This window comes from Anopheles marshallii, chromosome 2, assembly GCF_943734725.1.
Source record: "Anopheles marshallii chromosome 2, idAnoMarsDA_429_01, whole genome shotgun sequence".
In the NCBI taxonomy this organism is placed as follows: Eukaryota; Metazoa; Arthropoda; class Insecta; order Diptera; family Culicidae; genus Anopheles; species Anopheles marshallii.
In genome coordinates, this window is record NC_071326.1 from 55,580,495 (window position 1) to 55,702,390 (window position 121,896).

A 121,896-nucleotide genomic window follows, 5' to 3' on the forward strand; every position below is an offset into this window, starting at 1 on the left:
CTCTCGTATCTAAAAATGGTTGGAATTGTGAGTTCCCATTGCACAGATCATATGCCGCTGCTTTCCACCGTGGCATTAATACTATCACACTATCACCATGCTTTAGGACTCGAGCAAATGTCTTAATGATAGGTCTGCTGGAAGGTCTGAATCGGTCAGTGTGGGTTGCAGGCAAGAATGCTCATATTTCCATTTAGAGTGAACGCGTTTTTCCACCCAAAGCTGTATGATTTTAAATTGTTAGAACACATCAACATTATACGAATGATTGAGCTGAAGGATACGATAGTCCATGGTGGAGGACAGGGGACATACCCAGTGCCAGACGATTCATATCTTGATATTATTGTTTTTCTTGTTTTGGTTTGTTATAACCTCTCTGTTTGATTGTGCTGGTCCAATTTCTTTCACTCTAAATCAAGCAAGCTTTACGTGCTTTGGGTCGAGCGAATTCGGTGTAGACATGGGCCGCCGAACGGCAATGTCGGCACCAATGCAGTACGTCCTGCAACACACGATTGCGGTTGTGGCTGAGGATGCGGCTGCGAAGATAACTAAAGGGCCCGAATACCTTAATTTGATTACATACTGCAACACTTTATGGCATGTAATTTGCTCACGTTCATGCATCTCTGCGCTCCTGCGACGGTTCACCTTCGACAGCGCGTCACTCAACGCGGGAAGAAATATCGCGGCCGAGTCCGTTGCGAAGAGGTGGGCTTTTTCTTTTTTCCCACTGACACTGCGAACGGCGGTATGCTTTGGTCTGCGTATGATCTCACACCACAGTCAAGCACAGTCAACTGATCAACCTCCCGAAAGGGCGTCCGCCACCCAAAGGGTGCGTTCAAATTTATCCACCCGATTGTGCTCGATCGAGGCGTGTGTGTTATCGCGATCATCGCATCACCGGCGCACGAAGCGACGGATAAAGTGATAAAGTTATACGGATGAATTGACGGTTGTTTTTGCCTGTGCCCGGTTTCTTGCGTTGGATCCAATCGATTGGAGTGCGATGCGGCTACTCGACAAGATTTTCTACGCTTCTTAGCAGTTGTTGATTGAAGACAGTAAACCATAGTATCGGAGCCAGATAATTTGGTTGTCAACACTGATAAACTAAATGCCTATTGTAAGGAAGCGTCGAATCGTATGCATTTGCTAATGAGAGGGTCTTCGATCCTTAACAGCTTGTAAAAAGAAATCACTTCCAAATTGATCTCACTGACAGTACTTTATAAAACTATCAGAATTAAAAAAATTAAAAAACTATTAAAATTGTTTTACTAGAATAAAATAAATCAATCTGAAAATTAGTGAATCATCAAATCATGTTAGCTCTACGTATTCAGCCTCCATTATCTTTTGATGTTCTGCATCAACACATTGTTGTTCAATGATTGCTTTTTTCTCTGAAATGTTCGAGTATGAAAATTAATCACAAGTTGCTAAAAAGTTTCCCACACAATCACCAAAAGGCTTTGATGTCGCCAGCAGCATCAACAGACGGTTCGGAAGTTTGGAAGGAAACAATTTAGCAGTCAATAATCAAATCTTGAATCACTCAACAAACGCTCGATCAAGCGAAGGGATGTATTGTGCTCGGTTAAAAAAGAGAGCCGGAGGTGTTGAGTACTGTCTGTAGTTGTCGTTCGTTCATTATTGGCCTGCGGTTGGTCCATCTGCCAACCACACCAGTAAACACACACCTCGCACCCTGGCTGTCGCGGAAAAAATATTTGATAGACGATGGACGCAACTCGTAGACATCTCGGGGCCATTTGAACAAATGATTCAAATCATCAAAAGAAAAAAAAAGAATCAGAAGACAGAATCAAACTTCCACCCCATAGGCAATTGAATGGTAAACGTACACGGAAAGATTCTCAGCGTTCAAAAAGTAAAGCTTGATGGTGGTATAATTAGTTCAACACTCGTCTGGCTCTGAGTCCAGCTCGGGCGGATAGCGTCATTCCATTTTGGTGTAGTTGCTTTTGAACTGTTGAAGCAAGCATCACATCGTATCAATCATCATTTACATCCGATTCGATGTTCATCATAATTCGGATATGGCTTCGGTGGAGGCTTTATTTGAGTACACTTGTGGTTTTAGACATTTGATGTAATTGAAATGTCGATGTGTTTCGTTCCACTTTTACGTGAAATTAGGACATAAGAGCTAATTTAAACGGCCATTCTAAACTGTGGTGGTCCCCGGCCCGATGGTCTTTGGGGCAAAATTTAAATCACGTGTGTTAATAGTTCCTTGGGGCATGGAAATGTATTAAATTCCTTCACACATTGTTGCGTTGGAATTGTATGAAACTGATTGGTCGTGTCTTTACATTGTAACTGACATTTTTATAAGTATTTCCGATAGGCCAACGATTGGGTGTGTTTGTTTTATAAGAGCATGTTTACTATTTTATTGTATCATTGAATCACCGAATAATGGAAATTAATATTAAAATTTATATTGCATGTTTGATCTTGCCTTCTTACAACAAATTGATTATTCCAGTTAGTCACTCCAAAGGCAATTTCTAATGTGATATGTTTAAAATTCCACAAATTTCAATGTTCCCTTTTAAGGGGAGTAGTACAGGCAGCATGTTCAAAAAAAGTAATAGAACATTATTTAAATTCCTAATTGTAGCAAATGTTAAAAAAAAATTGCAAGTTTATCATAAATCAAAAATTATATAAATCACGAAAAAAAGTATTAGGTTTTACTTATTCATATCATTAAATTTTGGTAATCCGATGGATAACGACAAATCAATCTTGGAAATCGCAAGCTTTTTTACATCAACCCTAAGACTGTCCTGATTTAGCGTCGAATTTTGTATTTTCCAATATCGTTGAAATTCAATGCTGTATGAGTATATTTTAAAAGAAAAGCACATACGAGAAAATTTTTCATTTTTATAACTCTAAAAACGATCCTATTGTTCGATCTTCTGAGGGTGCAATCCCTCGTAATAAATAACACAACATTGGCGACACATTTTCTTTTTCGTCAAAAAAATCGATTCAAAAGGCGAAAAGGCAACTTTAAGTCACAATTAAAGGACCACATCTACATTTCATAAATAACCGTTTACGTTTATTGCTTTACGATGCTATTATTCAATGAAAATGTCGACGATCGCTATTTCGAAGAATAGACTTATGCACAATTGATTTTCAAAAAATGATTACAATAGCTTTAACGTTCACATGTTTACGTTGCTAAGCAACATACCACGAATGTCGATCCCATTTCAGAATGAACTTGTTAACATTGTACGCCATGCATTAGCATGGTTTTTGTTGTTGATACTATATGGAGTCTATTGTTTAGTTATACAGAATATGCAGCCACAATCTAGAAGGATAATATTACTTGAACTAGATTCATGCATACTTTTCCTGGGTTGATTAATTATTAGCCTCTTCAATGTCATTATTAAATTTCCTCTCCTTCCTTCAATGTCCTTTTTGATTTTGTCTTTGCTGATTTTGTTTCCTTGTCATTTTTAGCAACTCCGTTTTATTGACAGTGACGTACATATTTATACGACATACTTAGTGATATAACAAGAGACCGATTTACTTTATTTGCATGATATCATGTTTTGCTAGGTTGACTGTATTGAGTTTTTAAAAGAGCAATTCGTCTGGATGTGCTGCATATTCAGTGCGCCAGTCTACAGGCTTGCACTAATTAATATTCGAATGAATTAATTCAACGCGTTAGCTTACATCTGTATGACCAGCAAGCATGAGTGATCAGTGATCGTTTCAGCTAGTGTAAGTGCAATTTTTTGGGCCACCCTGAAGCAATTTCGGACAAACGGCGATGAATTAAGATTGACGAAGACGAATGGACGGTCTAGATCAATCGCCATTCAGCATCTGTCGGACGAAAATGATTGGGATCTCGATCACACCAATAATGGTAACCCATTTAAGGTCGAAAGTCAATGCTTTGCACTGTTTTCATCTGGCTTTTCTTAACTTCAATAAAAACTTTTCAATTCCGCTTATGGAACTCCTTTTACGTTGGATTGAACTCGAAATGTCAAATGTTGATGTATTGGTGTTATGATTCCAACCGACGTTATACAGCAAGTTATTAGGCAATTTAGAATATGATTAATGGTAACTAAATATGTTGATAACGGATGACGCATTCGCGTCACAAAAAAATTGCTGCAGAGTTGAGTTTTTGACTCTAGTGCACTGAAATTGTAATTGACATGAGACGTGTTAAAGGTAACAGATATCCTTTTTTTAAATTTTTAGAATTTTTCTTCATGGCTGCATAGCACAAATAATGCTTATCTTTAAAATATAATGGTTTAACTAACTGACACTTATAACTTTTAAAGGTTTAACTAACAGTGCATCATATCAACAGAACAATTCAAACTACAGTCATTGTAGTTTCATCAGAACTTTGACAGAAACACGGTTTTATAACCCATCATCGTGTCAATAAACAGACACTCTAGCAGCAAAGTTAAATGGCTTCTACTTTCAATTGGGTTAGAATCACTCGATACAATGATTATATTAAGGATGATGAAAACCGTGTTATTGACGATGCCCACAACAGGTATCATTATAGGTAGTCCATTCTCAGTTTAACCCACCTTTAGCCCAAGCCGCTTCCGCAGAATAAAATACAGAAAGAAGAGAGAAATAAAATGCAGCAAAGTATCACATAACAGACTGTCCGTGTCTGATTATCGTATCTTTGTGTGCTATCGCTCTTGGTCAGAAGCACCAGGTGCAGCAATTTAGCCACACCTTTGGTTTAAAACTCTCGTAAGAAAAGATTCGCTTGGTAACGTTGTTCCATATGTCTGAGAGCATCTCTTTTCATGGGTGATCATTTTATGCAACTAAACTCACCCTTATCTTCCAGTTTCTAAGATAGCACAGCAATGTCTAGACATGAAAAACATTCTTTTACCGCTAGAGCGCTATCAGAATATGCCGAACTTTAATGAGAAATCCAACATCAGAATTTATTACTGATTGCCGGTTGTTCTAGTACAGCCCAAACTAATCGCCCAAAGAATATTGTAACCCAGGATGTCACAGCTGCCAGTAATAATTTACTTACGTGAGGCCGATCTTCACGTGGAACAACAATGTTTCCAGATCCTTTGGTGGACTGGGTGGCGGACTCTAAAAGATAATTGAATTGCAACAATGGCAGATTACGTTTGCAAAATGGTAGACTCAATAGGATGAGCTTCAGATGGTAGTTCTCATGTGGTGAATTGTAATTCAAGTGGCCGTTTTCCATTTAAAATCCAATTCCCTTCCGGCCGACGACACCATTGTGTTTAAGAGCGTGTATGTCTATTTCTATGCAAAGAGTTTCTTGTAAAAGAAACCAGCAAGCTTAAAATCCTTTCTCAGCCTTCCGTCCTTCCCTGCGATTTTCTGCCACTGGAACGTTTGCACTTTTTATTGGTCAAACTTGAGTGAAGGTATATTACCGAATTTGCTGATCCGTTTAATTCTTACGGGGTAATCTACGAAATAGAATGCGCATTTCGCCCATCCGTGCAAGTGTTATGTGAAGGTGTTGGTTTCGCTTAATTTGCAAGGATGTAAAGAAGGCACATATGCATAGTTGGAAGCACATATAACTCACATGCCCTCTCATATATGCTGCGAAACAATGTCAATCGTTGGACGACATGAACCGAGCAGCTAAAGCAGCTTAACAAAATCTAATACCCTCACTTTCAGGATAGGACATCAGCACAAAGGGAACGAATGGTGCCCTTGTTCTATATTGTACTATGTTCACAAAAAGGTCAGTGGAGTGGCTTAGCCCAGTTTTGTGAGAATCTGCTTGGAAGCAGTATGATGCGCTATTCGCAAACATTCACAGACAAGGAAAAGATGTGAATGCTCTTGTTCAAAATTGCAATTAACTATGACTAAGATGCACTTGATCCTCAAAGACGATGCAAAGTGAAATGGAAACATTTTTGAAAATGTTGTACCATTTAATCATTCTTTGCTATTTGAGGACAAAAGTAATGATTGTCATTAAAAAAAAGCATTGTAAAGAAGTGCGCAAATGTTCTATACCGAGGGTCAATGTATTGCTTGCGAACAGGTTTTTCATCGTGAGGCACTGCTCTCCTGAAACTGTGATCATTGCCATTAACAAACGAATAGTTCCGTAGATAAGTTTGCAGATGGAAAGACAAGAATTATAATGGAAAAAGTCCTTTATAAGTGTTTTTTATTTTTTTTTATTTGTTTTTTTCCATACAACATCTTGGTACATCGGTGTGAAATCCCGTGAAACCATGTCCTTCGCTACTATTCTAAAAACCGTCCAAACTACTTCATTCTAGTGTGCTCATCCAACACGCTAGCAAACCAGTAAACTGTCCCTCGCCAATGGGAGGTCATCACTGAAGGAGTCAAGGAAAACAATCGCTTGAATGAAAAGCAAACGAAACTGCTTCCGGCATGGAATGCAGCAACAAAAATTATCCATGAAACCAAAAAATTCATTAATTTCCACAATGTCTGTTCCTTTCGATGCTGTGAAAGCGGTAAAGTGTACGACAAAAGCGCTCGAAAAGCTTCTCTCTCACTCCTGCTTCCATTGCTCATCACATTATCATGGCAGGCACGTTATCTTTGCCACTCACGGAGCTACGAAACGTTAGCGGTGCTAGCTGTGTTATTGCAGGGATTCGTAGTCCAAGGTCCTAGAATTTTTAGCCTTCCATTCCCGCTGGGTTCCCTCATGATGTCAATGAGTACAAAGCTAGAAGCTGTAAGCTACGGGCCCTCCGAGTGAGTGTTGAAATGTGAACAATCCATCCGCACAGTGTGCGTCTTGTCATCATCAGATCCCATAACGTGTGTCCTGCTAGTTCTAAATTGCCACCCGAGGCGATGGCAAATAATTAAGGCTTTAGTGATGGTTCAAGGCTTACGAGCTTGTGCAGAGGTTGGTGCTATCATGACCCACGCATACACACACACACACCCACACATACACAAACGCAGAGGCACGACCGAAGAATGGTAATGAGCCTTAAGCAGTACCAACATGTTTGGGACAGAAGGAGCATTGCTTGGAATTTGTCCCGGAATGTCCTTTTTCCGTTCGTTCGCTGCAAGCCACTTGGAAGCGTATGAGCTTGAGCAAGTTCGAGCAATGGCAAGGATGCCCCGTTTGTTAAAAGGAAAATCGCCCAGCACAGGATGAGGACTCCATACTGCTTAAGTTGTTTTATTGGGTTCTTACCCCAGAATGGTGCTACGAGTATTCATTGAACTTTATTTCCTAGTCAGTTTCTTGGAGGTATGCATTGGCTTGGAAACGCAACTGAGGAAAAATCTCATTTGACTCCTAATTTCTTCCTGCCTCGTTCCCTTCTATCACAAAGGACGGCCTAGGCATCAAGCGGCGATAACAAGGTTGAATAAACAGTTTACAACCGACCCATCCATGGTCCGCCATAAACATGTCTGGACGATGCTCGTGTAGCCTTCGTGTGTCGAACACCGTTCCGGGATGATTGGCCATAAATATTTAGCATTTTTGTGACTTTTTTTTTCTTCACGCTGAACATTTCCAATACGCAGCACGGCAGCAGTTCATCAGCACGTCAAATGGTGGGATGGTACATTATAGATAGTTCACAATGTAATATGATCGGGACGGTAACAAAGCTTCAGTTCCATCTCTCACACATTCTTGTACATCGGTGTTACATCGCTCGGTGTTCGTACGTGTCAGATGCTATTACATGCATTCGTGGTCGAGAGTTATCAAGCCTGATTTATTGTGTCGCATTGATGGATGGTTCTATGCCAGCACGTAAAGATCATTTTTGAGGGAAATCACAAACCAGGATTTCATGTGAAATCTACAAACCACCACATGTTTCACACATAAATCGATGGTATGCGGTGATAATATTTGTTTTTTCGTAAAGGAGGTGACTAAATTTATTAGGTTTCAGATTTAATGTAAAATGAAATATTGATTTGTTATTTGTACTAGATTGACAACTCTTATGTCAACAAATTTGTCTCTTTGTGTTGTGATTGGTGATATTTATCAGCACAAAAAATCAAAACGGGTTTTTAGAATGTTTAACATAAATTGATCTGAATTTATTCTTTATAAAGTCAATGTCTTAACTGTAGTCAGTACAATCTTCGGGTATTAATTTAATTATAAATTATACTTCTATCACCTAAATAAATGTACAAGAATTTTAGTATTGAGTGTACAGAGCGCATAGTATACTGATATACAAATAACACTTTCCAATCGCTACAATAAACATTAGTTTTCGAAAGAGTGTTGCAAAAAGTTGAAATTTTCGATGAAGGATATGTGAAAGAATTAATTCTAACTTAATCAAAAAAATATATCATAAGTGGTAACATTGTAAAAATAGTTTATTACAACGGTAAGCGAAATGATAAATTATTCAGATTGATATTTCTACGTGAAATCATCTATCAATCCTGTTGATATTATGTGGTCTAAAAAAGGCTCCAGTGCATGTGTTGTTACACACTCTCTAATTCCGATGTCTGAACTGACTCCTGACTCTCTGAAGGTTTTACCGAACACTATAAACCATTACACCCAGCATAGTTCTAACAGTGCAGTCGACTCATTTCTAGTCCTCCTAGCTGCCCGAAGTAGGGATAGCCAGACTTAGCCTCGGCCGCTACCGCTGCAGCTGCCGCCGCCGACGAGTAGTGTGGGTGGCTGTGTGCATGATGGTGGCTCATGTTGTTGGAGAAAAATGAGCTAAACGTAGGGAAGAAACAGGAAAAGAGATAAAAGCTGATTAATTGCAGTCCACTTGCACGGGGAAGAATGTGAAGTTTAAAAAAACCACCGGAAGGTAAAGCCATCCCACCAAAAGGCCATAAAGTCAACCTACCTATAAGCGTCCCACTCGCTGGCGGAGGATTTGTGCGAAACGCTGCCAGAACGTTGCCACTGCGTGTTGGTATCAATGTTGGCGGTGGTTGTGGCGGGTGAGTAGACTGTTGCGTACGATTGAGCGGCACTAATTTGACCGGCATGGTGATGGGTGGCGTGGGCGTGATGTGGATGCAACTGGACATGTTGCGGGTTGCTGTCCAACATGGAGAAGTAGTTGTATCCGGTCGACTGTGTGCCATTACCGGCTACGGTGATTCCACTAGTTGCGGAAGTGTGTGGAATGGGTGACGCAGAGGTGGAGTGAGCTCCGGCATGCGACACCGGTGGGCTGATGGAGCTAGGCGGACTCATCGAAGCCGGAGGGCTCATGGTAGCTGAGGTGGGATGGATCATTGTTTGGGCCAGCGGGTTGTAGGACGATTGTGACGATGCATGGATTGAAGCAGCTTGGTTCGGTGACGATGAGTAGCACTGCGACCAGGCGCCTGCCCCCATTGGTGAACCCGACCCAGTTCCGGATGACGCAGTAACAGCAGCCACGGCAGCGGCCTGTTGCTCGAATTGCGAAGGATACTGAGAGGCACCGAAAGCCACCATTTGCTGGGAGCTCATGTGCTTGCGTAGGCGGGCACGTCTATTAGAGAACCACACCTGCACCCGTGCCTCGGTCAATTTAGTCTTCTGGGCGAGTTCTTCACGCGTATACACGTCCGGGTACTGAGTACGGCTGAAGGCAATTTCTAATGCTTCCAGCTGTTCGCCGTTGAAGGTTGTCCTGGATCGGCGTTGTTTGCGCTTCAGCGTAATTCCGGGTTCAGATTCGGTTTCGCTGTCCTCATCACACGAGGAACCTCCCAGGATGCCATTGATCGAATGATTGCCATGCATATCCACATCGTCGCGGCGACCACCTCGTAGCAGGCGACTGATGGAACTGACGGACGGAGCGGAAGTTTTGTCGCACAGTCCATCCTTAATCAATTTATCACGAATTTCCCAACTGAATATGCCGGGATTCGCCTTGCGCAGTTCCTCGATACGAGCTTCAATTTCCGGAGTTGACACGCGTGGTTTAGAACCGCCGATTACTCCTGGGCGGATGGAACCCGTTTCCTGGTATCGGTTCAGAATTTTCGACACGCAACCGTGCGATACTCGTAACTGTCGCGAAATAACACAGGGTCGTACTCCCGAGGCCGCCATTTCCACGATGCGAAGTCTGATGTGATTCGGCAAAGGTCGTCCGTTGATAAATACTCCACCTAGCTGGTTCACACGTCCCTGGCCTGTGGCAAGTTAGAAATGAGAAAAATCGGCAAAAGAAAACGGATCGTTAAAGCTATTGTCGATGTAGCCAGTAGAAACGGAAAGTTAGAAGAAGTTTGAAAAGGTAGTCTAGAATGTCTGCCACAAAGCATACGATACAAATGGGTCGTGTCATGTTCGTCGACACATTGTCACACAGCACACCCAGGACCACACTCAGCGAACCGATTTTTCTGCTCCTAAGTCCTATAGGATAACCCTCAGCTCATGATCAAAGCGATCGTACGAAAGACCGCCGCAGTGAAATGGTGTTGAACAAGGACGGCTCGTGTTTCGGGTGCAGCAAGGCGCTAGCATGGTGTCACATTGTTCGGTCACATTAGTGGCCCTTTTCTTCTTAGATCGCTTACCGCCTTCATCGTCTGTAACGACTTCCTTAGGTGTTTGATTGAGTAGTTCCCAACCCGGTTGCCGGATTATAAACATTTCAGGTGTGTCGCGAACAGTGATTGGGTGAGAACTTTAGATCAATTAAAACAACTTCCGCTGCCTTCGGGGCGATCCAGACACGTTCGACAGGAATGCTTCCGGTGTAAGAGTAGTAAACGATTTTATCATACACCCGTTGAAACCATTGCAAGCCCAATGCACAAGAATGACGGTTGGTTGGAAATTCAAAAACCAATTGCTTTTTCTTTTCTCTCTCCCTTCACGTGTTTGACTTTAATCAAATCAATCATGTCGATGAAAAGTTAAATGATATGCTTTCGCCTTCGTGCTTTGTTTTCTTCCGTTCTGTAACCGGTTTACTGGAGTTTGCATCACTGGCTCGAACAAAATCTGTTGCCTGATGGGCTCGCTTTCCGCAGAATGCTTAATAGTGGCTTCAATTAGGCGTAAATTGCAATAAATTAATATACACACGCAACTTAACAACAGCTCTTTTTTAACACTACAGCTACAGCCAAAAAATCACACCAACAGGATCATTAGACTACTGTTTCTTTTGGATTTCCCCATCAGTTCCTGGAGGTTAAAAAAAGGAAACAACAAAAATGTTTGGGTTGAAAGAAATCCCCAAGCACTCTGTACCTTGATACCTTTCCATGGGTTACGCTTATTAGAGCACCAGCTTTGTGTGGGGAACTGTCCATTTATCATTCCTACTGTAAAGCGCACCAGCGGAAAAGGTTGAACATTCTGATGTTACCATTTGTTAACACCAATTCTTTCCCCCTTTCGGTGGCTGATCAACGAATTCATAAAATCTAAACGTCCGCTGGCTTTCCAGTCCATCTAAACGCAAACGTGAAACAGAAGCAAATTTGTACTAGCCTAATTTGAATTTAATGGTCTTTCTGGTATCATCGCAAACGTTTTTCCTAATTTTGTGGAAAGATGTAACTGATAAACACTTTCGCTACGGTGGTTGATAAAATTAATTGTACTGGAAAGCGCTCTAACAATACAAACAGAAGCCATTTCATGTTTCATAGTGAATTAAACTACTGTCTAGCTCTTGCATATCATACATGCACTTTCCGCACTCTGTACACCTTTGGGCGATGCGAGTTATACATGTTGGACGCGTAAAGAAAAATCATGAAGCTAATGATGTTTGTATCGATGCTTCTGAACGTGTTCCTCCAAATTATAGATACAGCACATCCACATAAACATACGATTGAGTGAAAGGAAAGAGCTATCGATCGGCACCCATCATGCATCGATCAATCAGTAACTCAATTACAGGTTTCGTGATATAACGTAATTACACACCTCGGCAGTTGCGATCGCGTTGTTTGATTTCCAATTCGCTGAGGACCCTCAAAAGAGGTGAATAAGATAAGTCGTTTTGTTGTTACCTGAATATGCAGTGTTGCTACTACTCGGCCTTGCTCTAACTTTATACACCCAACGTTAACTCTGCAAATCGGGACGATACACAATTACTCAATCATTTAAAGTTCGACTTTACTGAAGCTGTCACACTAGAATGCACCGAATAATGTCATTCGTGCAACTGACTAATATTGTTCCATCAGCATTTCATAAATTTCGTCATTGTTGTAAACCACAACGATAAACTACCACTGTTCCGTGCTCATTTCTCACGATGATCTTCTGAATGTTCCCCAAGGAGCCGGCGTTGAAAAGATAAATTAGTTGAATGATCATCCGTTTCGGAACATTGGCGCATGCAGGTTTCGATTTCTTGCTTGCAGAGCCGGCCTACCAGACAGCCAAGTGCTGGCCGGTGTAGTTTCATTAAACACTGCGCGCAGTGCGCGAGCATCCAATGTAATGGATGGATGCGATGAAAAATAGCTACCAAACCATCTGCAAGCGAAGAAGCGATATCCAAATTTGATCAATTGATTAAAATGTATCGCTCGACCCCAGAGGGGATTTGTTGCACAACCCAAAAACGCCTTTTCTGCTGATCTGAAAGCACCGACACGAGGTCTCATAACTGCAAGAAGTGGATGCGACGATGAAGCTTTTGCTGTTTGCCCTCCTTTATCATCTATCGTTCCATCGCCCACAGTGCTTTATCATATAAATTGATCATTTAGTTTATAAATATATTAAACATCCATATAAATTATTGCATTAGTGTAAGCATTCCTTTCTCTTGCTTTCCTGTAGTTCTTTCCTGTACTGACTATCTCTATCGCATGCTGCCGTTAGTGTGAAACTTCGCGTAGGAATTCCAGCGGCGAGAGGACCGATGTGAGCATCAATAAATTCCTGACGATTTATTTCACGCGTACGTGTGGCATATGGAAAGATGACGCATTGCGGGCAGAACGGAAAAACGTGTTGAAAGCAGGTTTCGCCAATTGAGGCTGATACACTGGCCAAGATACTGGGTGCGTATCGTGGGTTAGGCTTTTGAAGCCGAGAGGGTTTGATCACGACCGAAATAACAACGGTGCGCGTTGCTATTCGTGTTCTTGCGATCAACGATCTGCTTTTGGCTGATCTCGAGCCTTTTTTGTTTTGCTCTCCCAAGGGACCGTGGGTTATGTAGTTACTTCCCCACCCTCACCCAACTCCCCTTTTCTTGCAAGGAAGAAAGTAATAAAATATTCCGGAGCACCCATTACATTATCATTATGAAGGACTGAGGGTTCCCTTCGAAAGCCGCTCCAGGTTCAGCTTCAGCCGAACATCTAGCTCACCTTTAAGGTCGCTCAAAGCTGACTGTACGAATGCCGATGAACAACACCGTCTGAGCGTTGGGCAGACCACTGCCCGTGAACCGTATGGCCATCGCCGGGTGGAATGTGACGCGCTAGCTTCTTAAGCTGTTGTTGTGTTGTTGAGAAACAGGAATTACAAAAATAACATCAAAGCCAGCATGCCGCCCGTGTCTCGCGGCGGGATCGGAAGGCGTTTGGGAGCTTGAAAAGCAACGCCAAAACGAACACCGAAGATCATCATGATCATCAGCATCATCAACGCTGTCGTCAGCGGGAGCGTCTTCGTTCGGTCCTGTGTTCGCAAAAGCACCAAACTCAGGCGTAAAGTACTTTTGCATAAACCATAGTAAGACTTACGTTCCCGCGTTATGACGCGCCATACTGTCTGTCGAATTTTACGATCGATGTGCTCCGCTGCAGAGTCCAACTTGAAAACAACAATGACAGCCTGAAGCTTGAAGCTTGAAGTTTAAGCGTGGTCAGTTGGGATTCCATTCTCTCTCATGCTTTCCAGCCAATTTCCCCGACGGCGAGTTGACCGTGGTCATTCCATTCAGGAAATCCTGATCTCTAAGTAACCATTCTGACACTCATTTGGTGGTGGTTATCTTCACCAACTCCACGGTCGTACAACGGACGATCGAGAAAGATGAAAATTTCGTTTTTGTTTAGGCAAGTTCTGTTCTTAATTTGAATTTCTTTAAAACCCTCATAATCGCCGTTCTACTTGCCGGTCGCTTTAACAGGAAAATCCCTTTTCAAAGCTAATTGAATGGAACGTGTGGGCTTGATCTTTCGGGTTTATTACGTAGCATGAGAAGCGCACAATAACCAACAATAAAATATTTACAACCATTAATCTTGTAAACGTCAGAAGCAGCATGTGGGAGAAATGATCTACCACGATGGTTCAGGTAGATCTTTGAGAATGGGATCGAAGGAACATATGAACTAGTTTACCTCACAAAACAAAGTGGAAGGCAAAAATACTGTTCACTTTAATATCGAAATGAAAGTGCGATGATTCCATGACGTAACGATTTGTAGTTATTTCGTTTGAACCATCTATTGCTACCGGTTCATTTGATATCTTCCGAAATATTCGGATCTAGGTAAAAATGTCCAATTTCTTTTTGTTTCCGAGCAACACCAGTTACACCTCCATAGATCAATACATGTGCTACGCAGCTGTTGTGTGTGATCCTAATTATGTTTAGCTATCGATTTCAGTTTCACACCGTTATCCGAAGATGTAATGAATGATTTATGATCTTGATCACACCCCAGAATAAAGTTCCAATCGAACGAAGCATATGCTGTTATGCTATTAATCCTAAATTAAACGAACTGTTCCAACTTCTTCGAACTATTTACTCACTCCTTTACCGTCGGCTAAGCGAGACTCGGAACTTACCTTGGAAGGGGTATCCGCTGAAGATGGGAGACATATTTAAGCTAGCAACAGCCATCGATAATTTTCCTCTTGGAAACAATCCAAAATCACGTTTTCAACGTTCACACCACTGAACCCTAGAAGTTTCTTTTGCAATCGTCAGAATATTTCCTTCCTGAACTAGTGTCTACAGACAGAAACAGATCTGAGAGACGAAGTTGGAACTCGATCAAACATACAAACACTGTTATTCGTTATCGTCACGATTGCAACTAGGCACGAACCCAAAACTAGCCACGAAACTACAGCGTTGGTCACTTTTTGTTTGGTGATAACACTTTACACGATCGCCGATCAGTTCGGAAGCAAACTTCGGTGTTTGGAAGATCTCTCCCAAGATGCTGCTCGCAAGGATGTTGGCACTCTATTAACTTAAAACCCAGTCCGGTGAACAGGTTTGACTGCCAGTTCGTCGAGCCGTACTTTTGTGTTTGTGCTGTGCATCATCCTTCTTCTATCTATTTCGCTTCGTTCCACTTCGTATGCCATCCCTTACTCTTCGTGCATCTCGCTTCCACACGCATCGAAGGTGGCTTCGATGCCGCGCCCACTTTTTCTCGAATCATTTTACGCATGCTGATTCGACTTTACATGGTGCAACATCAGCAGCTATGCAGCGCATGGATATTGCCCACCAACACCGTCGATCCCACCAAGATCGCACACCCGAAGGAAATAAATGTCAACTTAACTTTTCTTTACCGGCTGAAGGTAATGACAAATGTGCCAACCATTTGTTCTGTTGGTCGGCTATTATCAGCGCCAGAAGATTATGAGACAGTTAGAATGAAACAAGCGGCGACGAACAATGAAGTCAAACGAACCGCGCCGCTCGAAAAGTCGTTTGAAGTTCCGGTATAGTGGTACGGTGTTAACATGAGCAATGAATTAGTGGGTGTGTGACTTATTAAGATCAATTAATTATGATATTGATTTTTTTAAATATTATAATTAAACATATGTTTCTCTAATCCTAAGAGAACATGATTTTAAATAATGTCAACAATGTTTTCATATTATATTTTGATTACCCGCGTATCAATGAAACTTTATCGTCAGGACAGAGCAGTTCCGAATAGATTCGATTCCAAGCCTTCCAGTATGTTGGATTACACACCGTACTATAGTACCATGGGACCACCCCAATGAATTGCACAAGTGTATCCAGTCTGTACAGCAGATCTTGAGTAGGTCGGTAAGTTTGCATCTTCCCACGAGTTTCTTCACATCGGTATTACTAACAGGAAGTATCAGGATAATTGAGCGAACCGAAGCGTCTTTCATTCATAACCTGTCCGTATGTTGACGGAAAGATAGAGATTCATCAAGCTTCTAAAGCACGATTCAACTTTTTCACTAATCCGTCTCAATGGCGATTGTACAAAGCATACACACAAACATACGCTTTTGAAAACTCGAAGGAAAAACAGCAACTGGGAAATTACTGGAACCGATCGCATTTTAATACCGGATCCGACAGGTCGCCACTCCTATTGCCGGTGGTTACCGTCTACCTTGTGGTAAGTTGTTTTATTTGACCGCAATTCAATTATTTTTTCCACATACCATAATCTTCCGTGCGTCTTCCAAAAAATCGTACCACAATTTGGTTCCATTTTAGATGCGGTGTAATTTTCATTAACAGATAAGCATTCCACAAGCTGTAAGACGTTTTTATGCCGATGAAGTAGAAATATGTGCGTTTGATTGGATAAAGTAGTTTTTCTAAATGTTGATCCGAGCGCCCAGGACGGTTTGATGTTTAAACGTCCGCTGATGCATAATTGGGTGCTGGTGCTTGTACGTATTTCCGACAAAAGCGATCAATCAGCTCAATCAGAGCAGAAGCTTTAGGTATCTTCCTCCATGAAATTTGTATTCCAAACTCATCTTGCCAGTGTAACGATTTATTGATTATGGTCATTTATTTTCAGTAGTGAGGCCTGAGAACAAAGCACAAGAGGACGCCAACTAGACACAATTTGAACAACAGCAATTTTTTTTGTATTAATTATAACTACATGAAATATTGAATGCATAATGTTATAGAGCTATGTCTAGAGATTGGTCAATATCAATGCTAGTAAAAACAAAACTAAGCATTCATTATTTTTCCAATGCAAAAATTGCTAAATATAAAATAAAATAAAACCATTCATTGTGGTATATTATACAGCAAATTTTATCATTTAATGAAAAATGTTTCCGTCAAATGCAATACGAAGCAATCAAGTTATCAAAGTTTATATCCTGATTACAACATCGATATTGAATTGATTTATTTAGATTTGAATCTATTTCTCAATTGAAATTCGATTCTTGTTTATGATACCACTTTATATTTTTTGTTCAAAGGAATTGGAAATTATGGAACTACCTGAAGATGCGATGAAAACAATTGAATTTACTTATAAAATGCTTCAACAATTCATATTTGTCACATGAAAAGCACGAACGAAATAAACATTAAGTATAATCGCGCGAGTTTCATCTGCTCCGAATTATTTTGGTACCCTGTACATATGCATTTATTACCAAGTAAATAAATAGACTTGCTAAGTTATAAGCAACCTTTGTTATGCTTGAACTTAAGTAAAATTGTCTTCATTTCTAAAACAAACTTATAGAAGCTGCTCCATTCGTCGGTAGTAATTCATATCATACATTACCCGTAACTACCGAGTCACGTGATAATCAATTTTAACCGGAGGTTTAGCAAGCTTGTTGGTTTGTTAAGGGAATTATGCGTCGCTAAAGGATGATGAAATATGAACAAAATCAATCTACCTGCATCCTCGCATTACGATCGAACTTATTGTAAAGGGTTCAGTTGCCGTTGTTGCTGTTATGTAGAACACCTAGTTCGTCAAAAATACTCTGTGAATACGTTGTGGCGCCAGCAACGCCTCTATTCACCGGTTCAATGGATGCTGTGCGGACTTGGATTCGTTTTGGATACACCCCATGAAATTCAATCGCTCAGTTTTAGAGACCCAGAGATATGGTTCCGGTAGATGCTGAATGATTGCTTCGATAACGAACGAAGATCGCCGCTTTGAACGAAAAATTGGGCCGTGGAGCATATACAAACAGGACGTTCCCGCTGTTGAAGGAAATCATGTTTGCTTCGCTCATTTATTATGCTTCCAATCATTGGATTAGATTTTCATTCGTTGATGCGACCAAGCATAGAGGCACTGGCAGGTTTCCGTAATGAATGATGCGGTCGTTCATTCATTCATTTTGAGGGATTTTTTTTCCTTTTAAAGTAAGTACCATTTTGTCCAACTGATATTAAGCTCGTTAGTTAATAACAAATGAATATTTATAATTACTAAAAGTTAGTTAGAGTTCCTGCGTACCGGTATAACTAGAAAAAAGGGTCTATTATATGGTTCCTTTCTAAGGCGCGCTCCGGAGGTGTATTGGTAGCGGTCTTTACACGAAAGGACTGACGCAAAATCCCATAAAGAACATACTCCTCGTAGCAAGGACTGATCATCGGGCTTACAAGGTTAAAATACGTCGATACCGCCTGGTCGTTCTGACGAAAAAAAAAGACTCCTTTCTATGAGCAAAAATGATACGACGTCTTCAGTTCCGAAAAAACTGATTACGTCCTATGATCCGTGAAACATTGAACATCACTGTGCGGCTCTTGATGTAATTCGCTCATCTAGAATGACTGCATCGCAACGTACTACTGTAATGAGCGTACATACTACATCAAACGATCCGAAATCGCCAATCAATACCGCCTAATTCTTCATGCACCCTAGCAACTTCTGCGTTCTGCCTTCTTGCTGTAAAAGTGCCCTTATAACCGAATCTTCAGCTTCAATTAATTACCTTACCTAATATGTTCAGCATCGGTTAAATCGAGCTTAACGGGTATGCAACCTGTAAGATGCGAGGTCAGTAATGTCATAGATGCAGTAGCACATTGAAATATGTTACGCTCACGCTTACCGCAATGCAAAGCAGTTTAAGGCCACATACGAAGCGGTCATTGTACCGATGCGCTTAACCCTACCTACCGAGTTCAGTCTATGCAGTAATAAAATCTGCACATCTAGCGGCCACACATGTGCTAACCCTGTCTCGGTGTGTCGATTTTGGTGAAGCTTACACCGTACATAAAACGGTGAAGAATTCTGACAAGATGCTGCCGGTTGAAGGAGCTCCGTTTTATTATGCATGCTTCCCTATTTGCTACAGGTCGTCACTCGATGCCTACCAGGCGGGCTGTATAATTGAAACGTTCGACTAGTGCAAAGAGGAAATAGGCAAAGCGCAAAACATGCCTGACGTTCGCCAGAGTTCAGGAGATGCAATAGTTGAAATCAATAAAATTGCATTGCATATAATCTGCTACGTTTATGCATAAACCAGGGCAAAGTGGATCCCACCTACGATGGAGGCTTCTGCCCAAAGGCATTCTAACAAGTTTCGCTGCAATACGGAGAGACAGAACAAGTAGCTTTCCCAATTCCTAATTCTTTCGATCTACCTGATGAATTCCATTCGCAACGACCACCGTAGTGCATCGGTGCAAATAGCATGAGGTGAGGCTATAAAAGCATGCGATGATGCTTAGCATGTGGTTCAGTTTTTATGGTTCTTAGTGCATAGCATGAACGGTTTCGTCTGGTGAATAACCTTATTTACGAACTTACGCGCATAAAATAACGATGTGAGAAAACTTGTGTTATAAACTGTAAACATTCCGTTTCTTCATATTATTTCGAACTCGTACAATTGTTTTCGTTTTTTATTTAAAACTCATACACAATCGCAATAGAACTGTACCCATAGTAGGTCAAACACTTTACATTCACTCATTACGTGATTTTGAGCCCAACACTGAATACGAGTATGATATGTGCTTGGGCGAAGGTATCAATGAATAATAGTTGAAAAGCGATGAAAGTTCAATACGTACAAGCCCTCTGCATTTCTGGATCATAAAACCTGTTCATGAGCAGCCGGCATCACTTCAACCCACTTTGAACTATCCGCGCTTTCAATATAACCTGTTGCGGCTTTATAAAGACTTCGTGACATATGACCTACGGCCATTCCGCGCTTCGTTATGCATTAAAAGATTCGCTCAGGGCTCATCCGATTTTGTCGGTCAAATCTATCAATCGATAGGCTGTATTCTTTTCAACGAAATGTGGAAACAATTATTCTCCAGCAAGTCGGAGCCATTGTACTCATTCGAGCCCTGACTGTTGTTATAAAAAAAATTTCTTTAGAGAGTATTTGATATATACTAGTTAATGTTAAACGCGAATAAATTAATTATTTGTTCCAATCATTTCATTAAGTTGTTTGGAACAAATCCCTTTTTAAGACATATACACATATACCATAGTTCCTTCAAATTGATGGTACAAAGGGAAAAATAAGTACAGCTTCACACAATAAGTACTGCCATCTGACATGTGACCTGATAAATGTACGTAATCGTACTCCATATCAAGGCACCTGTTGGAACACTTATATGATCTAAAAATCTAAACTAATAATCTTTATTGCTGTATCATACATTCAAATGCCAGCTTCAAAACATGCCGCCTACCGTTCTCCCGCCAGGATAAAAAAAATCGAAATTAGAAAAAATATAAAAACGTAGCTGATACACAATGACTGCTACGGGCTGCTGACATACTTGGTAATCTTCGTTCTTCTGCTTCCCATTTTGGTCCCGAGCTTCTGTCGGTTCGCAAAGGGTCTTTCGATACATTCCGTTGGTAAATTTGCCTACAAATAGATCATCAGATATTGGTTCAGAAATTGAGAATGCCTGTTCTCTTCTCTTCCAACCACCATTACCTTCTCAAACCAACGGACAGAAGAGCAATGTGCCGGGATGATATCTAACCACGGATCGTCGCATCATTACCGATCGGATCGGTTCAGACAGACAGACACAATAGCACACCCCACATACTTGAAGCAGAAGACAACAATTGGAAAAGAGCGTGGTTGTTCTCTTGGCACGTTGAATAGGAACGAAAAACTTGACTGTAAGGTGTTTTGAGCGAGCAGGTTCCCTTTTTTGTATGGGAACTGGATTCGGACATTTGTGGCAAAGTGACTTCAATAAAGGTGAAGAGATCGGACGTTTCTTTGATTTTTGCCGGCCACCCAGAAGCGAGAAGAGCCAAATTGTCTACGATAACCTACGAATTAAGGCATTGTAGTGAAAATCTATCGATAGGAATTTTGATGTTTGCACTTTCAGCTTTCGGAAAGTTCCGAAAGCGAATAAAAATAAGAGAGGATACTTACAGCTATAAAGAATTTGTTTTTTTTACACTCGATCTTGACAAATAACCATCTTATTGCTAATTTAATAACACATAATTATGGTTAATGAATGCAGTGTATAAACTATTTATTTTGAAGTTACAAGGTAAAATATTTATTCTACAGCGCATGTCTAGATATTATTATGATCAACTGTATCAGTATCAAGTAGAACATCATAAATGCCATTTTCCGATCGTACTGTTACGTTACGAGTATGATAGTAAAGGAAAAGTCATAAAACAACATTCATTCATCGTCTTTCGGTTTTATTTACAAAGCCCTTGATGTACAATCCATATAAAAAATAACCATTTATCGCTTCGTTCCAGTGAAAATCCAGCTACGGAAAATAGAATGACTCTAATTAATTTGTTCAGCGTCTTCATTGGCTTGCTCTCGCACCCGTTGCCAGGAACCTCGAATTGGGCTGCCGCACAACGGTCGTAACATGCGTCGTAAATTGTTCATAAATCTACGACCAATTTCTTCCGTCGTATCATAGCGCTTGCCGGATTGGATGTCAACCACTCCACAGCTCATGCGTTGTAATAATGCGGTGCTAAGCAAACCATATCGCCTCGTAATATAACCGTAATAATTTCATAATTATTCTACAATTAAACTGACGCGCGTTGGCGTTTCATTACGCCTGACGGAGTACCTCGTTGAAGCACAAAACGACTGCTCAATGCTTTATTGCTCACACTAGCCGGGCCAATGCATTGTACAAAGCGGTACAAATAAAATAATAAGTAACGTTCAGTAAACCGATCACCCTTCCTACGGTAAGAGGAACCCCAAAAGACAGTGCCATTTCGCTGCGTACCAACAAACAGGCAACCAAAAGTGACATGTTACCACATTTTATATGAAATTGTTTATTCGTTTATTATACACAAGATATCCGAATCTCGCCATCTTTGTGATCGCTTTACAGCAGTATCATAAATGCCGGTTTTGTAAGCTCGGACACCACTAAGAGACGAAGTATAAAACTCCCACGAGGAACGATGTGCGAGGGACCTTTCATCTTACTGTGATGGTTGAATCTAGCTACCTCCCGAACGTCTTGTGCTTATCCATCTTGTTGATCCCTTCAGCAAAAGTCAAACGATCGGCTCGATTTATTCCCGTATACGGATAGGGAACACATTGATGTTCTTTTGTCCGATTCCTACATCCATTTATGATGCTATGTACTGATAATTGTAGAAGGTTTCGGATATTTAGGCAAAATATGCGTTTTTCTTCTATTTCTTGTTCCACCATCGTCAGAATCCAGACATATGAAGCAAACTACGATTCGAAGAACCTCTCGCAAGGATCACCATGTTCGTTACCGAACATTTCGAAGGCATGTTCTTTGGGTCGAGGAAACGCTTAGAGCAGCAAATTAACAGAGGATAATGTGTTTATTGTAGCAAATTTTTCGAAGGTACATCCCTGTTCGCCTCCGGCACCCACCCAGCGACAAGTTAATAAACAAATAAAACTGCAATGCAGCTCACGGCGTGCGGCATTTTGCGCTATTTCTTTTGTCGGTCATTCGCTAAAGTCCTGGGGCTTAGCAACACTTCGCACCCCGGAATCCCTAACGTTTCAAGCGTCAACCGAAGTGAAAGCAGCTTTTGTATCAAAGGATTAGCTTGAGCGGGAGACAAGATAACGAAGATAGAAGGACATGCGCAGGTATATACTTTTTGCTACCTTTCAATCCAATTTGTGATGTTTGTTGTTTGTAACAGTTTTCCTGGACGAGCCATGTTTGTATATGTTTTAAACGAAGCGTCGGACAACAAAATGCATCCTTTAACGAAGTTTACTTGTGATCTGTGCAGTAAACTCACTCACAGTTGCACGATCTAGTAAGCACTTCGGAAAACCCCTTTGCTTAGGGTGATCAGGAAGCTTTCCAGGTCAGACTGCGACAGTACCTGTTGTGCGCATCCTTTTCTGCAATGCCTGTTTTACCCGTACGCAAACTAAAGCTTTAGCACATTTAATCCGATTAACCCCTTCCGTATGGACTGAAATATAATGTGCGGAATGTGTGTAAACAGTATTTAAGCTGTAAGTCCAAATATTTGTACGCTTACCATGTTTTTGTACCAAGGTTTAACCATGTTTTATATATCCTACATTTTTTATACAATTGCTACATAAATATCTTCCATTTTTTATACAATTAGGTTGCCTATATAGGTTGCCCATGATGGCAAATTTTATTGCGGTTTACATGTACCTAAAACCAAAATAATAAATTAACAATTCTATCAAATTTTATCACCTTCACGAGATAAGTTACAAAAATACATTTACTCTTAAGATGAGTGCTCATACACTTTTGGCATGCGTCTTCTGTTGTTTACATAATTTTAGTTTACGTTGCTGATCCAGAGCGATGGTTATCAACCTTTATGACACTTTTCTTCTCCTTCGTTTTTCTTTTCGTCTCAGTAAAGGCGTCGAAACAGTATGAAACCGATCTTCCTGGATCCCTTGGGTTATTTTGTGGCCTTGCTACGCATCGATATTGCTTGGTCTACTGATTTTGACCCGATACTAAGCAGGCTGTGACTTTAAGGTGTGCATTTTCGATGGTCAATCGTGAAGGTCGTGCCATGTATAAAACTCGCTCCTGGACATTTTCTTGCAGAACACTTTCCGTGGCACAGTTGGAAGTTTGTGTGTGAGTGTTTAAGAAAAAACAAATGCTCATATTGGATACGCCGACCACTGTGAGCCATGAAATTCTTAATGTTCTGCAACGACTCGGTGACTGGGACGAGGACGAATTCGTATTTTCAACGGATAGCTTATAGAAATGCACTCCAGCGTGGCAGTTGATCATTTTCTGAAGGACACGAAAACCTGCTACAAGCTACTAGGAGCACCTTTCGGTTGCTTCTGTCGCATCACATACCAATTGTGACTTTCTGGTACGCGCAGCAGGCATACGGGTTTCTCTTGTTTGTGAAAAAAACGGTGAAAAACAACTCAATTATTCAAATGTTATGCTTAAATCGTCAGTGTCACTCTACAGGCGCTACTATGTTGTTAATGCTTCACAGTGACAGTGTTTGAAAACTTGGTTTGCTACTTGATGTACTTTGGTAATGAAACCAGGTGTAGCGAATCACTTGCTGGGATTCAGTTTTTCAATGTGTTCTCGATTCGTTGGAAGAATTCTCTCAATGCCATTCATTTTCGGAAGGTTTTACAATTTGCATGGAAAATAGAAAGGAAATAGAAAGACTTTTGCAGCTGTGTTAACCACATATCATGCGAGATTCGAACACGGGAACTCGGGAACCGTAATGCAGCACCAAATGCTTAGGCTGCCGAGTCATTTTATAGTGTCGATTGGATATGCCAAATGGTGTGAATGAAATTGGGTGTGGCAACACGTCGTAATCAATGCTGTTCATTTGCTTTCAGAAGCTTCACGCCGAAAGCCGTTGCTTAAGCATACCACTAGACTTTCCACTCTACGAAACGCTTCACCCTTGATCGTCGGAACTTCATAACGAACAGGAAAACATCCCGACGCTCCTTCACGACCGTCCTTCACAAAACGGTAGCAAGATAATAGTTAATTAAAGATTTTTTCCACTACCAATTTATGGTTTTGTTGATTTCATTCTTCTTTACCCTTGGATTTACCCTTCTCAGTCGATTTGTGTGTTGTTTTGCAGGTTGATTCGCTCCTTTGGTTCACTTTTTCAGTGTATCACAAATGTAGTTAGAAAAAAATGTTCGACGTCCCCAACAAGAAGAAAAGGAAACCGAATCTTAGCATTCAGCTTTGTCATGCTGGAGGAATGACTAAAGAATGAAACGTAAAGGAAGACGCTTCAACTGTAGAGTACGGTGAAACATTTAATGTTGCTGTACAGTATGTCTTCTAGGATGTAGTTCACTATGCTGTATTGTGTCATTTGCTATACTTTTCAACGTTGCTTGTTAATGAAATGTTTTAAAACAGCAATACTACGACACTTGTCGAAGTCGATGGTCTCAACAAGTGTATCTTCTTTAACTCATAAACGAATACAGCCTGACAGTCTGCCTGAGCCTGCTATAAAAGAGTGATTCGGCGCAATGGTAAGGATAAGAAAATTGGAATATTGCACAAACACGCAACGCGTATCAGTCGGCCCGTGGATGGAAGCATAGAAACGTTCGCCATACTAACGCGATGATCTTGCAATTTGGGCTTCTTCGATTATATTTTCGGATATCGACCAATCGAACAGGGCTAAGTTTCGGCACGGCACGTCGTAGCAGGCGCGGCAGGATGTTTGTTGTTTACTGTTTGATTGAACCGCGATCATCATTTTATCATTACTCACTTCACAAAACCTGCGCAACACGTCGAGGAAGGTGTACCTTTGCCGCTATGCCGCCGTCAGGCTCTGTTTACGGACCGTAAACACGAGGGTGCCTAAATGGGTGTGAGAGTTATTTTAAAATCATTAAGCGATACTTCTGCTCCTTCGTTCTCGGACTCGGCCACGGTGCAATCATGACGCTACCAGGCATTAACTGCGCTGCCAGGCGCGCGGTATAGGCCATCGCGTGAGAAGCTCGGCAATCGGCAGTGGAGGTGCTCCACGATCGACGGCGCAATCGTGTTGTCTATTGATAAAGTTTCTTGACTCATTTGGGCACAGTCGTTCCACTTCTTCTTGCTAGAGCGCTACCGTGTTACTACAACGAATGGCGTAAAGATTGGGTCTCGAAATGAATGGATCGATCGATCGAATGATCGATCGACAGCGAAAGAGAGAGACCCCACTTCATTTCCGTCCCAGTACCAGTGGATTCATATGCCATTCCTTGCACTCCCTCGAACAGACAATGGGAAACAGTGAAAAATGGTCTTCGTAACATGAAGGAAGACAATTAGCCACGAGATAATTAGGCATTTCCTTCGAAAGACCCCCAGTACTGGCGGTATGGTGCTCGGATACCCTAGTAAGGCGATCTGGCAACGGGATGCAGTAGCCACCTCTCGATATTTGTAGAAATATCGTAAATTCATGCCAAGGGTACTGAAGGGGTTATTTTTTGCTGCAGAAACATCAATGATCCAGGCGGAGGTAGTAGCATACAAAAAGTAGCAGCACAAAGCGTTCGTCACACAATCCTTGACCAACAAATCAACTAACGACGGGTTGTACAACTTACAAAATGTATCCTATCAAGGCCGACTGAACATTGTAAACGTTTACGATAGATTGGGATGTGGTGAAATTAACTAAAAAACACAAAAATAATACCCACTGTTTTCAACTATCATGCGTACAATGTCAAAATTATTTATGAACATTAGATACAATCAATCTAAAGTATTACCAACGTTAACCTAGTAAGTTACTCAAACTTGTGAAGTGATAAAATTTTATCTAAATTTATTTATTTATTTATATTCTTTTTCGTTAGAACGGCCTGGCCGTGTCTACAAACAAAACAAACAAAAAATTGAATCAAAAATAAGGTATTCTTATGTTTGTAGCTGAATTTTTAATCAACACCCACCCATAACCACCACCCACCATTAAATTATATAATACTATTTATTTTAGTGCAATAAAATTGTAAATTGTAGTTCAAATGAATGCTGTTTTTATGGTAAGTATTAAGTTTTGATGCATGTTAAATATCAATCATTCAAAAACTTACACGATTACGCAAATATAAAAAACGAAAACATTGTTCGAAAGCTACATACAACAAACGTTTGATCAGAACGCGCACGTCTGAAATGAAAAGAAAAAGTAAATGGAAACTGTTTGATCAAACCTGAAATGTTGCAAAAATCAGATTTAAATTCCCCATAATTCTGTTGATTCGGGGAATAAGTGTAACAGTTCAGCCGAAATGTAATTTCAAAAATTCCACATTCATTTTCATTACTCTTTTCTGGTACACAATGTGACAGCGGCATAGTTCCCAAATAATCAAGAGATTTACGAGCTGCTTCATTGTGGAGTACTTTCAAATCGTTGAGCACGATCCCACTTATCGCGTATACACGTGCCAACAAATGATTGTGTGTAAAAAAAAGTGTGACATGGTTTGATAATATTTATTTTGCAAAAAAAGTTTTATGGCACATGTCTTACTTATAAATATAGCCTCTTCTTACTATTACACTATATCGTTCTTTTTTCACAGAACATAAACAGCCTGAGAGAATATTAATCAACTGTATAGAATAAAAAAAAAAGAACGATATAGTGTAATAGTAAGAAGAGGCAATATTGATAAGTAAAACATGTGCCATAAAACTTTTTTACGTTAACTTTATTTTAAATTTACACATACAAGATTTGAGGTCGTAGGCCTGATGGTGTATTGGCAACGGTGCCGGTTTTCACACGACAAGATCAGTCCAAAATCCCATCCGGACCGCTCCTTCGTAGCAAGGGTTGACTTTCCGGCTAAGTGATGAAATGAGTCCAGAAAGAGCAAGCATGACCTAGCAGGTCGTTATGTCCAGCAGAAGAAGATTCGACAATCATTTTGATTATCCAAGTGTATTGTACCTTTAATTGTATTTTTATTGTATTTCGTTTTGTCACTATCAACACCGTTTAGTCAACACTTTTTCAAACACACGTCAATGCTTTTAGTCGATTAAAATTCCGTATCGATATATACCATAGATGCAACTCTTGGCAAGCTGAACATGATAACAATTATGCAGCAAGCATTAACGCTACAATTAACGCTACAAACATCCCTAATTGAATTTTAATATGGTGTGATGTCTTTATAACAACATTTAAAAAGTTTCTGTATACTTTTATCATTTTTTATTTATTTATGTCGAACTATGGTGCCAGATAACAGTGAGAACACGTCGAATAAAACATTCACCAAGGACACAATGACCACCGGAAAAGTATTACAGAAGCTATCATGACATTTCCCCAAGGGAAGTAATCACTCAAACCAGATTTTCTGTCTATTTTAAGGCTGCACAACAGTAGCGTAAAGGTACCAGGGTGCAAAACAATAAAATCCGGGGAATGCTGTACAAGAGTGGATGCCAGCGAGTTCTTGCTACTGATTTCTGATTCATACTGGATTTTGAAGACAGCTAGCAAACAAGGGATCTGGCAAATTGAAAAGGTTACAAATCGAGTGCAAACCTAGGAGGTGGTCAAGCATTTCTTTACTTTCGGATTTTCTTTTGAATGCGATTGGATCTTGCGGTAATTGAAGAGTTCATAGAAGAGTCAAACCTCCCAAGGTGTGATTCATCTTCATCGTCAGTATATCAATTGATTGAGAGCGAAATGATCGATTTGTTCTCGATGTTTGACAGAATGGCCTTGCAACATACCTTGCAGAAATGTAGCATCGTCCCAAGGGTTCCGCTCTGGAACTTTTAAAGGGTTTATGTGGAGAGGTGCACAAAAAGGATCTTCCGTAAAACCCAACCTTAAGTACAGATATCTCAAATGCATTTTCGCACAGAGCTATGCATAATGAGTGGCTCGCTGGTGTATTCGTAGCGATGCCGTTCTTCACACGACAGCACCGGTCCAAAATCTTGACTTGCCGGATGGCTTCGGGTAAATAAAGTTAAAGAGAACCCGACATGGCAGGCTCGCCATTCTGAGGTTGTACCGATAAAGCAGAAGATGGATATGTAATTAGAGATACCAAAAATTTGCTGTGAAAATAGCTCTTTTCCCAAAAGTAACCTGTGTTGCAAGAAGTTATTTACTAAAAAATATTCACAACTAACTAAAGCGAAATATTCTTTTAAAATAATGTCTTTTATTATGCTGCGTAACCTGTTGGACATAGCCTACAACAACCATCTAGACAAAACAATAGTTGGAATTAGAATTAAAAAAACAAACAAGGAAATAGTTTAGTTTCGAAACTGATACAATAAACTGCTTTTAATTAATTTTTTGTTTGTTAAATACATATGCTTAGATTTCATGAGTTTTACATAAGATTTACTACATTATTTAATGTATAATCCACCTTAATGTCTTTCGGTGGCACTAACGTCATGAGCCTTTATTTCCAGCTATTCTATTTGTTATGTTTTGAAATGTTTTATAAACTTATTCATCTTAACTATACTAGGTATTATGATACAATTGTCCACTGCGTTCGATTTCTACTGGTGCAATTAATTGATTTTTCGTTTTTAGCATAATCAATATATGTGGTCTCATTTTTACACCAAATTATGAATGATACAGCAACGATGGCTAAGGGTAACTTGGTAGCTGATTTTTGTTCAACGAACGTTTTGCCACCCGTATTGTACTTTCCTTTTATTCCAATCCAGCAGCGGCCAAATGAAGGAAGAAAAACAGTTCAATTTTATATACATTTTATTTCATCGCTCTTGCTGCCTTCAGAGTACAAAAGGCAACACCACAAAAGCGACCCTCACGCGGATACACCTTACGTCCCACGGCTACTGTTCTGCCTGATTTGAATGGGGTTTCTTTTTCTACTTACCTGAGCTTTTTCTTTTTATCATCAAATCTATCATCGTAATGGCTGCCAATCATTGATTGGTCGAATCGGTTGATTGGAAAGGAAATTTGAAAATAGAATGGAAAATGGAAGTTGCGTTTCGGTAGCATTGGTAAGTTGTGTTCAATTAAATGTTTCTCCCATTTACGCTTCTCAAATTCGGGGCTGAAAAGGCACAGTATCGGGCAGTATGAAGCTTAGGGATAAAGTGATGATCATGCTAACACCAACAGTTTCGAAATATTAACTTACATGAGCATGTGAGCAACACGAACAACGTAAGCAAGCAAACGAGATGGTAATGAACATTCCTTGGTGGTAAGAAATTGGTGTGAGAAAAGAACAATTCTTCCAACATTGGTTTATCTTATTATTTTCCTCATAGTTTTATGTACGATTCATAAATGTACCAACTAAGTAATTTAATGGTAATAAGCATTATAATAAATTAAAAATTTAATCCGCTTTCAATTTCGTTCGCATAAGAGTGTCTTAAGTCGTTTTATACCATGTTACATCAATTGGAAAAATTCACCGCAACTATTACGCGAACAACTGTAATTAACAAAATCAAAATTTTACTTCAAAAGAAAATTCCACTGAATGTATGTGGTTTTCTTATATTACTTCCCCCTTACTTTACGTGCCGGAGAGGTTGTATTTCTTGACATCATTAAATATATGCACGATGCAGCACGCACGTTGACAACCCCTTAGTGTAACAATTAAGCAGAAAAAAGCCAAAAGGGTAGTCCCCATCCGAAAGTTATGGTTGAGCCACAAATAGTATTAGAAACAGTAATTTTTCAAACACGATACATTCTACTATGCAATCAAAGATCATCTCTGTTAACAGCTGCACAAAGCGGCACTACGAAGCGCACTGTTTCAACAATCGCTCTGGCGGTACATGCTATTGTTGTGGAAATTTCAAACAGCGGATCATTAACTGCTGTTGCTACTTGAATTACTTCGATCATTACGCAAAACACTAATGGCCGTCGTAGTATGTGCAGTAGCTAACGTCGATCTTCCCGTCACAACGCCCCTGCCTTTCTTTCACACCGTGCTACATTGAGAGCGGCAAATGGCTTTTGTTTAAGGTTTGCTTCACGGCAGGACTCGATCGTTGATGAATTGAGTGATGATCTCATACCTCTCAAAAAGACAATCGAGCCTGCAAAACCCTACTAGAAAAGCTCATCTGCGCATGAAATGTATGGAGGATGGCAAACGATCAATCAATGGAGCATAGAAATAGTCAACGTAATGAAAGAAGGTGGAATAAGTAAATCAATAAAGTATAAGTCTCAATATCAGCAAGGGTTCCATATTATGAAGGAACGTTCGCCAAACAATTTTGTGCTTGTGCACAATGTAAGACAAAGACCACCACGACGAATAGCGTACTGATCTTCACTTCAACAATCCATCTATTAACTCTGTAAAAAGTCAGCATCGTTTATAGAACCAAAAAAGAACAACACTTACTATATACGCTTTAGCTTCCTAGCAAATAGCGCGGCCCGGTGGTGTATTTGGTAGCGGCACCGGTTACACGACAGATCGAAGATAAAATCCCATCTAAACCATCCCCTCATAGATAGAACTGACTATCCAGCTGCGTGCTAAAATAAATCGATACAGTCTGGTCTTTCTCAAGAAATATCGATTCATGGCAATCGTTATCATAGTTGCTGTTGATGTATTTTTTTTAATACATCTAAGATAAGATACTAATTCTGCTGATTGATTAATCTTATCAAACCATTGATGGCAACTTTTCATATAAATGTTAGATCGTTTATGTTATAATAACGCTCTATATAGTAGTTTGTATTACTAAATTACATAATTCAGTACAAATTTTAGGTTTAAAAAAATTTCACTGTCATTGTACAAAATTGCACTTAGTAGTAGTAGTATAGTATTAAGTAATGATCAATTGCTAAATTGATTTGTATACAAGAGAAAGCTTTGGTGAATTGTATATTTGAGTTTGAGGTAGAAAACAGTGTTGATTTACAACACATATATTTTTGAAAACCAAATACTGCATTTAGAAATGTATTCTCTAGCTAACAAACACAAATAACCTCAACGAAAATGTACATTGATTTTAGAATGGGTTTTACCAACGATGTAGATACTGTAGAAGTAAATAGACGAAGGATAACTATGCGGTTTTAATAATTTTAATAACTGGTAACGTCATCCCGAGGGACTTCAATGCTAAAATTGGTAGGGTACCGATACATGACCACAGCAACGACAATGGTAGAAGATTGTTCCAGTTTGCAGCAGCGAACAATCTAGTTATTGGAAGTTCAAAATTTGCGCCACTAGCAATCCTCCTCCTCAAACCCTCCCGCCTTCGAGCTAATGTGGGTGAAGTAAACACGTAGGTTCAACTCAACACGGACTTCCTAAAAGACAGCAATGTCCAACAGGCTTTTGCAACCGCCATAGGTGAGGCTCTACTGCCAGAAAACGCATATAAAACTACGAGCGAAAAGTAGAACGCTTCAAAAACGTATATTATCAACTGTGCCAATGTCACTATTACACCACGTCTGCCATTATCAACACCAGATCTGGCTGGTAAGAAGAATGTAGACAAGGGATCCAACGCAAGAACTGCGCACGCTGAACAATGCAGCAGCGGTATAGAACACGGGCATGCGCAGAGGAATACACACGGCTCAGGCGGGAGGAGAAAAAGCGCACTTTGCTACCACCAAGGGTCTGCACCAAGGATACGGGATAGCTTGTGTACTCTTCAACCTATCGTTAGAGAGGGCCATCCGTGAGGCAAACGAGGCTAAAACCAAATTGATGGTGGCACCACTAGCGGCCCTGCTAATAAATCCTAACTTACCTCCTAACTAACTTCACCTATCTTTGGTCGAAAGTTAGCACCGACAATAACATTGATGTTGAAATACGCGCTAGGGTACTGGATGATAATCGGTCTTTCTATAATCTAAGAAAATTTCTCCACTCAGAACCTGTCGCGACGAACGAAGCTGGGACTATATAGAACCTATAAAGTTTCAGTACTCACATACGCCTCTAGGACATGGACTTTACCCAAAACTAACAAAACCTTCTTAGTCGCGTTCGAGAGGAAGATGCTCAGAAGAATGTTTAACCCCGTATGTGTAGAAGGGCAATGAAGGAACTGCTACTATGACGAGCGCTATGAGCTGTACGGCGTAGTGCCGTAGTGCCTGATAATACAATCGATTTTAAGTATTTTATAGTTTGCCTATAGGAATAGTGCAGGTATTTCGTCCTTATGGTTATTGATTCTGTAAGACCAATACTCTACATCAGAATACTTTTCTAGTCTCCTGCATAACCTATTCAGTCTAATATCCGTCTAATGTCAGTCTAAGTTCAGGTTCGTTGAGGATAAGTAATGCAAATATCTAACTAGTTATTATGTTGCTTGTGCGTGTTTTCTCTCTTTGTTTTCTTTAAGATTTTTTCTTCTTCTTTTTCCGGTTTATTTCTAAATATATTTCGATTTTGTTGTATAATATTGTTTGCTTAAAAAATAATAGTTGTCTGACGGCTATTAAAAGTTTGTGGCGGATCTAACGGTAGGCGGAGTAGGCGGCCGCCTAGGGCCCGCCATGTGGGGGACCCGGAAAAGAGCTGTTTAAAAAAATAAGATGCATGAATTGTGCCATAAATGGGCCCGAAAAGCGTCACTTTAACCCTCTCCGGATGCTAGAGGGGCCCGAAGTGTATCACAAGGGACCTCTGGTGAAAATAGCATACTTCCCTCCCCCTCAAGTCAGCAGTTATCAAATATGTTCAGGAAATATGTGAAGGTGTTTCATAGACATCCACTGTAGTATCCCTAATAATTCAAATAACAAGTTATGAATGTTACATTTATCATTCTTACTCATAGCTTTTATTTACTTGTTTTATTTTCTAGTTTATAGTTTTACAGTCTTCGTCGAACAAAAGCACAAATTGGGAGCTTTCAAAGATTTGAACAGCTCCATTTTCCTCTTAGGTTTAAGTTATTTCTAAGCTTGTTCCACAGTTTTTGGAATTTTTTGGCAATTATCTTCGTGATTCTAGTCTATGTTTTGCTGTGTAGCTCGTTCCGGAAAATAATATTTGTTAATAAATTTAACACAACAAATGCGGGTTTTACAAGTCAATTTGGCACCTAGTGTCACTCCTAGATGATTTCTGTATTTTTTGTTCTTATAAGGAACTATTAAAGTTTCAAAGCCTCTTTTCGCTCGACGCTACTTTGAATGTGATCAACTTGAAGCCAGATTGCTCAAAATGCTCACATCCCAGTTGTTGTCTGCGTCTATGGTTAAGTAGTCCTAGTTTGTAAATCGTTTTGATCAATGTTATTAATATTATTATTATTATTTATTTGCACATTTGTCTGTTAATGCTACACAAACAATATATAAGATTAAATGGCGATTGATATTAATATAAATAGAAAAAAATAGGCATAACGATCAAAACATATAGACTAAATTAAGTAAAAAGTTTGAAACTAGTAAAAAAAACATCCTAACCAAAGGCAGCCAAGTAACAAACAAGGAAAAGAAGGAAAGTAGTTACAACATATGCTTTTTTCAAACACATTATCCTCATAGTATGTTTCAAAATAAATAAGAAACAATTTCGAGAGAAAAAAGCGGTTTTACTATTTCAGCAAAACTTAGTTCAAATCTTTCCGAGAGTACTCCCATTATCTTATTATTACAAATCTTGTATTATTATTATTATCATTATGATCATTATTGGAGGCCATTTCAATGATTTCGTTTATAATTACAATGCTTCAGGTTGAAAAATTAACAAATTGAATTTTGCTATCCAGTTTAACACTCGTAAATCTATATGATACACTAGTAATCAATATTTTTTTAATTTAATTTCAATGTGGTTTGAATTCCCGAAAACGTATGACATTATCATGATATAAAGGTTATAATTCAGTCAAAACTAGGCCAGGTATAGTTTCAAAGCAAATGATTTGCTGATTTTAGTTGGGAAGTAATGAAAATATGTTGCATGTTAGCTGCAATGTGTATAATATAAACTTATTATGCACAGCTAAAGATTATTCGATATGGATTCAGAATGAAAACAAACAGCTACAATGTATATTAGTATGAAATTCCCAACTTATATTTTAAACCCCTATCAATCCAATTTTTCGGCGTGATTCTATTGACAAGGTTAGAGGTGGAAAATTTAAATTGATTTAATTCAACTATACCGAGTATCTAATTCGTCTTTCAAGTTTGACTGTTTTGAACTTAATCATATTAAACGTGGTCCAGCATAATCTCGATTGGACGACGGTAATGTCAGAATAACCGACGATGAGCTGGTAAGATAGTTAGACTATGTGTGGCACAAAAGCCTGCCAAGTGTCACATAAATCTTTTCAATCTGGCAACACAATCAACGACCAAAATCACATTGGCAACAGGCGATTCACAGTTGGTATAGCTCCCTCTACATAAACATAAATTTGTACACCATCATAAATTAAAGTTCCGTTTACTTTAAAATGTTGGTATCAATGCTGAGTACATGAAGCATAAACGCATGGCATGCTTTTCATTGGAAAGTCTGAAATCAGATATGATGGCACCAAAAGCGAGGGCAAAAGCATGTGTTGGTAAATAACAGTTAGCACTCGCCCGTAGCTTGCCGTAGTGCAAATCATACATTTTCAGATCGAAGTGATGGTCCAAAAAATCTATTTAGAGTGTTCATGATGGTCTAACATCACCGTGTAAATCATGAATATTTAAAATTCTATAAATAACGCCTTGGAATTTATACCTCCATCGACGAATCGACGAAGTCGATGAACGTACCCATTCGTTTCATCGATTTGTAAACCAAGTTCTGTACGAAAAGTAGGCGGAGTTTTTTCCTACTCTATTTTATTTTTCCTCGATATTTCGACCACCGTCATTGTCGATCAAATCTCTTCAGCACGATGAGCACGCCACGGTAACCCCTTGTTAATAGCTTTGAATCGACGTGCGCCGACCAAGCTTGCGTGTACTGACGTTGGACATTATGTTTTGTTTTAGGTCTTAATGTCTACTAAACTACGATATTTCTTCCCCTTCAGCGACACATTGGCCCGTTGATTGCCGTATTCCGGTTTTCGCCTATCATCACCGGCCGCAGTTAGGGCTCCCTTTCGCGCTTCCAGCACCGTGACATGGTTTCATGCCGAGTAAGCCGAAAATGTTTCGGTTTTCAATTTTACTCTACCAGATCACCGGAAGCGACAGGGTATAGGGTCCTTTTGTAAGGGTTCCATTGTGGCAGTCCGCTAGTCTAGCATACGCACCAACGATCAGCTGTCCCCTTCCTTAACGCACACAACAGACGTGGACCCTAGTTACATTTAATACCTCACACGCTGGTGGCAGTTGAAGTCGCTAGCTAATATTGAACCGCACAAGAAGCATAAGGTCCAATACGCTGAGTTAGGGTCCGAACGGCTAGATCGCTAGGAAGAAGGGTGAACGTTGAAAATCTAACCGCTTGAGACTCGCCCTTAGTTTCGGTAGCTACCACGTGCGAGAAAGGGAACTCATTTCATCTCCATCACAGCCTCACAAAGGTGGGAGCAATCGTAATAAGCAACTCCCTCCCATCGATCAAACACCGCGCCGTAGTATGAGTGTGGCGCGGAATCGCAGTTCGCCGCCGAGAAACAAGCGAGCTGTGTTTTTGTTTCCTCGCCCATGGCCAACCAGTTCCTTGGGAATACTTTCGGCAAACGGTCGCGGTCGCGCGAACGCATCACGGTCGAAGCGCTCCGAAACGTGATCTGAAATAACTCACGATCGTGTAAGATCGCCGTCGCAACTGGGGAGCGGGCACATTGTGTTGAATGCACTCGTACGTGGGTCCAGATTTGTTTTTAACGAAAGATTTCTATGCGCGAGATTTCCAGTTCCCGCAATCCAGCTGTCAACGACCGACGAACCGAAGACCGACGGAACATCTTGTGTGATCTTCATTTGTGTTACTGTCGGAACCGGTAGTTTCACAGATAAGAGTGTGATTGGAAGAATACTTCTCGTGAAAGTATTTTTTTCATGTTTTACCAAAGTGTCGTTAGTGCAAACTAAAAGTTCCTGTATAGTTTTTATCGAAGAGCTGTCATTAAATAGATCAATACATACGACGATCTCTGTTACCAGACGCGTGCGGAAGCGCTCTACAGTCATTGGCGTCGTTAGTTCCAGTATCCTGATATATCGTTCTGGCGCTTGCGTGGCTCAATCAAACGACAAAGTTCCTCCTGTCGAGATTCAAGAGCTATCAAGGTGTATCGACGAAGAGGAACAAGTGTTGTTGCCACCCAGCATTACGCACCGTTGCCGAGCTGGGCGTGTAGTTCTTAACAGCAGCACGACCACGTTGATTGCTTTCTTAATGATAGTGTTTGATGGTGGCAATTTTGTTGTTTATGTTAATTAATTTAATTTCATCAAAGACCGACATCTTGAACGAACGGCTAACCAGGAATCATATGCTGCGAAGTGTGACAGAGAGTAGAACAGATGCTACAGAGAAGTGTCCCGCATGAAAGTGATTCTACGTTTTCATATAGTATCGCAACCTTTGTATTGATCGTTGACAGGCGGTTGAAGTGTATTTCGCTGTGCATTAATGCGTGCAATTGCAGATAATAGTGATCAGTGCAGCCGATAATAGCATCCTTGCACATTGATAGTACTACGTTAATGAAAATAATGTCCTGCGATCTCTTTTTCGGTGTCTGCAGTCGCCCGAATACTCGCGGAAAGCAACACGCATAGATACTGAAACCAAAAATGTAGTCTCGTATGAAGACCAGATATATTTTTTTTAGAAAGTGCTTTGTGTAGATCAGCACATGTGATAAACATATACAAAGACTCAATTTGTGTTGGCAAAAGCAAAAGTGTATGAAACAAAGCTCTCAAAAATTACTGCGCACGGAAGCATAATGGATATGTCGGGCTCCAATTCGCTTAACATGCGACCACTGTTTAGCGGATATCCTTTTCAAGGTAAATTAATAACGCAATACAATACAGAACATATAATATGAACTTAGTATTAGGATGATATACAGTGTTATAATGTTTTGCATTCATTTTCGATGCATTTTTTTTTTTAATTTGTGTTTTGTTCTTCAAGGATTTCGAAATATAATCGCTAAGATAATTTTGCTACTATTACCCGTCTCCATCAATTCTGTTGCACAAAAAAAGTTATAGCGCATGAAACAAAAAAAAAAGAATAAGATTTGCTTCTGCTTTGTGGAAATTTGTATGTTGCTCGCATTATAACTAATCTTTCATTTCATTCAATAAACTCTTTTTAATGATAACGACTTTCCAGCTTACTACTACGAGCAACTATTATTTCTAGCCTTTTATCAATCTCACTTTTCCATTTAATGTAAATCAAAGTTTTTATAGAAATCATTTCATACTAAGGGGTCTTTTTTATGAATCGCTTAATTTAGCTAAATCCAAATCTCTTGTGATTGCATATCGTGTTAAGAAAATAGAACAACTATACATGGCACATGAGCTGCTTTTTTAACGCTATAAAGCATGTAACATACACCACACGGTCCATCATATCAATTGTCAGCTCAAACATTGAGGATGCTTCGGGTCAGAGGTTTTAGGCCTGTGCCGCCCATTTAATCAGTCAAGGTGTCGAAGCGCAAATTCACCGTGGAGATATACGCAACCCAAACAACAGACGACGGACGAAAAGCATCTATCAGCGATTCCTACGTACGAAGAATGTGTAGAATAAAAAAGGATCTCGCCTTTTTTCTTCTCAAAACCATGATCATTCTAATCTCCCAACTGGCTCCATTTGTTCTCTGCAGCCAACGCCACACGCAGAGGCAAATATTCTCGCGAGTTTTAAAAACGAACTTTGGGTGAAGAAAGGAATGGTATTCGGTTGCTGTGGCTATGGTGTTTCGGTGTGAGGCATATGGTGTACAAATTAGCTATACCTGAATTCCGACGAACCAAACCAACACAAACCTGGTCAACCGGGGGCGAGAAGAAATGGAAAACCGGAAAATCGGAATTTTTCACGCTTGGACCAGATGTTTTCCTGCCTCGATCGATCCGGTTCGATCGATGATGGCTCCTGGAATAAGATCATCTTTTTTGTAACACAGACACATGTGCACACATAAGCACATACAACTGGAACTCCACAAACGAATGCACAGCCTTTGTACACAGGCCCTCGCTGTCCATACGTGACGTCAGAGAGCCGCTGACAATTAAGTGCTTTTGCATCTTTGCCGTCGCTCGTGTCAGCATCGACAGCGACAATGTGATGAAAAGAATGGATGGAAGAATGCATGTTATACATTTCCCGATTTTTTTCACACCGGGCGTGCAGCAGCTGAAAATTATCTACCGAAAGAGCTGCTAATGGATGCGCAACAGTGCGCAATCCTCTAGCGTGGAATAATTGATCCTGTACAGTGATGTTATACTTTGTACTATGATCAATGTGATAATTTAAGCAATACGGCCTAGGGGTTTAGACAGTTAAAAATTTAGCTCAGATGCACCAGCGGACTTATACAAAATCATACGAATTATCATATTTGAGTGCGACACACCAAATTAACTAACATTTACTTTTGTTTTGATTTTTCATTTATTAGAAATGGATTATTATCTGCCTTTAAGATATATTTAATATGTTTGAGACTTTTCACATTGCGTTAGTAAGGAACTGTTCCTCGCATGTATCCTCGAAAGTGTATCGAAGTGCATAGAAGTTTAATCTCATAGACGAAGAACTGTTTTTGATTGCATATCCACTATCTTTCCTTAACAGAAATTTCTACTGGCAAATTCGGCAAAAGCCGATTGGTGTCCTTTTCGTACTAAATAGAGCATGGATTGGCAAAATTCCAACCAATCATTTGGTGTTAATGGTTTAACCAGCGCATCATAGATTCAAATACGATCCACTGCGTTTTAATTTTGTTAATTGGAATATGCGGCTTCAGTAATTGGAAATAGGCATGTCGAGGCACCCATATTTTACACATTTACACATTTACGCACATACACACATTTACACAACCAACTTAGCGCAAATAACTTCAAAGCATTTTTTGATAGATTTTTTCAGTTCAGTTCTAGGATAATGCTGCAACTGTCAATATGCCAGTTAACTACGTTGGCACCGTTGGCGACTATGTTGAACATTGAATTGAACATTGAAAGTTGAAATATGGCAGTTATGGCAGTTTAATATGCCAGTTGAAATTGTACGGATTCGTCGAAACTAAAGTTAGAACATAATTCATCGTTACAGCATTGGGATTACTTCCATTCAAGCTACCTTATTTCCATTTTTTTTAACAAACCGCTATTAAACAAAAGTAGTAAAGTGCAGCAGTCACTTGCTTTGTTGACTTTAATTTCTTTGGTCTTAAATTCCTACTAGGAGTCTGGATGTTAATTCTTTCAAGAATGTACGGGGCGTCAATAAACCCGCTAATAGGCTAATGTAAAAAAAAGGCACTGCGCCGTCATTCCGAAAAAGCAATAAAGCTCTCCTTATCAGTACAAGTAGCACCCTTAGATGAGTAACTCATGACTAATCTTCACTTTCTTCATTTTCGTACCTAGGTCAAGGACGTGTGAACCAGCTGGGGGGAGTGTTTATCAATGGACGACCGTTGCCAAACCACATTCGACTGAAAATCGTCGAAATGGCCGCCTCTGGGGTGAGGCCCTGCGTGATTTCACGCCAACTACGTGTTTCTCATGGATGTGTATCGAAAATCCTAAACCGCTACCAAGAAACCGGTTCAATTCGCCCCGGCGTTATAGGTGGCTCGAAACCAAAAGTAGCGACACCGGAAGTAGAAGCTAGAATTGAAGAGATGAAGAAGATGAACCCGGGAATTTTTAGCTGGGAAATACGGGAAAAGTTGATTAAGGTAAGCACCACTAGCACTTTGTTCGTTGCAAAGTACAAATCGAATCTTTTAGTTTTTTTTCATGTGACTAACGTTTATCAGAGGTTGCGAGATTCTTTCGAATATTCTACTACCACATGCTGCGTGATATGCTTGTATATAATGATTGTAATTCAACTCCATTTCTTAATACTCGAAAAAAATTTAAATTAAAAGCAATGGACATTCAAATACATGTTAAACAACAAGTAATTTTTTGATGGAATTATTTTTTAAATCTGGTACATATTAAGATAAACATTAGAGAAACACACATATTTTAATACAAGATAAAAACAAAAGCAACATTTGTATCTCATATTACTATGAACAGCCGCATCACCATCTCTATTATTTGCTAGTATCTCGATACACTTATGGCCTTACTTGACAAGGATAATGCAAATAGCCCAGTCATGCTGCTGTTATTAGCCCGGTGTAATCGATTTTCTCTCAACGTATGATCCCTTGGTAATGATGAGAATTCATTAAACAGTGTGGTCGTGTTACAAATATTTTAAACCTTGCAAGACCCTTTTTTCTCGCTTCTTATTGATTGCCTGGCACACACGCAATGAATTCATTGTTTGTAGTTTCCTACCGGATAGACAGTTATAATAAATGATAGTATTGATGGTCACCATTATTGAAACATCTGTCAAACGGTTGACGATAAATACCACACTCGCGTTTAGTCTAATTTTTCAATCAAACATTAAATTTATATAATCAAAATCTTTTAATTGTGGTTATTAAAAACGCTAGGAAAACAAAACTATTCTCCTGTGCGTTTAAACTTTTCGATACAAATGTCATGCTGCCGCCCATTTTTTTACACTGTTTTCTCAACGCAGTGGTCAAGCCGTATAATTACATTGAAGCAAGTAAACGTGGCTAAGCCCCAAACGAACTTTCAATGAAGCTTTCCGTTGATCAATCTTTCTTCTCGCGGTTGCGGTTGGAGGTCTTGGTAGCTAACACAACATCAGCGCTGCTGGTTCGACTGTGTAAGAAGCTACGGGGTGGGTACCAAAATTAGGAATCATTTTTGAGTGTTAATTTGCTGGGGTACACGAATCTACTACTTCCCAGATACCGCTAATGACTTTCGTCAATGATGAATAGCCCTCGGGGTCGCTTTCGGTAGTCGAAAGCCCTTTTGGCGGCTGATCATTTCTTCACTGTCTGCCCCAATGCGTGGCCTGGCGGTGCATGTGGAATATTAGCTTTAGCCGGCGAATTGTGATGAATGATGATATGGGCGATCATCATTGCAAGCTAGAAGCGGACGAAGGTGAGAGCATTCAGAGAATACGATACCTGTAAAACAGCGAGAATGAGACGTAAAGCGAGTTGAAAATTGACAAAAAAGCTCATCATTTCAACCAAAGCAGCCGTCGATCGACACAGACTTTTGCAATTTAACTGATACAAACATCATTCACAACCACCCGTTCAATCGGCCGAGTAAGCGTACCAGCGTACCATGCCAGGTCGTGTGGCGGCTGTTTGCAGTAAACATAATTTATTTTCCAGTGAAAAGTGTTTCGACAATGAAACTTCAATCTACTACCGTGACTCATCATGACGTAACATTCGGCCAGATGTATGAAGTCGTGAATGAAATTCTTTGCAAGCACTCAGCCAGGATGGTAGCTGCAGGCGGAAAGGCACCGCCAATTCCAGTCAATGCGACCCATTAAAACGATCTCCCGTGTTGGACGGATTACGTCTAACGCCGAAACGCGTTACATTTCTCACCCAAGGGAAATTCCGGTAGCGTATCTGATCTTTAGTCACGGATTGTTTAAAAATACATACATCCAATTGTTTGCCGGATCCCAATATTCCTGTAATATGTTGGTCAGAAGCAGATTAGTAACAGTGAAACAGGAGCAAAGAAAAATCTTTGAGATACTCTCGCTCCCAAGAATCGATCTGCTGAATTTGATTGATTCCAAATGAGATTCTTTGTGAACAGTTTAATTTATTCCACTCCCATCGCGTGTGTATCAGTCCGTCCCTTTAGCTTTTTTCTTGTGTTCGCCGAGCTAAACGAAGTATTTCGACTCTAATCTACTTGCCTTTCGTGAGGCCGGGTAGAGGTTTTAATAGTTCGATGGAGCTATTTAAGTCATTCCAACACTTGTACATGAATGAAACGTTCGCGTTTTTCATCAGTACTGGGGGTACCAGCTGGATATTGAACGATCGCGATCACACATCACCGATCAGGCTCATAATCTGCCGACTACTGACATTTATTCCAGGAAAATCTTTGATGCCGCTACCAGGCACGTATCTACTTCCACGGGACAAGCGCGGAATACATAGGAAATTACACTGCGATGATCCGATTAAAGAAATTTGTTTTCTATCAACCCGAATTGATAGGCACGAAACGTCAACGGAACACCTCGACGAAGCTGACAATCAAATACACAGCATCAAACAAGCTTTTTGAAGGTGGCTCTTCTTGCCTTTGGTTCGATGAATTGGAGCAAAAAATCTGTGGTCTTTGTCGTTTTTTATGGCACTGATCCAAGTTGGTGAGATAAGTTGTTTTTTTTTTCCTTCAAGCTGTCATGTCAATCTCACGGTACTATGCGAGCAGTAGTGTTGCTGGCAAGAATACGTTCATTGAGTCGGCAACACCAAAAGAACATCAAACCTCCCAATGAATAGATAGAAAGGAAGCGCAAGACAACAAACAATAAATTATAAATTGAAGGAAAAATAAGATTATGGAATAGAACTTTTCCCTTTCTGCTCTTTTACCATTCTAGACGGCCGGCTCGGACGACCCCAGCGATAATAGACATTCTGGTCAACTAGGACCTGATGTGGGCTACCGGCAGGTAAATGCCTTTTTATAGTACAAAATCCTCTCATTGGATATTAGTCCTTCGAACACTCTTCCCTTATTTTTGTGAACCAGATTCGTTAGAATACTTCATTCCAATGGCTAAATATCAGTCCCGAAGTTATCATTATTCAATTTTTTCGCATGTTCCATAATAAATGATAATCTAATCTGAACTACCTACCGAAAAACACATTTGTAGAACGTGTTATGATCATCAAGTTTGGAAACCATGTGAGTTAACTTGGTTGTTCGATGGCGTGTTTGGCAACGATGTATCAACTATATTTCAAGAATCTAAAAACGCCCGCATTGCCAAAGGAAAGTAATTAAGTTCTGCAATGATATCAGAATTTGAAAACCGAGATCACCGTTAATGTCGTACCATTCTGTCACTAATGCCAATGGAATTATTGAAAAGCGGCGCGAAATAAATAACGCTTATTTACATTGGGCGACAGCTTCTCGGGCGCTATCAAAAAGGATCGCAAAGCGCAAACGGTGCCACATTTGTGCTCATCGCGGCTCGTAATTTTACGGACGGCAGCTTACCAAGGCCACAATGATCAAAAACGGTATAATTCATGTGGCCATACACGCCTTTTGCAAAAGTTCCGCATCTACCAGCGCTGCTGCATACTCATCCCGGCCCGAGCTATCCCGTTTTGACGAAAGGAAAAGAATAAGCAGCACACACAGAAACAAAACAAAACAAAAAACAGCATTCAATCCGACATGAGAACTTAACCTTCATAACGCCTTCCTTCAACGAGTACGAGCGGAGATTTAATATGACAATCGGGCCGTGCATTCTCAGACATAATGCGCACCGTATTATACTGCACGGATTGAAATTCTTTCTGTTTGTTGATTCGCTCTTCTTTTATCACTTCATCCGTTGAGTTGAGTCGAGTATGTCACTATTAACGACTTGATTAGTCTGCTCGCTTTTACGTACTTCTTTTTTAATTATCAACGCTACGAAGCGTGGCTAAAATGTTAATACGTATTACCAATATACAAGTATTTTCCAAAACGATCGAAACTATGCAAGGAATACCCAATATGATCCATACTGTACCAACCTAAGCGCTTCATTTTTCCGGTTCAATTCCACCAAATGTTCCACCTAGCATCATTTTTAGCAGAAAGAATGCTCAAATGGAATGGATGACACACAGATGACACCTGTTACACACCGGCACGCGGTAGATTTTAGCGGCGAGCGACATGTTTTTACGCCCACCAAAATGCAGCCGATGTGCAATACAATATTAAGCAATTATTCGTCCTTATGCTTGCACAGCCTTCAGCCGAGAATCTCAAACGAGATGATTGGTACAGGGATTAACGTGTACAGCCACTTCGGACCAACACGTTGTGGATTGAGGTGTAGGCGAGAACGACCTTTAATTAAGAACACTAACTATAGCAACTGTTGACGTGCAAATGATTACATGTCTATTCGAGTAAGAACATCGTACCAAAGTAAAGTTCTAATTAACACATATTGATAGATCGATAGATTGGACATTGTGGCAACGGGATAAATATAATCCCTAAAATAATAACAAACAATAACCGCATGAAAACTGGTCCTTTATTTAACTGTTTGAGGAGATTTGTGGAGAATATATGCTAAAAGTGTGTTTCGTACTTTCATAGCAATACTACTTATAAAAACGAAGTTATGAGTATCATCAACTTTATGAAAAACACTAATGAAGTTGCTATGATTAAGGTGTAAACGCTACCATAATCGAATTTTAATGTTAAAGTATAGCAAATCATGAAACAACTAACAAATTTAAGATTTTAACATTTAAGACACGATTTGATAGACTCATCTACTATCAGGTGCTATTGATTTGTAGCAGATTGTAGGCTCATTTTTCATTTTTTTTTCATCTATGATTGACTTTCGCACCTACCAGAATGAATGTCGAATAGGTGTTATCATGATCATCATTTAATTAACGAACGCACGACCCGGACGGAGTGGATGAAAGGAAAGGCACCAGACTTTTTTCAGGTTTCTTTCTGTGTTCCGTCCCTTCCATGGGGCAGCGGTCAATATCTTTGATTCCTGTTTGATTTGAATTGTCGGATTTCCAACCTTTCGCTTTTAGGCGTCAGCATGACACTACCACAAACGGGTCTGATGACGGTCGTGAATCGTGATTGTGGTAAATTTAATTGAAAAATTAAAGGAAAACCAAAGAACCAAACCGACAAAACCGACACTTCATGACGGATGCTTTTGACGCAAGACAGGAAAGGGAAATTTTAGAATTTTGAAAAAAAAAAATTGAGATAATGCGAATCATCAAACGCATTCATATCCGTAACATAGTGTAAACTGAAACTGCTATCCAGGGAAATTGGTTAAAAATTGCACTACACTAGATAACATTCTTTCCGCCAACTGAAATTTGCATTAAAGACTCTTTATGACCTGACTAAAGCCGCTCACAACTCGTACCGCGTATTTAAGAATATCTTTGCTACAGAAATACAACATTCTAAATTTATTGTTCCGTCTCTCATACACCAACACACACAAGAAATTAACATCTCGTCCTAATGCCTAATGGTTGTAAAATGAGTCTATAATTTGAAAAGTAAATAACAACCATCAAACCAACATGTCCAGCGCGGATAGAATAGAAAAACGGGTAAAATCTAACAGGAAGCAACAAGTTACAGGAAGCAAAACCTAGCGGCGAAGGAAGCATTCCTGCCATGTGTTAGATAGTGGTGTTCAGGGGTGGGAAAATTTAATTAAAAGCTGTTAAAAGGGTTAGCACCTACAAATTTACAGCTTCGGAATCGGAATCGAAGTTTTTTTTTTCTATTCAGCTCACTGCACTGAGATCGGCGAGTAAAACAATACATTTCTCGAAACGAACCGTATGGTTGTTCGCTAGGAAAAAGTCAATAGGTCTGATATGTTGAGGGATATGCAGTGCTCTTATGCGCCTAGGTATCTTACGAAACAAGTATAATGAGAATCAAATAGAACGAGTAAACGTGCAGCTTCCTTCATATTTGTTTCGTCGACCACTTTTGATCATCTCATTCTTTGACCGGTTTGCTTGCAGGAAGGAGTAACGGATCCCCCGAGCGTGTCTTCAATAAGCCGACTTCTGAGAGGTGGCGGTGTAGAGCCAGGCCGGAAGGATGACGATGGTCGGAAGGATTACAGCATACACGGTATTCTGGGAGGTAAGTGCGCATTAGGGCACTCTGTATTCGTTTACGTATAATCCGTTGTATCGCAACATAATAACAGTAACCCCTATTTTCTTTTAAATAAACAGAGCTAAATGATTTCGCCCCAAATACATTGACAGTGGTTTAATATAGAATATTAATCCATTGATTAAGCTATTATTTTGATACATTCCAACATAAATGTTGGAGAACAGCACCGTTATATTAAAGTATTATAAAACGGTATGTGATTAAAGAGATTAGATTGATTTCAGCACTTTATTTACCTACTTAGCACTTTTACACCGTGTCACAAATTTAGAACTTTGGTAGTAATGGTGCTGATCATGGGTTCACGTAACAGTAACCATTTTAACCTTACCCTTTACTTGTCACTTTCGGTGTCCGACAGAAAATGACAGTGAAATACACATCTGATCTAACCAGACATCGTAGCTGTCACGAGAACTGGACCGCTCTTCCACAAAGGCGCTACAGTTTGTGTGCTGCTGTTCCGGGTCTCACAATTCAAAACGAAAGATACTTGCTTTGAGATCCAAAAACCAGCTCTTGTGGCTCAGGGAGGACGAAGTTGAGTGACACTAGAACGTTGATAACTTTATGCACATTGGGTGACACTTTGTTTCGTTCCAAGCTCCTATCGTTACTTAATATATGTGCCTCGCTGAATAGTCGTTGAAGTTAGTTGTACCAATATTCTAAGCACGAACCTTTTGCGCTGTTTGTATCATCCGCCCTTTCTTGCTTCGTGCTTCTATTTAAGCTGTAAAACAAATGTTGAAAGCGTAGGGCGCTAAATAGCAATTTCGCCACGTAGAACACCCTCAATGCCATTTCGAGAGATACCGATTGCCATTGCATAAACGTATTTGTAAGTTACGTAAGAAACACTAGTTTTATTTTGAGTTACTTTCACAATATTTGTTGTGGTAAATCATTTATTAATAGTTTCCTATTGATCAATAGAGAGTTTAAATATGTTTTCCACACATTTTGTCCGACAATTAAAGTGTTCAAATCGTGTTGTGAGTAGAGCATTTTTTCACAAATATTAAAATATTACATAGCACTGGCCTATAAACTGGGTGGGCCGCAGCTGTTTTGACATTGATTTTGTTGATGTGAATGCATACTTTTGTATAGCTTCCGGAATCATTGTGTTTACCTTCCTTGCAAGTGCCGATACCAAAGCCAAGCTTTTGTTCAATAATTCTTTCACAAAACAATATCAACCGACAAAGACCACGTGTTGACTAATTTCTGCTCACAGCCATTCCTTAAGGTCAGGAAAAACAATGCATATTGCAAGCATGAAATTTATGCGGCATGTGCCCGTAGTGCATTCAACTCTCCCGTAGAGTATTTGTACGCCCAACAAATAATACGATGAACAACCCAGAAGGTCATCTTTTTTCGTCGATACAAATGGGATCTTCTTGTTTACTGTCCAACCGGATGTCCGGAAGTGCAGTTTGTGAAACAGTTGTGATTAGCAGTAAAATTTTTTATTTGGGTAGTTTGACAATTTTGAAGACTTGCAGCCTTGCATGGCACCTTTAACAAGTAACGCAAGCCAAAAACTAATGTTTATTTTTTGCAAGCCGCACCTGCAGGAGAAAAATAGATTGAAAACACCGAAGTAAAACAGCCAACATATAACAATAAGTGGTTGGCAAACACATAAACAAAAGTGATCATATATTATATGTAATGACCAATCCTGATCTAGGGAATACGTGTACATGCAGATATTAATATAACTTAGTTATGCGTTTATAAGTTTATCGGCGTTTATCGGCTTCGAAGGGGTAACATAATTCTTCTTCTTCATTGGGACAACAACTTCAAGAGGCCATTTCTCAGGCAGCTTGTTCAGGAGGTGAACCTGCCATTTCTCCCGTTCTTTGGCTTTTTTATTTACACGTAGGCGCATAATCCGTCCTACGTATGGGGGATTGGTCCGGATGGAATTTTGGGTCGGTACTGTTGTATGAAGACTGACACTGTCATCAATACACCAGTCCGGTGCTGTCACATATATTTTTCCAGTAATACGGAATGTTATCTGGTCTTCTACGAATATAGTTTAAAACAAAAAAAAATGCCCCATTCTGTATCTGTGGCTTAAATATTAAATTTCTTCAAATAGGATGCATTATTTCTTAACATTTTCATGAGGAAAGCTATCTTTTCCTTAATGCTCTAAATGACGAAGGAAAAAAATGTGTAAGGAAAATCAGTGAAATCTTATGAAGTCGTCTTGCATATGCTAAATTGTGGATTTTTGTAAATATGCGGTTTTTGAGTGTAATTTCATCATTTTTTTTGTTGATTTTGGCCATAGTGCCACTATAGGAACCAAAAACATAAATATCCCTATAGTGGTAGTACAGTCGAACCATATGCATGTCATATTAATGCGAGCCAACTAGTGAGATCGCACTCGATGGAAGGGTTGTTTTACATTTATCAAAATCGAGCAATTAATCGAATAAGAACACGAAGTTCACTCGAACTGAAGACGAAGTATTTTCGTAGAAAAAATGACAACCTCGCTGGTTAGGAGTGCAACCCAACTATTGAGGTGCCAACCCTTCAGGGTCGACTGTAGCATTTGTAGTAGCATTTGCTTAGAAAACTTCTATGAAGCGACAATAGTAGGCTACTTGGACCTGAACTTTAGGTTGAAACAGTTTTTATCATTTGAGGGACAAAGGACGGAGGCTGGAGAACGAAACTGGATCATTTTCTCACTGTTATTGGAAAAGTGATAAAGTGATGAACAAAATATAGCATCACTATTGGTACACGGCACCACCACAGTATGAACCATACTACAATTATAAGTGCAACAGAATATTCACAAAAAAGGTGATTTTTTTAGTAAAAAAAATCGTACGAATTATGATTCGTGTTATTTACTACATAGAAACATGCAGAATTTACCCACATTTTCGTATTCATTTGCTGGTTTTGATTTCAATGATATTGATCTCTGTTACCATCGTACTGCTGGAAATCTATAATCAATCAATACGTTTCGATTATTGATCTATACCGCCTTCAGTAGCAATTACCTGCCAAACATTTGCTATTCTGTTATTGTGTTTTGTGTTCCCCTACCTCAAACGCGCCATAGAAAAATAAAACATGAATAGTGTCACTTCACAAATCGACCCTTAAGATACACAAGGAGCCTCACACCTAAACGCAAGAATCCCAAATCACATCTTTTCCCCTTTTTGTTTTGCTGGTGCTGTTTTCTGGGGTCTGGATTTTTCCCTACACCAAATGGTCATCACACTGCCGTACCGCCAACCGTGGTTCGGTTTCCTCTTTCAATCGGTGATTTGTGGTAACAGACTCTCTTACTGTTTCTCCAGCATTTACCACCGACGATGTTCGGGCGCATCCATTTTCTAAGGATTCCGACCTCAAAAGCCACCCGGGAAGGGTGACAACAATCAAAAGGTTGTCGTACAACATCATTTCCCAATTTTTCTAGCAGTTAGTATCCTTCAGCGGTATTATGTGAACCTCTTTGATGCAACACCGCCATATGGAAACCTTGAAAACTAGAGCAGCAAGACTCCCGAGCGGTCTTTATCGATGGGTACACTTTCGTTTCGGTGGTTGACTTCCTAATGTCTGACGCAATGGAACGCAAGAGGATTTCAACTAGGAAATACGAGACAGGGTGACGGCAAACCCGTGGTTCTAGGAGCTCTTTAGCAATTAAATCTTTCTGATAGGAGGTATTGGTATAATGAAGCAACGGTTAGTTGTTAGGAGCGTGTTGGTGGTCGCAGTAAATTTTAGAGAAAGTTGATAAATTAGAGTGTTCTTTACCACATGGTAGCAATAATGAAATATCCAACACACTTCGGGAAACAAAATAACCTTCTCATATTATCCCGCTTAGTTTTTTATGTGTTTCTGTTTTAGAACAATATCCACAAAGCACAGCTGATTGATTCAATTCACTTTATAATATGCATATATCGATACAATCATTTCTTAACATGATATTGCAACTAGGATAATTCATTAGTATGTTCACCATAACGAACAAGATGCAATTCTTCTTTATCGCCACAAAAACCTCAAATGGTCTAGGCTTGCCATTTCTGACTATCCTTGACTTTATTTGCCCGTAGTTGGATTGTTGGAGCAATACACAGTACTGACTATCTAGTTGTGAGTAAATTAAGTCAAAGAAAGGTAGAAAAAGCAGACCTAGACCTAGGTTGTTGTGTCGATAAGGAGAAGACGGATAGTAATTCCTGCATACGGGGGATTTTTCCTGATGGTATTTTGTACCAGTCCTATCATGTGAAGATCGGCGCTAGCACTACCGGGCCGCGCACTAGATGCATTTGGAATGTGATTATTGATATTTGAATAGTGATTTCTTTAACCGAAAATGTTGTTGAGTTGTGCATTGCCGACGATTCAGACTGATGGATTCTAACACGACTGATGTGTTACCATGTGATTTTACTCGTAGCATTACAAATGAAGTCTCATTTTGCAATACTTGCCTGATGTTACCTATAAATATTTCGTCTGTCACTAGCCGTATTTACGAAAACAACGCGATTTTTAACAAATAAACTTTTGTTTCTTTGAAGATTTAAAAGATACAGGAAGTTATCACCAAACATATTAAATCAAAGCGTATAATCAGGCAATCCGCCTGATAGAGCTTAGAGCAAGTGTAGAAATGTATTTTTCTTTTATCTATTTTATATGAAACAGCAGTTCGAAACAGAAATACCGCGGATTAAAAGTTTGGCATCTCACATTTTTTAAAGAAAACATCGCTTTTGAAAAAAACCTTTTGATGAGTAACCCATGAATCATTAATCTTCAAATGCATTGGTGCACCTGCAAGGATCTTGCGCCATAGTATGCTATCCACCAGCAACAGCATTACTCTTCTTTTAGTTGTAGTTGTTGCTGTGTATAGCATATGCGTCCAGTTGATTTGCTTCGTCAAACTTTTCAAAAGGTATAAAGTCACACATTGAGCGCAGCTTTGAATTAATTTATCGCCTTTGAACTCGCCCGGGAATAAATGTTGCGGTTCTATTTATCTCTGTCGGCTAAATCAACAATTTTATCCTGTGATCTTTTGTTTTGAAGATGATGATACCATAATACAAAGCTGTCGAATTGATCCTGCCAGGTTTCAAGGAATAACGTGTAGATTTCGTTTTAGTGGTTGGTTTATTTCTATTTTTTTGTAAAAAATTAATAAATTGTAGACTGCTCTAAATTTGAACCCTAAACTGGGGCTATTAACTAATCAAACATTGCTGAATTTTATATTTCATCGATTCAAATGAAAAAGACCGTTTTATCTCTTGGTTAAATGTTATGCATGCGCCGCGTATGTAATGAAGCACAAACGCATTTCAAATACGGAAAGTAACAACAAACGAACGATATGAGCAAATCAAGGAAGAATGTTGGATTTAATAACAAACAGTACGATTAATACTCGTCCTATGTTGAATTCAGCTTTGGATGTTATAAATTACAAATTTCCGTTATCAAGAATTGAACTTACGGCCGTTCTTGCGCGGAAAAAAAGAACTTACTTCCGTTGTACACTCCATATAAAATGTCTTCCGGAAATGAGGTCACATCTAATGCCGGAGCGCCCTTCTTGTGGTTGCATCATATGTATGTCGCCTTGGAAACTACACTAATCCTTTCTTGATTCTCATTGTGTTCTTCACACACTAACCATGTCGCACCTTCCATGCCTTGATCGTATCGACCGATACTACTCCCATTTGTGCCCTCCAACACTGAACAAATGAGGCGAAATCCCTTCATAAAAGGAGCCAACTAATAAATGAGTGTGAGTTTACAGCAGCTAATACCGCAAAATTGTACCTAAGTGTCAACCGACACAATAGGTCACATGATACCGAAGCCAATATACCTTACGGCGGTGAACTTCAAAAGCGATCTCTTCTCTCGGACCTGCTATTCGGTTTGTACGTACAGTACGCGATGGAATGTCCAAACGAGCCAAGAAAACCGACGGCCAGCCATATAAATGAAGGTACTTCGTTTCAAAAGCTTAGGCTCTCCGAACTGCTCAAGTGCACAGGGCTCATCCGTTCGCCATAGACGCTCGGTCGCGGCGAAATGAAATGAAAAATTGGTAAACGAAACCTTTTAGCCTTATAATAATTTATTAAGGGGATTCCAACCGTCAGACCTAGTGACGCTTGTTCCCGCTGTACTGTGGAACGCCGCCGAGCTAAGGATGATGTTACGAAGAGAATGCGAAGAATGAAAGAGGCCAACACCAAACAGACACCGAAGGTGTTGAACATGATGGTGCCTCACACGATTGCAGCACCGGTCACAACTTCCTGTACTTGCTGCACTGATTACTGAAAAATGACATTCAATATCCGATTATGAGCTGCGCGCAGTTTCTCCGAAAGTTTATGACATGCTTGGAATGCTCGTAAACATGGACCGTACAAGCGAAACCACCGTGCAAATATGTACCAAATGTAAAACCTCATTTTAAGAAATGAATTTACAACATGGTTATCATGGGGGTGTTGAAGCATGCTATTGTTATCTGTCCATGATTTAAGAGTTAAGTTGAATGAAACATGAATTATTTACTATGTTTAATTAAAATTGCACAAAGCAGCTCACTGGCCGTTCCTGATAGAATTAAAAAATAAACATTGAGCCAATATTCGCCCATAACTAACATTCTTATGCTGGCTGCATTGGTAGTTTCCATTTAAAAGTTTCGTACACAATTGTTACAATTATGAATAAAATATTTGCTACAGTTGAAACTACAAAGCAAAACATGCCGAGACGATACTCGTGATGAACCGTCGTTTACCAAACTCGTACGCCTCATTTCAGGCAAATGCTTCTAGATATTTCTCCCCGAAAGCCACGCTGTCTGCGTAAGTCAATTTGCTCGTTTCTGCCTTTCCCCATTCGCCTCGTGGTGTCTTCAGTGTATGGACTATTTTGCTTCCAGATTAACACAAAACTTGCCCTCAGGCGACCACTCTTGAGCTTACCGCATTTGCCGTTCTGATGAGAAACCTTCTGTCTGTCGCTGATCATTTGCTATCGATCCCAAAGCTCCATCCGTAGCAGAAAGTCTTAAATTTGGCTTTGTTTTGTAAACCGACTGACCGAACAATAATGACCTGTTCGCTTTAATAGCTTTTTAACGAACGTTCTATACCGTACTGAAGCATGCATATCAATAAAAAGGAGAACTCCGCATGGAGGCTGAAGTGCAACAAGCCAAGGATCATAAAAACCGGGAGAGCTTTTAAAGTTGATTTGTGAATATTGTGACACTCTAATGATACTGCTTTTGTTCCTTTTGCTTGGACTCGCCTCTTACATATCACATACATGTCTAACTTCTTTCTCTTAATACGTAAACTGAGCAGAAGAGTTTTAACTTACAATTCATTGAACTGGAAAGAGTTATTGGCTGGAGCGAATCGAGCTTATCTTTTTACAACATGTAACAACTATGTTCGACTGAAAACAGTTTACGCAAACTTTTTACTAAAAAAAACTAAATACACGATTGTTATCTTACTCTCAACATAATTATCACCATATCGTGACATAATTGTCGTCACGAGCAATGCTTATTTTCCCATTTTATTCTCACTTTTTATACGCAAAGAACGGCCTGGAACGGCGGCCTTCTTAGATTTTTTTTTGTTTCGAAGCAAAGTTTAGCGTCGTATCTAATTCTCGGGGTTGTATGAATTGAAATTCTTTAACGTGTATCTAATTCAAAGCATATGCAATGGTTAATATAGGTCTAACATCTGGAAATTCCACCCTCGCGAACGAAAACTAAACGATCACATTCATCGCAATCCATTGACTTTCGGAGACAGTTCCGTTAATCTCGGTATGCTTTCGCTTAACATTACGAATAAGTTGTAACTGTGTGGTACCAAACCACCAACGATGCAGACAGAAATAAATGCTTGCCACTTGTTTGGTGTGTTTCGGGTTCAGACATATTTCCACAACATCTGGTGACTCTGTGAATGTGCTGTTGGTGGGTAGAAATTTTAACTGATTTCAATTACACGCCACATTATGCCACCGAACAAGCACCATTCGTCCGTAGCGGAGACTAATTTCAAACCCTGTTTTTTATGTATTACTTCTCTTTCCATTTCATCGCCATCGATGGTGCCCCGATTGCGACATGATCGGTGTTTCGTCATCTGCTAGGACGCGGATCGGACTCAAGTGACACCGAATCGGAACCGGGAATACTACTGAAGCGGAAACAACGTCGATCGAGGACCACCTTCACGGGTGAGCAGCTGGAGGCATTGGAAAAGGCCTTCCAGCGTACGCAGTATCCGGATGTGTACACGCGCGAAGAATTAGCCTCCACTACCAACCTCACCGAAGCGCGCATACAGGTATGGTTTAGCAATCGTCGTGCCCGACTTCGCAAGCACGCTGGAGCACAAATGTCCACCCCGCTCAGCAGCTTGGGTACTCTGCCAATGTCGCAATATCACCCTGGAGTTGCGTCCAACGATTCGTACCAAATGGCGGCGGCAGCCAACTATGAGTTTGTTGCGCAAAATCCTGCCACCTTTTCCTCGGGCCATTTCCAACATGGTCACTTTGGGGGACAAAACTTTACTACCAACCACATGGGCTTCCACCAAAACAATCAAGGTAACAGAACAGTGCATGCATGACGATCGCTGAAGAACACTGAGTAATGGATTATGTGCTATTTTCAGAATTTCTTCCTTCCGAATACACCAAAATGATGAGCGAAGAGTACATTAAGCCGGCGCACGAAAATTCCATCAAATTGAGCCCTTCAACTACGCAGGCGGAAAACTATGTTAAAGTACCACCGGTCCCTCCGGCAGCAGCGCCCATCGTCACGCAGGAAACCCCTTGGAGTCAGTCTTATCCACCCCATCATCCGGGACAGGCGTACGCCACTAATTTGGTCGGCTGTCCACCACCGGTTACAACTGCTACTGCAGCAGAATATCATTCGATGCAACAGGCAGCAACCTCCTATCCCAACAAATACTGGTCCTGATGTGTTATCGTGATATTAGGTACTCGCACGCTCGCATTGCAATACATTTGGGAATGTTTTAATTCACGCTAAAGCATCGTTATGCGACACAAACGTCATTAGAAGCACCCCACCTCAAAGTCAGACCATGTTGCTGATTCATAGACTGTAAACAAAGATGCTACTCTCTCGACGGGAGAATAGCTTTGACGCACTAGTAATAATACAGCTTACTGTTCTAGTGACGACGTTCCGCGCTAGAACTCTCTAGGATATATATATTTTTATTTATTTTGCTTGTAGCATACTATTTTAGCCGAAATCAACAAGTTTGGACATTGTCGTACCACTCAAAACGATAAGGATGACTTATGTACGATCAGTTCTACATTAATTAACTGCTTAAGAACACATTTCATATACGAAACATTGACAAATAAACCCTCTGCTCTAAATTACAAATTAAAAAAGCTAAATTACAAATTATTAAATTACAAAATGGATTCAGACCTAAAACAGTTGTTCAATTATATTTACCTGAAACCAGTGAAACCTGATTTTCCGAAACCATTTCCTTTCGAAACCTTTTTTTAATATTTGGCAACCCGGAGACATGATAGTTGCGGCATCGATCTTCACACAAACGGACCGGATCAAAACCACATTCGGACTAATCCCCCGTAGCAAGGACTGACTATATGGTTACATGGCAATATAAGTCGATACGGCTAGGCTGCTTTAACGAAAAAGAAAAAAAAACGAAACAACATTACTAATTCTAGAATTGTTGTTTTTTTAGTATTTAATACGTACTTACTATTAATTTATTTTAAACAAATGCGTTGATGAAATAGGAGCTCCTAAAATTTTCATAATTTCGTTCGTAAATGGTTTATATCATACATAAATTAATATTAATCGTAATTTAAAACGATTCCGGAGTGCTAACGACCAATAAATCATGTGAACCAACACATAATTGGTATTGTTTTTGGTAGCTTTTCTTTAGTTTTCCTTAAAACTATTATGTTAAAAAAATTAACTATTTTGCCTTCAAATTATTACTCTTTCCATCACTTCATCGACTTCAAGGCCACATACGACAGCATAGGCAGGGTAAAACTTTACGACGCAATGAGCTCTTCTAGAAATCCGATAAAACTGACCAAACAATTAACAATGACAATGTTGTGGATGGAAAACTCTCAGAACCCATTCCTACCACCAAGTGACTGCGCTAAGTAGATGGGTTGCTTGTCTACTCTGGACTTAGCGCTAGAGAAGGCCATCCGCGACTCGAAGAACCATCGGTGAATGGAAACTACGGCGACCATTTTCTATAAGTCATTGGTATAGAAATCATTGGTATACGGCTCTCTTATGTAGCGCATACTTGAGGATTAAACAGGCGGTTGAAAAACTCGAGTTGGAGTTGGAACCAAGTTGGTGATGGCACCACCAGTGGCCTTGCTAAAAAATACTTCCTTATGCAAGAGTGGCGTACAAATAGGTGATCGCTGCATCGAAGTCGTCCAAAATTGCACCTATCTGGGGTGAAAAGTAAGCACCGATAACAACATTAATGTTGAGATACGCGCTAGGGTGCTGGCTACCGATCCTTTTACAGTCTGAGGAAACTTCTCTACTCAAAACACTTGATAATCACTATCTCCGAAATTACGGCATTTGAAGACCTCATTTATTGGCTTTCTTAATGTATAAGTATTTACTGTAAAGCAAAAATACTGCTAATACCGATATGTTAAAAATAAAAATTATTTTTATCCAGGTCTGTGTTCACAGTGCAATGAAAGCCTCTTGCGATGTTTTTTACACTGATCGCCTAAAAGTATGCAATTTGCTACACAGTCACTTGCACATTCAGCCTGTATACAACCGTATCTTTCTATGTGTAACGCTCACGTTTTCGTGAAAACTGTTTGGATCACTGACTACTAATTGCAGGATTCAACTAATTGCAGGATTGCGCAGGAAATCAGTACATCAGAGTGATACATTGAAGCGAGTAGGTTATACCAAGTGTGGACAAAGCCCAACCCGCCAGATGACGTTAGAAGGGGCCAGACAAGGTCATCGCTACATCGCTACCTTAGAAAAAAACAGCTCTTTTCATGTGTGCTTCTTGTGAATTAAAACAAATACGAAATGTGTCCTATGCTTCTTTGGGCACCTTTTTTACATCCGCCAATGAAGGACTTTACAATTGTGGTTTTAAATCCACCCCTGGTCTGGCCTGGATCCAGATTGTACAGCATTTTTTTTTGTATTATTAATAATTTTTATGGTTTTAAGCGGGAAGCGATTACAAACAGCCTGACAAAGAACAGCTGAGAAGTTTGCAATCCTAATTTCATAAAAAAATGTATAGTATATGCACCAGAAACACAGATACAGCATGGTTATCTTATAATTGTGTTTTAATATGGTTTAATATCACTTAAGTTTTGTTCAAGTCTTCATGAACTATCTTCATAGAAGTGTGCAACATGCAACAGGCAATATAACCTAATTAATTTGTTTAACAACTCATATCCCAGCTTCGGGATTTTCCATCTTTGGGTGGTCTCCAGCGTGGTATATTTCGGTAACAACCTTTCGTGTGTAAACCAAAGAAACGGTCCAAAATCCCCTCCAGACCAATCCTTCGTACGCAGGACTGATTATCCATCAGAAATGGTAGGTCGCTTGAGGTTCTTGTGCCAGTTATGAAAAAAACAAGAATGCCTGTCTTTAATGCGACAGAAGCCCGGTCATTGTTTCCAATGAAAAAATTAAAAATATTCAAGACATTAGGCCCAACAATCTAGCATTTTGAAGATTCTCATGTTGCATAGAAAACTACATAAGAGTTAATTTAAAACTGAAATTATTTCAATTATGTTTAAATATTACCAATATTGAAATAATATATTTTTGTGGGAAACGGTTCGGAACCCCATTAAGCATCACCGTTTGGGAAAAAGGGTAAATGCGCTTATGATTAACACATTGTATAACACGAATAATGTGCGATACTCACTATTTCTTGATGTATTTGAACATTTACTGTTTGGATTTAGTAAAAACGATTTGAAATAAAACATGTTCAAATCCGACTTTGTATTGACATGAAAAATAAAATTGTTTCTTGGCTCAATTAAAAGTGCTTGATTTGCTGTAATACTATTTAGTGGTAACTCGATTTACATAACTGCAGGTGTCCAAGTGCTCAAGATTTCCTTTAATCACGATAAATACGGCAATCGATCTAGTTTTATTTTTTACAAGAACGAAGATACAGAAATTGAGGGCCATTTTGGCCAAGGAGGTAAATGTACTGGTGTGTCTGCTACCGTTATTGGATCAATGGAACTAGTTGGGATTTCGGTCTGCGGTTCGGGCGTTGATGCTGACGAACTAGTTTCACTCATCATCATAGTAGTTGATGGCATTTCGGTAGTTGTACTCATTGGAGGAGGTAAACATATCCCAAGTTTGGGACTAAATATGGATCCTACCCCTGGACACACTTGCTCATAGCCAAACAATTTTCCACTAACCTTACGACACCAGTAGAACTTTGAAGAATCACCGGGCTTCGCCAAAAAGCCTTCCCTTGGGCACTGGAAAACACAACTATTGGAGAGCACGTTGAATTCCGAACCTTCGGCGCATTTGTACACTATTACGTTTCGTAACGTTGACCGGTTCCTAATGCGTTTGTAATTGCAGTACGCGTAATATTTTGAATCCTGTGGAAATGGAAGGAATATAGATCTTCCGTTCGGGCGACATTGGATTGTTCGACATTGAGCATTTCTACTGCATGTCTGTTTCTTAGAGTTGTACACATATTCGGAAGGACATTTGAATGGTCGCGCATAACTTCCAATGGACGTACAATGGTGGAATTTTCTGCAATCCAGTGGATCAGGAAACACCCCCAACCCCGTGCACAATATACCAAATCTGGCCCCACCTATCCCCCCATTATGTCCACCGAAGCCTGCCGTATATCTGCACTCTGGAAACATGGGATCAACCGTGGTCTGACATGCACCTCCCATCCCCTGGCCAAGGGTGTGACAGTACGTTGATGGAGGACAATTATTTTCCGGCAACAATGACTGATCGCTTATTCCTGGTATGCAGACACGAACTCGTCGACAGCCGGTACACACGATCGTCGTTGTGTTAGTGCAGCTTCCCGTCAAAGTCTTGTCGATAAAGGGTGGCGACAGCTGGAAACCGGATGCCGCTCCGTACCACAGCGAGCTGGGCATTTCATTATCTTGCATCACATTTTCCTCCGATGAAGTAAGTGGGTCAAACTCGTTTGTTTCCAAATAGTCAGGATACATTTCTTGCCCGTGGGTGACAACCGCCAAAACAAGCTGTTGAATAAAACGGTATTTAATTTTACACGAAATGAAAACAATTTCTCATAACTTACCGGCAAAAGCAAACTCACTGCTTTACGTTTGTCCATTACTATTAGCTGCATCCCCAGTCGTCAAACTTGAACTATTCAAAGGGAATAGCTTTACGGGTGCTTTTTATTCACGAGCGCGTCTCTGTACATACAGCTCTACAACCTACTTTTGCTGTGCAAACTGGAGCAATTGTTATGTGTGAATTATTTCTAATCACATAGCTAAATACCAAAACCGAAAACATATGTTAGGTCTGCGCATCGTGCAAATTGATCATGATCGCGTGTAAATATGATGTATGACCTGAAATCATAACCAAAACAACTTTTAGAGTTTCAACTATTCTTCTCAATCTCAACCCACCCATGTTGGAAGGATGACCCTGGAAGTGCCATGCGATTTAAACTTTTTTATAATGTTGAATTTTTTTATAATGTTTGAATTGTTGAATAACGTGACCACGTTACAATTATTTCAAAGGCTCGGACTATGTTTTCATTATTTTTTTAATTTAATTCATACCATCCAAATAATCAGGCCCGGTACTTCCAGTGTTCACGAATTTGTCTAGCCATATTGGATAGTATATTCTATAGTCGTTACACGAATAATGCGTTCCTCAGAAATTCGCATAAGTCGAATTTATTTATATCATCAATTATTTGTTGTATAGACAAATAGAGTAATTATGATGAATACTTATTTGCACGTTCCGAAACATATTGAATTTAGATATTTTTATTTTTTTCCAAAAAAATCAGTAAAATTTTGAAATAAAGTGAAGTGTTTCACGTTTTTGGCGGATAAAAAATTGAAATCCACTTACAAACTCCTCCCGCTGTCACAATATAATATTTAAGTAATTCACGAATTCACGCAACTCGCAAAAATACTCTATCTTATAAATACCAAAATAGGTAATAATCAAAATAATTTCATCTGTAAACATATCAGTTACACTCGAGCTCGAATAACCTGTATAGTACGCTTCATTTTATTGAATCTAAATTCTTTTGAAATTAGATTAGTGTTCAAAACTTTCCACATATATCTCTCAAAGAATGGAATGATTGTTCATTTGTTGATTATAGTTTGCATATTTTCCTCTCTTCGTCATACGTTAGCTGCAAAGGGCATCGCTGCTCGAACAATTCCAGCTGCATTAATTTGTCAAACATGTAACAAGAAAAACAATTATGAGAAATGTCTATGGCTACGAATTCAACATAGACGGTGATGCTCACTTACCTTGAACGGTGTGACGTAGACACATTCGTAGTACCTTTTGTTATCTTCCGGATACGGGAAACGGCCACTCTCTCGGCATTCAAACTTGCATCGTTGCAGTTTTACATCATACACATCCGATTCCCGGGGACATTCGAACATTACCGGTAAACCGCTGCTCGAGCAAAAGAAATAAAGCTGAGGAAACGGTTTATAGACGAACCACTTGTTGCGATTCAACAACAAATCACAATTGACTTGGTAACAGTCATCCAACGTTTTGCGTAGAAAGCACGATGAGGACGAATGATTGTAGGCATTATTCGCTGCCAAACAACTCACAGATGTGGATACCTGTTTCTCGTCGCAGTATATATACTGGGTGCAATTAGCAGGATCTGTAGCAATAGAAAAGCAATAACGTAATAACAAAGTAATTGAATGATGATCTCACGACTAAATCGTAATATATTTGATTCGTACCTGGATAAAATCCAGCCTTTATCGGGGGACACAGATCGTCTGCCATACCGCATGTACTCTCTGCTTCATATTCCGCTGAACAGATACCGTCTCCGGTACAGTAAGGTTTATCTGGTTCTACATCTTGACATTTGTAGCTAGTGAGAACTGTTTGATCGTAGCTACAAATGTTCACCGTACGACAATCAGCGCAACCTTGCCGTTTTCCGGAATCACACTTATCACTCGCGACGCGTGAGCTGGAAACCACAAATAAGCTCATCGAAACTGCCTTTAAAATTTTGTTAATGAGAAGCTATGACACGTTGATGTATTTCTTTATATTGGCTCACCTCCTTAACACACATTAAAACACAGCACCAAACTATGCGTTGCCACAACATGGTACAACATGGACATGGACGTTTTAGTTGTTAATGAAATCACGTTGCATGCCTTTTATATCAACGGTAGCGTCCAAACTGGCACATTAGACACATACAACAGTTGATAAGATAAAAAAACATATTCTTTATCAAGAATGACACGATACTTTTGCAAACTTTCTAATATTCATTTTTCTTGTCAACCATTCTTCACATATTGCTGAAACTGTTCGGTTCGGTCCAATAGAAAAGACAGTAATGCGTGACGGAACAACATGTTCGAACATGATTCAAAGCTGTAATGAGCGAAGATCCGATTATTTACATACAGATAAGTTAATGCACAAACATTCCAACCATTAAGCAAGGTAGACAAAACACAACTGAATAATAAAACTGCTTCACTTAAGGTCAGTTATTGCGCATATATAATTATGGATTATTTCTCAATTGGTTTAAAATATTTAAAAATGACTTTAACATTTTTGAACAGTTTATTTGTTGTAAAAAAAACATATTATTGCGATCGGCAACGGCTGCACGACGAGAGAAGACTTCTAGGTAGACGTCTAAAAGTTACTCCCGTTTTCTGATCAATCTTCCCATCAATCTTCCCATTCCTAGAGCATCAGGGGATATGCTGATGCTCTGGAATCACGTTGTCCAACACAGGACCAGGGTGCAGGATGCATACCAACGTTGGTAATATTCTATAACAGAACCATATACTAATTTATCAGAAGCTAAAATCCCTTAGCGACCAAGGCTTGAGACTTTTAATATGCTTACGATTCAGAGTCGGTGGTTGTTAATCTGTTATCTCAGCCATTCCATATGACTCTATCTCAATTCGACCCTATCCCGTCGCATTTATCCAATGTGAAATGTTTCGAAAGACTGATGTGGTTTGTAGTTACTTCAACTAATTGTGTGCGGCCATCATCGATGAGAAGTTGGCGAACTGTCAGGAGAGGGCGAAATGTTGCGACACCACGAAAACGCGACGATAAGCGCAAAACGGCAGTGGCAAACGAGAAGCGGAGAGAAACACACTGAGGGATTTTATCCCTGCGCTACGCTCCGTAAACTAAAACAAATAAAGACAATCTAAAACCTAATAATTTGGTATATTTTTACCAACGCGAGTAGCCTACGATTAAAATCACTTGAACTGGCCTTCAATTGAAACAATTGAAACGGGAATCTAACGCGTTGCAGACAGGTGATAGAGCGTTAAAATACAATTTATAGTGTTTATCATTGTACAGGTTGTCCTTGTCTCCCAATGTTCTTCTACGAATAACTTTTCTGCGAATAAGTTTCTCGTACCTCGGATAAGCTCGGATCAGAGATTTACTTTGGTTTTCGAAAGAGTCGATCGCGTCAGATTACTCGCGCATCAAAATTACCGGTTGGCAATTCTGGTAAATTGCTGTCGGTTCAGGTCAGCTCGGAGAGGCACTTTATTCTTGTACGATATCGATTCATCGGTCGTCATATGGTGAATCACTGATTATATCTTTGTTATCAAAAACTGCAATCACGTCTGGATGGATGGATTCACACTTAAGCCTTAAAAGACTCGCTCTGCCACGATGTAAAATAGGAAACATCCCAGCACATCTGGGCTTTTATGAGAATTCTAACCAGTAGTAAAGAGCCTGGCAGTTTTTAGTTCAGGTTTACCTACCAAGGGACAATAATACATTTCAATGCTTTGGCAAAATTTGATCAAGTAAAAGATAGAAAGAAATACAAACGACAGACCTTATAGTTCACATTCATTCTATTTATCTAAAACAAATTTAATAAAACAAATGTTTCTATAATTCGTCCAATCGATATTGTTCCATCATTAAACCATTCTTAAATTAAACCCCACATTTCTGATTATTTGCATTGAACTGGAGTAATGGAGGGCAACTTAGTTCATATTTTTGAAGCTACGATAAAAAGAAAATATTTAAATTAGTTGGGCTTTCACATTAATACAGTTCTTTTTATAAAATACCTTAGTAGCACTGATGTATGCACACTCGTAATACATGTTAGTGTTGGTGGGATGAGCAAATCGCCCATCTGTACGACACTGGAATTCACATCGTTTCAACTCCAAATCAAAAACATCAGTTTCACGTGGACATTTAAACATCAGTGGGCCATTAGATGAGCAAAGAAAATATAACTGTGGGAACGGATCGTAGATGAACCATTTATCCTTGTTGCGGGAATTATTGCAATCCACTTGGAAGCAATCTGCAGTACGACGTTTCAGAAAGCACGATTCAGTCGTTTGATTGTATACATTGTTGGCTGCTACACAACTTTGTTCGAAACCTATCATGTTTGCATCACAATATATATAACGGCTGCAGTTCGAGGGATCTGAAAAAGCAACACATTCATAAGTCTGGTAACTATAAAATAACAACATCAAAAACCACTAACTCGGATAAAACCCAGGAGCGTTCATCGGGCACAAATCGCTTGTCTTTAGGCAAACTAAACTCGGATCAGACACATCGGAACAAATGCCTGCCCCAGTACAATAAGGTTTCAAGGGATCCACGTCCTGGCATCGATATTGTGTAATCGGAGTCTGGTCATAGCTACAAATTTTTACGGTATTGCAATCCTGACAATCCTCTCGACGTCCATTAACACACGCTGTTAGCGAGCGTCGCAAGGGTCCACGTTTCGATACTAATGTGCGAAGCGCATGTTGGTCCTGTAAATCAACAAAAACGGTAGGTGCGTTAATGTAGGAACAAGTCAGTAAATATACAATATACATTTACCTCAGCTTCCACCGTTGCAAACACTAAGAGTGCTAAAATGAACGAACGAAACATTACTAACATTTTCACTCAATACTTCAGTGCAACGCAGTGCGCATCATATTACGGATAGTCTGCCGTTTTATAGTCACCGCCAGCATTATGTTTCTCATATTCGGGCAACTTTATAGCTACTGAAAGATAAGATACCTGAACACGCACAACTGCAATATTTTATGAAGATTTTTAAAATCTCTTTCCAGTATTCTTTTTTATCTTTATCGCATCACCCGAAAAAGAACATACCGTACTACCGCATATGTGTGTACCGCATATTTACTTTTGGCCAAATGAGTGAAACGTGAAAATTGATTACGTTATACACCTTGAAGAGCGCACCTCTTGGAAAATAACAACAACCTGTTTCTGCATTTTTGTGGCATTACCACCTTGGCGATCTTGGCCTACTATGTTTGCCTTTCCTTGACCTTTACTTATTCGAAACTGAGGCGCAATTGAAAAGTTCAACCTTACAGTTCGGATAGAATTAAGTGTGAGTACATCGTACGGGAAACTAACACCCTGTCCACTTTAACACTCAACGACCTAGCTCAAATAAATATAGTCAAACTATTATCATTTATTAAGGACGATTACATTTCTCGATCTCTCCTAAAGTGTGTTTGTGGTCTTGGTTTGGTGGATTCGTCACAATTCGATTTGTAAATCGAGGACTCGTCACAATAATATCTCTACTTGTATGCTGCTAATCTATACTTATATCATTTTTAATCACTTTAAGTGTGTGGCTGCGGAGTAACATTTCACAAAGTTGCCCATCTTATCATCCGTCTTAGATGCGTTCGGATTGATCGGACCCTCCAATACGCAGCATATTGGAATGTTCTTCTTCATTGCGTAACGACTTGCTTACTAGACTTATTTTACCACATAGCCGGATAGGCAGTATTTGCTACGGGGGATTGGTCCGGATGGGATTTTGGACTGGTTCTGTTATGTCGGTATTCACATAACAGAACCAGTCCAAAATCTAGAAAAAAATCTTGCACCGCTAAAAATACATCAACGGCTCACCGAATACTGGGGTGTAGGGATTTCAAATTTATGAAGCTTATTCACCGCTGTGTGCGACACAACGTACTGCTCCCTTGAGTCCTATATCTATATTGTGCAAATTGTTCAAAATTTAACACCAGTAGTGTTGGAAATAAGGCGAAAGCCGTCATATTGGTATTATAAAATAATTATTCTTTAATCAACTAGCTTCTCTTTTCTTTCTCTATCAACTAGCTACAACAACGGTTTGTTTACAATGCCGAGCAAGATCACTTGTGGTTCAGTAAAATTTTGAGATCCTTTATTTATCATTTAACTTTATTTATTATTATTTATTATGAAAAATTTGCTTCGGGTATTTTTCAGTCGTACATTGGGCATTTTACGTTTGCTTCGATATTTATTCTGCTATTTCATTCTTTATTTTCTTCACAAAATTGGGGTAATTTGGGTTATATATGATTAGTGTATTCGCATTTCATCATTCTTTATTCTTGCATAACTGTAGCTGTGCGTCGAACTCCTTACCACTAGGACAGGATTCTTCGAATTTTTGTAACTGAAATATATGTATACAATATGGATAAAAAGAAATCAAACCATCATATCAACAAATTGTCTTACCGAACCGTTTGGTCCATCCAAACATGAATAATATCTATCCTTTACTCCTGAAATGGGAAATTTGCCTTTCTTTGTGCAACCAAATTCACAATTTTTCGTCGTTTCGTTGAACACCTCACTAACTCCACATTTAAATGTGAGTGGACCGCTTGTTCCACAGAAGAAATATAGCTGAGGATATGGTTTATATGTAAAAAATTTGTTCAAATTTGAAGCGGTGTTACAATTGATTTGGAAACAATCGGCCGGTGTTTTGAGATAAATCCATGATCCTGTTTCATATTCGAACATGTACGATGTGGAAGGGGCGGAGTATGATGTGGCTTGCAAACGGTCGTTACAATACACTGCTTCACTACAGTTGTGCGGGACTGAAATGAATTCGTGAAAATAATACATCAGGTTCCTATTTCTACACTCCATCGCAAAACAATACCTGGATAAAAATTGTCTTCTGCAGGGCACAAGTCACTTTTTAAATCGCAACCCAGTTCGCTTTGACATTTTCCGTCCTTACAGTAGGGAAGTAGAGGATCGATGGAACTACAATCGTACAATCCTACATTCTGTTTTTGGTAATTGCATAGCTAATACAATCAAGAAAAACCGTAATCAGGTAATTATAGCTCATAATGTTTCAAAGCTGTGATGCTCACCATAACGCTTGTGCAACTGCCACAAGTAACCCGGTGATTTTCCTCTACGTTATCACAGCTGTACACAACTGGATCTTGGGATACCTCTGGTATATTTATTACAGTTCTTTGCCTCCTAGCAATCGGCACACTAGCTAGCGATACGACCATCTAAACCAATTGAAGAGTATGGTTGTACTATGTACTATGGCCAAACACATCAAAACACCTAATCGTTACGCTTACCTGCTGCAAAATAACTCCTACACAAAACAACAACAACCACACAGAAACACCCATGATGCCGACTACCACAATGTCCTAATTCCTAGTTCGTCTGTTGGTGAACAAGTGATCCAAACTTTTTGGCAATCCCGTTTTATATTTTTCGTCGCAAGTAGCAAATACATTCAGATAAGCTATAAAAGTCATCAGATGACACATGCATATCTAGTGCTGATAATTTTTTGGCTAGTTAAGATAACGTTGTAGCCTTGAAAGTTCAACATCAAAGGCAAACATACTTTCTGATTTAAAATGTTAGCTGGAGATTCTCAACAAAGATACCTATCCATTTTGAATTCGTAATTCCGTATTCACTCGAACACTTGTAAACACTAATGAAATGATTATTTTTGTAAAATCAAGAAAAACATGTTTTCTATAGATGATTCAAGCTTTACAATTCTTTTTCGCTCTCATTAAAATATCAGCAATATTTGTTCATATTTTCATCTTCAGAAAAATAATGGATTACGTCAATGGCAGATGTTTTAATATAGTACTCTTCATAGAAAAGTACTGTTACTCGTGTATAAAATGCACACCTGTTATGAAGGCAAAATTTTGAAAATTGCATCATAAACATGTGGCAATTCGGTACCCATATACCCCACATGTCTATGAAGCTGTCATAAATTATAATAACATTAACATTAATTAAAACACGAAACAGGGAGCACTTCCCGTACTAATGACACGAAGGCGATGTACACGAGTAGCATCTACTTAAAATAAACAACACAAGTTCAAACTAAATAAACACCACAGCAAACATGATATGCGATAAGAAGAACAAACTACATTATCTTTATGATATGCATACCCGGAAAACCAACTCCATTGATCTTTTTCACAGGTAACAACGCTCATGTGAATAACGTCGCAGATTTTCTTACGACCTGAATAACTTAAAGACAATGCGCTGGACAATACTCAAACGACTTGGAGTTTGTTCAACATGCAGTGGTATCTTGCACTATTGCTCTTTGCAATTGCACTTCTGTGTGACGGCACGTTTAGTCAGTTAGGCAGTGGCAACACAACTGCCTTAAACACAAGGACTTTTGTGAAAAAAGATTGTGACGGAATAAAAACATACATATGCGATTCTTGCACATCCCGAAGACCATGTTTTGGTACTCAGGAAATTGAAGCCACCTTTACATGTGGTACAGGATTGTTCTGCATAGAAGGTACTGCAACTGATCGTTGCAGCCCGACACCATCGGAAGCTTGTATAACATCATCTGCGAGCTCATCCTTCACATGCACTGCTACAGGTGTTTTTCCAGGTATGTTTACTGATGCAAACCAAGTGAAAAAGATTTCATCAATACATTCGTTCTTTTGCAGATCCTAACAATTGCAACTACTACCATGTGTGTCTAGCGATTAGTGAATCTTCCTCCGTATACAGATGTCCGCCAGGATACGTCTTTGATGTAGTAACTTCCTCCTGCATTCGCCAACTGTCGGCAGCTAATTGCGTTACCGTTACCTGTCCTGTTGGAGCTCCTCGCTACGTTCTCTACGGCACAAGTCGAGTATATTACGCTGTATGTAACGGTGCCAGCCTACCTACCCAGGTATTACGGTGCCCGAACGGTGCACTATTCACGTTCTTTACATCTAGTACAATTTTCGGTGAATGTGTGTACACTTGCTCAGGACAGGGTAATTATGCTAACAGTAATAATCCTGGTTCATATTTCCAATGCTACATTTCAAACGGTCGCTTAGTGTACAACGAACTCGATTGCCCATCAGGCACCATTTTTAATCAAACCTTGCGATATTGTACAAGGCAGTAAAATTGATTCTTTTTCTGTTTTATTTCTGCCATCTTGTTGTTTATGCAATGTTACGGTGATTTTAAAGTTCAATAAATATGTTTCTTTTGAATAGTTGTGATTGAGATGATTCTGAATGTTATTTTTTCGTTTTTCCACTATTAAACCTCCCTATATTCGTGCTATATATAACCACTAAGAGTACAATAAAACAAACGTAAAATAATAATCTATAGATGTATAATCATGTCCCATTGGTTTGTTTGTAAATGCTAATGAAATTCATTAAAAATTATAATTTTACACATCTTGCTTCCATGATCTACTATATAGAACTTATTTTTGTAATGCCAACAAATGAATCTTAAAAGAACTTCGAAGTCATGCCTGCCTGCTGAATTAGCTCGTTCAATAAATCGTTTATCGCAGAACTTCAACACTCTTGAGGTAATTTAATTTTTAATTTTAATTTGATTTGTTTCCATTATGACGGCCAAAGGCCATATGATCAGAACTCTTGAGGTAATTAATTAATTAATAATTTTTTTTTACACACGACTGGATTCTATCATTCGTTTTTTAAATTTAAATTAAATTATTTAAATTAAAATGCATAACATCAAGTTTGATTCGCCAGAAATAAAACTGTGTGTTGATGTGTAGTACTTTTCCAAAAATGTTAACAATAGAACCAGTAGCGCCATTAATCTCCATTTTTAACAGTGTTAGTTTAAAATATGAAGCAGTCACGACTAAACCCAAGAAAAAGTTATTGCTAAGAAACGGTCAATAACTTGTTTACTGCTTGGGTTACGTGCGGTTCATTGGTTGTGTAAAGAGAAGCAGAGCTTAACAGAGATCATTTGCAACATTAAAAATAGTTTGATAAAAAATCGAAAAGATATTTTTTTTGTGAAAGAAACAAACTTCGAATTAAAATCAAATAACCTTAAACATTATACCATACGGCATTATGCCATTGATAGGACAAACAATCAAGAAAGGAGAGGCATCCCAAAGTTTGAATATTCTCATTAAACATTTTCTTTTTAATTAACATGCTAAAATAGCGCAAGAGACAAGGGGCAAGTGCCGTTAGAAAAAAAATCTTTTGCTCAATTTCGGCTAATACGACGGCTTAATGCATAATACGTATTACGGCGATGATGCCTTCATAATCAATAATTTGTCAATATGATGCGACACTCAGCTGGAGGTTGTTTAGACGTTCCACAAAATATATGTATGTATATGAACAACAAATTTTCCGAAAATTGTAAATTGAAATGATACCATGATACATTTATTGAATAATTCTGCGATTAAACATTGCCGTAACATTGCAATTCTCTTGATTCAACAACCATGAAAAGCTATAAATCTATGTAAATCCATTCGTAAAGATAAGCATTCAGGATCTTCGCAGAAAACAAGATTAGAAAATGTCAATTACCGTTACGGCTTTCTGGTTTCTATAAACTCAGTATGGACTGTGAACCTCAAGCTAGTGGTCAACAAAATGCTGTTTAGAACGGGTATCCTCTTCATCTCGTTGGCCTTTTCGCATGCCGTAGAGAATCTGGCGTTGAACGAAGAGTCACTTAACTCTACAGATGACTTAGGTTCAGCAATACCAGGTACATTGGTGAACATCTCAGATGTGCAACTACAACGTCAATCAACTATTACCGGCGTATGTGATGGTGTGAAACAGCTGGTATGTGATACATGTAACACTTTTCGCGTTTGTTTGGGAACTGTACTTGGCCAAGGTGTGACCGTCGCATGTCCTACTGATCAGCCGTATTGTAACTACGGAACAACCACCGACTATTGTTCCAATGTTCCAATTCCAAACGTCTGCACTGATGCTACGCAAAACACACCAGTCATATGTTCGGCCGTTGGAACCTTTCCAGGTATGTGGTCGATAGCGAACATGCTTCTATTTTGTTAGTTCATTAATTCGTGTTTACTCTGCTCATTCTTAACAGATGCTAGCAATTGTCGTATCTATCATGGATGCACCAATATCGGACAGAGTTCGTCCATTTACCGATGTCCTGCTGGGTATGTGTTTAATGCAGCATTGGAATTGTGTGCCTTGGAAAATCTATTTTCTCGCTGCATTAAAATGCAATGCACGGCCAACTTCATCGGACATGTAAGATATGGTCAATCGCAACGATTCTATGGTTTGTGTGACGGTACCGGACAAGCTCCAATCATATATAGATGTCCAAACAGAGCCAACTTTGCGTTTATCACCGGTTCCACGTTTGGCGAGTGTGGTTACCTCTGTCCCGGACAGGGAAACTATCCAAACAGTAATGATCCGGCAGCATATTTTCAGTGCTTCTGGGCAAACCGACAGCTTCGATATAATTTGATGCTCTGTCCTACTGGATTAACATTCGACAGCCGCCTGCGATACTGCACCTAATTGTGTTTGTAATCAATCAAATGGAATAGTCAAATCGAAATACATGTCAAACGGCTTCTGACTTATCTAAATTAAATAAAGTTTGTTATGCTCTATTCTTCGTTTCTTCTCAACGATTTGACGTATTACCAATTCATGTTATCATTTTTATTTACTTATTCAATAACTGTTTACCTCACATTTCGCTGGAATAACTAACAAATTATCACCATAATCCGTCTTGTGCTTTAAAAACAAAACTTTCGGATGTAATATATGCAAATAACAAATAGAGGATCTACAGAATTACAAAGGGATTTTTGATCCGAGTTTTAGAATGTGTTTGTTAACTTATTTAAGAAATTATTTAAAGAAGGTGTAAGTTTTTTTATTGAGATACAAAAATATATGTTATAGAACCAATACAACTAATACAAAGAGATAAACTGCCTTTGTATATAAATTTAGTTTAGTTAAAAACTTTAATAGTTCATAGTTTAATTAAAAACTATTCAAAAAATGGTTCAGTAAAAGCATGGTTTTCAGTTCGTCTTGGCAATATATTAAAGGAGCATTATAAACATTAACTTCAGCCTGTACGCAGTAAGGTTAAAAGTTTCCGGCACTCGGTGATTCATTATCACTTTCCTTCAATACAAATTTTATTATCTGTAGGCCACGTACCATGTTTGTGTTGCACGTGAGTTTCTATGCATTTGTATATTACTTTCGTTTGTTTTGCTAGTTTACTTACCTTCCACAGAAGCATCATAAACGATTCCAAGGTGAAAACCACCCTACTGTGCAGTTCTTTATCTTGCTAGACGAAATATCTGGTGCAGTATCAGGTCTGTGCTTCGAAGTTTAGTATCGGTAGAGGACGTTTTACGAGATTAGAAACCTTTGTTAAAACGTAATATTTAGCAAAGTTAACTACAAATATTATAAGCATTGTGAAGTATCGTTGGAATCGAAAAGGAATAGGCAATACAATTAAAATGTTTGAACGTCGGACAAAGCCACAGCTCAGCTATATCATATATTGCAGCTTGTGTTTGGTGAGATCGCATGTGAAAAAATAAAAGTATCGTGCTAACACTAGTGAACGTCTGTTGACCGTTTTAACCATATTCAGTTTCAGTTGGGCCACAGTTCTCCCGTACTAGTACTGGTTGCTAATGGGAGTGACATCACGATTAATTTTCCGGGCGAAAACAATAACAATCGTGTATTCAGCATCGTCTCCAGCTCCGGCAACAATAACCCGTCCATGTTGGACTGGATAGGCGGTAACGGAGCCAACAAAGCACCTACCATCATGCTGGGTAAATCGGACGCGTCGGCAATGTCTCCCCATCTGACTGACGACAACAGTGACGAAGATAATTCTATTTCACCTTCCAATCCAAACCCGAGATGGGGTCCGCAAGGAATGAACGAATACGATGAAAACGATGGTATACTTCCGCTAGAATCGACCGTAACCCCTAAAATTCTGGTGAACATCACCACCAGTTCCAGTGCGTACGTTGAAACTTCTGATAAGGTGATAGCAGCACCTGTTTGACAAACAGTGACAAGTTCTACCCTTGACCCAAATTCCATACGAAACCCAAACTTATTCGTAAATAGATGTCCGCACATTGCTGTGACTGCTGTTATGCACCTTTATTTCATTTTCTTATTTCTTCTTACATGTTGCTATTGTAATTTTTATTGGGGTTTTTCTTAGCACATATAATTAGGGAGGAAGAGTCTGATAAATATATTTGTTTGCTTCTTTTCAATGCATGTATATAATGTGTATATATGTATAAGAATAAGTATGTTCATAGTACATGGTTCCTTCGCTGATGTCGCTATTAGTAGTCCTCATTTATTTAAAAGCGTTTTATAATCTACACTTTTTTTTCTAACATAATCAACACCTCCTTTTGAATATCTTGACGACAAACGGGTATTATTATTTCTTCCACATTTTGCCACTGATTTCTAAACACTAGATGAAGTATATTTTGGATTCCTTTTGTTGCGTCAGTTTTGCTATTGCATTGAAATGCTGGTTTTGTTTTTTTTTTGTTCGCTCCTTGGGACATTAAATTTTTGTGAATAAACATCATACAAAGTTACTGGATTTGACATTCAAGTATAAATGCTGTATGTATGTAACACTAACATGTTCGCATGGATTTGTGCATGCTTTTCTTTGTGTGTTATAAATTATTGTCTCGTTTGCACTGCATACCATCCGAACGCTAGCTACGTTTTGTGTTAATGCTCGCTCATTTCGCTTCAATATTAATTGTCGTTATTGTATTGTTATGTGTTTATTGTCCCACGTAGGTATAGTACACTTTTGTTTACACTCATTGCACATCCAACATTGATTTACTTTCAGCCTTCAGTATTGACTTTGGTTTTTGTCATAATATTGTCGATTCCACTAAACAACGTTACTTACAAGATTAGTGGTTCAGAAAACAGTAATAGTTGGAAGCTACAACTATGCAAATGCCAACAAATCTGAAAAGCGAGTTTATGGCTCTGAGTTTTTACGATGTAGTTATCATCCCATTTATTTGTTCCTGCTCTTACCGCAAACCAAGCATTATTGTCCATTTGTTGATTGCCGACTAAGTTATCTAAAAATATGTTTTAGTAGAATGCTTTACCTCGTTCCTAGTTAAGTTTGCACTCGGTTACGAACACATGTTTGATGCAATTATTGTCGCTTTGATTTTGTTTTTGTAGAGAGCACTCTGCCGGGTTAAAGTTTGATTTTAATACAACAGTCACAACATTGTTTTCAATTTTCGTACACACAAAAGTTTTTTCAATTCTATCTTCTTTCAACAGGAAGCATTCCAGCAAGCAAAATTTAACAAAAATATATAGTTCAACTAAAACAAAGTATTGTGATTTATAAATATATGCTATTTATACGTTTGAATACTGTCAAGTGTGGCAAGATAAAAAAACTGACCTTGGTTGGTCAATTAAAATGTTATAATAATTTAAAGAGTAACTGATTCTACTAGACATCTAAGACAGCAATTTTCATTCTTCTCAAAAGAACTTAAAAGCAGTAAAAGTAAAAATAAACAGCGAACTGAATTTCTGAAATGTAAATGGGAATAAAAAATAGCAGTTCATAACTTAAACATTCTTTCTGTTAATTGTCCTTTCACTGTGTTTGCCTTGAATTCTGAGTAGCTCATAGATTGCTGTAGAATTGTCAGTAGTCGTTATTAGCTGTAGTCTAAATAACATAATCAACAAAGCCTTTCTGATGGTTAAAACACTTTGCTACCGTTTCCCGCTGTGTTGTTGATTATGCTATTTAAATCTTTTCGATACATGCTGCTAATGTACGATCTACCGAGCAGAGATCCACCTAATACTGTTCCAGATGATGAAACCATTTATGATGTTAATGTATAGTTTGTTTAATTGAACTTGATTTGAATGACATTTCGGCCTACACTTTTTTGTATTCTTTTCACCGCATCCCTCTCGGTTTGGAATTTAAATGAACTTCAGCCTAATTAGATGATACTTTTACTTTACTATGAAACTACCATCAAAAAAGGAGAACCGACGTAACATCGATAACATCTCAGTACTATTGTTCTCCGGTTATGATGGTATTTGCAAAATATTATTGATTTGACACTCTGCTCACACTCTACGCTCTATTTCCTTCTTATTAGGATTGGGAAAGAATATGATTCGTCTTCATGTTTATAGTTGAAAATCTTACATTAGACTTTCACGTACCACAAAAAATGTAGATTATACAAGAGGATTTAGATCAGAAACTTGTTGTATAATTTATAGTACTGATTTCAAGACTTTCACTACCATCTGGATTATATTATTAACCATTTCTTCGATTTGATATGAGTGAATAGATATGAAAGTATTAGATATTACTTCGTTCTCAGTAGGGTAGAAATTCTTGTTGCATTTTAGTGTGCTTCAGTTTCCAACTTGTTTTGTTTAAACCAGACTTGAATTGTATTCTCTCTAAAATGGCTTAAATATAGGTGAAAAATATGTTGTTTGCTGGTATTTCTTTTCATGAGTTATGTTTCAGAAGGAGGTTGTAAAATATTAACATAGTTAAATAATTAAACTTGAACCGTTGGTGGATTAGAGGAAAATTGTTATTAATGAAAAAACAAAGACAAAACACATTTCACTATACTTCCTACAGGATTTTAGAAAAGTTAAATTATGTTGTTTCTGTTGTCCTTTTCGCTATCCGCTCGCTACCGCTCACGGTTTACTTCAGGTAGCCTGAATTTCTGCCATAAGTTGCTTGTATGTATTTATTGTCAAGATAATACTGTTTCTTCAGATAATAGAGTAACTTACGGAGACGGTTAGCGCAACGATATTCCTCATCCGTGAAGAAAGGATTTACACGTTCACTGAACTCTTCGTGCACGTACGGGTGATTCGCGAAGCCCTCGCCAGTGTAGCGCGGCAACTCTGGGCGGCGCAGCACCCCACGTGGATTGTAACCCTGGAGCTCCCCAACTAGCGGTGCCTCTGAATCCATGAATGCATTGTCTACATACGCCGCTGGTTGGTTGTCGTAGTGGCTCGGGTCGGGAGTAAAATTCGACCTGGTGTATTTTAAAATAGTATTTTGAAATAAGAACACATGACTATGTTAGTCAAACCTTTTAATATTCTACACCAAATTAAATTCATACTACATACACCTTGAACAATACACCAGAATATATTTAATACTTCATAAAAAACATAGAAGTCGGCTATTTCTAGTTTGGCATGCAATATTACGAATCAAAATTTACCAAACAGCAAATGTAGTAAAGGTACAATATGAAACAGTATTGAATACATAACATAATGGATACGACAAAAGTTACATTATAATTATGATGTACAGTATATGTACCAATAAGTTAAAAAAAATATCAAAAACTGACTTCTGAAGAGACTGAATCATGTGTCATTAAACAGTTCAACGCGGTTTTAGTTTGTGTTACTTTCAATATCAATTGATATCCAATATAATATCAAAAATAAATAACAATCCTACAATCAGTTTATATAACAAAACAACATGCAAATAACGCTAAAACTCTAAAGATGATAATGATGGAATAAATAAACATTCCGAAATAAGAAATATACTTTGGCCCACCCACTATTTACTATTAATAAAGTGAAAGCCAAATGGAATAAATCGTTAAATTGTAATTTAAGTGAAAAACGCTGATCACCTGCTTCGAGGTCGTGCTGAGTGATTAGGTTGGTTTGTGTGTGTGTGTTTTTTTTTGTTAAATATTCACAGAAAAGAAAAGTAGATATAAAGTTACACAATTAATAGTTCTCTTAGCAGGAAAAATTAAAAAAAAAACATTTAGTAATACGTGTTTAAAAAGTTTACGCCATTTTTTAGTAGTAAATTGTAATTTTGATTTAAGTTTGTATGATATCCTACAATTTATAAAAAATTCTTCCAGACGATAGTAATACTCAATCGTTTGAACTAAATTACTTTTTTTTGCAGTTTTGCTTATAAAACTTTGAAACTTTATTGCTTTTGTCGATTCATATTTACTGTTTTATTTAATCAAAGCAGTAATGTAAGGATACCTTTGACGTTCGAAATCAAACCATTCCGATAATGTTAGTATCAAACGTTTTAAATAAACATTCCTTGTTATCAACTTCTACCAGTGTTCAGTAGAGCGAAGAAGCACATTATTTGAAATGACAGCACGACTACGTGGCCAAACATTTACAAACCAAACTCGATCCTTGCAGCATGCCGTGGCGTATAATGTTGAATTTATGCAATTTATTGTATTTATAAGTTATAGAAAATATTTAAAACTGACAATCTGTCGCATTATATAACTCAACGGTTTAAGTTTCACGTATCTCCTCGTGAAAGTAATGTTGAGATTATTCTATTATTATTTTAGTATATGACCTTTGGAATATAGTTTTCATCATGGAAGCCATGTGAAAACATATTACAAATTGTATAATTTCTAGAATTGCTTAAGATTTTATTCCTCATCAACTATCAACCTTATCAACTTGTAAAAAATGCGGAAGTGGTATACGGAAGTGGATCAAGTATTTCAAAGCTATCATATTCATAATTATAAATCCACTATTGGCCCCTTTTACGTATAACAGTGGTGGTTATGTGGTGTGAGCAGTATTGATTGGAAAAGTAGGGAACATTCAGCAAAGTGTAGGAAACAGCCAAGTATGGTTTGCATTCTCGAGGCTTTTCGGAGATTACTAGCTAAACCAATTTCACATCCAACAAAGAAAAGTTGTCTGAAGGACTGACTATACAGCAGAAAGAGGAGAAAACTCTATGGTTAGCTTAAAACGAGGTCGATAAGGCACCTAAGGAAACACTCAAAACAAGGTTTGCAATTGGACTTGTCTAGAGCAATGGAAGGCACATCGGGGAAACATGAGTTGCATTCGTTCCAGCAAGGAGTAAGGGTGCAAGAAAGGTACCAATAGGCAAACAGAATCAAACATCATCATGACCATCATCCAGCTCATTCCTTTGATTAAACATCTACGAACAATGAATCGTTTCAACTTCCTACTATGTGAGACCTCGCCCTGCCGGCCCGGCTGAAGCGATTTCCACGCGACGGCCGGAACGATGGTGTCCAGCCGGACCGTACTATCGAGGCAATGTGACGCTTTACGAGTGGCGTGCTTCGCAATGGCAGATCCGCATCCGTTCTGTCATCTCCATAATTGGTGATGTCTTCGCTTCTTCTGAGGCCTGTGTTGACCAGAAAATCAATTATACATCTCATTTTTTCATTGGCTATGCAGTAGCGGTGCCAACACATCCCATGTACCCAATAATATGGCTCATTAACAGTCTGCTGCTTTAGCGAACTCACGATACCGATCCAATGCTAGTACATGAGCAAATAAATGCTAACCCTGATTTTTATCAATATTTTCGATAGGTACGAAATGATAGGCAGAATAATGGAAGTTTTGGCATACACTGCCGTGCTTGCGTACTAGCCGTGGCATGGTTTCAAACTTTTGGTCTCCATTCTTGGAGTATAATATTCAAACATACAAATCCATCAATCACCGCAGTACATACCAAGAAATCGTTTTTCCTCAAGGTGATTGTCGGTGCTGTAGAGAGGATATGTTTGCACCATTGCTTCCATGAGTTCCTCGTAGTCCAGTGGAGCGGTTTGGAAAACAGGTTCCAAAACTTCCGGGCTGCTTTCCTCCAATTCGTCATAGTACAACGATCGCTTTTTACGTCCATTACCTTGCGCATTCTTCAATGATTGTATGTTGCGTTTCTCTGTTAATTAAAAAAGGTAAAAATGTGCAGGTTATCAACACAATTGGTTTTATAATTGATTTTATATTTCATAAATGGGTCAACGCCTTATTTTAAGTTACTATACAACAATTCCTTAAAATCGTAAATGAGTACGCGTTGCTTTTTGTCTAAATGCTCTTAAAATGAACTCAACATCCCGTTTGTAATTTTCACATTATTACATTTTGAAGTATACTAATCTTTACTTAATTAAAGATAATAAAGGTAGACTGATTTAAAACTGGATCACAGCAACCTCATGATATTGGGTGGTAAAGAAGTGTATGATTTTTCATACGGTACTCACCGTTATCACCTGTTGAGCTGCCGCCCTCGGAAAGCTTGTTATGTTGTTTCGGTAAACTCCAATCGCGTACCAGTGTCTGAATGTTTCGTTTATCAACATTTCCGTATCCTGCGAGTGCATTTTCTCGAGCGAGTGACTGTATATTACGTTTCGGTGCAATTGACGGAAGCATTCCAGTACGGAGCAAAGATTGAATGTTTCGCTTGCCAGGCAATTCATACTTTCTAGCCAACGAAGCAATGGTACGTTTTCCGTTCAGCATATAACCTGCCTTCAACGCTGATGCAACATTACGCTTATCTTCATTCCATTCGCCATCATCAGGTGTTGTGTCCTCGGATTCTGTGTCACGCGACGGTAGCTGGCCATTTTTGGCTAGTGTTGCCAAGCTACGTTTGAGGTATTCCGGTTGATTTCGCAGTAATCCGGCCCGTGCTAGTGCCCCCACATTTCGTTTACCAAAGACGGCTCCATCTCGCAAAAGAGAGCGATACGACCGCTTGTCTTCATACGGACCATTGCTTACTTCCGAACTGTCATCGAGATTCTGATAGTTTTCAGAAGGATCACGCTCCAAAATATGTCGCAATTGATTGCGAAGCGCCACAGCATGCATTTCGTAACCTTCCTCGGGGTAAGTTAGATCTCTTAGCAATGATTCCAGCTCACATGGTTTCAATCGGCGACCTTCATAGTTTTGTGCATTTACCTACAAGAGAGAAAAAGACCAATCATGTGCTTTTGTTTCTTGATTGCAGCTCCAAAATTTTATTTTTCAACTTATTTTTATTGAATACAGATAACTAACAATTATCATATTATCAACCGAGTATGGATTATCAACCGGGAGAAGGAAAATTGTTATTTATTTTATTGATAGGAAATTGAAACTATTTTTTGTAGCCAGACAACTGTAATCTCCTAAAGATCGCAAACAAGAATCAAATCTAGATAAAGCTCTTAGACGCAGGTGGAGTTTTTTTTTTAAGGATCACCGCACGCAAGAAAATTACGCTGAGGGCACCGGTCAAACATCCGTTCTCGAACCCTTTTTCGAACTCCCAAACCAACCGACCAAGACGAAATCTCGAATTTCAGCATTAGTCAATTTTCCCACAGCACATCGTATGTAAATCCCTTTTAAGGGTTCGAATTGTTTTTTAACAATTATTTATTAATTATACGTTACGCTCGATAACTAGACAAAACAATTAAACCCTTGAACTCCAATCCGCATAACTCGAGTATCGCGTAACTTGGTGTAGTTGTGTATCTATACATTTTTAATGCGTATTGTTTCAGTAAATGTTCAAAACAATACTATTCTTAACAATGTCAACAATAAATTGAAATAAAAAAGATATATGGCTATGCCATGCAACGAAGCAAAAACTAAAATGATGGTGTGATCCTGCGATGATGGTATTTCAACCAATCACAATGGTATCTCATAGATGGGTGATCGCACTTTTCAGGTTGTATGAAATTTCGTATTTGGGGTCGAAGGCCAACATCAACAACAACGGTGTAGTTCAGATTTCGTTGCATCCCGTATGTTAGTACGCCTGGATTAGTTCCAATCAACGGTTATTTAATTTCAATTATGACGGCTTTTTCGGGTTTTTTATAGTTCCAATCATTGGTCTGAAGCAAACAATTGTGTAAATAACAATATTCACAAACAAACATTACTAAAATATCCGATTTGAACGTTCACTTTGAAAACCAAAGGACGTGTTGCAACGGCCGAAGGTAGGACTATGAAGAATTCGGAACATATGTCTGATGTTTGTATGGGCTTAGAGACATGGTCTATGAATCCAGTCCAAAGCTAACAAAACATTTTAGCCGCATTCACGATTAATATTCTCAGAAAAATTGTTGGCCTCTTATAAGTATAACAATGGCGAAGCCGCTACAACGACGAACTCTATGCACTCACTATTGTACAACGCATAATCGTAGTCGACATAATCGGTATAGCCAGCCTGGTTAGAATTAAACCTTTATTTTTTCTTTACCCTAAACTTGTAAAAACGGTTCACATCTACTTTGTTCACAACATTCTGAATCAACATACATAACTAAATTATCTGGTAATAGCTTTAGCTATGATTAGCTACGATATAATATTACACATCAATATCAATAATAACATTTATTTCAACTTTTAATAAAATGAAAGATTTTGATGCTGATGATTATCAGAACTTCAATTAGTCATAAGTCGACTTTAAAAATACTTCTTTCTTTACTGAATAACTAATAGAAAAAGTACAATTTTTCACTCTACTCAAGCACAGAATATACTTACGCTATGAAAAATTAAGAATAGCAGCATGAACGACCGAACAAAAAGCAGCTTTGGCGGTAATACCATCTCGTACCGCAACATCATGATGCTCGATATTGATTCACACTAAATAACTAACAAATATTTCCTGATTTTCAAACGATATAACTAATTCACTAAGTCACAACCGACCCAAACTGATACTTCATTTATATCTACAACACTAAACTGCAAATAAACAGGAAACAGAAAAGGTACAGAAAAAAACATTTTTTTCACTTTATAATTACTTTCAGATATCTTCTCCTTATTACTATAGTATGAAAAATAAATGTTTCTTTTATTTTCGGAACAACGGCCGTGCATCATAATACTTTTTAACTTATAGTTGGCTCCACGCTTTGTTGCAGCATCCTCGAATCGTTTTAAAGGGTAACAAGTAAAAACCGCACACAAGAAACACTCATTTCTGATATAAATGTTGTCTACCTATTGCCATAGCAATAAAGTATAAAAACGTTTTCCTCCAATCACTTACTGCCAGAAGTTACACATACGTAAGCACAAACACTCTTGCACATGAGTAAACGTATTCTCGTAAAGGTCACCAAACCAACCGCAAACCGTAATCAAAAATTATTCGCTAATACAACCACATCTCCTACAATCTCTTCCATCCATCCATCTACAGCAAAAATTCAATCCGGATGCCAGAAACTCTGCTGGTATATGTGCATGACGTAGCCTGCGTTTTCAGTAGTAACACGATACCTACTGTGGATAAAGTTTCTAATTGATCTGGTATGAGCAATGAAACCGTCGATTAATCATAGGTTAATCTTTTTTTCATACTATGAATCACAAAAACGATTATCAGTAAACATCCTAAAATTTCACTGTTCGTCATACAAATATAGTGTGTCTTGCTGATTATTTCACCAAAGCTAATGTGACAGCATCCCTGGGCATAGCACAGTTCTTCAACTAGCTACAAAATTTACACCATCTCGATGCTGTACATGTACTTCTGCATTAATCCACATTTTTACAACAGCGTAGAACATGATTCATTCTATCTCACAAATAAATATATGATAGTACACAATTTCTAGTCAATAGCACATACCGAACACTTCAAGTACAATAATAGAAAATGCACTTGCACGCTAAACGAAACACTACCGCTAAGCAACTGGAATCCACTATGCAAACCACACAGCGTCGCGACTGGAATCGTCTAACCAACAGTGCAATCCTCTTTATATTCTGATATCCTTTATAGCCAGATTCAGCAATCCTTTTTATATGAATGAACGGAAACCCGACCGTACGCGCTTGCGCATTAACCGACCTAGCGCAAATTTAGCGAGAGCGACCTTCCATAGCAGCACGGTGCGTTCTCTCATTCGGCATTTTTGGTAGCCTGCTCATTTGCAAACATACGTAACATACGTCAAACACAAGCATTCTCGAGCATCAATTCGCGAACATTGAGCAACACATCGATACCGATGCCTTCGTAAGCTGCAATATTTAGCAGAAGCAACAGTATTTCCCGCATCCGTTACAGAATTCTACCGACAACCCACACTTTTAACGCTTCACAATGAGAGATGTTTGCCCGGACACTTGTAGAGAGCATCTAGGTTCTTATTACTTATCGACTGTTTGTGCTCGTCAAGCAAAATCTAGCAAATAGAAAGTGATAAGCTACGCGCAAGGGACATTTGCAGGAAAAAGACATTGCTTAACATTCCTGCAGTATCATTTCCACTCCATTAGCATAGGCGAAACCTGTTGCCCGAAATGCCGACAATCATTTACTTAAACACGTTGCTATCTATTTTAGAATTGACTTTAGTCCTTGTATGTCTAGATAACATTTCATTTCACTAGATTTATTTACCATTTAACATATAATTGAAAAGAATATCTTAGTACCATAGAGATTTAATTTATTTATGTTCATTCACTTAATTTATTTAAAACAGTGTTATCGAGCCATTGAAATGAAATATTATTCTACATTCTTAAACCAAAAGTTTCCATTGTAGAACAACACTTTATATGCATAACAGAATAAAAGCCTGAGTATAAAAAGGGTTTCCGCTGGCTTGATGATAGAGCCACGGATGAACACTCCTAATGAACTACCCTACATTAGGTTGGTTATACACAAAGCGGCGTTGCCGCAACATTTAATAATGCGATACTTTTCTATACGTCCGACGTCATACGTTCTTTTAATGCTTATTGACTTTTCAAGTCAGCAATATTTTGTTTAATAAAAATGCATTATTTGATTATTGGAACATTTTTTTTTATTATTTCTTAATCATCATATTTTCATTATTCTTCTGGATACTTGTTGTTACTACTGTAAGCATATGAACGCTTACTATAATTTTCACTGATATTGTTTCTGTTTACTGTTCTCTATACAACATGAATTTATTTGAAATTTAAAAACTATGTTCATATTTTATCAACTTTTTCCGTATATTACATATACATTGGGATATTTTTTTTAAACCGAACATACTTGTGTTATAAAGTATTGAATTAAAAACCAATACGAATTGCTTAGAAATTAATTTGATACCTGTTCGAGCGATGAACTTAGCCAAAACGAAATCAGTTGAATACTTGAATAATTGTAGCAAAATTGTAATTTATCCAACTATTTTAGCTATAACTAATCTTTGATCTGTTAACCATCGCTATGCATCTTTCCAAATATACTTTTTCTGCCAGGCTGGCACTTCGACTACTGTTACGGCATTATCATTCAAGCATACTAGTACATCGTACATATCGAATGGATACGAGCTCTAGACAAAGGGGTTATTCAACTTGGATATGTTAAAACACCAACTAGAAAAAAACTCAGTCTACTGGTCACTCCAGTGCATCGTGGTGCATTGTCCCCTGAGGCGTTTGTTTCGCTAGTACGGTCATAAAACATTGCTTAAAAATGATACCGGTGCTCGTGGTGGACAAATGTACAGGCCCAGCAGGGTACATGGTATGCCGAGAGCACACCACAATCTGACTAAATCGAAAAATTTCATCCTTTTTCGGACACTATGGCTGCCATGACACGAGACGCTTAGACGCCAAATGTTTTAAAAGTTTTTTCGCGCTCGCAATTATTAGGTGATACAAAGCTATTAAGTATTTCCATTGTTTCGGGCAGTCTTTTATATCGTACACCACAGGAGAAAAAATACTTGAACCACAATATACGACAACTGATTTTTTGTATACGTTCCGCTTGTTTCATTAGATAGAAAAAAAAGGTGACTCTGCTAAGGTATTGTCACCTAAAAAAGTAACAAATTCCACAAGGAATCATCATCATATGTCTAATAGCGTATGCGAATTACAGCTTTTTTCGACGATTTGTTGTTCTATCTCGTGATACATTTATTTTTCGAAAATATTACATTGATCATAGCACATTTACAAACCGTGAAAGTTTTAATTGCTACCTTCATGCTTGAATAATTTTAAATAAAGCCATGTCGAACGGAATTATCCAATTACTCGCGGTGTCAATATCATGATAAAACCACCCACTGACCTGCCGATTTTTACCCATATATATAAACGACTAAATTGAACCTTGCGAACAGAACAGATACAGTAAACTTTCAAAACAACCGTTTCAACTATGAGGACCTATATTGCACTATTGATGCTTGGCGCGTTGATCCTTGCGGTAAGTTATACTGTACAATCTAGTTCCACGATTGATTAATGATTGTACGTCGACAACCTTCTGGCACGACCATAAATTTTTCCGGAACGTTGTTTGCCTTTCTCGTTGGTTCATTCTTCGAAACAGTCGGCAGCGGAAATCGGAACAGCCCATCCGAAGGAAAAACGTGCTGCCAACGACCAGGCAAGTGCAACCGTACAAAAAATTATGGAGAAAGGTATGGTTTTCGCCGGTAATGTTGTGGAAAAGTTGAAAAATAGTGAAGGTAAGTTTACTATTTATGTTCGATTGATAATACCGTTCCGTGCAGTCTCTGTAAGCTTAATACATTAATCATACAATAAATGATCAACATTGTGCTTATCTCAATGCAGTGGCTCGAAAACTGGTCGGCAAAGTGTTGGGAGCAATGGGGGACCAACGAGGCAAACGCTCGATACAAATTGATGCCGCGATCACAAACTACAATACGGTCCATTTCCAGAAGCTTCAAGTACGCAAAACCCTTACTAATGAAGCTAGTAAAAATTGCCACACAATCTGTCCAATCGGTCAGAACGAGCTGAATTTCATTGAAACCGTTTCCATTGCTGTGCAGCAGGCTCTAGGAGAGGTCAATAAGATCATAAACGGACAAAAGGTAGCATTTCACGTTCCAAAACCAACTTCAGTTGCCGCGTAAACAAAATATTCCACACAAGCAAATCCTTAATGAAAAAATTTAATCTTTCAATACAGAACAATTTTCCAATTCCTTGTTCCATCCCTTGTAAACGAAACTTTAGAAGTGCTCAGAGATAAACAAGATTATACACAAGAATCCAACAATATAATGGACAAAACTTACGTGCCACACGTTTGTAAACATTTTTCTAGCTTCACATACTTATCTTGAGACCTTTTTTTGAGAGTGTACCACAAAGGGTAAAGATAAATTGACGACAGTAAGGACGATTCTTATTAGGGCGTAAAATAAATTTAAAAAATATTTCAAATATTAAACGAACATTTGTTCGAAAAAAAAGTTATTGTTCAACCTGTTCATATTGTTCGAACTAATCTTAAAACATTTTATAACCCGATTTTGAAATCTTGATATGATTATAAAAAATTTATAGAATGATATCATTGCGTTTGTCGCCATTTATCGTTCATAACATTGGCAGTTGAAGTCCCATACTTTACCACGTGTAGTAAATAATTCTTCACAGCTTATTTTTATTTCTCACAGAAACTATAAAGTATTACATCACTAAACAAATCGATCACATCCGATAAAAGGTTTCCCCATGGGATGCTCATTACATTAATTCCTACGGGAGACATTTTCCCCAAGCAGTCCAACAGTCTGGTTGCTTCTCCAACAAGATGGAGCGTGGAGCGGTGACGATCGAAGCAACTCAGGCTCATATAATTTGCTGGTTTAATTCACCTAAGCGTCATCGGATATTTTACATGATACGTCAAGAATGAAAGATTTTGCGCATCATACACCCTTGAAATATATGTAATTGAAACCGATTTAAAGCATCGTTAGCATAACCGTGAGCCATTCTTCAGCAATCGTATGCGTAGCTAATTATGCGCGTTGGGAATTATTTGATATGGCATCAAAAGTGTACCCATACTTCCTTCGAACATATTGCAGAAAAACATAACGAGGAAAGCCGCCAACCTACTACGAGCTAGGATTTAACCTACTGTTGACACAATCATTAGTTATGACGTGAATAGTTTGCGTCACTAGGTTGATATTTCTTTAAAACAATTTTCTAAGAGTGTAAGAGTGTACTAGGACAAATGTTTATCAATTTACTATGAAAATGGGTCAAAACGACCAAACTACCAAATTTCAATGTATTTCAAAGTCCCTACCCGATTTCCAGCTGACAATTCTCGCCCTGAAACGAAAACGTGGTAGTTCGATAGTTCCCTGTCTTTATTAAATTTCGCTTTATTTTTAATAGTATTCGATGATAATTGAAGAGCTACGTGGGTTAATTTTAGTCATTTATGTAGTTTTTTTTAAAGAAATTTGAAGGAAATAAAGAAAAAGTAAAATTTTGTATTGAAAAATGTTATATCTGAAGTTGGTCAAATGAAAATAATGTTCCAGCACCCTATTTTGGGTAATTTCTGTTTCATTTCTGTTTGTTTTTAAAATGTTTCATGTCATTTGGATTAACCCCCGGGATGTAATGGGTTAAGGTACTTGTTTTCCATCATTCAGAAATTTATAAAATACTGATTTGCATTGTTAGGATTGTGGGTGTTACCAATTTACATAAACAAGGTTAAAAAAGTTAATTTCAGAAAACTCATTGGACAAGAGAGAACATGCGTAAAGAGGGAACGTACTTGATTTTCTCCCCATGCAAATAATTTTACACACAATAAGATTATAATTCCTGATCGTTCTCTGAGATATCTGTTCTCGCCTGGATATCTGAGCTGCAGATATCCATCTAAATTAAAAATTCAATTCAATCTACAGTTCAAAGATGCTTTACTGCTGACAAAACCCTGACAAAATATAACGTTTACACGACACGTTTTATTTGTAACTACTGGTTTATGTGTAAAAATTAAAAATTCTGAAAAAAATGTCTTTAAGCTCCATTTAAAAAAATTGCAAACGTGTTCTTTCGCAGAGGCGATAGCCAAAATGTTGATACCGTTGACAGTTGAATGCTGAATGCATTACGCAAGTATGCACGAGCTGCGTCAACACTATCACCAATTCACGTCCAGCAGTCTACATCAACACGTAAGTTTAATGGGTGATGAAGTAATAGTGCTTCAGAACAGCTGTCCGAATATCTGGGGGTGCGTAGCTATCGCACAAAAACATTATCAGTATGGTTTTGTCGGCGTGACAATACGGCATAACTGTTTCACGCGGTTATCGCGCCTGCGTTGGCGTTTGCAAGGGACTGCAAACCTATCGGACCAATTGTGATTCAGTGCAACTCACAACCCCTTCACGGTGTGCAGCAGAGTTGGGCTTCACCTGATTCGTGATGGATGATAAACTGCGCAAAGCTCGTCACGCGCGCATCCGATCGATCGTCCGCTCCGCAGTTAAATTTCTCTATCCTCTACGTTATCTACTTCTGATCGTTATTACAGTGTTTTTGGTTCTATTGTTACGTCAACGAAATCAACAAATTTTGAACATCGGAGTTGGACATTTTGGCGAGCATTTCGTAGATTTGCCGCACAAAAGCCGTAGCGTGGAGAAAATTGATTACCATAACTACGAACAGATACAGAACGATTTGAACCGCGTTGGCCCAGGTGAACAAGGCAAAGTAGCAACTCTTAGCCCGGAAGAAAGCGACAGCGAGAAGCGGAAGGAGCTTTATTACCAGAACGGTTTCAACGCTTTACTAAGCGATAAGATCAGCATTAATCGTTCGATAGCCGATTTAAGACACCCAAGGTAGGTACCAACTCGACCATTTGTGCTTATTTATTTTATTTATGCTTATCAACACAGCTTCAAGAATTACTGAACTGTTCCGATCAAACTGTTTACGTGTACAGGTACAAACACACAATGCTTAATACGCGTGTCATTTTGGCACTACGTCGAACAATCGAACAACCGGTGTTGTAACCAGTAAAACACATTGATCAGTAGCGTTGCTCTGCGAGTGCTTTTTCAAAATGTTTGAAATTCGTTCAACTATGTTCTACTACTGAACCGATCAAACATATAGTACAATGAATTTCATTGATAGTCTACTGGCAAAGATGAAAGCTGTTGTTTGGAATAATGTTTATTCAAATGGACATTTCAGATCAGGTTTCAACTCATGTGTTCTACGCCACACAAATGTGCAACGTGTCAGTGATAAGTCAATGTGAATTGAAAGAGAAAATCAAAATTTGTTTCTATAATAGGTAGAACGATATTTTAAAATCAATACTTTCGATATGAACATGAATGAAATTAAGGTTAGAAATGAACTACATTTTGTCCCTATTAGTAGGTGCTTTTTACGAAAGATAAACTCATCATCGATCAGATGTATATTACGATGACCTCAAACGACATAAAAACAGTCATCTACATCCGTAAGTGACGAATGTGAAAGCTCTCATGGTTAGTAATAAAATGTACCTTTAAACCTTTCATTTTAGTTGCAAACTAAAATCATACCTGCGTGAGCTACCAGTGGCAAGCGTGGTAGTTCCTTTCTATGAGGAACACTGGAGTACTTTGCTCAGAACTATATACAGCGTGCTTAACAGGTCACCACCTCATCTCTTAAAAGAAGTCATCATTGTGGACGATGGCAGCACTAAGGAGTTCCTGCATGATAAACTGGAAGACTTCATTAAAGGACACCTTCCAAAGGTAAAACTGATACGACAACAGGAGCGTACCGGTCTGATCAAAGCACGACTTGCTGGGGCGAAAGTTGCTTCTGGCGATGTTCTTGTGTTTCTCGATTCGCACACCGAAGCAGGATATAATTGGTTACCTCCGCTGCTAGAACCAATTGCTGAAAATCCTAAAACATGTGTCTGCCCATTGATCGATGTCATCGACGATCAAACGTTTGACGTGCATCCCCAGGATGAAGGTGGTCGTGGACTTTTCGATTGGACGTTTCATTACAAACGCATTCTGGTTAAAACTGAAAACAGAATCTCACCGACGGATCCATTTCCTAGTCCCATTATGGCCGGTGGGCTGTTTGCGATAGCAGCCGATTTTTTCTGGGAGCTCGGAGGCTACGACGATAAGCTTGACATATGGGGAGCGGAACAGTACGAAATAAGCTTTAAAATCTGGCAGTGTGGGGGTCGTATGTTAGATGCTCCTTGTTCCCGTTTTGGACACATATACCGCTCGTACAGCCCATTCCCAAACTCTAGAAAATACGATTTTATCACACGGAATCACAAACGTGTCGCAGAAATATGGATGGATGAATACAAACAGTACATTTACGATCGTGATCCAGAGCGCTACGCCAAAGCGGATGCAGGAGACATGACCAAAATGAAAGCGATTCGAGCAAAGCTTAACTGCAAACCGTTTAAATGGTTTCTGCAGGAAGTGGCCCCAGAAATCATTGAACTTTATCCTCCTGTCGAGCCTGAACCATATGCTTCTGGTTCCATTCAGAATGTCGCCGATTCTACCATGTGTATCGACACAATGCAACGAGGCCGAGGAAAGCCCATTGGGTTATATCCTTGTTCTAATAACCTTAAGGAACCAACGAATCGGAATCAGTACTTTGTACACAGCTGGCACCGCGATATACAGCTCAAGGATGGCGAAGAATGTTTCGATGTCCCGGAGAGTAAACCTCGTTCAGCTGTGACAATTTTCACGTGTCACATGCACCAGGGGAACCAATTTTTCCAATACGATCATGTAAGTTTATTGAACAACTGCGAGCTAGCCAGATTCTTGCCCATCAACCTATGTTCACTTCATACACTGTTCCTTTCAGAAAACACAACAAATCAAACGAAATGGAGTGTGCATTGATAGTGATCCTTTGGCTAAAGAGGTGTTTGTAAATCCCTGTGATACTAACAGTATCACACAACGGTGGAAGTTCGGTTCTGTGAACTTGAAATTGTTGAAGCAATGGAAGACGTACGGTGCTAAATTTATGTAATAGCGATAAATGAATATTTGTAAGAAAAACAAATACAAAACACCAAAATCTTAAGAAGAACAGAAACTGAGTATAGCAAGAACTTCGAATCAGTTTATAATTCTTTCCTTATATAATTTTATCGTTCGACAGAAATACTGCTTCCTTTTACTCCTGCTACTATAGTATATTTCCTATTTCAGGTGTCATCGCATCAATTATTCTAAGAATTTACCTCAGACGAGCATTATCGTACCATTTTACGACGAACATTGGACAACACTACTGCGTACCGTGTACAGTATCATACGCCGGACACCATCAACTTTGCTTAAAGAGATCATTCTTGTTGACGATGGCAGTTTGAAGCGTTTCCTCAAGCAGCCTCTGGATGATTATGTAGCAAAAAATCTAAAGCATTTGGTTCGCGTCATTCATCTGCCAGAACGGAACGGCCTCATCACGGCCCGGCTAGCAGGTGCGAAAGCAGCCACAGGCGATGTACTGTTGTTTCTGGATTCTCACGTCGAAGTGGGTATCAATTGGCTTCCACCTTTGCTTGAACCTATCGCTCACAACTATCGCACTTGCGTATGCCCCTTCATAGATGTTATCAAAGATGATACATTTGCGTTTGTAGCACAAGATGAAGGTGCCCGCGGTGCTTTCGACTGGAATATGTTGTACAAACGCTTGCCCCTGCGCCCGGAGGATCAGAAAGACCCTACTAACCCCTTCCCTAGTCCTGTGATGGCTGGAGGACTTTTTGCCATAAGTGCTGATTTTTTCTGGGAACTCGGTGGATATGACGAACAGCTCGAGATATGGGGTGCCGAACAATATGAGTTAAGTTTCAAAATTTGGATGTGTGGAGGTCGCATGCTGGATATCCCATGTTCGAGGGTTGGTCATATTTATCGCAGCTACTCTCCATTTCCCAGTGCCAGAACATATGACTATGTGGCTAAAAACCATAAACGTGTAGCAGAAGTGTGGATGGATGAATACAAACGCTATGTTTATGCTAGAGATCCCAATCGATTTGCTATCGATGCTGGCGATCTTTCTAAGATGCAGCAACTGCGTAAAAAGCTTAATTGCAAGCCTTTCCGGTGGTTTATGAAGGAAATTGCACCAGATTTGGTCGACCATTATCCTCCAATAGAGCCAGAAGATTTTGCCTCAGGTGCCGTACAAAATGAAGCAAACGTGAACCTCTGTATGGAAGAGAGCGACAGCACTGCCGAGAAACGGATCGTTTTATCGCTTTGTGTTAACAATAAAACAATTCCTGAACGTTCTGAGCAGCACTTTCGATTTACTTGGCGTCGCGACGTCATAGCAGTGCGATCTTCCAACTGTGTTGATGTTTCCAATCATTTTGTTGGTGCCGAATTGCAACTATTTCATTGTCACAATCTTCAGGGTAATCAGATGTTCCGGTATGATGTGGTAAGTATACCGCCGTAATCAGTTCTTATACTAAATCAGTCATACCCAATCAAACGCTCGCTATAACGAGAAAACAATATTAAATGTACTTCCATCATCGTGGCGGTGTTTTACTGAACAACAAATTAACATTCACTTTCACATTCACAACACGTTATTCATAATTGAATATCTCTCTTATAATTCCACCTAGTTTCTTCAACAAATGGTTCCTACCGTTTCATAGTTCTACATTCTACAGTCATCACTAGCATGTACAACTGCACACAGAGTATTAATGTTTAAAATTTCTCACAAAACAGGATACCAAGCAAATCTTTGTCGGGAAAGATGAAACATATTGTTTTGAAGCTGATGGGAAAAATCGAAAACTATTCCTTAACTACTGTAGTCAAACTGCGGAATCTCAACGTTGGCGCATTGGTCAAATGAACGTAGAACGACTCAGAAATTGGAAGAAACATGGGGCAAAATTTCAAAAGTAATACCCTTTATTTGCCCAATACATCATATAATGTTTCCTCACTTCGATCCCAATTTAATCGATATCGTTTACGCACCTTACGCACCCTTACGATAATTTTACCAAGCACCACTAAAAGTTACAACGAATAAAATGCATCTTATGTCCAATCGTGATCCGATTAAAGCTTCGATTCTGTGAGCCATTTAAAGTCTTGTGGTTTACGATCCGCCTGCGGACTAATTGCAACATTTATGATGTTTGGCCGGTCTGTGGCCGTAAGAGATTCCTTGACGGCATTTTGAAGTTCCGAAATGTTGCGTACGAAATGGCCCTTCATACCGAACATGCTCAACATGTTTTCGTAGCGTGTCTCGTGCGTCAATGCTGAAGCTGGGGTACTAAATTAGACAAAAAATAAGCAATCCTTTAGATTAATTAATCATTGCATACTACATCGCTCCATCAAACTTACACTTGCGTTAGATCACCACCGGAACGCATATCATCGTATGTTTGCTTATCAAATCCAGCATATATTCCTCCGTTGTTTACTATAACTATTACTATAGGCAGCTGGTAGCGTACCATTGTTTCCAGCTCCATTCCCGAAAACCCGAATGCAGAATCTCCTTCCACACAAATCACCTTTTTGCCCGGACAGTGATCTCTACAGTAAAGAGCCGCAGCAATTGCGAATCCCGGACCTACACCCATCGTACCAAAAGTTCCAGCATCCAAACGATGACGCGAAAGCTTGTTATGCAAAAGGGTACGACCAATGTCCATCGTGTTAGCACCCTCGCTGACTATGATAGCATCTTTAGGAATGTACTGTTGCAAATGGTGGAATACCGCATAGTAATTCAAGGGAGTTTCAACGTTTAGTGCCATCTCTTCGACCGTTTTACGGTTTTTCTCACACTTTGTCCGCAGGTCCTTCCACCACTCGTTATCGTAGCCGAAGCGGAAACGTTTCTTTGCTAGTGCATCTATCAGTTGCTCAGTGAAGGGAGTAATATGCGATTGAACTGCCACCTTGCTGGGAACGCTGTTATGCATTTCTTCCGCATTAACGTCGACCTGAATAATTTTTACATCCGAACTATAACGCGGCGGGCGGCCAAAATGCAATATCCAATTCAAGCGAGCGCCTAGCAGCAGTACAACATCCGCTTTTTGCAGTGCTAACGTACGAGCAGGAGCTATGCACTGAGGGTCAAGATCTGGTACGACCCCTTTTCCCATAGGCGTGGGAAGAAACGGAAGATTGGATTGGTGTATCAACTGACGAACTTGCAACTCTGATCCGGCATAAGCTGCGCCTTTGCCAACAATCACTAACGGACGCTTTGCAGTATAAAGAAGTTGTGCTACTTCTTCAACAAGCTTCGGATCCGGAAATGGTACCGGAGGAAGCGGATGGACATACTGCTTTGGTATAGCATCCTCCTCTATCTTTGCAGTCAAAAGATTGCCTGGGAAGTCCAGGTACGCTGCCCCAGGCCTACCATAACACGCTAAGCGTACAGCCTTTTCTACGTGCATCGGAATTAAGGCCGCACTTGGAGGTCTTGCTGCATATTTACAGTATGGTCTACTCAACTCCACTTGAGGACACTCTTGAAATCCACCAATACCCTCATGGTCCTGGGATGTTGAACCACCGATAACCAACAGCGGCCAGCAATTTACTTGCGCATTCGCCATTCCTCCAGTCACATGCAGCAATCCCGGTCCTGAAACAACCAAACATACTCCCGGTTTGCCAGTCAAATATCCGATGGCCTGAAATGAAAATTGGTTGATACATGTGCTACGAGTAGAACAATAATTTTGACCAAATCACTTACTTGTGCAGCGTAGCAAGCCGATTGTTCGTTGCGCATTCCAACGTATTTCAGCCCTTCGGCCTGCATGGCCATCGACAGTTCAACAACAGGTATTCCAACGATGCCGAACACATATTCAATACCCTAAATTATATAAATAAATACACATAAACTAGGTGAAAATACACTTAACAACTAAGCAAACTGTTTCAGGTTCGCCAATCACAATTACGAAGCAACTTTTTATCTGCAGTCCAGGTTAGCATGAATGTGATAACAGCGCATTTATGACCAGAAGGCTAACATCGTAGAATAATTCAAACTTTGAACCCTACATCGTTTTCCTAATTGTGTGGTGATGTTGCTACTAACCTGCTCCCGTAGTGACTTCGCCAGAACTGCGTTACCGTCTAATTCCATTTCGGCACGGAATGCTATGTTATAACCTCTCTCCAAATTAACTTTATGAAAATGAAGGCACGAACCGTTCAGGCAGATAACTCGTAAATCGTCTAGGTGCAACGCACTTTTGTCTTATTCTGAGCGATTAAATCCCGCTACAACGATGTACAGTTGCGGTTTGTTATCAGTACTCATGTGTTATCATTTGACACAAGTCGTGGCAAGCGTCGTTTTTTGACTGACTGTCCTAAGATTTGCTCGACATAAAAGCTAAAACATACATACATACGTAATATTACATACTTATACTATTAAAAAAAAAACAAAAACAAGCAACATCGGTCAATGATTAATAAAAAGACACAAGACAATTCAGCTGCAACAACGAAAACAACAGCACAAACGTTGTTTTGACTTTTCTCATCGCTATCTGTCAAATCGGCACCATCAAAAGAGAGAGCGAGAGCACATGTCGAGAAAACTGCTTACACTTCTGAGCATAAGCTTAATACACGCAACTATTTCTTCTATACATTGTTGAAACGATGCAGAAATAAACGATAACAATATTATAATCCTAGCATATGAATTAGTAAATTTTGTCGTCATCAAAGAACGACTACCACTTAGAATAAAAAAACTACATTAAAATCATCAGAGTTGGACTTTTCTAAAGCTCATCCTCTCCACATACTGAAAGCACACATTTCATTTTGCATTTCAGGGTTGTCAAACTTCATTTATCGATAGACAAGGAAATGTTTGGCGAACCATAAATCATAATTTTGTATTTATAAGCTGTTTCTTATAAACTATTCAATTCAAATGTGTTTGTTTTTTTGAGAAGGACAAGGCCGTACAACGTAAGCCATGGCCATTATTCTTTGTTCATAGTTCATTGCTTATTAAATTTATTTTTATCACGTATTCTGATAGTTAGCTCATGTTAGAATGAAACAGTCCGGATTTGATTTTATATTCGACATGGAACATATTGACGATATACGGGAGAGATCACGTGTGGACAAAACATGCATTTTGTTCTTAAAATTGCACTATGTGCATACTATGCTTTGCGATGTTTATTTTAAAGCGATATTTTCAAATTTGAATTTAAAAATAGCTGAAGTTTTCCTCAGCTTAACCCATTGCATCCCAGGGGTATGAAATCTTATTTCAAATGGCATGAAATTTGATAGTCCATCTACAAAAGATCCAAAAAGCTAACACACTATTTTCATTTGACTATCTTCAGATATCGAGATATAAGATCAGATCGAGACATCAGATTCGAGATATCTGAGGAACAAAAATTCAATTTTTCAATACAACAATTATAACTTTATTCGTTATTTTTTCAATTTTTGTTCAAAAATATATTGTCACATAATGGCATATATTGTAATATATTGTCGTCTATTATCATTTTAACACAAGTTTAATCGATTTAGAATAAGTTAGATTACAAAGGGTTGTGATTTTAAAGTTTCGACTTAATTTTCTAGAAATTTTGACGCTACAAAACACTACATAAATTAACCAAAACTAACCACGGCCAAAACTGACCCACGAAATTGTAAGTAAAGTGGGATAAATTATCTCTTTAAATCAATTAATTTAATCTTAAATTATCATTTGATACCATTAAAAATAAGCTGAGTCATTTAGTTGATTAAATAGAAAAGAGTACCTGTTGCCTAAAAAATTTCACACGTTGTGGTATAATGGGTTATCTTGGACCCATTTTGGTTACTATTTTAATTAACATTTAAATTGCGTTTAAGTAATATAAACATTTGGAGCGGACTGGTAGTGTAGTAAATAGCGGCGCCGGTCTTTTCACAACAGGACCGGACCAAAATCCCACTCGGACCAATTCGCAATACGTAGGACCGACTATCCAGCTACAAGTTAATAAATAATAGTAATCCAGACATAGTATGCCTAGACATCTTGAGGCATTAGCGCCAGTAAAGAAAAAGAACGATGTACTCATTCAACAATGCGTAACATAATTATTTTGTTGTTCATTTTATGAGAACATAAAATAGTTGAAAAAGCAATACGGCCTAGTTGTTCATGAATAAAAAAAAATGAAATGGAAGTTAAATATGTAATTCTATGAAGAACAAAAACTAATTGTTTTTAATTATATTTTCTATTGTTACGCACATTATCACATACATTTACACAATATATATCTAGTTATTTTTAATGTTTGTTCGGTTCGAAATTAATATGACTTTTCCGAATATGATTTTTTCTAAATTTATTTAAAAATAGTTCAGTATTTAAGCAAATCGTAAAAGTAAATATATTTCTGAAGCCCTGTTTTAGACCTCTTGCAATACTAAACAGGGTATTTACGTGAAAATTACTGTATTTCGATTTGAGATATTATTTTCATAACACGTTTTGCTACAACGTTTTTGGGTGACACTGTTTAATAAATACCCTTTAAGATGTGCTTTTACATAGGTTAAATAACTCCCACAACATGTACAAGACCAAATAAATGTGGTTGGTACAAAATGCCCTGACAGCGAAACCCTATAACCGAATATAGAAAGTTAAGGTTACGATATACAATAATATACCTAGTAAGGGATTTTAGGGTATATTGCGTGTATTTCAAAAGTTTAGCTTTAGCAACTACCAACCCACCCACTGTAACAATACAAGCATAGCCATAACCAATTTAAAGTTATACAATAACAGCTAATTTTAATTTAAATGATTACGATTGGCCTCTCAAGATATGAGTTTTTGAGGGTCCACTCACTTAGACTTTTTGTAAAATTAGAAAATATAGTCCATTGTGGATCTTTGGATCGTTACAAAAATAAAAAGTGGCACCTAATTTGCAATAAAACAACGCTCTTCACGGCATTTGCGAATGGACAGTAAATTAATTGTTAACTCTTTGCAAACAAAGGAATTCCTTCCATGACCGATCTTTCAAAATATTATACCCATGAATGCACTGATGCAAAAATTTATTCAATTATGGTACCTAATGCACACATACATTGCTAACCATATCAACAATCCAAATACTTTCAGCCTGTCGGTGTCTGTTATCTTCAAATGGCACTTTTCAATGTCGAAATAAACAAACTCTGCATACGATTCGTCCGATCTTCCTGCGTAGGACTAGTTTGCAACTCAAAAATCACCATTCACGCTCTACGATCAGTTGATGTCCTATGTGTGCATGACATCTTGGCGGACCCACTCGAAGCCAGTTTTGCGAAGAAAAACATCGGCTCGCTCACGGCGATATCGGTTAGCACATCCAGTGGCACTGCGACAGCAACCAGCGAAGATCGCACACACGAGAAAGCTTTTTCGCCAATATAACGTTCGGGTGGGAAATTTTCTCTATCAGTCTGTTTGTGATCAGCATCGCACATTGTACGACCGTCGGGAGTGTTGCTGTTAGTAGACTTGATCCAGTGTGTTGAAAATCAGTGCGCGTGGCATAAAGTGTTTCACAGCATCAAGCCTTTTGTTCAGCCTAATTTTTATCTTATGAAAGATAAAACTATTGCCGTAAAGTGTGAAGATAACCGTGCAAGTGTACAGTTTAGCAATTTTTCAGAGCTTTGAGTTAATTTGTTGCGCGTATTAGCATGTAGGAACTGTGGAAACATTAGTAAAAACTCGGTTTAAATATTGAGGAAATATAAAGATTCAATTCTTATTGTGTGCGGTGTGAATTTTAATCTTTGTAGCTGTCGTCGCAAATCATCTAACAAGTATGTAGCATAAAATCAAGATCGACATAACAGTACGGTTTTTCATCAAGATGGAAAACACAAAAGCTGGAAAAGTACTCTATGGCCTATTTGTGGCGATTATAAGCTTATCACGACTACGGTTATAATCATCTACTGCTACTGATTCACTCAAGCCTTCCTCCTACATTGGCATTGAAGATGTTGCTAACGTATAATTCACTGATGCCGGTAATTTAATTAGCAACTAGTAATTTGTGCTTCCGCTCAAATATTGACAACGAAGTGCTTTAGTTCAGCACTAAAAAGTGACATTATTAAACACTCGAACACAAATCCTCAAAACAATTAAATCCTCATGGTACATTTTATTATTACAGAATCTCCATAAACAACAGCTACCAATGTCATGTTCAGTTCAGTTCAGTTCAATGGAACGCACATGATGCTCTAATTTTATAATCAGCCCTCATAGTGTATTATTTTAATGGGTCATCATGATGTTTTAACTACATGTTTTAACCTATGTTTGATTTGTTCTGCATAGTGCCAGACGAAGTTACTGCCATTTTGTCCTTAACATGGTTCTTTAGTGGATTGTGGATGGTGTAGTACGCAATGTTATCTTGTTAATATTTATCTTTTACACCTGCAATTTAACTTGTTTATTCAGCTTTATGTAAATGTCTAGCTTGGTACAAGCTATATAACTCGATCCATTTAGTATAAATACCTCGTAAACAGTGCTATCGTTGTATACATGTTCGCTAAAATACCCCTGATACGCAAGCGCTACGAAGCGTGATGGGTTTATTTTTGAAAACTATTTTAAAACGCTTTTCAGCTTTGCGTTTGTTACTTGATAATTTGATAACTTTTAAAGTTTGTTGCCTATTTTTCCCTTCCAGTGTTATACTAGAGGCTTATTGTCTTAATTTAATTTTAGTAAAAAAACACACTGATACGAAAAATGTACAATTTTCCATTCAGCTTCACACACAATACAGTTTCCCTGTTTCGCAGTACAATGCGCTCTATTGCCCTAAAGTAATTGACACACACAAATTAGCACTCGTTATCATACGATTGTCGCGCCGGCGACGAGCTCATCCAAATGATCTGCTCTGTATAGTCGCAGTTACACACAGCTATATCACAGAAATGTTTTTACCTAAACGGCAAGGTTATATTGTAGAGATGCGTTGCGCCTCCGGGTCACAGCTACCGCCTGTGCTTCTAATGACATTTTTTCGCTCTTCTGCTTGCTTCCTGTTTTACCTGTCCGCTTATCTACATTGCTACGGATGACCTCCGATATAAAGTCGCTACCTGTCTATTACATGTCGCCACGTGAACACACAAATGCTGTGTTTATTGATCGCACATTGAAGATATTGAAAATTTGCCTTTACCTTCGCCGTATGATCCTTAAAGCATGTCCGTTAGTAGGTAGCGAACAGGTTGACTCATATCATATTTCCAAATGTAACAGTGTGTTTATACGGACACACTCCTGATAAACAGATGAACTTGTGATCGAAAAGCAATATCTATAAGGAAAACAACATTCTCGAAACGTGTATAATCTGAAACCGCTAGGTGCTAACTATTGCTAATATTTCAATATCCTGCGTTTTCTTTTTTTCAGACATCTCAACTGTACGCCCCGCCACGCTATAGTGCATTAGCCATGTGCTTTACAATGCCACCAGCACCCACCAGCATCTACTGGGCTTGAGCATCGACCGATCGAGGCACTTGACCTCAGTCATCGGAACTGCCGATAAACAGTGCAGAGCCATGAACAGCTGTTGCTGAACCTGTAGCGATATAAGGTTGCACGATCGTATAATATCAATTCTAAGCGCGTTTGAACGGAACGGTTCGCAAAATAAAACGCGTCTAGTGAAGGTGAATCTTCCGTCATTTCATGGTTATACAGTGGTGGTGCCCGGTAGTGAAACAGTTGAATCCAAGCGTGACACGGGCGGGACATCGAGACTGCAAATTTTAGTTCCTGAAGCGTGTTCCAATTTCGATGCATGCCTAGTGACATTATTAAGTGAGCGATTGCAACTATTTCCTGTGATAAATTGTGCTGAATAGTTTGAGCAGATAGTTATTAGAAAAGGTTCCATACCAAAGCTACAACGATGTACGCCCCACTTGTGCATTTCATCAAAGCGATAGGTAAGTTTCATAAAAATGTGATCAATTTTTTGAAAGGACAATACTTAAATATGTCGATAGCGTACGCTCAAATAATGATCGCTCATATGAGATTGTTCTAAGAAAAATTATTTATTTGTAAGTGTGAAAAAAAATCAATTATTAGTTGCATACATTAAAATCCCCTGCGAACATTCCAATCGCTATTCCTTTCGCTTTTTATGAGCTAGTTCAGCGTTTTGCACTACCATGGGATCACGATTGTACGAACTGGCCGGGAACCATACCGAGAGGATGGGTTTGAAAAATGTGTTACGATCCACTGATGCGCCGGAGACAGAATCGCGCACTAGGTTTGGCTGGGTTGTTTGCTTCTCGGCAGAAACGGTGGGCAATGTTGTTGGGACGTCGGTAACAGCAGAAACTTCTGCAGTGGTGTCCTTAACAGGCACTGGCAAATTGGATGCTTCCACCACAAACCCATCCACATCGTTTGACGTATAGTTAACCCGTTGCGTTACATTGTTGGCATCGATGTAGTGGTAGGCTCCGAATACCGTACCGTTTGCGTTCTTCAATTCAACTTTTGCCGATGATCCAGCATTGTAACCATAAGCGTACTGTCGGCAATCCTGTCCAAACACTAGATACTGGCTGCCCACCTCGGATAAACTCGGTAAATCGCACGGACTGGGGGCCGTACACGCTAGCGCGACAAAAGACAAGAGAGTGACCCAAATTAGATGCATGTTGGTCTCTTTCAACTAGTAAACTGATGTGATCGAATGCTAGACACGCATAATTTATACTTCAGCATAAGATTAAGGTTGAAAGAAGCTAATATCAATTGCGTCCATTTGTTTCAATGCCGAACCATTACTCTACCGTTTGTTGAACATTCTCCCAAAGGCAACTGCAGGTGATCGTTGTTAGTGATTAACATGCACAGGGTCAGTCAACTGTGTAACAGGAAAAGATTTCAGAACAAAGAGTGTCACTTGTTCCTGAGGGTGCTAACATTTGCTGTAACATAATTATGTTAAATCGTAATTATGACTATATCAGTTGTACAATAAAGGTTTTTCATCTTTTTCACCTCTCAATTAGTATACTTACTCGAACATACAGACATTTACTACTTTTCATTTATTTTGTATAAGTTTTGCATTGCTCAATGGACGTGCGTCTTACTAAACCATGCTGCATAATTAAGGCACCTTCATCTTCATGGCATCTTCATTATTATATCATCATTCCTAGCCTATCCTATTCGCCCAAGCAAGTAATAAGTAAATATTGGTTGATTGATTTCGTTTAACCTTGCCAAAGCATGTGACATTTTTGCGATCCTTAAACACAGAAATGTCTGAAACCACACATTTTCCAATCGTCGTATATCGACAGTTAACGTCTTATTCATCGGCAAGTTTTCAGCCTCGTGTGTATACATACATCCATAAATAACTTGTCGCTACCAATTCAAAATCCCGTATTACTTCAACTTAGGCAATCAAATTGATAGCACATCGAAGGCCATAAACTTGTCAGCGCTTGGTAATGATCGTCTTAACCAGCTGACGCAACAAAGAATATCTTATATGGTACAAAGCAATATCCTGTGCGTTTGCATGTTTACCTGACGGTACGACTTGAAGAATCTTATGCCAATGGTACTGAAGTACAGGTGGGTGGTAAACAAGATGTGAAATTGTACGCCGGTATCTTAAAAAAATGCCTAAAGAATTCATCAATTTTCAATAAGAATTTAAATGCTCTGTCATGTTGCAATGGTCACGACTATTATCATCACGATTTTGATTACTCATGCAAAATATCTGTTGTTAATATTAAGTTCAAAACCTAGGCTAGTAACTCATTCGTTACTACACATGACTTTTCTCGATATGTGTGTTTTTGTATATCGAACGATATCGTGTGAAACAAATAGTCGTGATATGAAAACGCGTATAGAAAAAATGCCATGTTTGCAAAAGACCTTTGTTTTCCACCGTACATATAACCGTGCTCGGGCAAATTTATATCATTAGCACGTGTTGTTGTCTGACTAATTTACACCACCAACCACAGACCGAACGACTGTGACCGCAGTGATACTTTCGACCACATAAAAACAATATATTCAACGGCATCTACACATGTCACCTGAACCGGCGTAACGTAACAATATTGCTATGAATGGCACAACGACGCGATTAGCGTCCGGTGCAAAATTTAAACATAATTCACTAGTAGCAAAAATGATACCGTTTCCAATACCGCTGCTGCTGTTGTCGCCATCTCATCATGGCTTTCTTTTCCCTTTCTACTTCACAGATCACATACCGACCCGATTCAATGTATCCATTATGCTGTTTATGGCATGCCTGATCAGCTATATGTTGCGAGTTAACATGTCCGTCAATATATTGGCCATGGTGCAGCCGATTCAAAGCAGCGTCAAACAATCCGTACCCGTCCACCAAGGCAACATAACTGACCAATCGATTAATCAAACAACGATAGGACATTCAAAGATCCCAGATGTAGGTGATGCGATCCGATCGCGGTAGCAATCATTGCCATTGTGCATGTGTATGTTTGTCATTTATGTTATCCCCCACCGTACCGGTTGCTTTCTCCATTATTTTAGTATGGTCCACGGTATAATTGGAGCTCACACGATCAAAGCATCATTTTGGGCGCCTATTTCTACGGTTATCTGATATCTTCGTTGCCGGCCGGCATTTTTGCGGAACGTTACGGTGGACGTAACATGGTTGGGCTGTCGTTGGCATTTAGCGCACTCCTCACCGCGCTGACACCACTAGCCGCCGACAATGGCATGTGGGCCACTATTGCCAATCGCGTGGCGCTAGGAATTTTAGGTGTAAGTATTCATTGGGTTGCCACCCGGGTCCCAGGTTCAATGTTGTTGCCGGGGAACAGTTTCATACATAACTTCGTTTTTTTGTTTCTTTATTTAGTTGTCTCATCATTTTAAATCAATATTGTTTTCTATTTTGTTTTTTTTTTTCAAAGTTTGTGCTTTCATAAGCAAAGTACGCACTGTTGAAGCACACGCATGTTTATAACATCAAATCATTAAGCTATTATTTTTTAAATTCTTTTTATAATTATAGCTAAAGCAATCGTTCCTAAAATGTTATATTACGCACAATGGAAATGTCTGCTTCGCATAAGCAAAGTATTGCATTTTGGTTCATTGATTATAAGAGATTTCCCGCTCGATTGTTTACCGGCGCTATTAACAGCTTCTGATTATTATGTAACAGTTTCAATGCGAACTTATCTCTTCTTCTGCCGGTGAAAGGAAAGTAAAATGGTTTAAAGTTCCTTTACAAACGTTTTACATGTAGCCTCGAGAATTTAACGTTTTCGAATGCATTTGCCTTCTAGATGATTAGTTTAATTGTTCCGCTCATTTTCTATGTTAACTGCACAGTAGGGCATGTAATGATGCATTATTATTAGGGTAAAAATTTAAAAGCAATGTTCATAATTATTGTTTACCTTACATATTGATACAATCACCAGGGTTTTCTATATCCCGCTCTGCACAACCTCATCTCCAAATGGGCACCACCAGACGAGAAGGGAAAGTTCGTGTCGGCGCTCATGGGTGGCACATTTGGCACGGTAATAACTTGGCCTCTGGTTGGCGTTCTAATCGAAACCCTCGGCTGGTCGTTTGCGTTCTACATTCCTGCCGCCATCTCTGCCATCGCAGCAGTACTGTGGTACATTATCGTGGCCGATAGCCCAGCCACACACCCTCGCATTAAGTCGGAAGAAAAGGATTACATCGAAAAGTCGCTAGGCGATACGGTCTTCAAATCGAAGCTTTTACCACCCATTGCATCGCTGGCAACATCACCACCATTCCTGGCCCTGCTAGTGTTACATTTTGGCAATTTATGGGGCTTGTACTTCTTGATAACAGCTGCACCCAAGTTTATGAGCGAGGTATGTTCTGCATGCACCAACGAAAGGCTGTTTCTGGCTATTTTAGAACCTCCGCCTTCTTTTCCTACTTTACAGGTGCTTGGATTTAACCTAGCTAAGGCTGGATTCCTATCTGCATTGCCTTACTTGGCCCGATCATTGGCGGCATTTTTGTTCGGCACGATAGGTGATATGCTACGAAAGAAATCAATTATTAGCGTTACAGCAATACGCAAATCATTTTGCATATTTTGTAAGTATTTTCAATCATAATCTTTAACCGAATATCATAGTCAATTACTAGCTAGGGTGATTTGCCTATGGAACCACCTAAAATCATTAGATCACACATAACTCATTCCCATTTTAAAATCTACATCGTCAAGATAGATGCCAAGTGAGAAAACCCCGGTGAAACCTATAATCCACGGTGGTGATTTCTGGTAGTCGATTCAATAATATGTCGAGGTGCAGCTGAATAATATACGAGGTGAATTTTCTGAACCAGTTAATTCCCAAGCAATTTATTCAGAGAAACTCCTTCGCTAGCTCAATTTTGTTTATAATTAATCGTTGTTAACGCTAGAATAGGAAGGATATAAATACAGCACATATTTCAATTGCTTTGTACGATGTAGTACAGCAATAGTGACCACAACCATTTGTTTATTGGACAAATGCTAGCACGTTTTTACAAAAATATTTAAACAACTTTTTCGAATAGACATGTTGTATTGCATTGGAAAAGGGATATAGGGAAGGTTGAAGCCTACGTCACATTCACATTCACATGACCGATCGTGTATGCATAACAAGCTCGTAGCTGTGCTTTTTTTAGTTCACCCACAGCTCGTTTTTAAGCTCTTTCCAATTGGTATCAACGGCAATGCGAAATACATTCAATAAATACATACGCGTACATGTACGAATATCGTTACGGAATCAACTACCACTCATCTTTCTACCACTGGCATAGATAATTGACGCCAATTTTCGCAGGAAATTGCCAACATAAACATATCGGGCTGCGTCGTGTACAGCTTTTCAGTTGCATTGACGACGTATAAATAGAGCCATATTTACCACAGCTCAGTGGATCGATCGATCTGCTATGGCGAACCTATGGCTTTATATCAACACACTCAGCTGAACGTTTCTAACTGACTGAGCAACTACTGATTCCATTTTAATTGCAGCTCACATAATACCCGGCCTGTTTCTCGTCGGGCTGATCTACATCGGCTTTGATCCGTACGTCTGTGTCGCCATCATTACACTCTCGCTCGGTTTTAACGGTGCATCCACGATGACCAATCTCCAAAACTCCCAGGACCTGGCGCCAAACTTTGCCGGAACGCTTTACGGCATCATTAACTTCGTCGGAACGTCTAGCGGCTTCATCTCACCCATCCTGGTAGCGCACTTTACCGCGCAACAGAGCACGATGGACGAATGGCAATATGTCTTCATGATTGGAGCCGCCGCTTACATCGCGCCAGCGCTCATATTCGTCTTCTTCGGTTCAGGACTGGTACAGAAGTGGAACGAACCGAAGCAAACGCAAACGACAACCGGTCACGAGCATACCTAATCCCACATCGAACCATAATCCGGAAGCTATGTTCCTGAACGGCTATTTCCCTTCCACACCTGCCTTTCCCAACCTGCCTTTGAATCTCAGGACAGACACTTTGACATAAGGTTGATGATCATTCGAGCTTTAGCCAAACGGTGGTGTAACATTACCGGGCAAATGGAAAGAAAAAAGTATTATTAGCATTGAATCGCAAAAACCCTACTCTGACTTTACATTTAGCATTTATGTCTCTATGTTAGATTCGTTTTATATGCGTCCAAACAAATCCAACACGTTTTGACAATGTTCGAGTCTAATCGGGGCACGAAACAGAGCTAACACATTTCGATTGCCGCGGATGGAATGCAAGGGAGTGTGGAAATTAAATTTGTATCAAAAGATATTTTAGTATCATTTCAGGAAAGTCAAATTTTACATGTAAAACTTCGTATTTTTGCCGTCGTTTGGGAACTTGAGTCACAAAACTGCGGCAGCATCTGCTTTCTGCTATTAACAATATCGGACGTAATGTTTCAGCCAAGCGCAACTGCTTTAATATTGCGTAAATTAGGTCAATGAAGTACCTTTGTTTTAAATTCGCTTAACGTCGTACAAATTATGCTCATGTAGTGAAATACTAGGCTGAATAGGTGGTTACATGGGAGAACGTTATTTATGTATAATAACATGTTTTTTTCTGTTAAGGCATACATAGAATGTTTCATTGCATATGTTGCATGATGAGTGCAAAATAAAAGTATTAAATGACATCGTAACAGCAATGAATTATTATCTATAAATGTACCCATAGGGTATGATTAATAATATTCTCCAAATATATCGCAAACAATGGGAGATCGCATTTCTGTAAATAAAATTATTTCCATCCATTTAAAGCAAAATATCCCCACATCGGTGTTGCTAGTGCTTGTGTTATGTTTGCATTCGTTGGCAAGTTGATAACCTCATGACGATGGACGCGAACACGTATCACACTTTTCCCGTAATGACGTTCGATAACTACGTGACCAACGTTGCACTTTTCACCTCTAAGTGATGATAATGCTCTGGCTGTGTGCTTTATCGCAGTGTATCTCTTTTACCAACCGTCGGTTCAACACATCTTTACGTTTGTTTAATTTTATTTGTTATCATTTATTATCTATAATTATCCTTAAGTTTAAATCGCCGATGCTCACCTAAACAGGCCGACACAATCACTGGATTGTTTAGGCGACATGCAAGCTTTTCTCGCGACCCAAAACTGATGATCATTCGATCATTGTCTTCGTTTGTAAGCAGCTAGCAGACTTCGTGTGGATGTGTTATTTGCAACTATTTGAAAGATCCCTCGGGGACACATTTTTTGCTTGCCTCGTTAAAGATATAACCATGAGCACAGCTAAACTTATTTTCATCACTCATGGGCCTGTAAAGTAGACGCGAAGAAAGGGTTACATTATTACGCAATGAGCAGTGAAATCGCTGTGACACGTATAGTAGCACACGTACTCGCAAACAACGAATACTTACAAGCCACGTTTACACAAATAGTACGACCGTCGATCAAGAGGATCATGAAGGATGCCATCGTGCGGACAAAGTTTCACCCCAAACGGCGTGAAGGGAACCAGCGGTTGGGGACCTACAGCTTGTGCTTGAATTTGTAAACCAGGGCCGTACGATGCAAACGAATGCTCCGAGTACAGATGTCCAAGCGGACTTATGGGTGCAGGCGTTGTGCAAGGGCAGGACAATGCATGTCCTGCCACATTTGGAACATCCACACTGCTCGTCGCTACAACCTTAACACACTGTTGGCATCCATGGCAACATGTTGGAGGCTTTAATACTGCTGGAGCCATCGTAAAGAAGTGCATCGCAGGCGGTGCCATAGTCGTTGTCGTAGTTGTCGTCGCAGGTGTTGGTGCATGTCCAGTGGCAACAATTTTAATACCTGGGTATTTACAAGGACATTTTGTATGCTGATCGACATGCGAAATGGCAGACGATTGAGATGCGCAATGGAGACATGGTCTGGATGTACTGCATTCCTTGCAGCCAGTAGTACCCGGCGTGTACACTACCGGATGACGCTGCGATTTATCTGAGAACAGTTGACAGGTGTGCGAGTTTTGTGGCTGCACAGTTTCCGAAAACAGTTGCACAGTCGAGGGTAACGGTTCGGGATCACTAAACATCAACGGCCTTTCGGCTTTTGTAGGTGTCATGTCGACACCCTGCCCAATCTTTACTGCTTCGTATGGTAAGAAAAAACCCTCTTCATACTCATCCGAACCTGATTCAGCATCGTAAAACATTTTTTCCGCTGAGCTGCATCCGTTTATAGAGATCGGTTCGTTCATCTGCATCGGTGACGTTGATTCATCTGCGTTAAAACGTAACGATCCTGACATAGACTGCGTTGGTTGTGATACGACTTGTGTTCCAGGTTGTGTATTCAATACGTCCGGTAAAAATGTTTTGCTGTATGGTTGTTTTTCTTCTACATAAACAACAAGCGGCTGATTGCTGTTGACCTCGCTGTATTGCCGATAGTCTAGCTGTGATAGCGGTGTCAACGACGGTGATTCGTAGTGATATATCTGCGAATCAGTAATCACTGAAGGTGGAAGATACTGCGATTGCAACGCTGCTACCACAATTGCCGTAAGAGGATACTGCCCATCTCCGCATATATTGATGGGATCGTCTTCATCGTAGTAGAACACTGCCAACCCTCCAAGACCCTGTTGCACTACGAAACATACCTTTTCTTTGACTGATTTTTCATTTTCGTATGAATACCATGACAGATCGCGGAACGCGTAAGGGCTCTTCACATTGCTGTCCCAAATCTCTAGTGATCCACTGTATAGCTTCCGGCAGATCTTGTAGTACGGGCGAATTTTGAGCTGCAGGGCTGGTGTGCCTACGCGATATTCGTTCTGAATGTACAGTTTGTACGTTAGTGTCATTGTCTGAATTACTATCACGATTTTGCCACAGCTCAACCCCGCCATCTTCCACCGATCTACGTGGTAGTCCTAAAATGTAATCAAATCAACGCTATTGGCTACTGATCGCTACTTGCTTCTCCGCACTTCAATACTTACAATACTGTTGGATGACCCTGGACTGCAAGAATACAACGGTGCTATGAAGGAAGTTTTTCGTAACTTGCGAAATTCGGTCGTACTCAAAATAACATAATCGGCATACTTTTCCAACTTTTCCACCGGGTAGTTCACTTCGATGACGGAGGGTCGGCTGGGGACGGTTACCGTGAGCACCAATCCATTACGATCGCAGGCAAGCCTAAGATCCCGCAGCAGCCGGACGTACTGATCCTGTAGTAAAATATCATCAGCATCCTTGTCGAACCAATGCTACGCAACGTACTCTCATACCCTTTCTTGAGGTGCTGGATATAACCAAGCCAAATCAACTCCATGGAATCCGTGAGCTAGTGTAAACTCGATCAAATTATTCACAAACGCTCCTCGCCGCTTATCGTCACACGTTAAGAAAGCGAACAGCTCCGACGGAACGACCGATCCACCGAACGAGGCAATAATCTTCAGTCCGGACTTCTTCTTGGAGACACCTTTCGGAATGAAAAAAAGTGATGTTGCAACAACACACAAAATAGGATTTAAAAAACAAACTCACTATTGTCGTGGAAAAATGGAAGAGGCATTCCATCGGGACTGATCAAAATGTCTGTCACAATCAAATAACCACACTGTACATGATCGACCTTTGTCATGCAAAAGTTACTACTTTTCACGGTTAGAAATAAGGCTGGTGTGGTATGGGCACCCTCTACCTGATTTCCACCGAACACAAACCAGATCGCACTAAGCACCACGAACAGTGTAAGACACCGAGAATGTCTCCTCGCACCCATGGTATTATATTCTTGGGTACACTTCCACCAGATTTCGACTGCACTGTCTACAGACTGCGTACTAGCCGGACGCACCGAATAGGCAAACCATACGGGCCCAAACTAAAATGTCCACACCGGATTGCAAGGGCTTTTATAAACCACGAGCTATCTTGCTGTACGACGAACCAAGGGTGAGTGTTTTAGCTGAAAGCTTTTCCAGCGATGAAAACCTATATGGTACCTTTGTCATTTATCTTTTTTTAATTTTTATTTTTTGGTTTCTCGCGCTGTATAAAGCACGAAACGCAGTGTGCAACACAACACACGCTGCCAGGAACTAAGTAAATAAAACAAATAACATGGCGAGTGGAACGTGCATTTAAGTTATTGGGGACGATTCACGCCTGCTTCCTTTGCATATCCCATTTGTGGGATGCTAGGGGTGGTAAGCTGTTCCGAAAACATCCAAACAGCGAGTTACCGTCCAATGCATGTGTTTTTTTTCCCTTTCGAGTCTGTAGCATGCACGGAATGTGACGTATCAAAAAATAGTTTCTTCCCGCCTAACTGTAGTGTGATAAAACTTAAAATCCCCAACTGAAACGAAAACATGCATACACCATTCAAATAAAAAGCAATAATAAAAGAGTTTTTCGTACCTTTAGCAACGATACAATATCCGGTATAGTTAAAATTTTTCATGTTTCCCTTTTTGGCCCAAAAGTCCTTACCGTGTCAGTCATTCTCACGTCTTACTGTGACATACTTAAGCGTATGTTTTGCTCGTGCTCTCGATAAAACGCGGTAATAATCTACAAAAAATTTCTACCACCAAAAAGGGTAAAATTTGGAAAACACAACACGCACAACTCACATACCAGAAATGCCTCAAGTTCAAGCACACAAATGTTTACATCTTGGACCGTGCCTTACGCGGGTTCAACCTTTGGTTGATGCAATATTTTTCTTTCTTTTTCGTACCTGAGTCATAACTTCCAACGATCAAAGGCCAGTCGTCTCTGTATTTGATAAATAAATGTTTTCGGCACTTGGAGCTCAAATCGTCTGCATGTGGTAAAATGTAGCATTAGAAAAGAAGGTTTCGCTAAGTGCTAAGAAGCAAACTAAGCTACTAAGAAAGCTAAGTGCCTTTTATTCAAAACACATCACAACTATTTTACATTTTGATACGAACGATTTGAAAATAAAATTCCTTTTCAAGCCGGTCTCTGCTCATTAACAAAATTTAACATGTAAGGTGAAATTTCCATACAACTCAGTATTTCATTGCATGCTAAATAACAGTCACCTACTAAACATACTAGAAGTCAACATGTGAAATATGATCCTTGAATTGTTTGAATTTAATCCAGTTTGTATTTGTTGCAAACAAATATCAACGATATGTGTTAAAATTGAAAATGTCTGTACATAAATGATATTTGATATTAATTATCATCCTTTTATGAGTTTATTTACACAACAACGATTGGCCTGTTTAATGGAACATGACCATTAAGCACTTCATCCACCCTTTATCTCTCTTACATTTGCTGCATAACAATTATGTGAGAGGAGGTGGAGAGGGGGGCGGCATTGGAGGGTGGGGTGTATAAAAGTATTTATAATAATATAATATTTAATATAATATTTAGTTCACGACATAAAAATATCTTGAAGGTTTGAAGCTACCCTGGACAAAAATATGACATGACACTATGGGCTGAGCATATCATGAACGAAAACAAAATAAAAATGAAAGTGTTTGTATTTTTTGGTTCTCGATGCAATGGTGGTTTTAAACCGTGATTTAATGGAAGTAAGGTGTAAGTTAAGAAAAAAATTTAATACATGTATTTTATTATTAATGAAAAGCATTACTACTTAAAGATTCTACTCCCGTGAAGCATGAAATTTTTATTATAATTTATCTAAAGATGTAGTAAACATTTATGCAAGGGAATATTCCTAATATAGCCAAGTTTAATTGAAATATGTTTCAACAAAGTTTTTTTCATTAAAGATATTGAATTAAATATTTAAAATATTGTTATGCACAGTACCCTATCAGCATCCGATCTGATAAGACGTAATCGAAATCCTAATCCTAATCGACCTAATCGTGCTGCGTGCTCCTAAAGAAAAACAAGTAACGAGTAAGGTAATCAAAATCACAGTGAGAGGAAAGAGAAAGCCTCCTCGGCTCATTGCGATGAGCCGATGTAAGAGAAAGATAGTATAGGGCGATGCCATCGCCTCGTGCTCTTATTCCACTTCTTCTCCGGGAATCAGTACCAACAACAATTATGACATCCTTAGTGACGAGGAGGAGGCTCTCTCGACGCCCTTACAAGTCCCATCTGCCAGCGCTAAGCTGGTAAAATCCAAAATTCCTCCAATTGTTATCACCGGCACGCAAGTTGAGGATGTGCATTAAAAAATCACCTCCGTAGGTGTAGTAAACTACACTACGAACTGTACGCGAAAAGACATCTTGGTAAGCACTACCACATCGAAAGATTTCAAACTTGTTGTAGATGTTTTAAAGAAACACAACAAAGCCTTTTTTACTCACCAACTCCCGAAGAAAAGAACTACGAAGGTGGTCTTTGGATCTTTGCAATCTTTGGATTACCGAATCATGAAACAGAGTACGTTAAAAGAGCTCTCGAAGAATGCAAAATCACACCAAGTACAATAAAAAAGCTCGAAATCAGGAAGAAACGCTTTGACGACCAAACTCCACGGGGATTCGTCACTCTAAGCGAGCTGAAACAGGTGAGAGCAGTTGATCACCATCGTGTATACTTCGAGTATTACACAAACAAAAACGGTCCCCTGTAGTGCACAAACTGCCAACGCTATAGTCATGGCAGTGCAAACTGCTACCTTACTCCTGTGTGCGTGAAGTGTGCCGAAAAACACGCATCACAATCCTGCCCACTAAGCTCAACCACTACCAGCCCAGATGGTAAAATCGCTGCGTCCAAACTCAAGTGTGCAAACTGTGGTGAACATCACACGGCAAATTTCTTCGGCTGCCAGGCAAGAACACAGCAAAAAAAGGTAACACCAACACCTTCTCGTGTAAGGGACTACAACTATAACGCTCATTGCTTGGAAAAATGAGGTTAAATATCTAAGTGTAATTCTTGACAAAAGATTAAATTATAAATGACATATAGAAGAAAAAATCATAGGCGGTGCTAAAATTGCTCATACGCTGTACAGTTTCATAAATAGGAGCTCCAAATTAAACTTGCAAAACCATCTATTGTTATACAGTACAGTAATAAGAGCTGTTAGTTGGGCGACCTATAGTGCGAAGGTACTTCGGTCGCGTACGTTTATCGCGAAAACGGATCCCTTTCTCGAGACTCAAAAGATTATAACTTTCGAGGGTTACTTCAGAGAAGACCAAAACGCAGTGCGTCTCGGGCAAACATCCGTTCTCGAACCCTTGTTGGTTACAACCAATTTTCAACCAAGACTAAACGTTTTAAACAGGCGGAGGTTTCTTTCAACGGATTACTTCGGAGAAGACCAAGTGCAACTTGCATCGGGCAAACATCCGTTCTCGAATCCTGTCAAGATCTCTACCAAATCAAAGACGAAGTCGGTCGTTCTGTGTATGGTGTGAAAAGGATGATTTATTCTAAAATTTCGTTTCTTATATACTAGTTTAATAACAATGTATTGGTGAGTGTAGTATTGTAACTTTCAAACGTATTGGTGAAGTCGATCGCGACCTTCTTCCCTACGATATTCTCATGTTGATCCTAAACAAATAATTAGCCTAAAGTCAAGTGCTATTTCGTTGATAAACGATCAAGGATTCAATGTTTTACTGAAACATGTGTTAGGCATACATATCCTGGCCGCTCAACAATTTGTTTAGACTGAACGAGCCTCTTTTTATGGCCGATCCCGAAAACGTTCGTTACCTAGTTTTATGGCTGCATTGCATTCGTGTGCATTATTGGTTCGGTTTATTGCGTTGCTCTTGACTTTGCGCTATTTTTCCCATTACCTTATGCCGGTACGCTTGTTTCCATTCTCATGAATCGCGCCTTTCGATGCTCATATGTTTATTTAGGCAAACGATAACGATCCCTTCACAGATTATAAGTTAAACGCATCGTTTTCAAATCAAATGAGTTTCGTAACATAAATTTCGTCTCGTTCTCAACAAGAGCAGCAATGCTCCACTCAGCACCGGTATGGGCAGGATGTGCCAATGTCCACAAACAAAAATTGCAAGTTTTCCAGAACTAAATAAAGAGAATACTCAACCTCCCCCCATGGCATAGCACATATGAAATCCACAGGATTAGCGGAATGATGAAAGTAAGAGAATTCATTGAAAAATGTAGAACTCCACGGTGCCCTTAAAGGTGTTTGTAAATATTTAGGTTTATTTAATAGGGTTAATAACTTAGGTTGTTAGATAGTTATAAGATGAAATTGTTCAAAAGGGTTTTTTCTCCAATTTTTTCCAGTAATTTCTACATATATCTGTAGAAATTATATCAAAATTTCGTAATGCGCGCTGAACTCCAACATATTGAGTTAAGGTCTAAAGAGCGGTACCGATAACAAATTTAAATGTTAAAACAAAAGCTATCAATAAACATGCACTACTACTACTACTACTACTACTACTAAAATATTGTTATGTTCTTAACTATACGATAACCATCCTAAAATCATTAATATACTAGAAGTTGATCGCTGATAGTTTTATATTTTTTGAAATATTTCTTTAATTTTTCATAATTTTCATAACCACCATTGTTTTTAACTATTACAGACTCGGAAACAAAAATTAAAAGATTTAAAAAAAAAACTCAAAAAGTTTTAATTATCACCTACCCATGACCAACTCCAGCCCATAGTGCAACAAATATGTCCAGGGTAGCTTCAAACCCTATAGGGGGAGACTACAAAAACCATTTGCCGTTATTTTTATAGAAAATATGATAAACATGCGATTTCCTCTTAGTTCCACGTAATTTTTTGCGAAATTTTCTGTGACCCCTTATAGATGTCAATATTTCAACTCTTCAACATGTAGTATAAACAATTTTTCTAAGTAAATTCGAAATACGCGTTCGGTCCCATTAGCATAAAGCGAGGAGCTGCTGTAATATTTTTTTTTATTGATAAGATGGAAAACCCAGACGTAAACTAACTAACCAACCAATATTGTGCCAAATGTCTATAAATAAACCGTATTGTTGTACCGACTGACCGATCTTCAATATCTAATAAAAAATTTATTAGTTTTTTTTTTCATTATTATTCTGCTGGATTAATTTTGGGCCAATTCTATTTGAAAGCCAAACACTAAGAAAAAAATCTTCATTATACATATCAGACAAACCAAACCAAAACAAGTACCAAACAGACACAACGAACACGACAATGTTCTAAAGGTGCACTGTAAACAATCGTGCCGAACTGGCACTCTATCGAACAGTCCACAGTGGACGGCGACCGGGATCAAATCTTTTTTTAATTTTTTTAGATAATGATACCCCCAGTATTTTTGTATTAAACAGAATGTGATGGAAATGATGAAAATTAACGTAAAAATATCAATTATTAATGTGTTTCGTGACGTGAAAAGAAGAAATTGATCTCTGAATAGTAACTATAAACTATATTATAAAGGGAATCCGAGTTACGCGAATTTCTCTGGCACGCATTATTCGCGTAACTCGGGAAAAGACTGTATACATATTTTCGAAGTGGGAATCCCAGACAAAACCAAACTGGTTTGTTTTGTGACTTGTTTGTGTGGGATGTTAGATACAAGTTGACAATGCACCTACATACGATTACACGGGTTTGTTCTTGTCGTGTGGTCTGGTTTGTCTTGTTCGAGAACTTACAGCGCGCTGCCTAAGTAAAACAAACCTAAAACATTTCCTGTTTACAAGTTGCGTGGAAAAAGGTTTTATAATTTTGAACGAACAGATCAAAACGATGATGATGTTATGTTTTAGTTTTATTAAAACTAAGGTTTGAAGGACAAACACAGTAATACATTCTTTTTCTTCCAGTAACACGAAATACATTGGAGTTTCATAGCTTCATGGTTAACACACATTTCCTTCGCACAAGCTCTGAAAAAAAATTAAAAAACATTCTTTTTTTTAATTTTAAATTTTTGTTATCGGCTACGCATGTATTTAGAAGTTAAATATATTGTATTAACTTCTATTCCGTAGCGCTGTAAAATTCGGTTACCTATAACTTGTATACAGGAAAGATTTCAACCTAGATGTGTGACAGGTGTGTCAAACTAAGAAATAAAGGCATACCCTTAGTTATCGTTCTATTACTTTTTTCCTGCAATTAGATACGATAGGGATCAAATTTAAACAAAACCTGCACCTTTCTTCCTAAAAAAAAAAACGTGTGCCTTTGCGCCTGTAAGATCTTTATCTTACACCACATGTGTTATGCAAATACGGCAATTTACTAAAACCGTAAGCAATTTACGTGTTTAACAACAAAAATATAATGTAATAATGTACTGAAGCACAGTATCAACTTTTGAATTCTCCTAGCTTGGTGAATAGTATTTTAATGTTAATGTAATAGTTAATGCAATTTAAATAACCCGTAGTGCGGTGTTACACATTTGATAACCGGATCACAGGTTTTTGATTTAAAATTGGCCTTTTTGGAAAGTTATGACTAGTTTTGGTAAGTATTCTAATACTAATTTACTAACCAATATGTAATATTAGTAATATCTATTCATTATATTTAATATGGTTGTTCTAATATGTGTTATGTTCAATTACTGGGAGATCAATTTTCGTCACTGATCTAAGAGTAAAATTAGAGACAATCATTAGAATTTATACGGTGGATTTGGTGACGTTATACGCTAAATATATGTTGACTAAATATATGTTAATTAGCTTGCTAGAACATTGATTTTTATACAGTTAAAATAGAGCCAAACCAAATGGTGGTCCATTTCATGCTCAATTTGAATAATCATAACGGCATACCTTAGATTCCAACGAACGACTAAAGCCACAATATGTTAAGACGAACAAACAAAAAATTTCATATATTTATTTTAACTCATGTACTAGACAAGTTTTGTACAGAGAAAATTAAACAGTGATAATCAAGAGCAATTCATCAATCAATCAATCGAGCAATCGAAAACAATCAGCAATATGCAACACATTTAAACAGTCTTCCGGAGTAAATGAATAATAAATAATAAGACAGATTTACCGAACCATATCCTTCAAGATCGTCATCGTTACCCTTGAAGGTCACCCGAAATTCAGATGTCACAATACGAAATTCACCGTGAAAGTAATTTTTATCGAGAAAGACCTTTTCTTTCGGTAGCCCTTGAAAATTTGCTTTTGTGTGCTCTTGTTTTTTTAAATTAAACTTATCTTATTTGTCAAATTGAACAGTTTGTATGAGCTTGTTTGAAGCAACTTGATGCGATTTTTTAACCATTGCACAAACTTCAACACCACATTCGGTTTGGGACTTGAAGGTTTATCAAAGAATATAGAATAGGCAATACGTATCCCTTTAAAGAAAATTTACACTCTTATTGGTTCTGTTGAACTCGTTTGGAAAATTCGCAAGCACATTAATCAATGTCATAAATTAATCAAGAAAACAAATGAACAAGTCAACGTAGTTATGTGAGTTTGCATGACTTGGCTACAATATCACTAAGCCCCAGCTTAGTAGGCGCGCCAAACTAGCGTGATCGATCCAGCACATATCTAGTTCCCCAACTTTAGCTTTTCCATTGGTTGGCTGCTGTTTCGAGCGCGCTGTTATTTCTCTCCTCTCTTCGGTTTTTACGCATTGAACAGTAGGATGCAGTAGGACAGCTATATTCTTTATTTTCATTTTTATTTTCTTTATTTGAGTTTATTCAATTCAAAAAATAATCATATATAACGTTGGGGGACTTTTACACCTATTGGTACAATACTATCACAGACATTCCATGAATGTTCCAAAGATTGCTAAAAATGCTATATGCAAACACAGATTATAAGATATCCCTTTTTATGTTTAGTGTATTGTTTGTTGTTTAAGATGTAGATATTTTTTATTGTAATAAAATGTACACAATAGATATACGGCCCGGCCGTTCTTCAGATAAATAAAAAAATGTACGCAATGACAAGGAAAAAAAAATCTGCACCACATTCCATGTTTTTGGGGCGTAATTCAAAACATTTCGTATACCGCAGCTCTAATTGCGAGTAGGGTTTCCATTCGAAACTATCCCTTTCTTAATAAGCTAAGAAACAAGTATAAACTTTCTTGGTCAGTATTAGCAGTTTTTAAAGCAATTTCCACCATGGGAATAATAAAACTCGTTGAATTTATTATTCGAATCCTACCCTGAATCCTGATTCTATATTCTCTCTCTCTCTCTCTCTCTCTCTCTCTCTCTCTTTTTCTTTCTCTCTCACACACACACACACTCTCTTTCTGCCATTTTCGCCATCCTACTAGACTTGAATTTATCACGTAGCCGGATACACAGTCCTCGCTACAGGAAATCCGGATGCGATTTTGGAACGGTCCTGTCGTTTGTAGGCCGGCGCCGCTATCAATACACCACTGTACTCAAACCACCCCCCCCCCCCCCCTCCACACACACACACACACACATGATTCTATAATGAATTCTTCACTATTTATTTTTTTAATTTCTCGTTTCATTCTGCACCAGAGAAAATTAAATATGGCTGTGATTTTGTCTAACCGCTTTTATACTCTTTTATCCCAATGTGCATTGCGTAAAACCGGAGCGAGAAGAGAATAAACTGTGCGCCCGAAACAGTACCAAACCAATGTAAAAGATAGTGTTGAATCAGATGCGTGGTCGATCGATCACGCTACCGTACACGCCAATGAACAGTTCCGTCTACGGTACGTTTCGGTAATACTAAGGTGCATCCATTTTCCACAACAATCACTTGATTTAAAGTACGTATTGCGGATCTCCGAACAGTGTTCAATGGTGGGAAACAGTGAATACAATGCTCTAACGGTGCCGCATACTATAACGTGTGAATCCAAACCGTACTACTGACTTTGTGATTTGCGAACCAAGTCGTGTAAGCTCATAAAACTATGTTGCCCAGTTTGTTTGTTTGCTGTTTGTTTATTGTACCTCATTATACTATGTGAACTATTTTTATCAGGGCAAATGAAGGTGTCCCTAACATTGATGCTCTCTAAAATAAAGACACTGTTTCAGATTTTCCGAGATACAGACCATATGGGATCATCGAAAAGAAGCACATATAAAAACCTTCAAAGATTTGCACAATGAAGCATGAGGAGTGCTACGAAAAAACGTTCAAAATAAAAATGGAGGTCAAACAAATTGCCAACGGCTATCGAAAGGAAAGACCTTACCCTTTAAAAATGGTTGTTCCGGAACGCGATCACCATGTGAATGTGTCCCAGCTCAATGACAGCATAACTATCAGAACGGCTCACAAGAAACGTAACATACACACTCGTATTATCCATGATAGAGAAAACGTTTTTGAATGGAAGCTCAAAACATACCCAACAACAGGAGGACACAAATCCCTAACTACCAACCAAATAAACAAATCCAAAAGCATACTTGACCTTCATCGATCTTGCGATGGCGATCTAAAAGGATATGTTTGTGAGTATGTACATGATAACAGGGTCCAGTTTTATAACCATTACCGTCCGTGCATGTCATGTCGGTAAAACCGGCTATTTACGAGCATTGACCCTTTTCACATTCTTTTCTACTTCATTTGGTTTGGCATGATGTAAGAGTGTGTTGGATTCTGCTGTTTGATTTAACTCTGGGAATTGCGAATAGGAATGCGATCACAGATGATTATCGCTATCAATATGATGAATGGTAGTGAAATTTTAAAACGCCCTACTGCGTTGTTTACACTAACATTGTGTAGCAACTAAAAATTAAATTCGCAAACTACGCGAACATTTTTTAATCTCTCTCCAACATATGATTGTACGTCCCGTAGATAATTTCTCCTTTCACTCAGTGCTTCTCCATGCTAGCTAGCCACTTTCATCATGTGTAATCGTTTTCCGTTGATGATTTCAACATGGCAATCACACACGACACGGTCTTGCTGGGAGTGCCATTTTGTTTACATACATTGTGCATGAAATGTGCCACCGAATTTCTGCTTTGTTTCGCTCGTTCACGAATCTCGGAACGTGCTAATTATTATATATATTTATATTTATATATATATAACCATATATTTAACTATCATTGTTTACGTATTCAGTGCTTTATTGCAACGTATATCTTTCATTCATTCACTGATCACATTTGTGTCTGTGTTTTGTTTAACATGAGTTAATGTGCAGCCGTGGAATACCATGCCTGTCATGTAATACTATCACGCTACTTGACATGCATTCAATAATCACACGCTTAATCGTTTACATTTTGTGCGCCTCATGGTGTAAGCTAAGAAGTAGTGTTTAAAACAAGCGAAAATCTGTCGCATTGTTTAATTACAAGCCAGTGGCGGATCTAACGGTGGACGGAGTAGGCAGCCGCCTAGTGCCTCGCCGTGAAGGGGGCCCCGGAAAAAGCTGTTTAGTAGGAAAAGTGTATAAAGTGTAAAAGTACAAGTGGGGCCCCAAAGTGTAACACAAAGGGCCACTGGAGAAATTGGAAAACAACCTCCCCCAGCGGGTAATTGATTTTTATTTTTCGTTAGAACGGCCTGGCCGTTTCGACTTATTTTACCACGTAGCCGGATAGTTAATCCTTGCTACTGGGGATTGGTCCGGATGGGATTTTGGTCCTGTCCGTTCGTGTGAAGACCGGCGCCGCTACCATCATGCCACCGAGCCGCCCCGTTAACTGAATTCTAATTCTGCCGGATTTTTTTTTAAATACGGGCGCCAACTATCATTCCGCCCAGGGCCTCCAAGGGGATTGATCCGTCACTGTTACAAGCCCTAAACCGTGCATTAAACCGTTCTGT

The 121,896-nt window shown here is 39.0% G+C and overlaps 14 protein-coding genes and 1 pseudogene across 15 annotated transcripts; 7 read left to right on the forward strand and 8 right to left on the reverse strand.

The window, feature by feature from the left end:
* Positions 1-8,649: 8,649 nt before the first annotated feature.
* Positions 8,650-14,888, reverse strand: LOC128707226 (protein gooseberry). The gene is made up of 3 exons (XM_053802175.1): positions 14,834-14,888; positions 8,943-10,233; positions 8,650-8,806 (listed from the first exon to the last, which is right to left on the reverse strand). Exons 1-3 carry the CDS (start codon positions 14,886-14,888, stop codon positions 8,650-8,652), a joined length of 1,503 nt encoding a protein of 500 aa, XP_053658150.1.
* A 22,839-nt stretch (positions 14,889-37,727) lies between these two features.
* LOC128707141 (protein gooseberry-neuro) lies at positions 37,728-55,957 on the forward strand. Its single transcript, XM_053802088.1, has 6 exons — positions 37,728-37,791; positions 40,414-40,727; positions 43,532-43,603; positions 46,710-46,833; positions 55,114-55,575; positions 55,644-55,957. The coding sequence occupies exons 1-6, from the start codon at positions 37,728-37,730 to the stop codon at positions 55,955-55,957; spliced, it is 1,350 nt and encodes a 449-aa protein (XP_053658063.1).
* Positions 55,958-59,217: 3,260 nt separating this feature from the next.
* On the reverse strand, positions 59,218-60,425 carry LOC128707630 (uncharacterized). The gene is made up of 2 exons (XM_053802588.1): positions 60,390-60,425; positions 59,218-60,330 (listed from the first exon to the last, which is right to left on the reverse strand). The coding sequence occupies exons 1-2, from the start codon at positions 60,423-60,425 to the stop codon at positions 59,218-59,220; spliced, it is 1,149 nt and encodes a 382-aa protein (XP_053658563.1).
* Positions 60,426-61,454: 1,029 nt separating this feature from the next.
* Positions 61,455-62,462, reverse strand: LOC128718176 (uncharacterized). The gene is made up of 4 exons (XM_053811848.1): positions 62,412-62,462; positions 62,080-62,350; positions 61,618-61,994; positions 61,455-61,526 (listed from the first exon to the last, which is right to left on the reverse strand). Exons 1-4 carry the CDS (start codon positions 62,460-62,462, stop codon positions 61,455-61,457), a joined length of 771 nt encoding a protein of 256 aa, XP_053667823.1.
* Positions 62,463-64,315: 1,853 nt separating this feature from the next.
* Positions 64,316-65,382, reverse strand: LOC128718177 (uncharacterized; annotated as a pseudogene).
* A 1,397-nt stretch (positions 65,383-66,779) lies between these two features.
* Positions 66,780-67,857, reverse strand: LOC128718178 (uncharacterized). Its single transcript, XM_053811849.1, has 5 exons — positions 67,804-67,857; positions 67,579-67,728; positions 67,359-67,509; positions 66,923-67,293; positions 66,780-66,857 (listed from the first exon to the last, which is right to left on the reverse strand). The coding sequence occupies exons 1-5, from the start codon at positions 67,855-67,857 to the stop codon at positions 66,780-66,782; spliced, it is 804 nt and encodes a 267-aa protein (XP_053667824.1).
* Positions 67,858-68,797: 940 nt separating this feature from the next.
* LOC128708258 (uncharacterized) lies at positions 68,798-69,650 on the forward strand. The gene is made up of 2 exons (XM_053803219.1): positions 68,798-69,131; positions 69,193-69,650. The coding sequence occupies exons 1-2, from the start codon at positions 68,798-68,800 to the stop codon at positions 69,648-69,650; spliced, it is 792 nt and encodes a 263-aa protein (XP_053659194.1).
* Positions 69,651-71,148: 1,498 nt separating this feature from the next.
* On the forward strand, positions 71,149-72,072 carry LOC128707608 (uncharacterized). The gene is made up of 2 exons (XM_053802566.1): positions 71,149-71,548; positions 71,624-72,072. Exons 1-2 carry the CDS (start codon positions 71,149-71,151, stop codon positions 72,070-72,072), a joined length of 849 nt encoding a protein of 282 aa, XP_053658541.1.
* A 664-nt stretch (positions 72,073-72,736) lies between these two features.
* Positions 72,737-73,618, forward strand: LOC128718179 (uncharacterized). Its single transcript, XM_053811850.1, has 2 exons — positions 72,737-72,751; positions 73,187-73,618. Exons 1-2 carry the CDS (start codon positions 72,737-72,739, stop codon positions 73,616-73,618), a joined length of 447 nt encoding a protein of 148 aa, XP_053667825.1.
* Positions 73,619-76,336: 2,718 nt separating this feature from the next.
* LOC128719527 (uncharacterized) lies at positions 76,337-82,131 on the reverse strand. Its single transcript, XM_053813154.1, has 5 exons — positions 82,048-82,131; positions 79,734-80,442; positions 79,193-79,405; positions 78,679-78,853; positions 76,337-76,682 (listed from the first exon to the last, which is right to left on the reverse strand). The coding sequence occupies exons 1-5, from the start codon at positions 82,129-82,131 to the stop codon at positions 76,337-76,339; spliced, it is 1,527 nt and encodes a 508-aa protein (XP_053669129.1).
* Positions 82,132-85,649: 3,518 nt separating this feature from the next.
* Positions 85,650-86,429, forward strand: LOC128709195 (uncharacterized). The gene is made up of 3 exons (XM_053804179.1): positions 85,650-85,747; positions 85,874-86,012; positions 86,122-86,429. The coding sequence occupies exons 1-3, from the start codon at positions 85,700-85,702 to the stop codon at positions 86,427-86,429; spliced, it is 495 nt and encodes a 164-aa protein (XP_053660154.1). The 5' UTR covers positions 85,650-85,699.
* A 2,338-nt stretch (positions 86,430-88,767) lies between these two features.
* Positions 88,768-93,308, forward strand: LOC128718181 (uncharacterized). Its single transcript, XM_053811851.1, has 5 exons — positions 88,768-89,189; positions 89,894-91,142; positions 91,222-91,388; positions 91,575-92,823; positions 93,126-93,308. The coding sequence occupies exons 1-5, from the start codon at positions 88,768-88,770 to the stop codon at positions 93,306-93,308; spliced, it is 3,270 nt and encodes a 1,089-aa protein (XP_053667826.1).
* A 159-nt stretch (positions 93,309-93,467) lies between these two features.
* LOC128710177 (2-hydroxyacyl-CoA lyase 1) lies at positions 93,468-102,572 on the reverse strand. 2 transcript variants are annotated; one of them, XM_053805222.1, is made up of 5 exons: positions 102,566-102,572; positions 95,491-95,528; positions 95,140-95,262; positions 93,762-95,074; positions 93,468-93,687 (listed from the first exon to the last, which is right to left on the reverse strand). In XM_053805222.1, the coding sequence occupies exons 1-5, from the start codon at positions 102,570-102,572 to the stop codon at positions 93,468-93,470; spliced, it is 1,701 nt and encodes a 566-aa protein (XP_053661197.1). The 2 variants fall into 2 exon arrangements, with proteins under 2 accessions (XP_053661197.1, XP_053661196.1); XM_053805221.1 differs by lacking the exon at positions 102,566-102,572 and having other exon boundaries at positions 95,491-95,538.
* LOC128710178 (sialin) lies at positions 101,411-106,980 on the forward strand. Its single transcript, XM_053805223.1, has 6 exons — positions 101,411-101,447; positions 103,761-103,969; positions 104,077-104,313; positions 104,982-105,410; positions 105,486-105,642; positions 106,586-106,980. The coding sequence occupies exons 1-6, from the start codon at positions 101,411-101,413 to the stop codon at positions 106,978-106,980; spliced, it is 1,464 nt and encodes a 487-aa protein (XP_053661198.1).
* Positions 106,981-108,300: 1,320 nt separating this feature from the next.
* LOC128718182 (uncharacterized) lies at positions 108,301-110,875 on the reverse strand. Its single transcript, XM_053811852.1, has 5 exons — positions 110,638-110,875; positions 110,376-110,572; positions 110,082-110,315; positions 108,499-110,012; positions 108,301-108,394 (listed from the first exon to the last, which is right to left on the reverse strand). The coding sequence occupies exons 1-5, from the start codon at positions 110,873-110,875 to the stop codon at positions 108,301-108,303; spliced, it is 2,277 nt and encodes a 758-aa protein (XP_053667827.1).
* Between the last annotated feature and the right edge of the window lie 11,021 nt (positions 110,876-121,896).

Bases quoted from the DNA above. Each gene is read 5' to 3' on its own strand.
- LOC128707226 (XM_053802175.1), bottom strand. From the start codon at position 14,888: ATGGCTGTTGCTAGCTTAAATATGTCTCCCATCTTCAGCGGATACCCC. The intron at 10,234-14,833 runs GTAAGTTCCGAG...AACTTGCCACAG, and splicing joins CAGCGGATACCCCTTCCAAG to GCCAGGGACGTGTGAACCAG. The intron at 8,807-8,942 runs GTAGGTTGACTT...CCCTACGTTTAG, and splicing joins AGCGAGTGGGACGCTTATAG to CTCATTTTTCTCCAACAACA.
- LOC128707141 (XM_053802088.1), top strand. From the start codon at position 37,728: ATGGATATGTCGGGCTCCAATTCGCTTAACATGCGACCACTGTTTAGC. The intron at 40,728-43,531 runs GTAAGCACCACT...TTACCATTCTAG, and splicing joins TACGGGAAAAGTTGATTAAG to ACGGCCGGCTCGGACGACCC. The intron at 55,576-55,643 runs GTAACAGAACAG...TGCTATTTTCAG, and splicing joins CTTCCACCAAAACAATCAAG to AATTTCTTCCTTCCGAATAC.
- LOC128707630 (XM_053802588.1), bottom strand. From the start codon at position 60,425: ATGGACAAACGTAAAGCAGTGAGTTTGCTTTTGCCG. The intron at 60,331-60,389 runs GTAAGTTATGAG...TTTATTCAACAG, and splicing joins CAGTGAGTTTGCTTTTGCCG to CTTGTTTTGGCGGTTGTCAC.
- LOC128718176 (XM_053811848.1), bottom strand. From the start codon at position 62,462: ATGTTGTGGCAACGCATAGTTTGGTGCTGTGTTTTAATGTGTGTTAAG. The intron at 62,351-62,411 runs GTGAGCCAATAT...AAAATTTTAAAG, and splicing joins TTTTAATGTGTGTTAAGGAG to GCAGTTTCGATGAGCTTATT. The intron at 61,527-61,617 runs GTAAGTGAGCAT...AAATTAATGCAG, and splicing joins TCTACGTCACACCGTTCAAG to CTGGAATTGTTCGAGCAGCG.
- LOC128718178 (XM_053811849.1), bottom strand. From the start codon at position 67,857: ATGGGTGTTTCTGTGTGGTTGTTGTTGTTTTGTGTAGGAGTTATTTTG. The intron at 67,729-67,803 runs GTAAGCGTAACG...CAATTGGTTTAG, and splicing joins TAGGAGTTATTTTGCAGCAG to ATGGTCGTATCGCTAGCTAG. The intron at 67,510-67,578 runs GTGAGCATCACA...TGATTGTATTAG, and splicing joins GCAGTTGCACAAGCGTTATG to CTATGCAATTACCAAAAACA.
- LOC128708258 (XM_053803219.1), top strand. From the start codon at position 68,798: ATGCAGTGGTATCTTGCACTATTGCTCTTTGCAATTGCACTTCTGTGT. The intron at 69,132-69,192 runs GTATGTTTACTG...GTTCTTTTGCAG, and splicing joins TGCTACAGGTGTTTTTCCAG to ATCCTAACAATTGCAACTAC.
- LOC128707608 (XM_053802566.1), top strand. From the start codon at position 71,149: ATGCTGTTTAGAACGGGTATCCTCTTCATCTCGTTGGCCTTTTCGCAT. The intron at 71,549-71,623 runs GTATGTGGTCGA...CATTCTTAACAG, and splicing joins GGCCGTTGGAACCTTTCCAG to ATGCTAGCAATTGTCGTATC.
- LOC128719527 (XM_053813154.1), bottom strand. From the start codon at position 82,131: ATGATGTTGCGGTACGAGATGGTATTACCGCCAAAGCTGCTTTTTGTT. The intron at 79,406-79,733 runs GTGAGTACCGTA...TTTAATTAACAG, and splicing joins CAGCTCAACAGGTGATAACG to AGAAACGCAACATACAATCA. The intron at 78,854-79,192 runs GTATGTACTGCG...TGGTCAACACAG, and splicing joins TGAGGAAAAACGATTTCTTG to GCCTCAGAAGAAGCGAAGAC.
- LOC128709195 (XM_053804179.1), top strand. From the start codon at position 85,700: ATGAGGACCTATATTGCACTATTGATGCTTGGCGCGTTGATCCTTGCG. The intron at 85,748-85,873 runs GTAAGTTATACT...TCTTCGAAACAG, and splicing joins TTGGCGCGTTGATCCTTGCG to TCGGCAGCGGAAATCGGAAC. The intron at 86,013-86,121 runs GTAAGTTTACTA...ATCTCAATGCAG, and splicing joins AAAGTTGAAAAATAGTGAAG to TGGCTCGAAAACTGGTCGGC.
- LOC128718181 (XM_053811851.1), top strand. From the start codon at position 88,768: ATGGATGATAAACTGCGCAAAGCTCGTCACGCGCGCATCCGATCGATC. The intron at 89,190-89,893 runs GTAGGTACCAAC...CTTTCATTTTAG, and splicing joins GCCGATTTAAGACACCCAAG to TTGCAAACTAAAATCATACC. The intron at 92,824-93,125 runs GTAAGTATACCG...CTCACAAAACAG, and splicing joins AGATGTTCCGGTATGATGTG to GATACCAAGCAAATCTTTGT.
- LOC128710177 (XM_053805221.1), bottom strand. From the start codon at position 95,538: ATGGAATTAGACGGTAACGCAGTTCTGGCGAAGTCACTACGGGAGCAG. The intron at 95,263-95,490 runs GTTAGTAGCAAC...TATATAATTTAG, and splicing joins CGAAGTCACTACGGGAGCAG to GGTATTGAATATGTGTTCGG. The intron at 93,688-93,761 runs GTAAGTTTGATG...TGTCTAATTTAG, and splicing joins GGTGGTGATCTAACGCAAGT to TACCCCAGCTTCAGCATTGA.
- LOC128710178 (XM_053805223.1), top strand. From the start codon at position 101,411: ATGTACGCCCCACTTGTGCATTTCATCAAAGCGATAG. The intron at 104,314-104,981 runs GTAAGTATTCAT...TACAATCACCAG, and splicing joins TGGCGCTAGGAATTTTAGGT to GGTTTTCTATATCCCGCTCT. The intron at 105,411-105,485 runs GTATGTTCTGCA...CCTACTTTACAG, and splicing joins CACCCAAGTTTATGAGCGAG to GTGCTTGGATTTAACCTAGC.
- LOC128718182 (XM_053811852.1), bottom strand. From the start codon at position 110,875: ATGGGTGCGAGGAGACATTCTCGGTGTCTTACACTGTTCGTGGTGCTT. The intron at 110,316-110,375 runs GTATGAGAGTAC...ATTTTACTACAG, and splicing joins ATCCAGCACCTCAAGAAAGG to GATCAGTACGTCCGGCTGCT. The intron at 108,395-108,498 runs GTAAGTATTCGT...TCTACTTTACAG, and splicing joins TATTTGTGTAAACGTGGCTT to GCCCATGAGTGATGAAAATA.